The sequence below is a fragment of the Gopherus evgoodei genome, chromosome 2, assembly GCF_007399415.2.
Source record: "Gopherus evgoodei ecotype Sinaloan lineage chromosome 2, rGopEvg1_v1.p, whole genome shotgun sequence".
NCBI classification, from domain to species: domain Eukaryota; kingdom Metazoa; phylum Chordata; order Testudines; family Testudinidae; genus Gopherus; species Gopherus evgoodei.
In genome coordinates this window covers 121,259,262-121,403,440 of record NC_044323.1, presented here as the reverse complement: position 1 = coordinate 121,403,440, position 144,179 = coordinate 121,259,262, and the positions used below count along the sequence as shown (strand labels likewise).

Below are 144,179 nucleotides of genomic sequence, written 5' to 3'. Positions count from 1 at the left end.
ATCAATTCCAAAGCCAGAAGTGACCATTGCGCCGATCTAGCCTGATATCCTGTATAACACAGGCCATAGATTTTCCCCAAAATAAGTCCTAGAGCATAGATTTTAGAAAAACATCCAGTTTTGATTTTAAAATGGTCAGTGATGGAGACTCCACCACAACCCTTGGTTAATTGTTCCAATTGTTAATTATCCTCACAGTAAAAATGTATGCCTTATTTCAATTCTGAACTTGTCTAGCTACAACATACCAGTCAATGGATCAGGTTATATCTTTCTCTGATGGATTGAAGAACCTATTATTAAATATTAGTTTCCCACGTAGATACTTACAGACTGTGATCAAGTCACCGTTAACCTTCTCTTTGTTAAAATAGATTGAGCTCCTGGAGTCTACCAATATAAGGAATGTTTTCTAATCCTTTAAGCATTCTTGTGGCTCTTCTTTGAACCCTCTCCAATTTATCAACATCCTTCTTGAACTGGGGATACCAGAATGGGACACAGTATTCCTGCAGTGGTCACGCCAGTGACAAATACAGAGGGAAAATAACCTCTCTACTCCTTCTCAAGATTACCCTCTTTATGCATCCCAGTATTGCATTAGCTCTTCTGACCACAGTGTCATGCTGGGTGCTCATGTTCAGCTGATTATCAACCATGATCCCAAACCTTTTTTTGAAATCACTGCTTGCCAAGATAGAGCCCCACCCCTCCACCCATCCTCTAAGTATGGCCTGCATTCTTGCTAGATGTATATATTTACCCATATTAAAACCCATATTGTTTCCTTGTGCCCAATTTACAAAATGCTCCAGACCACTCTGAATCAGTGACCTGTCCTCTTCATTATTTACAAGTCCCCCAGAGTTTGTGTCATCTGCCAACTTTATCAATGATGATTTTATGTTTTCTTCCAGGTCACTGATAAAATTGTTAAATACTGTAGGGCCAGCAACCTATCCGCACAAGATCTCACTGGAAACACACCCACTCGATAACAATTTTCCATTTGCAATTACATTTTGGGACCTATCACTTAGCCAGCTTTTAATTCATTTAATGTGTGCCGTGTTAATTTTATATATTTTTAATCATGTGGTACCAAGTCAAATCCCTTACAGAAGTTTAAGTCTTATGTCAGCATCATTACCTGGTCTGAACTTTAGTCTGCTTGCACATTAGAAATGTGATCAATTCATGATTACTTGTACCTAACCAATATTTTTAATTCTGTGATCATTTCCTCTTTATTCGTCAAGATGAGGTCTAATATAGAATTCTCTCATATTGGATGCAACCCTTTTTGATTAGAAAATTGTTATGGATAACGTTTAGAAATTCCAAGGATGTTTTAGTACTGACAGCATGAGACCTCCAGCAGATGTCACTCACATTGAAGTCTCCCACAATCACACAGCTTTTTTTGTCTGAACATTACAGATGGGTGCATAAGGAGCTGGTTATCCTGTTCCCTAGTGTGATTTGGTGGTCTGTAGCAGGCACTAACTAATGCCCCAGCTTGTACTTTATCTGGAAGGACATTGAGTCATAAGCATTCAAGACGATTTTCTTCTGAGTTATCAGTGACTTGGAAACAGGTAATGCCAACTTTGACATAGAGTATCATGCCTCCTCTCCTTTTGATCACCTGATACTGCCTCAGATAGGTCATAACTAAGACTGTCAATTAATCACAGCTAACTCATGCAATTAACTCAAAAAATTAATCATGATTAATCGCAATTTTAAATGCACTGTTAAACAATAGAATACCAATTGAAAATTACTTAATATTTGGATGTTTTTCTATATTTTCAAATATATTGATTTCAATTACAACACAGAATACAAAGTATACAGTTGTCACTTTATAATATTTTTATTACAAATATTTGCACTGTAAAAATGATAAACAAAATAAACATTATTTTTCAATTCACCGCATACAAGTACGGTTGTGCAATTTCTTTATCTTGAAAGTGCAACTTACAAATCTAGATTTTTTTTGTTACATAACTGCACTCAAAAATAAAACAATGCAAAACTTTAGAGCCTACAATCCACTCAGTCCTACTTCTCATTCAGCCAATCGCTCAGACAAACGAGTTTGTTTACATTTACAGGAGACAATGCTGCCAGCTTTTTATTTACAATGTCACCTCAAAGTGAGAACAGGCATTCTCCTGGGACTTTTGTAGCCAGCATTGAAAGGTATTTACATGTCAGATATGCTAAACATTTGCATGCCCTGTCATGCTTAAGCCACCATTCCAGAGAACATGCTTCCATGCTGATGACACTCATTGAAAAAATAATGCATTAATAAAATTTGTGACTGAACTCCTTGTGGGAGAATTCTATGTCTCCAGCTCTATTTTACCTGCATTCTGCCATATATTTCATGTTATAGCAGTCTGGATGATAACTCAGCACATGCTGTTTATTTTAAGAACACTTTCACTGCAGATTTGACAAAACTCAAAGAAGGTATCAATGAGAGATTTCTAAAGATAGCTACAGCACTCAACTCCAGGTTTAAGAATCTGAAGTGCCTTCCAAAATCTGAGAGATGAGGTATGAAGCATGATTTCAGAAGTCTTAAAAGAGCAACGCTCCAATGCAGCACCTACAGTACCTGAACCACCAAAAAAGAAAAAATCAACCTTCTGCTGGTGGCATCTGACTCAGATGATGAAAATGAACATGCGTCAGTCTGCACTGCTTTGGACTGTTATCGAGCAGAACCCATCATCAGCATGGACACGTCAGCTGAAATTGTGGTTGAAGCATGAAGAGACATATGAATCTTTAGCACATCTGGCATATAAATATCTTGCGATGCCAGCTACAACAGTATCATGCAAACACTTGTTCTCACATTCAGGTGACGTGAACAAGAGGCAGGCAGTACTATCTCCTGCAATTGTAAACAAACTTGTTTGTCTGAGTGATTGGCTGAACAAGAAATAGGACTGAATGGATTTGTAGAATCTAACATTTTACATTGTTTTATTTTTGAATGCAGTTATTTTTGTACATAATTTTACATTTGTAAGTTCAACTTTCATGATAAAGAGATTGCAGTACAGTACTTGTATGAGGTCAATTGAAAAATACTATTTCTTTTGTTTTTTTACAGTGCAAATATATGTAATCAAAAATAAATATAAAGTAAGCACTGTACACTTTGTATTCTGTGTTATAATTGAAATCAATATATTTGAAAATGTGGAAAACATCCAAAATATTTAAATAAATGGTATTCTATTATTGTTTAACACTGCAATTCATTTTTTTAATTGCTCAATTAATCATGATTTTTTTAATTGCTTGACAGCCTTAGTTATAACCATTTAGTTTAATGTTTCAGTTATGTGAATCATCCCACTATGTTTCAGTAATACCAACGAGATTGAATTTTTGGTCAGAACTGAGCAATTCCAGGTCCTCTTATTTGTTACTCAATCTCCTAGCATTGGTGTATAGGCAATTCAAAAATTTCTTCTCTTCATGTCCTTCAGTTCCTTGATTAATTTTGTTCTCAATATCTCAAATTTGTGCTGAATGCTCATATCTTCTCACTTTTATTCTCCCCTTTTGCTGTTAGTTGAATCCCCTACAGATTACTCTAGCCAACTTGTCCCTGAGGAGATCGGTCCTCCTTCTACAAAGGTGGCGGTGAACCAAACTATACAGCCCTCTCTCCTCATATAAGGTGGACCAATGTTCCACAAAACCAAACCCCTACACCCTAAACCACTAGCCTAGCCAGTGGATCATTTTCAGAATCTTTTGCCTTCAGTCTTCTTTCACTCATGGAACAGGAATGATCTCAGAGAAGTTTGCTTGGACATTCTTCTTCTTCAGCACACTTCCAAGTTCCCCAAAGCCATCTACTGTCTGACTTATTCTGTATCAGGCTGCCAAGATGGTATAATCCTCTTTAATTTTAATTATTAATAATTACAATAATTATAGCATTTCCCAAAAATGTGCCAAGGGATATATAAACATAGAGCAAGAAAGGGTGTATGCCCCAAATGGAAAAACGTTTAGAAAATTTGGCCTGTACCTGTGCCAATGAAGAGAATGGAAAAGGGCATTGGATCAGGCCTGTATTTGCAACTACAAGTAGTGATTAGCATGTCTTTAACACTGTACTCCTGTTTAAATGTGATCAGAAACAATTATCTAAATGCTAAGGACAGTAATGTGTTTTTTTTACTATTACTAGTATGTTAAAATAGTTCTCTTTAACAAAGTTGTTGGCTAGTTGTTTAAATTAATGACTTATGTTGATCATTAAATAAGAGGTTAGAAGCTGAAGTAGCTGTGGCTAATTAAGTAACTATTACTGGCCCAGTCATGGGACATGTGAAGCATTTTATCTGAGGGCTAATTAAGTAACTATTACTGGCCCAGTCACGGGACATGTGAAGCATTTTATCTGAGGTCTTTGAATATTGTTAATATTAATGGATGGCTTAGTGAGAAACCAGTTAGAGTTAATCAACTGAGTGAAACTATAGGGAGATTGTGTAAGCATCATTTTTATGCTAATCATAACTTTAAGAACTACAGCTGCCATAGACTATAATAATAATAGCAACAATTAATAATTACTAGAGTGCATAAGCAGCTATTTTCTGAGAAAATAGGACTGAGGGTGAAAGTTACTCCTGGCAACAATTCTATGTGCTTCATTAGTTAAATGGCCTGAAAAGTTTTAAGTGTCTAATGAAAAAAAACATGTTCTGTGGCAAAGGAAATGGGTATTTGTGAACCCATGCACCTGTACTGAAAACAATTAAGGGGGCCACATTCAAGGGGAGATAAATTGGCAGCTACAGAACAATATTTATTTGTTTAGTACTGTATTTGTTTAAATACAATTAAATGTTAAGGGACTATCTTTTAATTATTTGTAGTACATACAACACCTCTTAAGAGTAACATAAGAGAAAAACTTGAAAACAATTCAAAATGTTTATTGTGATTCACAGGATCTGGGCAGTGTGAGTGCCACTGAAAATCAGCTTGCATGCTGCCTTCGTCACATGTGCTAGAGGTTGCCTACCCCGGGTCTAGATAATATTTAGTCCTGCCTTGAATTCAGGGGACCAAACTAGATGACCTTACAAGGTCCCTTCCAGTTCTAAAATTCTGCGTACCCATCAAAATGCTGTGTTTCAATGACTTCTGCTTATTATAAGGGTCTCTAAACAGTCATTAGAAAACATAAGACTGATCCTCTTCCCATTGAGCTCAATGGCAAAACTCCTGTCTTCTTTACTGGGCAAAGACTGATGCCTCAGCAGTATGGGTTAAAGATCAAGGTTTTTGCATTGAAATGCTTCATTTTCTTGCTTTTGTGAGTTGGTAACATTAAATTTGTGATAATTTACACTTAAAATTTGCCAATTACCTCAGGTAATGAATCATCTTAACTCAGTATTTGTAATATTCTAGGTGTTTCCTATAAGAAATTTAGGGAATATTAAGTAACACTACAAAATATAAAGGTAATTGGACTGATTTATCTAAGGAAAAATTGGCAAGTGTTTAAGAAAGATGGTTATGTGGTAGTAACTTTTGTATTCAGAACAAATACCTTTCTGAACACAAAATTTATTCCGAATCATTTTCAAAAGCTGACTCAGAATTTTTAGTGGATTAGTATCTTGAGTGAAAATGGTGTATCTGAAAAAAATGTTGCTCAGTGAGCCTGATTATAGCACAATTCCTGTATTTTTTGTGTAAACTTCAAGGATACCTCCTGTCTGTATTTATTCACATTATATATCTAGACTGTTTTGTAAGTACATAGAGTGCAATACCTTATTTAAATGCACAACACTTCAGGTTAGACAACTTTTTTCATCAATCTAAGCACTAAGTGTCAGCTCTATAGTACCATCCTTTCATCCTTGTTCAAATAACTCTACACCAGTAGGAGCCATGTTCACTTTTACATAATTAGAGCCAATGAAAAGTCATTAACAACAAGACATTTGGGGCCAAATTCTTCCCTTGCATCTATTCAGTTTTATATGGCATGTTACTTTAAAATCGCCATACTGTTATCTGAAAACGCATGCATACAAAGCACAGTGGATTACACTTTGCCAGCATAGGTTTCCAAATTAAAATATTGTGTCCTCAAAGGGGGTAAATCATTGCACAAACTCATCGAAATAATTATGACTGAACAGGTAATTGAAGGTAGAATTTTGTCTTTTTATACTATTTAACTTAATTTAAACTGGCTTAGATTTTAGGGACAAGGCACAGCCAAGCAAAATCACTATTTTAGATTGCTGATTTACCTTTTCCTTCCTCACTACCTGTTGTGCTACTGAGGCAGTTGTCATTACTCCCCAGCCCACCCTGAGTCACGTGAACAAATCTGAGATAACCAGCTAATACTTTCTCAGAGTGAAATTGACAAGGATAATTGATCCAGAACCAAACATACCCTCAACAATGGGCTTCTTATGTTTTGTTTATACTGGACGAGAGTAAGTGTTGGGTGAGGAAGGTAATAAAAAGATCTTTACATTTGGGATGACACTGCTAAATATCTTTGTTCCTCAGCTTCTGCAGATAACACAACTGCAATCATTGTTGTACTACCATACATTTCAAAACATTTTGTCAGCTCATAAGAAGTGAGGAAGTAAAGAATGTAGAGGAATGGCTTGATATGTTCTTGCATATATATCTGCAACAGCAATAACAGCAGCATCTAGTTTTACACACAGAATATGAAAGATATATTTATATACTGACATTTAAGAAAAAGACATTTCAAAGACATCTGCAAGTGTATGCACTGGATCACTCAATACGACAGAATGAGGATTGCAACATTTAACATTGCAGCTCCTGAGTCTTCTCCTGATCAGAAGATATTTAAAATAAATTGTGGAGTGAGGGAAAGAGAGGAAAGAGGTTAAGCCAAATGTTCTGCAGATCTGCTTTGACAGTGTCCTTTGAACTACCAGTCAGGACAAACAGGAACCAATGCATCCTCAGAATGCCAAAGAGGTGCTGATGTCTTTGAAATATCTGCTTCAGAAACACCTGTCCCAGGCAAACCAGTCAGGAGGATTTGTTGTTTTAACAACCTCTCAGCCAGTCTGACATTGATTTAAAACTTGCCATTTCTAACAAAATGCCAGCCCTTATACAGGACCTTCTCTGGAGTCCCTGTGAGCATACAGAGTTCCATGTGCATTACGTGAATGTTGTTAGTGTCACGTAACCCACATTTTTATGCAACCCAATGTACTTCTCGATTATTGTGAATGTGAAAAAGTATTCTTCATCTTTCCCACCTAGAAGCTGTATTTAATTAGGGATATTATTTATGTTAATCACTAATGTGACCCAATATTGAATGAATCTTGTCACTGAAAAACAAAAGAACTCTGACACAAGTTCTGTAGTATTTGCCTTTTCAACTAGGGATTAAACAAATGGTTCTTTAAAAGATAACAACCGTTAATCAAATCTCTCCATTGAAGGTGTGCTTTTTTTTTTAGAATAGGTATCCTTGCTCCCTTCCAACAAGCTCCCCTTTTATTCTTCCCAGTCCTCATGGCCTCACAACAGTATTGATCCATCTTTTCTTATTCCAGAAATCGTGTGTGTGTGTGTGTGTGTGTGTGTGTGTGTGTGTGTGTGTGTGTGTGTGTGTGTGTGTGTGTGTGTGTGTGTGAGTGAAAGAGAGAGAGAGAGAGAGAGAGAGAGAGAGAGAGAGAGAGAGAGATAGTTGGGGAGGGCAGATTATCTCAGCAGCATCCCCTGGCCTATCCCAAAGAATCAGTAATGATTCCCCAGATCTCCTACTTATTTGGGAAGAAGGAAATAGGTTTCAACAGCTTCCTGCATATAATTCCTCAGAGAGTAGTAAAGAAGGGTAAGTTTGTGCTTTCTGTTCCCATCAGGGCTGCCTGGGGGTGGAAGTGGGGCAATTTGCCCCAGGCCCCGGGCCTCGCAGGGGCCCCCACAAGAATATAGTATTCTATAGTGTTGCAACTTTTATTTATGGAAGGGGCCCCCAAAATTGCTTTGTCCCAGACCCCCTGAATCCTCTGGGCGGCCCTGGTTCCCATTCTTATATTGTGGTGAAGGAGAAGGCTGGCTAGTGAGCATCAAATAGCCAACATTGTCTGTGGCTATCTGGAGGAGGTAAGGAAAAGCAGTGTTCCTGCTAGCATCTGTCAAGGCTGCAGAGGCAGAAGGGGAAGAGTCCTTGGCAGCATCCTCTGAGGTAAAGAAGAAAAGAGAGCTTAATAAGCTGGGCCAATCTAGTGAATAACATAATTTTCAATTAAAAAGTGGTGTGATTATTACAGATTTCTCCAGTACTGGCTCAAAACTTTTGATATAAACTCAAATTTTGTGCTTTCCCTGCATGCACTGTGGTGGCATATGATCAATTAAGTTGTCATGTTTGCATGGACATGGATACCTGAGCAATGAAGAGCTGGGCTGTAGCCATATAGTGTCAGTTACACATGAAAAAGAAAGGTTTCTCTTTTTCTTTTCTTTTCTTTTCCTTTTCCTTTAAGAATGACCTCTTAGCAGCAGCTGAACAGCCAAAGGACATTTGTAACAATTCTTCCCAGATACCACAAGTTATGGGTCACTGCAAATATAGTGGATGTTTAATGTGTAAATTTTAAAAATTACTGGACTTGTGTTTATGTCACTTTTTCATTTATTCCACAGGTAGAAGAGTGAAAAAAGAATCTAGTGTTTTGACCCCTTTGGGGCCTTTTCAAGCTCATATAAAACTATAGCTGTTCTGAACACTGAAATATTTCCTGGCATCAGTGCTTTCTTACAGCTCAGTGCCGCAGGATTCCCTCCACCATCCAGACAAGATATGGCAGCACAATTCTTCACTCATGTAACCTTCAGAAACCCAGTTTGGATGCAGCATACAAACCCTATAACCCCACACCCCCAAAAAATATTTGCTCATAGGCAGTTATTCAATAAATATTGAACCAAAGTTAACTCACTTTCTGTCTGCAGGCTGTGTCCCACTGGCGGCTGGATGATCAGCAGATAATCAGGAAGTAAAGAACCTCAGGAGACCTATGAAAGATAATGAATACATTAAACAATTTTAGCCCAGATTGCCACTTCTTATGAGAAAATTCACGTGAAGTGACACAAAAGCAGGAAAAAGTCATTTCCATCTATGGAGCATCCTCTGAATTTTCCTATTGAGAGATAGGTTTGCCTTCCTCTCCATCTCTATAGAAACAATCGCTGTGATCCTTCATCATCCATGTGAATCTCAGAGAACCTGACAGAGTCTGAGGTGAAATGCACGGAGGCCCACTATCTTCATGCTACGTCCTGGCTCCTTGTGGCTATTCTTTGAGTTTTTGTCTACATGTGCTAGAGCTATGCTGACAGGTATTCCCCTGTGGGCACCAGCCCCAAAAGCCCCTCATCTAGGGATATTCCATTGTGCGAAGGGCACTCCACCATGGGATTCCTACAGCCTCAGGACATACCTTCTCTGTAGATCCCCTGTAGTCCTACTTCCAGCATGAGTCCTGAATCACACCAGAGGGGAATCTGTGGGATTCAGAGAAGAGGGGAATGATGCTATGGGACACTTCTATTCAGATTAGGCTGATCCTCATGCAGAGAATCCCCTCTGTACATACATCGGGGCAACAACTGGGCTCTAAGAACTTCATGAAATCCCTGCTATTCGTTAGTGATAATAGTAGGGTCATTCCATTAGAAAAGTTTTTGGGTTCATTTTGTTCATTCTTTATCATCGCCACAAATCTATGCTGACTGAATAGCATTCTGAATCACTGTAGCTTTACTTAAAGTAATCCAGCAGCCCTGGTGCCTTAATCAAGCTGACTTCAATTCCCCTCTCCAGTTCCATATTCTCCCACCATCTGTCAAGCTTTTCTCAAGCATGACATCAGTCTCCAATTTTTCTATCTGCATTCTCCTTCCTAGGTGTCCTACTTACCTCTTGATCTGCTTCAAAATTTTTCTTCTTTCAAAAACTCTCTCTGAACTTCTACACTCTTTTGCTGACTTATCCACCTACTTCCACAAACACTCGCTCTATGCCTTTAAAGTTTTCTTCTCTTGATCATCCCCTCAATTTCCAGAGTTTGAGCTGATCATCTTTGTGCTGCACCATCCAATTCCTACCCCTCTCAACACATTTCATTCTTTCCTTTTGTCCTTAAACCTTCCTTTTCTCTTTAAGGACTAAATTCTGACTCTTCTTCTCATGTTGAATAGTAACTTGGGCCTTGTCTACACTGCACAATTAAGTCGACCTATGTTAGGTTGATTTATACCCACCTCGGTAATTACTGCAGTGTTTCATGTCCACGCTACCCTCCTTCTACCAGTAGTGCACATCCTCACCAAGAGCCATTCCACTGACAGGGGTAGTATGAGGGGCTAAGAGGCTGGGCTGTCAGCTCTGCACAGAGCTCCCAGCTTGGATCCTGGCTACCCAGCACTGAGAGCTCAGGCTGTCAGCTCTATGCGGCATGATAGCCCAGCTCCAGGCAGCCAGGCTCCCAGCTGTGAGCGCTGCATGGAGCTGACAGCTCAGGCTCCCAGTGTCAGGCAGCGCAGTGTTGACGGACGATGTAAATAACGACGTGTCTGCACAGATACTGCGCCACCCTAACTACACCAACTTCAGCACTATGCCTATGGTGGAGGTTGAGTTATTAGGTCAGTGTAGTGAGGGACTTACATCAGCAGGAGCAAAGCTGTAGATATTTACAGAGTTAGGTTGATGTAAGCTGCCTTACATCAATTTAACTCTGTAGTGTAGACCTGGCCAGACTCCACACATGGCCCCATTAAAGTAAGTGGGCCTACTTGTGGAATAAGATGCTACTCAGTGTGAGAAAAGATGGCATAGTCTGGCCCAAATTATTATTTCCTCTGCAAAGCATTTGGGGATATTAAGGATATACCACAGAAATCTATATTGTATTCCTTTCCCTTTTTCAGCAAGTATCTTTCAATGCTTTTGTGTCATTTATAAATATTGCGGACAAGTAAATTCCTCTCTATATAAATGCAATTTTTAATTTAATCTTCTGAGATGCTGATGCAGTTGCATTGTGAAATGACTGATCTCAGTTTGAGAACACAAAACTGAATGACAGTCAAATCCTGAGAACTGTAAGACTACAGTAAAATATTGTACTATCTGTACTATACTTATGCAAACAGATTGCAAAATTATGGCAAATGAATATGAACTTATTTATTGCTGACAGTAAGGTTCATTGTTTTAAAATGAGAAAATTCTTCAGTCAGCTAAATGATATTAAATTAGTCATTGGAAAACGCATTTTCAACTTTGGAAATTAAAATAATTTATAGAATGTTACAAATAGAAGTAGTTAAAAGTCATCATTTCTGTTGAATAAAAATTGCATTATAAATCCAATATAAATGCACCAAATATTTCATGAAAATGTGCCTAACATATTGCAAATGTTACACCATCTCAGGAGTCACATTCTCGGCTTCTACCTGGGGATCAGCTACTCTATAGTAGACATTTTGCCTGACCTTCTAGTCTGAAGTTCCTGCTTACTATTCTGCAGTTTGCTTTACTGCAAGCCTACTTGTCAAACACATGGGTCATGTTCTCCAAATGCCAGTGATAATCTGAAGAATGATTATCCAGAATGCTTTACTTTTCCAAAAGCAAGAGGTGGGAGTCATTCTACTGAAAGCATAGAAAAAAAACAGAAACAAGGCACAAATGTGACAAAACTCAGAATGTTCTGAGATTTCTTTAGGCATCTAAATGCTTCAATTATCAGAATCTGTTGATTCCCACTCAAACCCAGTTCCCTTCCCTCTCAACAGAAAATCTTGCCACTGAGTTGAATTGCCTTTGAGGAGGGAGGTGAGCTGCAATAGATTTCTCTGGCTGACGTTGAGCGTGGAAAGGACAGAGAATTCATCCTTGGCCCTTCTGTCTTGTTCAAGTGCCATTTGGAGCAAAGTACTTAGCCTCATCCCCAGTGAGCATTGGATATCTTCACACACACACACACACACACACACACACACACACACACACACACACACACTAGTATATAATATTAATAATTCTAATAATATAAACAGTAAGGATGGAGCCCAACACCAGTAGCACACTCTCTCTTAGGCCCACTGCTACATGATTTCAATCAAGCACATTCCACGTTTTTGCACGTTTTGGGTTGGATTTAAATGGCAATCACATTTGCCAGAGGTGCTAGTGCTGCACTCCAAAGGTAAGGGAATACCTTTGGAGGTATAAGAAAACTCAGTGGCAGCCTGATTGGTGGAAGCAAATCTATTGTGAGGCACCGTTGCCCACTTTTTTAACTTTTAAAAAGGCCCAGACATTGTTCAAACAGATGGGCAAAAGCCTAGGCTTGTTCTTACCTTTAAAGCAGCCTCTCATCCTCAGTAATGAACCAAAGAAAGGTTCTTAATCATGCAAGTGCAGGGGCTGTGGTTCTCTGACAGAGCTGCTCTCTTCAGAGAAAATCTAGTAACATGGTGGAGCAGTCTCTCATTTGTGTTTGCATTCTGTCTCTCCAACTGCAAATCACTCTGGCCTTTTTCCAGAAGTTTTTGATTCAACTGGCATAAAACTGTGGAAATTGCTATCAGACTATCACATTGTATAAAGGTTCTGGGTGCATCATGATGTTCCATAACAGCTCATGTAATTTGATTCATCACATCATGTTGACTCATGCTTAAGGATGATATAACCTGCCAAATGACACTGTGTTGCAATGTTGTGACAATGGGTCAAAAATTAAACCTCCCCCCCCTCCCGCATTCTATAGTTTGCTAATAAATCAGACATTTGGTTGAAGAGATTTGAGTTACTCATCGGCTTCAAGCTCTCCCTTGTTGTTTGCTAGAGTCCAGAGCAGTTTTGGTCTGTTTGGCGTATCTATTTAAAAAGCCTCTTGCCTTATAAACCATGTCTCAAGAATAAGAATTTGTTGAAAAAGACTCAAAATTGTGAGAACCCAGGTCTATTTTCACCTGATTCTGCATGTTACTGGTTGAGATACATACCTGCAGCAAAAAAAGAATTGACCCCTCCCTATGGCAGAAAAAAGGACAAATCTGGACATTTCCCTTTAGATCTGAAAATGTGATAGAACTGAAAAACATATTCTGAATAATTTCAAATTCACATCTTGTCCCCTACTAAACTCCGTATGAAGAAGCTTTCTAGCTTTTCCTATTGAAATATTTTCTGGTAATTGATGGATTCTAATGATTAATCACCACCTTTGCTTTAGACTTCATTTGCTTAAAAACTTACTGAAACATTTAAGCTATTTCTTTTTAAAATTAAAATAAAAGACAATAAGAGTATTTTTGTTTCATGGATGTTGCAAGCAGGTGAGAATTTCACAATTGGTTCATTTTTGTACAAGTAGTGCCAATTTTATGCTGTTTAAGCTGATTATCTAATTGCATGCTTGTGCTGGCTTCAGAAATGGCATGACATTGTCAGACTTGTGCTGCATTCCCAAGCCGTGGAATATTCAATTATTTGTTCTGACTCAAGTAATTCCCTGTATTCCAAGCTTGTTAATGTCATTACAGGGCTGAAATAAAGTGATTACTCTAAATGAGTATTTATCCAATAGGCAATGCAATTCCTGCACCCTCCAGCTTACAATAGATGATTCTTCCCTTCTTCCCGTCCCCTCACCCCCATTGCCTCCCCTGTCAAGAAGGCCCCATAACATTGTGGTGCTCTGTGAAATACTGTCAGATGGTGTAAAATATATATATAATAAAATAAAAAGAAGTGCAACCTCCCCCCGCAGAGTTAAAGCTAATGACCACAGCTTCCACTCCCAGTCAGTGATGACAGGTTGAACTAACTGATAATGGCATGCCTGCTGTTGAGCTGGCCACTTATGTTATTTCTCTTGACATGGTTCTGGGGAAGGCCTAATTTTTTTGACATTTGACCATGCAAATTTGAGTCCTGATACATTATTCTACATTTACATCCTCCCAGTGTTGCTGTTTAAAATGTGCTACAAGCTCCTTGAGCTCAGCTAATAAAGGCCACAGAATGAAAGAAAGTTAAATATGAATGTAAGAGGAGACCTAAGTGAAGGGCTAGCTTGTACAGCTCAAAGATGTGACCTTCTGGAAATGAGCGAGTAGAAAATCCTTTTCAAAGCAAATGGTAAAAAGTGTAACATCATTTTTTTCTATAAAAATTCAAAAAGATTCTAAAATATTCACAAAAAGGAAAACATCACATATTACATGGACATCTCTCCACTCAGCAAAGCTGGATGTATTTTAAGGCCTGGTTCCATTAATCACTTTTAATAGTATACCTTTCCCCAAAGAGCTGGAAATTCAAAGAGCTTCATTAAATACAGAAGACATTTTGGCAGTCTCCCTCTCTCTCTCCTCTCATGTGCTGGCTCTTAGAATTTTTTTTTCCACATTACTGAAGCACAAAGCTATTAACTGCAAGCAAACTCACTTTTTTCATTCTTTTAAAAAAACCTGTCTGAATTTAGTACTTATGAAAGATGACAGATTGAAAGCCCTGGGGAGTTCACTTCTTTATTTAGGCACAGAACAGGTGTGGCCAGGGCAGTGGAATTGTAAGTCTCCTGCCTCAGATCCAAACTAAATGGTTTACATCCAGAGCATAAGGACAGTTCAGACACTCTCAGCCATCCAATTTGTGAAGTCACTTAACTGCAGTTGTTTGAGGAGAGAACTAGATTTCATTGGGATTTTTTTTTAAAGATTTGGATCTTAGGAGGAATTTAGTATCCTTTCTGGAGAGTTGTATGGATGGAACTGTGAGAAAATCAGTCTGAGCTGACCCCACCTTGTTAGATTGCTCCAGTTTTTACTGTTCCTGCACTTGCAATGGCTCTTCTATGCAACTTAGCTCAGTAAAAAGGTACAGGAATAGGAGTCAGGAAAGTCAGCTGTGTTCTGTTCCCTGATTTATAGCTGGCTTGTTTCATTATCTTGAGAAATTCATGTAGGGCCTGAACAAGCTTCCATTGAAGACAGTGGGAATCTTTCCATTGATTTCAATGGGCTTTGGATCAGGTGATTATCAGTACTTCACTTTCACAGAGAAACCTCCAAAAACAAGACTGCCCAGACAGGATTCCACTGTATGCCTCTGGTGAAATACACAAAGTAGGATGATCATTTGTCTCTGAAACATTGCAGTACCAGGAAGCTTTTGGACCTTGCCAGCCACTCACCAGCTAACCTTTATAGGCTTTTATTTTACCAAAGCGATTATTTTCTTGGATACCAGAAGGTACCTTCCTTAGAAGCCTAAAACTTAATTTCACTTGATACTTTATTAGTAAACCACTCTATTTTGGCTTTTTTCTGCTTAAAAAGGCATACTAAAAATAGCTTAGAAGAGAAGAAAGGTTTTTTTTTCACCTTATAAAGCACAGCATGTCATTTGTAAATTGCACTACAGAAAAGAGCAATCTCCCCTGAACAAGAAATGTTTGATTACTGAGTAATTTTGGACTCCAATCAAGGCTTTACTATAAATCTACTGTACCCTAGCTGTTAATTATATTCATTTGCATTATTCCTACTTTCATTTTAACAAGTTGTGATTCTATTTAAGTGCACTAACAACTGCAATACAGAATACAGGGCATATTCCCTGGGATATTGGTACTGTTTATTAATTACCCAACTTAAAGATGCAGTGATGATACATAATATCTAATTATTAAAATTTTAGTATACTGTTTCAAAGGTAATATATCAACTCATGTCAAAGGCAAGTTAAGGAATCTAAAATGCTCTGTTTTATTCTTTAAACTTTCTAAAATTCTTTGGCACCAAGAATCAGTTTTCAACTATATTAGCTATAAATTTAAATCCAGGTCAGACTGAACATTACTGTGACCAAAAAATCATTGCTATCATTGGCCTACATAAACTAGAATGGTGGCTTCAGTTACATTCTTTTGAATAAGTAACCATCTCACAAAATCATGCCATTTAACATAGTATCTATCAGACCTGGCACCAGTTAGTAACCTTGTTGGCTGTATGATAATAGTGAGGACACAGAGACTGAACTATCTTCTTGCTCTTAGTAGGGTCCCTCCAGAAGACAACTGTGGTATATTGAGGCCATAATCAGTTGTTGATTCTCAGCTTCTCCTTTTCCCCTCTTTTGGGCTGCCATGGGTGACTATGTGAGAGATGAGAGCCATCCTCTGCTATCTGCTCCCCTAGGCTCAGGTATAGACAGTCAAGTTCCTGTCCTGCTCTCCAATTTTACCAAAACTGTCTGTATTTTTCTTAAGATGTTCCACTGTTCTGGGACATGTTTTCAGGACCCCTGAAATTTCCCAGTTTTCCTTTTCATCAATTTATTTTATAACCAACTACAAAATATGTGCTCAACTTGCACCACTATACAAAGCAAAAAATTTTCTTGTGTGTTTAACTGGAACAAATGGTCCATTGTAATGAGCATTCAGTGTAATGAACACTGTTTGGAATACAAAGCTGAATAATGCAGTAGCAATCAGTACTGTTCTTTCACTTAAAGTTAATGACACTTGTGCAGTGTTTCATCATAACTCACCCAGAACTTCATAAAAGTTACTACAAGGAATCCTCTGCTCTTAGAAATATCCATGTATTTCTGTTTAGTCAGAAGCTGGCTGTAATGACTAAGCACATTTTTTTTAAAAAAATCTGTACATTTGTGTTTTGTACTAGTATTTTACAACAAAAATATATTACCCACAAAAACATTTATTGTTTAAAAAATATGCCACTTTAACATCTGGCTCATATCTGAGCAGCTCCTGGCCCTGAAGGGACAGCAGTTAGGCATGCAGAGCCCCTACCTCCTGCCCATTTTAAAAATCAGAGGGCACAGCTCTGGGAATACCTTCCTAATAGAATGATTTTCTTTTTAATGCAGTAACTCTTGAGCATCACAATTTAGATCCTCAGGGGCTACAGGATGAACACCAATGTGGACATTTAAAGCAACAGCCAACCCCCCCCCCCAAATCTGATGTCTCATTCTCTTTGAATATGAATGTTTACCAGAATTCTGAAATCCGCTTTTTGATTAAAAAAAAATCCACCTGTAACAGAGTGGGCACCCGCCTCTCACAAGTGCCCTCCTGTTCTAGTGTGTGTGCCTGTAGTCTCTCAGTTTGCAGTGCTGTAACAGGGTAGTGCCCATCTCTCACAAGCAACCACCCACCTCCCTTGGTCAATGTACTCTTCAGCGGGTCTTCAGTGACCCAGCCCTCCAGCCAAGTCACATGCACTGTCTGTAGGTGGAACAGAATCCCTTCCAGCATATACAGTTTTTACTTTTTCCCAGCCCTGGTATGGGGCTGTACCCCCAGAGCTTCCTCCCCAGGGACACTCTCTTTTTGTAGCCCTCCCTAGGTTCAGTCCTTACTCAGTCTGAGCAGGCAGCCAGAAGCTCCTTCTTAGCTCCCCCAGTCCTTGCCCACACTAAGCTGTCTGGGGTCCTGCTGCTCTTTCAGCCAGCCAGGAACACAGTCCTCTCTAATCCAGCTCCAGGCAGCAACAGACTGACTTACTCCCTGCTGCTCCTATTCATATGGCCCTCCTGCAGCCACTCTGATTGGCTACGTCCCATGCAGCTACTCTAGGCTGCTTGGAAGATTTCTCTTCTGCTCCTCTCTGGGACGGGGTGTGGCAGAACCCTGACGCCTCCAACAGGGGGTTTCTAGGCCCTAGTCCACCCCGTCACACCACTCTGGTAATGTATTTGCTAGAAAAAAACATTATAAACAGTACAGTATTCATAAGCAAACCTGTAATAATAATCCAGTGTGAGCAAGCAGAGATTTGGGGCCAAATGGTCATTCTAGGACATGTGAGATGGGCAACAGGTCTCAAGACAGGTAAGACAGGATTTTGGTTCCACCCTCCCTTCTGCATAGGCTGCTTCCCTCAGACACAATGATTCCTACAGCTACTGCTGGTGCAGTGCCCCCTTCTCATCCCCATCCTTTCCCTGTGGGCTGTGGCTTACCAGCTATAATATGGCCCTGAATTTTAGTTTAGAAAAACAATAGTTGTGATCGTGCCTTTTGTTTTCCTCAGAAGAAACTCACACTTAAGGGTAAAGTGAAAGAAGTACTTAGTAGTTGTAATATCTGCAATGAGGCATCTATATGCCAATGTCTTCTTTCTGAACACTGGGGAGTATTGTCTGCAGAAGAGAAATCTGAAAGCATAGTAACTTGAGGGATAGTGGGGAAAGAGACAGAGCCCATTAACCAAAGATAGAAACTCCTTGAAGATGTCCTTTCTTCCACTTATTACATTTGAAGCAATTCCAAGGGGTCTAAATGCTACTCAATAGCTATCTAGTTAGATAGGTAATGGATAAGCCAATTAATGTAAGCTTAAGAGGTTTCTATACTTACTCAAGTTGTCTCTATTATAGAAAAGGGACTTTTTCAAGTCTCAGATTATTCAAAAATATTTCCCATTTGAGCATTTGAAGGTGGAACTGAAGGGTGAAAATATATGTTAACAAGTGAGCAATGGAAAGGATGGAGGCCATGCAGTTAGAGTTAAGGTATATCAGTTGTGTTACAGGGTGTGGGATGCAAGACAGATCAGTAAGCAGTTGTATCATGACTGAAACCATGGGTGCCTCGCAATGCTTTGCTGCTATAGCTCCTGCCTGGGATGCTCACAAAAAGTCTACCAGCATGCATGAGTGTCTGTGTGCCCTGGTTCAGCAGCCCTGACCCTCACAGCCTGTCTACAGCCCAACAGTCCCATTCTGGCTTCCACTAGCCTTGGTTACTACTTGCAGGGTGACCCCAACACACTCCTGGTCTTAAACTTCCTTGTGCTCTACAATGTCCATTCCATTCCTGTACAGTTCAGAGAAATAATAAAGTTTGTTTGTTCTTTTAAAGACACAGAAGCTCAACCCAGTTTGTTAACTTAACAGGGGTAAATACACCTTCCATTTAAACACAACACTGGGTTTTTTATAGTGAAAATAAAACAAATTTATTATGGTACATAGGTTAAGCAATGCCAAGTTAAAAATAAAAGTCAGAAATGATTACAAGCAAATCAAATTGAAAACACATCTAAAAATCTAAAACTTAATCTAGCTATGGATTCTGATCTATATTTAGTTTCCAGAGACTTCAACCTCCCCCTGGTTGAAAGATCCATCTTTTTCAGCTTGCAAGAGCTCTGTTCCTTTGTGTCTGTGTCATGATGGATGCCAAAGATGGCTTCCGTCTTCACTTATATCTTCCAAAGTTCAATGACTTCATTTCAAGAGACAGGATGACCTCATGCTGTTTTTTTCCTTCCTGTGGGCTTCTTACCCTGTCCCTATGTATAAATGGGGTTTCCCTTGTTTTGATTCCAGCATGCTTAATTTACATAGGAAACAGGTAAATACCTGCCTTCTCTCCTGTTTGGGGACCTGGGGAGGAGGGACGGGGACAGAAACTGTTTCTCCCTATTTGGCCATAGACTTGAAAGCATAATATCATGAAGTACCGGTATCTCTATTTCCTCATATAATGTTAATACATACAATTCACAATTCTATTAATCACCAGTGTGCCATTAACTTTCAGGAAAGACTCACTCTATGCACTCTTATATACAGTAATATTGTATACAATTAGCTGCATATAACTTGTGGTACAGGCTCCATACCCCCATTCTTTATGGACCAGTAAATCTTTGAAATGGATTCTTCTGGCGGTTACCCCTCAAAGAAAAGTTTTTTCAAGATGTGAGAAAGATGACATGGAGTATGGGGGTGAAGGAAGCTCCATGTTTTTTATTTCCACACTTATTACCTTAATAGCTTTGTTTACCTAATATGTAAAAATAAAACTTCACTGTCTTTGCCTGAAGACCTGGCTGATCAGAGCCTTAAATACATATTCCTTTGTCTAAGTCAGATGTGTTTACCAACTCCCATGCCTGGTTTAATCAGACTGTAGTCCTATTTCCAACATATATCCATAACACTTAATACACACCATGCACATACATCACACAAGAATATTAATGAGCAGCAAGTTATTAGTTTTCAAGTGATACCACACAAGGCATATTTTGTACAAAGATTATTACAATAGTATCATTACAGGGGTGCTTAAGGCCAGAAGTCACCACACATATTGTAAAATGCAGGGTGCTTTTCAGATGTCAGTTTATCACAGTTCTCCTCTTCCTGAAAAAGGAGAAATCCCTTCTGTCTGCTTTATAGTTTAGTTTTAAGCTGATTTTATACCATGTAACAGTGTTGCTTAAATTGTGAGACTGGCTTTCCTTAGGGAAACTCAAACTAGCCCATGAATATATTTCAAAAAATAATGAATACAGTAACTTTGCTTTTTTTCTCTTTAGAACTCCACAAAACCAGATGCTGTAACAATATTGATTACCAGATACTGAATAACAAATATTCATTGCATGACTCCTCATCTACTTTCTTCATGTGAAAATTAATTCACAGTGAACAGTATTAATAGGATGCTCTGTTCATATTCAGTTAGCACAAAATTGAGATCTTAAGAACAAAATTAATCAAGGAACCAAAACGCACATGAAGAGAAGAAATATTTTAATTGACTCTATGCCAGTGCCAGGAGCCTGGGTAACAAACAGGAGGAATTGGAATTGCTCATTTCTGAGCATAAATACGATCTAGCTGGTTTTACTGAAAGTGGATGGGATGATTCCCATGATTGGGATGATTCCCATGATTGTGAGGTTATAATCAAAGGTTATAACCTATTTAGGGAGGATTGAGTGGGCAAAACGGGAGGAAGAATGGCACTCTATGCCAAAAGTGACACTACTAGAGTTTGAGTCACTGATAACTCAGAAGAAAATTATCTTGAATGCTTATGGATCAATGTCCAAACAAATAAAGCACAATATGGGGTATTAGCAGTGGTGGCTCCAGGCACCAGTGCTCAAAGCAGGGCTGGCTCCAGGCACCAGCCCAGCAAGCAGGTGCTTGGGGCAGCCAAGGGAGAGGGGTGGCTTGTCTGGCTTTTTGGTGGCAATTCAGCGGTGAATCCTTCACTCCCTCTCAGAGCGAAGTACCAGCTGCCGAATTGCGGCTGAAGACTGAGGTGGCAGCAGTAGAGCTGATCGCGATCGCGGCTTTTTTTTTTCTGCTTGGGGTGACAAAAACCCTGGAGCCAGCCCTGGCTCCAAGAGCGTGCCTGGGGCAGCAAGCCGCAGGGCGGGGGGGCCCCTGCCGGTCCCTGCGAGGATGGCAGTCAGTCAGCCTTCGGCAGCTTGCCTGTGGGAGGTCTGCCGGTCCCACGGATTTGGTGGCAATTCAGCGGTGTGTACACTGAATCCGCAGGACTCGTGGACCTCCCACAGGCAAGCCGCTGAAGGCAGCCTGCCTGCCGTGCTTGGGGTGGCAAAAAAGCTAGAGCCGCCCCTGGGTACTATTTGGTGTATGTTACAGACCATCAAACCACACTAGGGAACAAGGTGACGAGCTCCTACACACCTATCTGTAACGTGTAGGGGGGGAAAGTTGCATGATCATGGGGGACTTCAGTTTGAGTGACACATCCTGGGGCTCCCATGTTGCCAATACTAAAACAACCTTGGAATTTCTAAATATTATAGACAATAATTTCCTAACTCAAAAAGTATTGCATCCAACATGAGGGAATTTGATATTAGACCTCATCTTGCCAGATAAAGAGGAACTGATCACAGAACTAAAAAATAATGGTAGGTTAGGTACACGTGATCATGACTTCATCTCATTTATAATGTGCAAAAAGAATAAAGTCCAGATGAGTAACATATATACTTGGTGCTTCAAAAGGGCCAGTTTTACAAATCTAAAAACATTTAAAAATCAAATCATCTGGGAGGAAGAATTTAATCAGAAAACTGTTAATGATAACTGGGAATTGTTTAAGAACACTTTACTAGATGCTCAAAAAGCCAATGAGTTTTTAAGCATATTAGGAACAAAAAAATAACCCCTGAAGTTGTATTGGTCTCCATTACTAGATGAAAAAGGTAGAATCATAAATTATAATGCAGAAAAACATTCAATAATTAATTATTTTCTCTTTTTGGAAAGAAAGGGCTGTGTAGACATACTATATGATAAGACTCATTCCATTCTACCAGTATATCAGGAGGAAGTTAAAGAGCAGCTACTTAAGTTAGATATTTTTTAAATCAGCAGGTCCAGATAACTTTCATTCAGGGGTTTTAAAAGACATGACTGAGGAGCTCACTGAACTGTTATTATTGATTTTCAATAAAGTCTTGGAACATCAAGGAAGTTCCGGATGATGGTGGGAAAGCTGGTGTTGAGCCAATATTTTAAAAGGGTAAATGGGATGACTCAGATAATTATAAGCCTGATAGTCTGATATAAATCCCAGGCAAAATAATGGAGCATCTGATATAATACTGGATTAATAATGCATTAAAGGAGGGCAATATAATTAATGCAAATCAGCATGGTTTTATGGAACATAGATCCTGTCAAATTAACTTTATTTTTTTAATGAGACTACATGTTCGATTGATAAAAGTAATAGTGTTGATGTAATATACTTAAACATCTCTAAGGCATCTGATTTGGTACCACATGACATTTTGATTAAAAAACTAGAAATATATAAAACTAATATGGCACATATTAAATGGATTAAGCTGTAAATGGGGAATCATCATTGAATGGGTATGTTTCTAGTGGATTCCTATAGGTATCAGTTCTTGGACCTGTGCTACTTAACATTTTTATCAATGACATGAAAGAAAACATAAATTCATCACTGATAAAGTTTGCAGATGAAACAAAAATAGGGGGATTAGAAAATAATAAGGAGGACACGTCACTGATACAGAGCAATCTGGATCACCTGATAAGCTGGGCACAAGCAAACAATATGTGCTTTATTATGGCTAAATGTAATGTAAACAACTAGAAAGAAAGAATGTAGCCATTCTTACACCTACTCCACCCTGAGAAGCAGTGACACTGAAAAAGATTTGGGATTCATAGTGGATAATAACCTGAATATGAGCTCCCAAATTTTAGATAGTGAGAGTCATTAATCACTGGAACAACTTACCAAGGATCATGGTGAATTCTCTATCATAGAGAATTTTAAAATCCAGATTGGATCTTTTTCTAAGAGATATGCTATAAGAATTATTTTGAGGAAGCTCTATAGACTGTGTTAGACAGGAGGTCACACAAAATTATCACAATGGTCCCTTCCGCCCTGGGAATCATGAATCTAGAGGTATTGGCTGTTGTGTGGGTATACCACTGCCTGCTGCTGAATTGTAGATGTATGTAATATTCTGATTAATATTTCAATATGGCTTTTAAATCAATACAATATCTATGGCCCCTGATCCTACAAAGATCTTGGGGAAGTGCATAACTCTAAGCACATCCTTTGCTGTATCAGGGCCAGTTTAAAATAGCAGATTATGGGCAAGGTTCACAAAAGGATTTAGACACCTCAATGCCACTTTAGGTGCCTAAATCCCAGCATCCAGCCTCTTTGGGATTCACTAAAGCCCCACACAGCTGCTCCTGGCCACTGTAGGTGCCTAAACTCATTCAGGGCCTACATGTTTGCAGTAAAGGGCATTATATTTCTGGCTGTGTACACGCACATTGCTGCTCCCCTCTAAGTGTATAGACGCCTAAGCCCCAGCGTGATGCACAAACCAGGGGAAGAAGGCATTCCTTTAGCTAATCATCTGTGGTGCAGTATCTAGCAAGCATGCAAAGAGCTCACCTACCATATCGTCTTCTGACAGGTAAGCTCACACAAAAAGTCTGGGTGGGAAAAGGCTACCTCCTAACTTTTAGCTCTGTGATTGAGATACTTACCTGGGATGTGGGAAGCCCAAAGTTCAAATCCTCCCTTTGCCTGAGGGAGAAAAAAGGGGAGTAATTAAATGGGGCTCTGCCATTGCCTACGTGAGTGCCAGGGCCACAGAGCTATGGGATAGTCTGATGTCAGGTGTCTTCAGTCTTTCCTGTTGAAGCTGTTCCACTTTGAATAACTAATGAAAGAATCAATGGGTGAGAGAGTGAGCATATGAGAATGACTCTGTAGATTCAAGCATTCATCTGGGAAGTGGGGGACCCATGATCCAGTCCTGTACCAATGACTGTTCAAAATTACTTAGCCACAGTGGAACTGCTTCAACAGGAGTGATTGAGAGAGTCTCTGTCCCACTTCCTCCCCTCCATTCCCAGCCCCATCTCTACCCGGACTATTCTATGGCCCAAAGGCTAAGGTGCTCCCCTAAGAAATGGCAGAACTCTGTTCAAATCCTTCTTCCTAGCTATTCCTATCCTTTTTCCTAGCTGTGAAGGTCTCTCACTAATGCCCTTTTGCAAAACCAGTTTAGACACCTAACCCTAAGAAAAGGGACAGTTTGCAGCTGAGAATCCCAAGAAGAGAGAGGCAGTGAACTGCCTGAGAGGGGTTGTGGCTTAGGATGGTGTAGGTTCACTTTATTTTCCATTCCATTATTGTTGCCTCCAAATTTTAAAGTTATCCTCATGTTAACCTCAGTATTGTTTTGTACAGTTTTAGGGATCAACCTATGAAACATTTTCTACGTTTCTACAGTGTGTGTTTTGTTTACATGTTAACCTTAGTTTCCTCAAATATTCTTTGATGCTAGAAAAAATAACAAGTGATGTACTATGCGATAAAAATGTAAAATGAAGGTAACATTTTAAATATTGAATCCAATTTCAAAACTCTGTTTTTGTACTTTTGGAAATATTTTGAAGGCTGCAAAAACTGAAGGAAATAAAAGTAAAAAAATTGTCCATGTGATGGTAGTTTCTGCAAAGATTGGGGAGGATTAACATGACTCAAACTCAAGCTCTTTTCTCCAGGAGGAACAGAAAACTCTGCTCTGTAGTCTCATTTTCACTAATCTCAAGTTGCTATGCTATCTTTGATCATGCCAAGTCTTACAGATGGAAAAGTTCTACTTTAAAATTCCCAATGTGTTTGTGAATGTCAATAATGTTCTTTTAAAGTGTCAAAAGCAATTGCTCTGTTTGCAGTTTTGCTGTTACAACGGCAGTGTCTCCAATCAGAAAAGGGTAGAAAGAAACAAGCAGGTGAGTCCCCCTTGCTCCATTGCACATTATATACTGGGACACACACAACCACCATGATGCGGCTTTATAAGAAATGTATTAAATATATGCACTTTGGAAATATGAAAGAAACATGTAAACAGAGCACTCTATTCTTTCAAGAAATGCTTTCAAAATGCATACACTCTGCTCTCCCTAAATTATGATAGAAGACGGGTCATAATAACTGGTGTAATAGGCAAGGAGGGAGAATGAAGCACAATTCTCTAAACTTGATAAAATAAGCAATTACTCTTGTTATCTGAATGGCTCTGTCAGTGGAGAAGTTGTCTGTGTCATAACAGAATCTAACAAAGCCTGTTGCCTTTAAGCATCAAAGGCTTTGGCCTTATTAGCTTTCTAAGATGTGCATGTATAATAAGCTTCCCCAACAAATGGAGAGGAAGTGTCTCTGGCAAAATATAAAATGGTGATAAACTATGTCCAAATGATTAATTCACAGAAATTCTCCATCACACTGCGGCGACATGTGCCCATCTCTTCTGTTATGCCCTCGGAGATTTTCATACTAAACGTATGTGCATATTTTTCATGGCTGCTGATATTTGAATTGCAGCCTGCTCCCATGCAGAACATAAAACACTTCAAACTGCATAATGCTGACTAAATTATAAGTTCTCCAGTGGCCCGAGGTAGCAAGGGCCATAATAATGAATGTGCTTAAGTGGTTTGTGTAGATTTTTTTCCCCTTTAATTTTAATGCCTTGACTTGCTGCCTTTTTTTTTCTTTAAGCTAAGAATTGTCTCATATAATCATAACAACAGCATAGTGCTAGGGAAATCGAAACTGCATATTGCTTTGAAAGAACATGGATGCAAAGTAGAAGCTGCAGCAATCTAGCACAGTTATGACCACTTCAACCTTGTCAGTCAAAGAGAATAGAAAACTCTTTGATGTCTTTGTGCATATTTGTAATAATTCCATCTGGACTGTTTCATATATATAGATAACTGAGACCATTTTTAATAGGACATATCTAATAGCTGCATCCTTTCAAACAAATTCTTATTGTATATGGAAATAAAAATATACAGTCACATTGCATTTCATTAAAATTACAATGAAACCAGGTAAATGAGACCTGCCGAAACTAGCTCCAGGATCTTACTGTAGCATATATCTATAGTAACTGTCATGAACACTGGCTGATTTTGCTATATTTTAAACACTTTAGTGCTGATTATTTTTCTTATTTTCAGTCAAAAGGCAAATGCATGAAACTACTTCCACTGCAGAAATATTCAGTTCCATGGTAACTGGAAAAATGTACAAAAATTATGCTAATATTTATTGATGTTTATATTTGTAAAGATCTTGGGGTTCATTAAATAACAAATCAGTGAATGAGAAAGAAATAAAACTTTAATAAAATAAACTGGACAGCATCTCTGGTGAACTGCTGCATACAGCCAGGTGGTGTTCCCAATCCCCACCTCCAGAGCACATCTCCAAATTCCTATGTTCATAATACTGTCCCTCATGAGGGAGCGTCTCTAAATTATAATCTTCTACAAACATATCACTACATCTTCCCTCTTAAAGAAAAACAAATTAACTTGTATATACATATATATAAACAGCTAATAACTATCTAATAACAGGTGCATTAAATTCTCAACCCATGCAGTACATTTCCATAAACCCAATGTGTCAGCTACCTAGAGCATTGGTGGGCAACCTGCTGCCCGCGGGATGCACTACTTCCCGCAGCTCCCATTGGCCAGGAATGGCGAACTGTGGCCACTGGGAGCTGTGGGCGACCGTGAAAATGTAAACAAACTGTTTCATGGCCCACCAGTGGATTATCCTGATGAGCAGCGTGCTGCTCGTGGGACACAGGTTGCCCACCGCTGACCTAGACCCCTTCTCCAGGCATGTTAGCAACTCTCTATGAGCCTTTCATGATATTTAATCTTCCACTCTGAACTTCTCAGTATCAGCCTTTCATTAACATCTGAGTTGTTCTCTTGGTCCTTGACAAGTTTCTCCTTTGTGCGTTGATGATAAGATTCAGTCAGAATCCACATCTACTGTTAATGTGTTAGAACTTTCTGGGATTATTCGTAAATCCTTTCAATTATGTCAAAATGTGTCCCCCTTGTCTATCTGGACTACATAAGATCTGGGATGCAGCTGTTCTTTAATGGTACCTCTTTGGCCCTCAGGCATACTCTATCACCTGGCTTAAAAGATGGGAGATCATGGGACCTTTTCTCAAAATAATATTTCTGCTTCCACTTCTGATTTTCTTTCATCTTCCATATGGTTTCATTGTTTTGAGATTATAGCAAGCTATCAGTAATTAGTAAATTAAATCGGATTCTTCTTCCCATTAACTGCTGAGCTGGAGAAAAGCCCCATTCTGCTAGTCACGGAGTACTCACACAAACACATCCCAATATCAAGTGGTACCAGAACATGCTGATATTAAGGATGGTACAAAAACATTTCCCAAGGATAATAGGAACACACTGACCCCTCCTAAAAGATAAGGTCAGAATGACAGTACATAATAAAAATGTTTTAATCAAACCAACATGTACAAGGTAATGGGTAATAACTAGCCATGTCATGGGGCAGTAACTAACTATGCAAAGGGGCAATACTATCTTGTTTGTATCGGGGTATAAAAATGTATCTCAAAGAAAGTATCTTTGGCTGGTCTTGGGAGGAACGGAAAGTCCTGCTGTTCACCGAGTTGTCCACTGTAATGGGCATACATTTATTAGTGGTCTGGCAGAGTCTGCAGGACACTAGTACCATTCTTCATCAACAATAAACCTGGCTGGGTGCCTTCATCCCTTAATGGATCCTGTGGTCATTGGGTGGTTTGCTCAAGGTCTGCCTAGCCAGCTGTCTGCGCAGGGCTGGGGCAGCACACAAAGAGAACATACACACAGAGCCAAACATCTATCAACATCTAACCTCAAATCCTTTCTGGCGAATTCAGCTCTTTGGCTTGTGCTTTCACAGTTTCTGCTGCCTTGCATATTTAGAGAGCTTTTTCTAAAGTGAAGTCTCCTTCATGGAACAGTTTTTCTCTTAACACATTGTCTTTAATGTCACAAATGATTCTATCTTTGGCCAGAGACCCTGTCAACTCACCGAAAGGTTTTACTGAGTTTTCTTAATTCTGTGACATATTACTCTATTGAGTCATCATTTTTTTGCATGCATGTATTAATTAATTAATGTCTCTCAAAGATTTCATCCCTTTTTGGCATGCAATATTCCTCAAATTTAGTCAGTATTTTACTTATCTTCATGCTTTCATCTTCTTCAAACTTAAAGTTGTTATAGATATCCAATGCTTCCTCCCCAGCAACATGCAAAAAGATTGATAATTTCACTTAATCATTTTTCTCCCCTCCCCCTAAATACAATTCAAATCTATGTCTGAATTTTTTCCAGCTCTCTGCAATACTGCCTGACAATTGTAGACTGGAAGAAGATTACAACATACCCATTTCTGGCTTCCCCTCACCTTTCTTAAGCTGGTCAAGCTACTATTGTGCTCATGAAATACATGCAAAAGTCTCTGTGCCTGGTGCTCCATGTGCTTTTCTGGTGCCTTCCTTTTTCTCTGCTTTCAGTGGCAAACAGAAGTTAACTTCAAAAGACTGCAGTTTCCTTCTCATTCAGCACTTCTGATCCCATGGAACAATCCTGGGGTTCATTAAATAACAAACCAGTGAATGAGAAAAGAATAAAACAAACTGGAGAGCATCTCTGTTGAACTGCTGCACACAGTCATGTGGGGTACCCAACCCCTGCTTCCAGGGCACATCTCCAAACTCCTCTGTTCATAATAGTGTCCTTATGAGGGAGCACCTCTAAATTATAGTCTTCTAAAAACAAATCTCTACTATATTCAGATAAAAAGACTCTGGGCATCAGCGGTGGCTCCAGGCACCAGTGCTCCAAATGCATGCCTGGGGCAGCAAGCCATGGGGGGTGGCCTGCCAGTCCCTGCGAGGGCAGCAGTCAGGCCGCCTTTGGCAGCTTGCGTGTGGGAGGTCTGCCGGTCCCGTGGATTTGGTAGCACTTCAGCAGTGGGTGCGCCGAAGCCACGGGACCGGTGGACCTCCCGCAGGCAAGCCGCCAAAGGCTGCCTGACTGCCATGCTTGGGGCAGCAAAAAAGCTAGAGCCGCCCCTTCTGGGCACCTAATATTAGTTGTTTCCACCAATTTCCTCAAACTGGGCCAGTCTGGTTGTACAGGACATAGGTGACTACTGCAGCCAGGGGTAGTCTTTGGAGTTGCAAATCTAGTAGAGTTGTGCTAGCAGAGAGCTGCTGAGGGTCAAAAGCCAGTGCAGCAGTCTAGGAGCTCCTTGCAGAGTCTTCTCTGTGCGACATTTCTCTACCCCCCTTGTGTTCATAAGGCCTCCCGGTGAATTTCATTAACGTGCTGTTTATTCCCTGCTCCAAATCATTAAATGCAGATGTTAAATAAACTTGTCTTGATCCCTATTTCTATGTGATCCACTTGGACACCTTAACCCCCTGCCTCCTGTCACTATATTGCCATTTTTCATGACCCATTTGCCTTATAGTCTTGGGCTTGTCTACACTGGAACTTCACACTGATGGAGCACTGGTGTTCCTACATTAATACTGCTGCAATAATATGCATCTCTCCAGTACATCCAGGCCCTTAGAAACCGTTTTCAGGCCTAGAAGGAACACTTCTCCTTCAAGGCTGCAGTCCTGTCTGTACAGAAGCAGTAATAAGGGAATGGGAGGGGAACATATGCTTCTCCAGAACCAGGTGCATTTAGCTCTACTCTGTCTGCAGTCTGCTCCCAACGTGTGAACTCAGACTTGGGCCACTGAAGCAGTGAGAGCAGAAGGGGTAGCAGGGTGAGAGAGCTAAGGGTTTGTGCAGGGGCAGAGATGATGAAGCTGGACTTGTGGCAGTTATGGGGATATGATAGCAAGGAAGTGCTGTTGCAACATCAGTGCCCTTCCCCAAGAACAATGAAAAGACTTTAATGATCGCAGGGTGGCAAACTGATTTACAGTACAAAATGTGAATAGATAATATGCACAGCTATCTGCAATCATGGACTGCATCCATTTGGGCATGATTTTTACTCACAGGTGCTCAGTAAAAATGTACTGATGATGAGATTTTTTTTTAATCATTCTGAAAACATGGTTTTCTCTGGACTCCCTGAAAAAATAGAGGGAATAGGAACTTTAACTCCTAGAGATGAAGACTAAGGACAGGTCTACACTACAGCTGTAAGTTGACCTAAGTTACACTACTTCAGTTACATATGTTACATGACTGAAGTCAATGTAACTTAGGTCGACTTACAGCGGTGTCTACACCACTCTCCCGCCAACTTACCTTACCGAAGTTGATGTGAGAGCGCGCTGCCATCGACTTAGCGGGTCTTCACCAGACCCGCTAAATTGACACTGCTGCATCGATCACAGCCGTGCCAATCTAGCTGTAAGTATAGAAATGGCCTAAGATATATTTAGCAGGAAGTGTGTGGAAGTTTTCAATATGGCTGCTGATGTTGCACTTGCTCTGTGAAGAACTAGTACTTCAGTCTTTGAACAGTCAGTCCAGTATCTTTCACAAGCTTTAAAATCTTGCTCTCTCTCACGTAGACACACACACACACACACACACACACACACACACACACACACACACACACACAAACAAATCCTTCCTTTCTCCCCCAGTCTCTATGGCTGAAGATGGTTTTGATCAGATGGAATTAGCAACATCGCACAGTGAAAGGAAGTCAGCAAATCGCTGGGACCTTGCTCACAGGGTTGGCAGACAGGATCCATGGGGACATCTAGTCTGTTTAATCTAAAATATAATCTTCTTCATATCTCTGACCTCTCAGATCTCATTTTGTAATTGAGGGTGGCACATGAATCTCTTGGTTTTGGCCCTGATCTTCTACTGTGTAGCACCTTATTTAATCATTTACACACATTGCAAGTGAAATGACATGGGGGTTTGTGTACTCCTGGAGATGTCTGGCTAGGAGTTACTTTTTATGGTACCTAATATTTTTCTGAATTTAATTTTATAACCTGTGATTTAGCTATTCAGTTCTACACACCAAGTAGCAATGTCTATCTAATCTTTCTTTATATGTGAGGCATTTCCATAGCACTCATCATCTTATTCTTATGTGTATTTCAGGCCCAGAGTCACAAAACCGACTAGTGGCAGATCCAAGCTTAGAGCCCAATACACCACTCTGCCTCCTCTTAGCACCAAAATAGCTTAGTACCAACACACTAGCAATTAATGGATAGTTACTGCTTGGCCCTTCAAAGGACTTTTTTCCCCTTTCTACTTAGAAAGGAAATAGAAAGTAATAATTCTGAAATATTTCCAGCATGTATGTATGGTTTAGTTTTGGCTTTGAACAAAAGATTAAGCAGCATTACTGTTTTGTTATTGACCTGGACAAAGATTTTGCATACAGTATCCTAAATTGTGGTGCAGTTTATTTGCAGATAGTTCCAGTAACATAGGATTTGTGTGTGTGAATGATTGTTCCTGAAGTATGCACCACTGAAGTGGAATGGTTTAGTGCAGTGTCTGATGGAGTAGTGCCTACTTAGGGATATTGTCTTTGCCTGACAAAGTCATGTTTTATAGCAGTTCTCTTACAGAAGTGTCCAATACGGTATGTGGATTTTCCTTATTATCACAACATTTTCTTCCTCTTCTCTCACTCATCAGTCTCCCAAAAACCTGTGAGAATACCTAGCCCTAATTCCAATCTCTCTGGGTTTTTTCTTCCCTCCCAGCCTCACCAAAGTCCAGGATATTCATTTCCTATGGATCATTATACTATGTCAACTCCTCATTGATACTTCACTTCACACATGTATCCATATTATTTTCAATTGTAAAGTGTGAGCAGGAGTAAAAGTAATATTACATTCTTATGGAAGGGGCGGGGCCTTGGGCAGAAGGGGCAGGGCTGGGGGACAGCATCCCCACGACCAGCCCATCCGCACTGCCTGGCCCCCACCGCCTGGAGCTCTGGCAGCAATTTAAAAGGAGGCTGCCACGTGGCCCTTTAAAATTGCCGGCTATGGGGCAGCTGCCCCTTTTGCCTCCCCTCTTGGTGGCCTGTGGGGGCAAAAGGGGCAATGACGTTAAAGTGTTGCAGTGCAGTGCTTTAATGTGGGCTGCACAGGGGCCAGTACCAGCTTCTTACCAGTACACTGTACCGGCCCATACTGGCCCACTTTCACCCGAGTGTGAAATACACATGACTAATCAGAATCACATCAGCGCCATATCACTGTGTGCACAAGGTATAGCTGCAAGTTCTTGTAATCTTGTTTTAAACAGCAAGTAAATATTATAGCTAAACATAGGCATTTATGGACAGATTTCTAAAGGTATTCAGCGGTCTAAAGATGCAGATAGGCACCTAGTGACATGAAGCTAGGTCCACAATGGAGAGTTAGCTGTTGCAGCACTCAGCGTTGCAACACCTAACTCCTAGGCACCCTGCTGCCCATTGGAATTTCAGCCTCAAGTTAGGCAACCAGCCTCCCCATGCATTGTATGAGGAGAGTTAGGTGCCTAGGAAAGGGATTCTCGGAAGCCAGCAAGCTGAGCAGGGTAAGGTAACTAGTAGGAAGTGCTGAAAGGGGTGGGGGCTAAGATCTGCTCCTCAAAGGTAGTTAGGCATCTCACCCCCTATTTGGGCATCTGAGCCATGTCCCGTCTCCTGGAGTTGGGCACCTAAGTCAGGTCAGTCCTCTCTCTCAAAAAATCAGAGTGAGCACTGGCAGCCCCTATCTCATTTTAGCCAATAGCCCAGTGGTAGGGCTCAGATGTGGGAGAGTCAGGTTCAAGCCCCTGCTGCAGTGAATACACTCCAAATTAGGCAGGCTGGGGAGTTCAAGCCTTTTTCTCCCACATCACAGTGCTCTAAACTCTGGTAGAATAAAGGACATACACACATGCCAGCCCTAAAAATTCCTGGCCTGCTTGCTCCCAGTTGTCTTGTGTGGGCACACTCTGAGCACACCTACCGGATTGCACCCCACAGGCAAAGAGCTGCAGGGGAATGCCTAGTTTGAGAATCCAGCTGGTGTTTATGTGTGAATGAGGGCATAAAGCAGCTCTGCAGCAACAAGATTTAGGCAGTTTCATGTATGTCAAGCTGCAGATTCATGGGCACCTACAGGATTAGGCAGAAGGTAAAGTGGCAGTCAGGCACCTAAGTCCCTTTGAGGCTGTATCCCATGGGACTTTTGAAAATCCAGCCAGGCATCTACCTGCATCTCTAGGCTCCTAAATACCTGAATAACAATCTGGCTTTTGTAATTGCAGCACTCCAGGTCCACTTAGGGAGCTGTTGCAGATTTATGCCGTGCACAGTTGTGAAGCTACAGACCAGCTAGTTTTGTGGAGTAAAGAACCACACTGACAGTGAAGGAGAGGAGGAAGGCCACGTGAAGGAGCTACAGAGTGGGCTCATGTTATATCGATGTGAAAAGAAAAGGTTACTAGCTGGTTAGACAACTATCATCCTTTGATCTCCAAGCTGTTCCCAAACCCTATTTTAGTGGAGCCCTAGGGGCTATAGACCCGAGACATAGCAGAGAGGAAGAGGAAGACAAGTTCTTATGGGCACTTATTAGGTTAGATCAGACATGAATACACATATATTTATGCTTTTTTGTTGTGCTATGGAGATGATGGCATGGATAAGATTGAGGCAAAACCTTACTGAGTTACCCATTGAAATCAGTGAGTGCTTTTGAAAATTCCACATCTGCATATTTAGGCACCAAAATACCTTTAAAAAACTGTCCCTGAGTGACTGAAAATCCAGTAACTGACTGGACTGTAGCAGTGATAGGTAAAAGATTTACCTTTATTTTGTTTTGCAACTATTTTGATTTGTGTAGTAAATTACAAATGAATAAAAAGCCTGGGCATCCATATACTTATTGCTGATATTAAATGGAGTCTTTATTTCCATATATCTAGAGGTCAAGCAGATGTAGTATGAATTACATAACTTTGAACTGGGACTTTTAAAATGTGAGACCCCTAGAATAACTCCATTCAGGTAAGAGAAGACCTCTGCTTGCCAAAAAACAACCATTTTGCTCTCCAAGCTCTTTCTTTAGCTTTTCCTCTAGCGTAATTTGTCCCAGATTTTAAAGGCTCTGAACAGCTACTGTTTAACACGGTAGAATACTCTTCCTCTGAAATGCTTGAGGGTATTCAAACCTTGGAGGTCCTGTAGCACTAGAAAATTCTTATATTTGAAGGTGCTTCATTCATTCCAAGTGGACAGCTAATCTTCAAAGTGTCCTTTTGAGGAAAGTGCCAATTTTGATTTGTATTTGTATTCACAAAGCACTGAGCTGAGACCTCATTTGTGGCTTCAGGAAGATTTTCACTTGAAGCTAAAGTTTAAAAAAAAGTCTAGTTCATTGATGGCAGCATGGAATCTTCCTATATACCACACTTCTGAAGAAGGCATTCTAGCTGTTAAACTTGTATGAAATCTTCTGTTTTGCAAACTTGTCTTCCTCTGGGGGGTTTTAGGGAAAACTTGAAAATAAAGGTCTGTTTTGTGAAGCCTAATTTACAAAACATTATGTAAAACAGTCAGTGATTATGTTTTAATGAGCAGGTTGGCTTTGTTTAGACATAGTCTTAGAAGTGAAATATTTTTATCACCTTACACAGTAGAACAATGCATCATTTATCTCTTGGGCATTCACACACGAGAATCTTGTCAAGATCTATTGCAGAGTTCTCAGTATCATTTTGAGGATGAAAGATTCTTACAGAAATATCTTGCAACCAAACTTTCATGAGTTGATTGATGTTTGAGATCTCCTGCTGTGAGTAATACACTGTAGTTTGTTCAAATTAGTTTACAAGGCTTCTCATTTCAGCTCATTAAAAGCATACATGCAGGATACTAATGACTTATGAAAGTAAGGTGAATTTTATATATCCCTCTGAATGCCCCTTATATCTCTTTGGATTAAATAGGTCGTGAAAGGTTCCGAATGCCCCTTATATCTCTTTGGATTAAATAGGTCGTGAAAGGTTCGATTTAAGAAAGAGAAGGATAAATTAACAATGGGATAAAAGCTTCAGTGCAGCAGTTTAAAGGGACAGTTAAAAAATACCTTAAGTACTATACCTATTGTTTACTTTTTAATAATTTTTGGTGTGAAAAATAGGCTATGTTCAACCCCATTTAATTTAATTGGATTTGGGGCACATAACTCCATTAGACTCCTTTGTAATGCCTGCCATAATGTCTATGAAAGAGTCAGACTGAGAGTGCTAGAAACAGAAGTCTTTTACTTTTCCAGCAAAACAGTACAATTTGGCCACACACACTTAAATCTCACTTGCATCCCTCCTCGTTTGTCTCAACCCTATAATGGCAGGACCTCCTTTAGCTGTGAGAAGCTGGTTCCGTTTCAGTGCCTGTTCAATCCTTAGCCTCTAATAAACTCTAACCAAGGTGATATCAAATGTGCAGATAAATAAGAGTTGATCTGAGTCTACCAACTGATTTCACAAAGGTGACAGAAAAGGCATCAGATTGTAATCACTCTCAGGGTCTACTGACATGGGCTGAATTGGATTCAACAACCTAAGGGGAAAAGCCTTGTTGTACTAATGTATATGCTTCTTGGATCATCCAGTCACTGTAATTTAAAAGAAATTGTGGGAATATATTTGCTAAGCCCTTTCTTTTCTCTCCCTAAAATTGTGTTAGTTCAAGATCATTGGTGGGGGGGGATGCTTTCAGGACTGGTTCTAATGTGTGTTCATATACTAATCAAGTAACAGGAAGGAAACATGCACTTAGTCAAAGAATTCGTGACATTGGAACCATGTGTTCACAGAGCTTTGAAGAAGGAACTGTTGGTTTGCACTACTGACTGTAAATATCTTGTGGTATTCAGGAGCATTCTATGGAGTGGTGCTTTTACTAAATAAAGCGAATTTCTGTAATTGTCACTGAGATAAATCTTACGGGTAGGACACAACAAGGACACTTACAAACATACATGTGCACTACATGGGATGGAGGGATAGCTCAGTGGTTTGAGCATTGACCTCCTAAGCCCAGGATTGTAAGCTCAATCCTTGAGGAAGCCATTTAGGGAACTGGGGTAAAAATCTGTCTGGGGATGGTCTTGCTTTGAGCAGGTGGTTGGACTAGATGACCTCCTGAGGTTCCCTTCCAGCCCTAATATTCTATGACTACAGGAAAATATCAGACTTGCTTCATTGTTTGTTATGGTCAGCTGGCAGGAAAAGACCACCCAAAATATGGGGACATTTAAACAGAGGGTTGGCACTGGCAGTCGTCTGCCTTATCCCTACCACATTCAAGTAACCAAGAAAAGCCATTTTTATATTGTTGAATAGAGAAAAAAAAATTCTGATTTTGCCATGTACATACTAGATGACTTACAAAATGGGTCACTAATATGTTTTGTTTTGAGCAGAGTTGGCCTTAGGGAAAATTGAACCTTGGGCAAATGTGTATTTTGGCACCCCTGGCCCTGTGGGTGCGGTGTCCCCTCCCACATTGCCCTTGGCTCCTGTGGGATCTCCAGCTCCCCCTTCATCCCAACCCCTGCACTACCCTCCTGCACCCCTAATCCCTGCAGTCACCCTTAACCACCACTCACCTCCTGTGTTCAAACCCCTACATGTGCTTCCTTTGCCACTAACCCCTGCACTCCCCCCTTCACCCTTCTCCTGCACCACAACCCTGATCCCCCCTGCATCCCAACCCCTGCAATGTACCCCATTCTCCCCTAACCCTTCATTCCCCCCCTCCTTCACCCATAAGCCCTGCACTACACTCCCGCACCCACATGGGGAAACTGACTTGGATACAAAGAGCAGCTGGCATTGCTGCTCCTCCCCGCACTCTTATGGGGCTGTGACGGAAGGAACAAGGAGCAAGGTCAGGGATCCATGCATCTAGGTCACTTTCCCCACCTGGGTTGTGCTGTGAACATGTGGCCAAGACCCACTAGCCAGACACCTAACAAAGAATTCTCTGTAGCAACTCAGAGCCCTCCCCTTCCAGTGCCCCACCTCAGGCCACTGGAGATATTTGCTGCTAGCAGTCACAGATCAGCTACATGCCATTGTAGGCCGTCTATTCATACCACCCCTTCACAAACTTACCAAGCTCAGTCTTGAAACCAGTTAGGTTTTCTGCCTCCACTGTTCTCCTTGGAATTATAGGACTTCTGTCATTATCATAACAGCATAAAGGTACATTCTCAACTCTGATTATCTTAGCTAGCAGTAAGTACTAGATGTGATGAAGGTATTGGATTTAATGCTAATATGATCCTTGGTTCAGGAATACTTTTTCTGCCAAACTGCTGTGTACTTGTATTTCTAATGCATAATTTTCTTAAGCTTGTGCATTGTGTTCCCTCACCCTAACAGCTTTGCTAAGCAATCCATGGAACAATATCTCCATGTGCTATACAGGGCTGGCTTAGGTTGCTTCCCACCTGGGGGACATGCTGCTGAAAGACAGGTATGATGAGAATAACCTACTCTCCCCAAAATATTATAGTTAGTGTTATAAAAAGTTTGTGGAATTTGGTATTTGTGGTATTGTTTTGTTTTTCTGTTTTTAATATATTTTTGAGCTGCCTCTCTAAAAGGGAGGGGGGCTAGTCCAAAATTTCAAATGAGGAAATGAAGAGTCTTCGGTTCAGTTAATTATAAAGTATGTATATCGCTTTATTTCTGTGGGGACTATCACCTGTGCTATTTGTCCTCCTTTTATGGATACTTCTAGTCTCCCCACATTGTCCTGAAATCTGACCCATTCTTTTCTAATTAGAGGCTTCTAATAGAAAAGTCACACTTTCCCATGATGCCTGCTGCAGTGAATCTTTCTAAATCTTGATGTGTGCAGGCAGATCACATCTCATTATATTAGGTGACCCCATAAAACAATTTGTCAGGAGATCGATAAGGCCACATGATGAATCAATTTCAAAAACAAATTTGGGTGGATCTTAGCAGACTTGCACCATCACAAAGGTGTGTATATTTCATATAACTTAAGTCAATGCACACATTTTAAGGAGCCTTAAAGAGTCCATTTTTAAGGTTTTCTCATGCTGAATGCAATGCAGGCTAACATTAGTATACTTTGAAACCCATGTGGCTAGCAGCAGAAAAATATCTCTCCGGAAATAAGTGTATTATGACTTGCAAGAATTTTTACATGTCAGTTAGTATAGAACAATGTGAAGATAAATTTTGGCCCAGTGCACATCTGTGCTCTTACAAAAAAAGACCAGGAGATCATCAGTGTCTACACAGTATAAAGAAGGCTTCTGTTTTCAACGCTTCATTCAAAAAGCTTACCCACAGTGGTTGTAAGGGACTTACTTTATCTACCCCAGAAAAGAGAAGAGATAAATTGACCCTGCAGGGATTTGGACCTTTGATTCAAAGACATCCAGATGGATCAAGTACAAGTATCCTACAAATTCACCTCCTTTGTCCTTATCTGCTACAGTAACTATCCATCAAAAAGAGCAGAGTAAGGAATGCACCATAGCAATATCAGGTTTCAAAGTTTAAAATGTAGTTAACATTAAGTTTATCAGTCACTTCCCCAATCTTGCATGGGTATTATTCTCCTGGACCCATATAGAGGGAAGTTTAGATTCAGACATTAAAAAATGTTAGATAAGCTCATCTAGTTTCTCAGACAGCTGTCAGCGAGTCAATTCCTATACAATAACTGAGAGAACTACTGGCAAAATATCCAAGCAAGAGTGTGGCTTAAGTAGTTATGTAGTTATCAGCCACACTCAGAAAATTATTAACAGGCTAGATGACTTTTTGATTATGTTCAGATTTCAATGATCTTTCTTTTTAAATTAAAATGATTTTTCAACTGTATTTACACCAAAAATAGAAAACCAAAACATTCATTCTCTCATTCTAATTCCCTCATTGACTACAGTGACAGAATGTTGCTGGCTAGTAGGGATGACAACATTCAGAGAATGTGTGCACATTATACAGTACACACATGTAATAAGCAGCAACGTAACTAAAGTCTGCATTACCCCTCATTCTGGGGTAACTAGTTAACAGAGCAGTGAGCCTCTAGAAACCTGTGCTACTTACTCTGAGCACAGTCTAGCAAAATCAACTTGCTTAACTTTAAGCACCTGAGTGGTCTTATTCAAATCAGTGGTACTATTCACATGCCTAAAGTTAAGTACATAGGTAAGTGCTTTGCTGGATTGGGACCTATGTGATTGTAAATTCCTTCCAGAAATGCACTGTGCAAGCAAGTGAATGAGTAAGACAACTTGTCAATGGGTCAAACTGTGAAAAAGAAACCCTTTAAAATATTCTTACAATAAACAAAGAAGACTGCTGCTGCTGCTAGTTAATGTCATACTTATGCTGGAGATTGACATCCTTTCCTTCTAAGAAAACCAACAAACTGGATACAATTTTTATTTATTATTTAGGCTGCTTTCTGGTTGAGTTGAAAATGTCATTGAAAGAACTATTAACATACTAGAGACTTCCGTAGTTCCAAAATTTAGTTCAGAGTGCCCCCTGGTGGTTAATCTTATTCTTAAAAACATTTCTCACAAGAAGAATTGGTAAAACGTGTGTGTAAGCTCCTATAAGTACCTAAAGTATCACCAGTAATCTCTCTTCATCTTTGATCATTATTATCATGGAATGCAGAGAGTGTCTTCTTGCTTTTGCTGAGAGAAATGTTAATTCCTCTGATTGTCAATAAGCATGAATAATTCAAGATGTTGTCACAAAGTATGAGGGACCCATGATAAGGGTATCAAAAGATCAAACAAGACTCAAACTTTTGGAAACTCAATCTAAACTGTTAAACTATTTCTTTAATGTACAATTTAAAATTATGATAATGGTTTCTACATATCACCTTTCATCCAGACAAATCCTAAAGCACTTTACAAACTAATACTGGCTTGTAATTTACTTTGCCTTTACTGAAATGTAGCTATCTCTTGGCTGAAACATGCTAACTATTTAAGAGCGCAGAGGAGTACCATGTAATTCCTTGCTTCACTCTGCCTAAGAGAAGTCTTATCTTCCCACTTCTGGATTAGCACAGCAGAAGTGCTAGTGGAATAGTTGATCATTACTCTACCTACCTTGAATCACTAGGGTAGACATGTGAAGAGAGTGGGGACTCCCTTCCAGGAGATCAAATGGATTTGTGGCAGCTGTGGATTTTGGTGGCCACTGGCCTATAATGATAAAGAAACATCATAATAGCTTAATTTCTACTAAATAACACAGGTACTTCATAATTCACTTATCTCATCAGGTATGGGTGTAAGAATATGTTTGTGGACACAGTCACTGCATGAGCATCCAGGAGTAAGCTGGGGATGAACGTGAGATGGGGAAGTAGTAGGTCCGTTCCATTCCTGACTCTCCTGCTGACCTGTTCTGTAGCTGTGGCCAGTCACTTTAATCTCTCTGCATCAGTTTTCCTGCATATCTGAAGATGACCGAGTGTTTGTTCAAGTCCTTGTTTCCACCAAAAGTCAGACTGATGGTTTTTGGAATTGATATAAAAGGGTTGAACCATTTTTGATGGCAGTTTTTTTAGTGTAGTATTGAGGTGGAAGCAATGATAATTAAACTGCATCCATCACAGAATCTGTTGGGTGTCTGAGGAAAGAAGGCTGATCCTTGTGGTATTCTTACCTGGTCACCAGCATGTTTATGAATGTCACATGGGATGTGATTTTTGGTGTCATGATATTGGTTCCTCTCCCTCCAGATCTGCAGATAAAAAGATTAAGAAGAGAAGAGGGCATGTCAGCACTTTACGGTAACTTAGAAACAAGGCCAATATTTACCGTCTCTGGAGCCTTTTGTTGAGCATTATTAGCCTTGTACAACCAGCCATGGGGTGGAGGCTGGGTTAAATGTTATTAATCTTTTTGTAAGGCCACTCAGTGCTACAAAAATAAGTCTACTCACAGGACTGCAGGCCAGGAACTTGTTGCTTTATTTAACTGCATCAGAATGAGGGCGGGGGGACGGGAAGGGGTCAGTGGCAGATCCAGGAATGGAACTCAGAACCTATTACTTCCCCATGTCATATTCATACCCAGCTTACTCCTGGATGTTCCTGCAGTAGCTGCGGCCACGAACACATTCTTCCACCCACACCTGGTGAGCTAAGTGAATTATGAAGTACCCATGTTATTTAGTAGAAATTAAGCTGTTATGTTTATCATTATAAAATGTTATACAGTTGGTACTTAACAATTAAGTTCATTTCTGTTGGCTGTTTGGACTTTATTGTGGGGAGGTTGACTGTGAAATCCCTGTTGAAAATCCTAAGCAACTGAATTCTGGGTCTCCAAGTACTTTTCTATAGGAGTTGCATTGATGCATTTGGAGAGGGGCAGTAAAGTAAACTATAGTCCACCTAAAGGTTACAGCTGCACATACTACTTTCATCGCATTTTACTTATGGTGTTTGCTATGAACCTTGGAGGTGGGGGGAGAGGAGGGAAGTTTCTCCAAATTCATCTCAAATTCACATATGGCATGCAGATATATAATATATAGCAAAGCTTATTTATTGTGCACTGATTTCATATAATAAATGGTTAAACTACTTGACCACTTTTATGTAGTCTGATATACCCTCTCACCCTGGTAGTTCTTGAGGGCATTCCATAAATCTAGCTTTAGCTTTCTCTCTTTAGCCTCACCAAAGGCTCTTAAGCAAATTAAGCTGTCATGGGATAAGAGGGAAAGTCCTCTCATGTGTCAGTAACTGGTTAAAAAATAGGAAACTAAGTGTAGGAATAAATGGTCAGTTTTCACAGTGGAGAGAAGGAAATAGCAGGGGCCCCCAAGTTTCTGTACTGAGTCCAGTGCTGTTCAACATATTCATAAATGATCTTGAAGGGTAACCTGTGAGGTGGCAAAGTTTGCAGATGATACTAAATTACTCAAAAAGAACAGGAGTACTTGTGGCACCTTAGAGACCAATAAATTTATTTCAGCATGAGCTTTCGTGAGCTACAGCTCACTTCTTCGGATGCATGCTGAAAGAAATTTGTTAGTCTCTAAGGTGCCACAAGTACTCCTGTTCTTTTTGCGGATACAGACTAACACGGCTGCTATTCTGAAACCTAAATTACTCAAGATAGTTAAAACCAAATCAGACTGCAAAGAGTTACAAAGAGATCTCATAAAACTGGGTGACTGGGCAACAAAATGGGAAATAAAATTCAGTGTTGATAAATGCAAAATAATGCACATTGGAAGACATAATCTCAACTATACATACAACATGATAGGGTCTAAATTAGCTGTTATCACTCAAGAAACAGCTCTTGGGAGTCATTGCAGATTGCTCTCTGAAAACATCCGCTCAATGTGCACTGGCAGTCAAAAAAGCTAACGATGTTAGAAACCATTAGGAAAGGGATAGATAGTAAGACAGAAAATATCATAATGCAGGTAGTGGGATGGCTGCCCTCCTCCTGCAGAACAGGGGTTAAAACAGCCAAGCTAGGCTGATTGGGAATGCAGCCACAGCTAGGGCCACGCCCAATTAGGAGATAGCTGGCTCTACAAAAGGGCTGTGAGCCAGGAGTTGGGGAGTGTCTCTCCAGGCTTGGCTGCCTGGGAGCTCTGGGTACAGGCAACGGAGCAGGTCTGGGCTGAAGAAAGGCAAGAGGAGCTGGGGAGCTCCACCCTGGCAAATCCCCAGGCTATAGGCCTTGCTAAAGGCCAAAGCTGGTACAGGAGTTGCAGAGGTTGATTTAACAGGTCTTCACTAGACCCACTAAATCAACCTCCACCCCACCCCCCGTGGATTGATTGCCGCACATCAATCCCCTGGTAAGTGGAGACAAGCCCTAAGGTCTGTAGCACAGCACAGACATAATTTCTGCCAGGGCCAGCTGCAGGCCACCAATCCAGCAGTGTGTGTAGCTGTGCTAATGTTTAACGCAGGGCTAAGAGTTCACAGCCACATCACAAGTGCTTTGGGGAAAATACAGTATTTCTAAAGCCATTTTTGATAGACTGTCTTTAATGGCTCTATTTTCCTATAATTAATTTTACCTATTCAACATCTTCAAAGGCCCATGTCATTGCAATCTTTCTGCCAAAGAAGGTTCTCTCTGGAGTCAGTCAACATTACTTGTCCAGGATATCTCTTAGAGTGTGATACTATCACCCAAAAGGGAGAAGCATGCTGCTTTTGTGGCTTGAGGAAGTCACACAAGGCTATCAGATATAGTATTTGTTGTATCCCATATATCAGGGATGTGGCACTCCTACTCCAAGTTACTACCATATTTTTAGAGTTGACTATGTTATCTGTCACGTTTGGATGCTATAAATAGCAAACAGTGAAAAGTACTTGAAAACTGTTGCTGTGGTCCTTTAAGAAAGAAATTGCTTTAACAGCTTTTTCCAATGGTAAAAACTTCCGAGAAACTATAGAAATTAACTATTTCAACTTAGCTTTAAACATTTCCAAAGGTTGATGGTTTAATGGACAAAGCCTGTTCCCTGTAAATGTACCTTGTACTGTCAAGAGGACTTTGAAATCAAACAAAAATCTGAAAGTGGTAAGTTTTGGGCTATTAGTTTGAGGTAAAATCAGCCAGACAGCTTCTAAACAGGGGTGTTCTCAATAAAAATATCTCAATTTGTAAAAGCCTTTATGTTCCCCCTTCACTCTGGAAACCAGAGTTGGTCCCCTGAGAAGCTACATTATGTCTGAGGTATTTGCTGAGGCATAAAGAACTACAGACAACTTTCTGAATCACTTCCAAATAATGAGACATCTCTATTTAAAATCTGATCCTAATAATGTTAGAAATAAAGAAAAGGAAAACAAAATTTCAAGTACCTTTATAAAAGCTTATGATAATACTACACCCTGCTACTTGATGTTACAGTACTGCCAAGAGTTGGAGGCTAAAGCTTAGCTGAATCCATCATTCTAGAGTAAGAGAAAAATAAATATTTCTTTCGTTTATGAAACTCTAAAGGAGTCATTTTTTAACTGGGGGGAAATACAAGTCACATTTACAAAATCTTCCACCTAAACAGGATAGAAAGGAGGACCAGAGTCACAGAGGAGAATGATACACAGAGCCTTCACCTTTGGATGATTGGTCAAGTCCAGGACAGATCAATGATGAGTCTTTATTAAATTATTATGGCTGTTCGGTGACCTATTTGAAATGAAGTCACGCTCTCTTTTTCCTTCGATAGCTTGGTAGAGCAAAGGACAGTAGGCTTAATTTTTTGAGGAATCCTTAGGTCACTGGTTTAACTCCGGCTCCAAGGAATTCGCTTTCGTTGCCTTTGTTACGTGCTTTAGCACTGGAATGGGTTACCGAGGGTGGTGGTGGAATCTCTATCCTTAGAGTTTTTTAAGGTCAGGCTTGACAAAGTCCTGGCTGGGATGATTTAGTTGTTGTTGGTCCCTGCTTCGATCAGGGGGTTGGACTAGACGACCTCCTGAGGTCCAAACCTGATTTTCTATGAAATTCCCAGAGGATAACTGTCTATAGCATACAAACAATGATTGTATCCAAGAGCTGAATGGTCATGGAGTATAAAATGTACAGATGAAAAGCCATCTAGTTCATCTCTCTCTCTATGCTGGAGGTCCTTCTCCTAGCACTTTTCCTAGTACTCTGTACAAACAAATTTAAAAATATGTCAATCGATGGTCAAGCACTACTTGCCCCTTCTCACTCGTTAATAGAGCTGGGTGAATTTTTTTGGATAGATTCGACCACAACTATTTGCAACTTCCTGGCATGGTCACAGAATAGTTTTGTCCAAAACAACAAGGGCAAAATGTTCCAGTAACATTGAAATGAAACATTTTATTTTGGCATTGCCCATACATTTTAAATTTTGCAGGCATTTTGACAAAAGGAAAAGAGAGGATTCATAAAAGAGCTGGAAGGGGCAGGTGGTTGCTACCACCTCCCTCAAGTTTTAGCTCAATGTGTGGGGCACTAAACTGAGTTGTCGGAGACCCAGGTTCAACTCCCCCATGCACCTGATGTAGAAAAGGGATTTAAACTCAAGTTTCCCACATTGCATGAGTGTGCCCTAGCCACTGGGCTATGGGATGTTTTAGCATGGTCATTCTGAAACTGTCCCAATTTTTATAAAATAATTAGTCACTGGAAACTTGAGTCTCTAGGTGAATGCTCTAATCACCAGGTTATATTCATCTTCACTCTCTTTTTCCTTATCCAGTGTCAATCATAGTGGCAATTCAAGTCCCGACAGAGGGACTATAGCTTTCTCTTTATATCAATCAGTGTTCCTCCAACAGATCCATATCAGTGGTTACTACTTAATAATTTTATGTTAATGTTTCTCCCACCACCCATTTGTTTTCCCTTCTTAGGTTGGTTATCTTATTTAAAGGATATTTTTACAAAGATTTAATTCTTTAAAATTCTCTTGCTTTGACATCTTCTGTATTTCAGTGCTTGACTTAAAAAAAATCCTTCTCCACTTGGCTGCCATGCTGAGTCCACCTACATGGAACAGTTCAGTTTGCTGGCTACTTCTGCCCTTACTTAGAACATTAGGTTACGTAGCCAGATGCGGAGGGCAATTACCGAAGAGGCTGTCAAACCTGCCAGAGTCTGGTGGAACTGAAACTGATGGGCAGCAGAGAAGGTAGGGCCAGCCGCTGGTGCTATGCCTCCATCTTCCCTGCTCATTACAGGGCCCTTTTTGTACCCCCCTTCCTGCAACTATGCTCACCATTAACAATTTCAGTGCCCTTGACACACTATAACCAGCCCCCACCTAGCCCCAGTTTAAAAGGGTCCCCACTGGGACTCCAGAAGCAGAAGTCAGTAACCAAGGTATCTAGGAGTACTACTATGTGGCGCTTATACTGTATGTGCAGTTGTATTAAAAATACCAGTTCTCAGCAAGGCCATGAGGATTCTATGGCCTCTTTATGTAACCAATGAACTAGTTATAGCTCTGGCCTCTGAATCAATGGTTTGAGCAAGTGCTGCTCCACCTTAGCTCTATGTGCCACCCTCAGACTCCTATCAAATCTAGCCAATAGTACAATTTTGAACATTTGTCACTTGCAGATTTAAGAAAGGAGAAAATTAACTTTAGAAGTTTATCATGCTTGTATTTTAATTGCGCAACAAAAACTCTTATGCACAACACTAACAAATAGCTCCATCCATAATTCTTGTGTGAATCCTTTTGGCATTCATTGTTTAAAAAACAATTATAATATGCATATGAAAATTGTTTTGTAACCTGTTGCAATGTCTGTTAATCAAAAGTAGATACTACAAAAGGCAGATGGTTTTAATGTCAAACAAAACATCACCAATTAAAAATCTAATTTTTACATAATTTCTGTCTAAATATTGGTGACAGATTATGAATTTTATTAGTGATATTTTTATATTTACACAAATAGATATTTTATGAGCATAACTATATTGAGTGTTCTTAGCACTGATTAAATGTTTTAGTTAGTTATTATGCATCAATATTCTTCCTTTCTACTCCTTCTCACAAAACTATTCAATCTTGTAACTTAGCCTCAACAATGTTTTTGCCTCCTTCGTTTCTGTGCTGCTTGGCTGTGCGCTCTTCAAACTGGTACTTCTGAAAGGTGACCCACACATCTCCCTATGTCACTATTCGCTCTAGCCTTATTCTTATTAATCCAGAACCAGCTAAGCATTTAAGCACGTGCTTATCTCTAACTATGTGAGTAGTCCCCTTAAAGTCAGTAAAACCATTCATTCACAAAGTTAAAGGGTTGCTTTGCTGAACTGGAGTCATAACAATGTTACTGCAACAACCTCCTGCACACAGTGTACTGAAACACCGTGGTTAGCACCCAGTTTTGCAAATTTTCTTGTGTCCACTTGAGCTCTATCATCCATGCCCCAGGCTTAAAAATACTAGAAAATCTTTATCCAGCAGCTACCTCCTGGTAGGCACAGATTCTTGTGGTTTTATCCAGTATCCAGGTGCTACAAAAAAAAGAGAGAAAGAGAGAGATCATTTATTATTTGTTTTTGGCAGTGCCTGCAACATGCTCAACTAACAATCATAGCAACATTTTAAAGAAAATGGACTACATTCGTCATGAGGCACTAAGCTCTTGACTTCAATGTTCAATGCTGTTGCACTCGATTTCATCAGTGGTCAATTTGATCCCATGACTCAACAACAAACTGAAGGAGAAGACCCTGATTACGGAGTCCAGCCCATGTAGTCTTCTCCTCTAACCAGAGTGCTGATTCAACAAAGTTCTTAATTACGTGAGTAGCCCATTGATTTCTATGGGATTATTCAGGTGCTTAATGTTAAGCACACAGACTCATAGACTTAAATGCCAGAGGAGACCATCATGATTATCTACTCTGACTTCCTGCACATTGCAGGCCACAGAACCTCACCCATCCACTCTTATAATAGACCCCTAACCTCTGAGTTACTAAAGTCCTCAAATAATGATTTAAAAACTTCAAGTTACAGAGAATCCACCATCTACATTAGTTCAAACCAGCAAGTGACCTGTGACCCATGCTGCAGAGGAAGGCAAATAAACACCCCTCAAAAACAGGGTCTCTGCCAATCTGACCTGGGGAAAAATTCCTTCCTGATCCCAAATATGGTGATCACTTTTTAGGGTAGGTCTACATTACAAAATTAGGTCAATTTTTAGAAATTGATTTTATACAGTCAATTGCGTATGTCCATACTAAGTGCATTAAGTCGGTGGAGTGCATCCTCACTACTGCAGCTAGCACTTACAGGGCAGTGCATTGTGGGTAGCTATCCCACAGTCCCTGCAGTCTCCGCGCCCATTTTGGGTATGTGTTGTCAGTCGCCCCTCCATGAAAGCAACGGCAGACAATTGTTTTGCGCCAGACACCAGGGCGATTAGAAGAGCACAGCAAGGCGCGCTGCGCATCAGTGAGGTTTTGAAAACCAGTTTCATGACTAACCAGGCTTCGGTGTGACAGCTGTGTGTTTCTCCTTGATGCAAACCTGCCCCCTTTGTTGATTTTAATTCCCTGTAAGCCAACCACCCTCCCTCCTTCGAAATAAAGTAACTATTGTTTTGAAACCAGGCATTCATTCTTTATTAATTTAAAAAAAAATGAGATAATGGACAAGGTAGCCCAGGTGGGGTGGGGGAAGAGGGAAGGACAAGGCCCCATTGCTTATTGTAGCCACACTAAAAATCAAACTGTTTGAATGACAGCCTTCTGTTGCTTGGGCCATCCTCTGCAGTGGAGTGGCTGGGTGCCCGGAGCCTCCCCCGGCCACGTTCTTGGGTGTCTGGGTGAAGAGGCTATGGAACATGGGGCGGAGGGTAGGCGGTTATACAGTGGATGCAGCAGGGGTCTGTGCTCTTGTTGGCTTTCCTGCAGATCCAACAGATGCTTCATCATGTCCATTTGCTCCCCCGTTAGCCTCAGCATCGCCTCCTGCCTCTTCTCATCGTGATTACTTAATGTTTTCCTGGCCTCTGCCACTGAATGCCTCCATGCATTCAGCTGTGCCTATCAGTGCAGAAGGACTGCATGAGCTTGGAAAACATGTCATTGCAAGTGCGTTTTTTTTCACCTTCTAAACTGCGATAACCTCAGGGACGGAGATGATAAGGTACGCTCCACAATTCCGGGGGGACTGCATGGTCACCTGTGCTGCTGAGTTCACCATGCTGACCAAACAGGAAATGAAATTAAAAAGTTCCTGGGGCTTTTCCAGTGTACCTGGCTAGTGCATCAGAGTTCAAAATGCTGTCCAGAGCGGTCATAATGGAGCACTCTGGGATAGCTCCTGGAGGCCAATACCATTGATTTGCATCTGCACTATCCCAACTTCGACCCAGCAAAGTCAATTTTAGCGCTACTCCCCTAGCCAGGGAGGAATACAGAAGTCAATTTTAAGAGCCCTTTAGGTCGATGGAACGGGATTGGCTGTGTGGACACATTCGTTTTTAAACTGACCTAACGTGGCTAAATTCAACCTAATCCCGTAATGTAGACCAGGCCTTAGATCCAGAGAAAGGCATCTGGCAAGACCCAGGAGCCAGACACCTGGGAAACAATTCTCTGCAGTAACACTGAGCCCTCCCCATCTAGTATCCCATCATCAGCCTGTGGAGATATCTGCTACTAGGTACATGCTTAAGTGCCTTGTTGAATTGGAGCACCAACATTCTAAACTTGACTATGAAGAGGCCATTTACTGACACAAACCCTTCTATGATACACATCTCATTATTAAATGTATTGTTCTCACAACTGTCAACCTGTACTTGACTATGGCACGATTTCTGCTTGTAAGCTTTCACACAGTTGTTTCCCTTTTTTATCAAGCCCCTCACTTCCTCCCCAATTCTCTCCTCTGGATAAATTTCATGTATATTTCTAATTTTGAATCTGAAGATGAAAAGTCCCCAAATGAATTATATACGTGGTTGAACACCAAGCCCCCATACTCTCTTCATGAATACTTGTGCTGCTTGTCCTTTGCAGTCCAAGTGAGGTAAATTCTCCGCCAACGAGACCACATTATTCACCCCCAGGAGAACAACCTATCAGCTGATATTTTGAATTACATAATGAATTACACAAACTTCCCATCGGTCCCTATGCTCACTATCTATTTTCTCTAATCTTTACCATCCCTCAGGGGGGTCTCTCTTGCCTCCCCATACAAATTCCATTTCAGTGTATGTTCCCTTAATGACTAATTTACTGGGCTGGGAGGGGGGGGAGGAGGAAACAGTTACTGCTAATTGATTACCACAATTAAACTGAACTGCACAATCTTTTCTTTTCACCATAATCATAGCTAATGTTCAACTGTTCATTTAAATCCTTTCTAGTTAATCTTCGATTATGTTTCAGGTATCTAAGTCCTTTGGCTCTACATCAATTAGAGAAGGTCCTCCTTCTTTTCTCACTCTCCTTTTCTTCAGTTTCACTGTCTGCCATTACTTTTTTGACCAGCTCTTCAACAGCTGTTACCACGGACTTCTGCATGCTAGAGCGTTGGCTCTCTATCCAGAGTGTAGTTTTCCCTTCCCTAGAGACTCTCGCTGTACAAATCTGATGCTAGAAGCTGAAGAAATTTTCTGCTACAGCGAATCTCTGCCCTTCTAATTGCGGCTTTAATTCTACTCAACTCTTTACTCTTTTTAAAAATTAGAGCAGATGATCTAGGAGAAACTGAAGATTGTGGCCTTGGAGTATAGACTCTGGGTACTATCTAGCCTTTTTTCATAATCAAGACTTTTTTTGGTAATGGTGAAAGCTCATAATGAAATCCCTGGATCTGCTACTAGCCTAAGGCTGGGTACTCTATTTTAATCTCTTCAACAGACACGATATTTAACAACTAATTCATAAAGGTTTGTAAAAAGAGAATAGGATTTTCTTCATTTTTTTCCAGACACTTTTAAAATTCTCATGTCCCTTCTTCTCTCTTTTGGCTCCAGCAAATTTACACAATGAAAAAGGAGCTCTCTCTCTTCTCTGATATTCCTCTCAATGCAGCATCCAGCCTAGAAATCCTATACTCACTTCCTCTTTGATTGCATAAATCTTGGAAAATAAATCAGTCCTCAGTGCTGTGAATTCAGACCATAAATCTCTGATATCTGCTTTAGCAGTCAAATGACTTTAGCCTTGTATCCTTTGCCTGCTTTGGGAGCCATGCCTTCTGGTGCCCTGCTTTTTGAGGTGTTACAATGAGGTTAGGATATGGATGGAGACAGATTATTCAATAGAATAATCCCCTCAGAGCTCAGACAACCTCTGATATCTGCTTTAGTAGTCAAATGACTTTAGCCTTGTATCCTTTGCCTGTTATGGGAGCCATGCCTTCTGGTGCCCTGCTTTTGAGGTGTTACAGTGAGGTTAGGATACGCATGGAGACAATTTAATCAATAGAATAATCCCCTCAGAGCTCAGACAACCGTCTTGCTTGGGCCCCCATACGTTAGTCCTCTGTTCTGAATTTTAAGGGTGAAGGAGTAAATTAATGTATGTTTCTCTGTGTTGTACTGAGCTAGGTTACAGGATGCAATGTTTTCAGGGAAAGATGGCATAACTGAAGTACAAATAAACCTTTCTTTCAACAATAAACTTTATTATGAAACAGGTTGGCTGCCAAAAATATAATATAAACATCAACTTTTCCAAAGGTTCTTGTAGTGAATATTTGCCAGAAGCAGTGACCTTGGCAGGAGGTGCTGGGTACCAGTGGCTGAGGGCACAGTCAGTCAGCAATTGAGTTTATAGTTCAAAAAACCCATTAAAAAGCAACAGGTGGAACGATCTGTCTTCCCTCCACAAGTCCGTCTCATGTTGCATTTAGTTAGACATGTAATCACCCATTTATTTCTTACTATTCTACTAGTACTTTTTCTGCCTGTCTTTATTTTCCTTTCAGAGTAGCAGCCGTGTTAGTCTGTATCCGCAAGAAGAACAGGAGTACTTGCAGCACCTTAGAGACATTACATTACAATGAGCCATTACAAACACTGAATCTATCTCCCCTTGTAAGTATTCTCACACTTCTTATGAAACTGTCTGTACTGGGCTATCTTGATTATCACTTCAAAAGTTTTTTTTTCCTTACTTAATTGGCCTCTTAGAGTTGGTAAGACAATTCCGCCTTTTCATGCTCTCTGTATGTGTATATATATCTCCTCAATATATGTTCCATTTCATGCATCCGAAGGAAGTGGGCTGTAGCCCATGAAAGCTTATGCTCAAATAAATTTGTTAGTCTCTAAGATGCCACAAGTATTCCTGTTCTTTTTATTTTCCTTGTACAACATCTCCTTAAATCTGTATACTCTCTCTAATTCCACACACAGATCCTCCTTGCTTGTTGTTGTGCTTGTTGTTATGGGAGTGTGGACCTGGGCGGGCAGTCTGCACACCTTCCCTGAAGAACTGGATCATCCACTCCAGTGGCTGAATTAAAAATAAGGAAGTTGGTAGGTACAGCACTCCAGCACACAAGCTGGGAATGCAAACTATTTTCAGAAAGATAACAATGCCAATACATTTTGAATACCAAGCTTTAGTGTAAGCATAGCCTGGTCCCTAGAGTGCAATGGTAAGGTCAGCCCCCTTCTTACAGGCTCATGCTCAGGACTTGTCCCTAGCAAGATCAAGGAGTGATAGGAGAAGCTACTAATGAGGCAGGAAGAGGTTTGGAGGCATGCTATGATCAGAGCAAATTTAGTAATTATTTAAAATTTAAGCAGTTGAATTGTTACAGGCAGCCATTCTCTGGGAAATATCATCTTCCTCAAGTTTCCCTCCAGAGGAAAACAGGAATTATTCCAAAGCGTTAGTGATAATCCTCACACAAATGCTGCAGCATTATTTTCCCATATGGTTACCCCACAGCTGCTCATGGATTGGAGAGACTTTGTTAGCCACTGTAGGATCCCAGGGATAAGCTAATTGTCATATAAACTTAATAGCAAGTTTTCCAATAGTTTTTCCCTATTTACAGAATAAGGAGAACACCACACATGAGAGATGATAAATGCATACTCTAAATGCACTTCTGGAAGGTGCTCAGACTTCCTGTTGATAGGCGTGATATAAGAATCTAAATAAAACAGATTAGTCTAGAAAGATTGGAGTATAGGCATTTCTCTGATATTGCTGTTTAAGACTGCTGCAGTCTAAGGGAAAATAAACAGAATTATGCTAGGCTGCTTGTGGTTGTTGCACTTCAATAGATTTCAAAAATTGTGTTTACAACTGTCTAAAATTCTGTGTTGCAATTGCTTGGATGTTGCTGTTTGAAATGCCAGCACGATGTTGCTCTTCATGTCTGCAAACCAAAGATATGATTGTCAGCTCTTGGCCTCGTCAGGTGGGTCTTCAGTAGCTCAGCCCTCCGGCCAAATCACAAACAGTCCACTGCACAAAAGAACTCCTTCTGCAGTACCAAAGTTTCAGGCCTTTTTAAACTCCCAGCCCCTTTCCTGGGCTTTTAATGCAGAATCTTATCCCCCCCTTGGGGCTTAGGCCATTTCGCCAGTGAGGGGGCTGGGGCCCACCCACTATTCCAGGTCCCAACCCAGGGATCCTACAGACAGCAGCCACATACTGCTTCCTCTAATAGTTGCTGCTGCAATTCCCTGGGCCGCTTCCCACATAGCCCCTTCCACTTCACCCTTAACTCAGGGCTGAAGTTCTCAACTCTTCTCCTTACTCACCCAATGCCACCAGAATCCATCTTCTGGTTCTCCCTTGAGCTCCAGCAAAGAGCATCCTTCTTTACTCCTTTGGTGCCAGCCAGAAACTGATCTGCTCAGGCCCTGCAGTGCCTCTTAACTGAGCCTGCTGGACTCAGATTGGCTGCTTCCCTGCAGGCTTTCTAGGCAGGCCTGGAGGACCTACCTTCACTGTTTCTTTTCTAGAGCAGGGTGTGGTAGGACTGTGAGGCCTCCAGCAGGGGACCTCAACAGACCCAGTATACCCCACCACAAGACCTAAATATGATGATATACCCTAGGGCAGGGGTAGGCAACCTATGGTACGTGTGCTGAAGGCAGCACACGAGCTGATTTTCAGTGGCACTCACACTGCCTGGGTCCTGGCCACCGGTCTGGGGAGATGTGCATTTTAATTTAATTTTAAATGAAGCATCTTAAACATTTTTAAAACCTTGTTTACTTTACACACAACAATATTTTAGTTATATATTATAGACTTATAGAAAGAGACCTTCTAAAAACGTTAAAATGTATTACCGGCATGCGAAACCCAAAATCAGAGTGAATAAATGAAGACTTGGCACCCCACATCTGAAAGGTTGCTGACCCTTGCCCTAGGGTTACCACCTTTGAAATGCAAAAAAAAACCCTTTCACCCACCCCCTACAAGGCAAGCCCACAGCAACCTCAGCCACCAACCATAAAGCAACTCAGCAACCCCTCATCCCTTGAACAGCCACTTATAGTATCTAGAGAGAAAACACATATAGATAAGGTTAAGGAGATGTGCAATGACTCAAACCCTCTCTCACACATGTGCGCAATGTGATTGCGTGTTTTAGGCAGACAGCTGCTGTATTTTCAACAGTTTTGATCTGTTATCGCTTAAACTATGGAAGTGGGAACACTGCAACATCTTCAGCCGGACACAGAAATTTTTAACATTAGATATCCCAGTGTATTGTAATAATGCTGCAAATCTTTAACCTATGTTAAAAAAACCAACAACCTGGTACATTAAATTATTTTTCTGGCAACTGGCAAATCCATAAATAATGGCCAGGCTGATCAAATACGGTTCATGTGGTAACGTTATATACCTGTGTTTTTCTTCTGCAGTCACACTGCTCTGCCTGAATCTCCAGCTCATTCATTCCATATCAGAATCCAAACATCAGCCTCTGTCCATCTGGCACTATGCTCATGTCATAAACAGATAGTTAAGGGTTAATGCCTCTTTTACCTGTAAAGGGTTAAAAAGTTCACCTAGCCTAGCTGACACCTGACCAGAGGAACCAATGGAGGAACAAGATGTTTCAAAAGGAAGGAGAGAAGTTTTCCTTTGTTGAGAGTTTCAGTTTCAGCTGGAGTGAAAAAGATCAAGGAATCAGCCTCTTATCAGAGTAGTAAGTTTTAGAAAGGGATAAATAGGTTTATGTTTGTTTTCTTTGTAACTTGTCTTGGTACCATTAAGGGAATTATCAAATTTGGGTATTCTTGTGTGTATTAAGATTTTTGCCCAGGGGAACATCTTCTGTGTTTGGAATCTGTTGTCTGTGGGAGTAGCTAGTATGCTAATCTCTCCCAGAGGGTTTTCTTTTACCTTTCTTTTCTTTAATTAAAAGCCTTTTTCTTAATACCTGATTGATTTTTTCCTTGTTTTTAGATCCAAGGGGGTTGGATGGGAGAAAGGAGGGGGGATTGGTTAATTTCTCCTTATTTCAAGATCCAAGGGGTTTGGATCTGTGTTCACCAGGAAATTGGTGAAGTCTCTCAAGGCTACCCAGAGAAGAAAAGTAGTGCTTGGGGGTGGTGGCAACGATACCAGATCTAAGCTGGTAATTAAGCTTAGAAGTGTCCATGCAGGTCCCCACATCTGTACCCTAAAGTTCAGAGTGGGGAAGGAACCTTGATGTGGTGAGCAGCAGCGAGAGATTTTTTAGGAACCAAAAGCCAGATTTTTTATCCTCCTTTGAAATGCTGGGGAAGCAGTGAAGGAGAGATACCCTGAAGGCAAACAGATAAGAGATTCTAACAGAGCGCTTTTTGTTAGAAGGGATGCTCCAGCTGTGAACACTGGAGGTCATTAACATTGCCAAGGCAAGTCACAAAAACCTGTTTTACTTGTTTTTTTCCCCAAGAGTCACATTACATTAACCAAAGATTCCAAGCTGTTTTCCTCCTCCTCAGATAGCTAAGGTAGACCAGGGGGAAAATGTCAGGCAAAGAAAAAAACCATCAAACAGCAACTAGAATTAGCTAAACTCCAGGCTGAGGAGAGCCAAAAGGAACATGACAGACAGATGGCCAGGGTTGAGGCTGCCCACAAAAGAGCTATGGAGGAGAAACAAAAAGAGATGGAGGCGAGACAAAAAGAGATGGAGGAGAGGGAAAGAGAGAGGAAAAAGGGCTAAGCAGGATGTACCAGCCAACCCTAACAACCCTTCTCCAGGTACTGCTTCCCATCCCAGAAAATTCCCCACCTATAAGGCAGGTGATGATACTGAGGCCTTCTTGGAAAATTTTGAAAGGGCCTTCCTTGGGTACAGCATCTCTACAGACCAGTACATGATAGAGCTGAGGCCACAGCTCAGTGGACCCTTAGCAGAGGTGGCGGCTGAAATGCCTAAGGAACGCATGAACGATTATAAACTTTTTCAAACCAAGACCAGCATCAGAATGGGGCTAACACCTGAGCATGCCCGTCGGCGGTTCAGAGCCCTAAGGTGGAAACCAGATGTGTCATTTACCCAACACGCCTACCACACTGGAAAGAATTGAGATGCCTGGATATCAGGAGCAAGTGCTGAATCTGTGGAAGCTCTGTCCTTCCTAATGCAAATGGAGCAGTTCTCAGAGGGTGTTCCTGAGGAAATAGAAAGGTACATCCTAGATGGGAAGCCCAAAACTGTAACTGAGGCGGGGGAGATTGGAGCTAACTGGGTGGAAATAGCAGAAAAGAAAAAAACTACTAGCAATTGGACCGAATATCAGAGGCGACAAACCGAAACCAAACCCTATCACTGAGGGCAACCCAAGGACCCACCTACAACCCAAGGAAAGCCCCAGATACCTTACTGACCCACCTCACCAGTCTCCAGCAATTCACCTCGGCCCAGTGACCAGTCAGCTGGGCGATGTTTTAAATGTAATGAACGGGGACATATAAAGGCCCACTGCCCCAAGAACCCCAATCAATTATAGTTCATTACACCACAAACACACCAAAGATCCCCATGCCCAGATGCCTCTAAATACCCTCGGAGCAAAGGGAAACCTTGAGAGTGGGCGGAAAGAAGGTTATCACGTGGAGAGACACTGAGGCACAAGTGTCAGCTATCCACCAATCCTTAGTGGATCCCCAATTCATCAACCCAGAGGCCCAAGTGATAATTCACCCATTCATGTCAAAATCTTTAAACTTGCCTACAGCTGAGTTATTTGTCCAGTACAATGGCTGGTCAGGAATGTGGACTTTTGCAGTCTATGACAATTATGCCATCCCCATGCTACTGGGGGAAGACTTGACCAACCATGTGAAGCTGGCCAAGAGGGTGGGAATGGTCACATGCAGCCAGGCCAAGCAAGTTTCCACACCCATCACTGTTCCTGAGCTGTCCACCAGGGCCCTGTCTATGTTACCAGAGACCCACATGGAGGTGGTGGAACCGGATCTTCTACCCATGAATGCTACAGCTGTAGTGAATCCAGTCGCAGAACCGGATCTGGCAAAGCAACCAGCACCAGACCGTTGCCAGCACTGATGCCAGCGCTTGCAAACCCATCTACAACTCCAAAGCCAGAGGGCACCAGCAGGCCTGAACTGGCAGATAACCCTACCCAAGAGGCTCAGCCAGAGCCTGAAATATCACAAAGTGCATCGGTGGAGAGCGGTTCACAATCAACGAAAACAACCCCATCACCTACATCGCTTCCAGAGGGACCAAGCCCAAGTCCACAGTCTACGGAGGAACTGATGTCTCCAGCATCAAGGGAACAGTTCCAGGCTGAGCAGGAAGCAGATGACAGCCTTCAGAAAGCTTGGGGGGCGGCACGGAGCACCCCACCGCCCCTCAGCTCTTCTAACCGATCCTGGTTTGTTGCAGAACAAGGACTTTTTATACAAGGAGACTCTTTCTGGTGAACACCAGGAAGACTGGTGTCCTCAAAGACAGTTGCTAGTTCCAACTAAGTACTGGGGAAAGCGCTTAAGCTTAGCCCATGATCATCCCAGTGGCCATTCTGGGGTGAACAGAACCAAAGATAGATTGGGGAAGTCCTTCCACTGGGAGGGAATGGGCAAGGACGTTGCTAATTATGTCCAGTCTTGTGAGGTGTGCCAATAAGTGGGAAAACCCCAAGACCAGTTCAAAGCTCCTCTCCAGACCCTCCCCATAATTGAAGTCCCATTTCAGTAAGTAGCAGTGGATATTCTGGGTCTTTCCAAAAAAAGACCCCCAGAGGAAAACAGTACATACTGACTTTCATGGATTTTGCTACTCGATGGCCGGAAGCAGTAGCTCTAAGCAACACCAGGGCTAAAACTGTGTGCCAGGCATTAGCAGATATTTTTGCCAGAGTAGGTTGGTCCTCCGACATCCTTACCGATTCGGGAACTAATTTCCTGGCAGGGACCTGGAAAAACCTGTGGGAAGCTCATGGGGTGAATCACTTGGTTGCCACCCCTTACCACCATCAAACCAATGGCCTGGTGGAAAGGTTTAATGGAACTTTGGGGGCCACAATACGTAAATTCATAAATGGAAGGGGTTTACGCCTTCTCCAGGAACTAACATTCTAGACTTTGTAAGCAACCTACAAAGCACCCTCCGACACTCTTTAGCCCTTGCTAAAGAAAACCTAAAGGACGCTCAGGAAGAACAAAAGGCCTGGTACGATAAACATACCAGAGAATGGTTCTTCAAAGTAGGAGACCAAGTCATGGTCTTGAAGGCACTCCAGGCCCATAAAATGGAAGCGTCATGGGAAGGACGATTCAAGGTTCAGGAGCACCTAGGAACTGTTACCTATCTCATAGCATTCCCCACCTCAACCCTAATGCCTGAAGTGTACCATGTTAATTCTCTAAAGCTCTTTTATTCCAGAGAATTAAAGGTCTGTCAGTTTACAGCCCAGGGAGGAGATGACGCTAAGTGGCCTGAAGGTGTCTACTACGAAGGAAAAAGTGATAGTGGTGTGAAAGAGGTGAACCTCTCCACAACCCTGGGACATCTGCAGCAGCAACAGATCAAGGAGCTGTGCACTAGCTTTGCACCAATGTTCTCAGCCACTCCAGGACGGACTGAACGGGCATACCACTCCATTGACACAGGTAATGCTCACCCAATTAGAACCCCACCCTACCAGGTGTCTCCTCATGCCCAAGCTGCTATAGAACGGGAGATCCAAAACATGCTACAGATGGGTATAATCCGCCCCTCTAACAGTGCATGGGCATTTTCAGTGGTTCTAGTTCCCAAACCAGATGGGCAAAAATGCTTTTGCGTGGACTACCGTAAGCTAAATGCTGTAACTCATCTCGACAACTATCCAATGCCACGCACCGATGAGTTATTGGAAAAATTGGGATGTGCCCAGTTCATCTCTACATTAGACTTAACCAAAGGGTTAAGTACCACTAGATGAACCTGCCAAGGAAAGATCAGCCTTCATCACCCATGCAGGGGTGTATGAATTTAATGTGCCTCCTTTCGGGCTGCAAAATGCACCCGCCACCTTCCAAAGACTTGTAGATGGTCTCCTAGCAGGATTGGGAGAATCTGTAGTTATCTACCTTGATGATGTGGCCATTTTTTCCGAATCATGGGCAGAACATCTGGAGCACCTGGAAAAAGTCTTCGAGCGCATCAGGCAGGCAGGACTAACTGTTAAGGCTAAAAAGTGTAAAATAGGCCAAAACAGAGTGACTTACCTGGGGCACCAGGTGGGTCAAGGAACAATAAATCCCCTACAGGCCAAGGTAGATGCTATCCAAAAGTGGCCTGTCTCAAAGTCAAAAAAACAGGTCCAATCCTTCTTAGGCTTGGCCGGATATTACAGGCGATTTGTACCATACTACAGCCAAATCGCTGCCCCACTGACAGACCTGACCAGAAAGACACAGCCAAATGCAGTTAAGTAGACTGATGAGTGTCAGAAGGCCTTTAACCAGCTTAAGGCGACACTCATGTCTGACCCTGTGCTAAGGGCCCCAGACGTTGACAAACCATTCCTAGTAACCACAGATGCATCTGAGCGTGGTGTAGGAGCAGTTTTAATGCAGGAAGGACCGGATCAAGAATTCCATCCTGTCATGTTTCTCAGCAAGAAACTGTCTGAGAGGAAAAGCCACTGGTCAATTAGTGAAAAAGAATGCTATGCCATTGTGTATGCCCTGGAAAAGCTATGCCCATATGTTTGGGGACGGCATTTCCAGCTACAAACCGACCATGCTGCGCTAAAGTGGCTTCATACTGCCAAGGGAAACAACAAAAAACTTCTTCGATGGAGTTTAGCTCTACAAGATTTTGATTTTGAAATTCAACACATTTCAAAAGCTTCTAACAAAGTTGCTGATGCACTCTCCCATGAAAGTTTCCCAGAGTTAACTGGTTAAAATTGTCCTTAAAATGTGAACAATCTTGTAGTTTTACATAATTAGTAGTATATGTAAAGGTGCATGTGTTTTATTAATCTGTTTATTCTAAAGTTCTAGGTAGCAATCACCACCAGTGTGGTTCAACACTGTTTGAGTTTTGGGGGGCGCGTCATAAACAGATAGTTAAGGGTTAATGCCTCTTTTACCTGTAAAGGGTTAAGAAGTTCACCTAGCCTAGCTGATACCTGACCAGAGGAACCAATGGGGGAACAAGATGTTTCAAAAGGAAGGAGAGAAGTTTTCCTTTGTTGAGAGTTTCAGTTTCAGCTGGAGTGAAAAAGATCAAGGAATCAGCCTCTTATCAGAGTAGTAAGTTTTAGAAAGGGATAAATAGGTTTATGTTTATTTTCTTTGTAACTTGTCTTGGTACCATTAAGGGAATTATCAAATTTGGGTATTCTTGTGTGTATTAAGATTTTTGCCAAAGGGAACATCCTCTGTGTTTGGAATCTGTTGTCTGTGAGAGTAGCTGTTATGCTAATCTCTCCCAGAGGGTTTTCTTTTACCTTTCTTTTCTTTAATTAAAAGCCTTCTTTTTAAATACCTGATTGATTTTTTCATTGTTTTTAGATCCAAGGGGATTGGATCTGGATCCACCAGGAGTTGGTGGGAGAAAGGAGGGGGGATGGTTAATTTCTCCTTGTTTCAAGATCCAAGGGGTTTGGATCTGTGTTCACCAGGAAATTGGTGAAGTCTCTCAAGGCTACCCAGGGAAGAAAAGTAGTGCTTGGGGGTGGTGGCAGCGATACCAGATCGCTGGTAATTAAGCTTAGAAGTGTCCATGCAGGTCCTCACATCTGTACCCTAAAGTTCAGAGTGGGGAAGGAATCTTGACAGCTCATAAGATGCTTTTTGTGCCTGAGATACTGATAATCAAAGTTATCCAGAAGTTGCCACAGGTATATCACCAGAAATTCTCTATTCTGAAAATGGAAACATAGCTCCTAGGTGTTTTCACTGGTATTTGTACTGAAAAAGAAGCTTTTGCGCAAGTTGACTCTTGTGTAGTGGAGTGTAGAAAATGGACCAGACAGTACCTCAGCAACCACTAGCTGTGACATTACTGACATGAACTGTGACCAATATAGATCATTGCTGCAACCAAGGTCCTATAGGTGCACCAAATCTTGTACAAAGGAGGTCCAGTAAGGTGTCTATAGAAAGGTTACAATTTGCTAGTTATGATTATGCTGTCTGTATGTGTGTATCATTTTTGTAGTTGAAGTTATGAATATTGGCTATGTATTTGTATCTCAATGCGTTTGATCCTAAGTAGCAATAGTGAAGCATTTGGTCAGCTTCCTGAGAAAGGAATTTGCAGATTAAGTGCCCAAACAAAAAACAACTTAACTGACAATGGACGTTGGGAGACTCCAATCCACATAAAAATTCTTCCTGGGAATGTTCAGGGTAGCATGTGAGCAATGGCAGCTCTCCCTGTAAAGAACGGAGTCATGCATGGACATGTGACTTGTCCATGTGACTCCAAACTCCATCTTGCTGATATGATTTTCCACAGTAAGTCAATGTTTGTAAGGGCAATTTTGCAACAGAAAGCTTCAAAAACAGACTCCAACGAGAAACTGCTGAGCTGGAATTGATATGCAAACTAGATACAATCAACTTAAGTTTGAATAGGGACTGGAAATGTCTGAGCCATTACAACCATTGAATCTATCTCCCCTTGTAAGTATTCTCACACTTCTTATCAAACTGTCTGTACTGGGCTATCTTGATTATCACTTCAAAAGTTTTTTTTCCTTACTTAATTGGCCTCTCAGAGTTGGTAACACAACTCCCACCTTTTCATGCTCTCTGTATGTGTGTATATATATTCTCAATATATGTTCCATTTCATGCATCCGAAGAAGTGGGCTGCAGCCCATGAAAGCTTATGCTCAATTAAATTTGTTAGTCTCTAAGGTGTCACAAGTATTCCTGTTCTTTTTGCGGATACAGACTAATATGGCTGCTACTCTGAAATTTGCCATTACTGTGTCAGCAGTAGGCAACCTATGGCACACCCGCCAAAGGCAGTACACGAGCTGATTTTCAGTGGCACTCACACTGCCTGGGTCCTGGCCACCGGTCTGGGGAGATGTGCATTTTAATTTAATTTTAAATGAAGCTTCTTAAACATTTTAAAAACCTTATTTACTTTACATACAACAATAGTTTAGTTATATATTATAGACTTATAGAAAGAGACCTTCTAAAAACATTAAAATGTATTACTGGCACGCAAAACCTTAAAGTAGAGTGAATAAATGAAGACTCGGCACACCACTTCTGAAAGGTTGTCGACCCCTGCTGTATGTAATTGATTCCATTTAACCAATTTTAGCTCTCATCTATATTTCTTTTTATGAATAAACCTTTAGATTTTAGATTCTAAAGGACTGGCAACAGCGTGATTTGTGGGTAAGTCCTGACTTGTATATTGATCTGGGTCTGGGACTTGGTCCTTTGGGTTTGGGAGAACCTTTTTTCTTTTACAGGGGTATTGGTTTTTATAACCATTCATCCCCATAACGAGCAGTGCTGGTGGTGATACTGGGAAACTGGAATGTCTAAGGGAATTGCTTGTATGACTTCTGGTTAGCCAGGGGCGTAAAAATGAAGTCCTCTCTGGTTGGCTGGTTTGGTCTGCAAAGGACCCCAGCCGTGGGCTCTAACTGCCCTGCTCTAAGCACTTCATCATGAATTGATACTCTCAGTTGTGTCCCGCCAGAGGCTGCTTCGTTACACTAGTGCACAACAAAATGGCAGTGGGCGGACTACTTGTACCTGTGTTGAGATACATAATGAGGTTCCATCCACATTGTCATTTAATTGATCAAGGCAGGAATGATTGAGACTCAGTCATTATTTAGATCAGCAAAATCAAAATCTACTTCAAACATTACTTAGTATGACCAATAAATGACTGAAGCAGTTTTGTGAGTAGATACAAGGTGTATTTCAATTAGCTGAAGGGGAACACATGGTATATAGCATGGTAATTTCTGTAGGTCAATGAATAACATTCATTTCCCTCTTAAAGTACGAATTCAGGCTCAGAAACACTGCCTGGAGCAGGCCTTGCGCCTGTCTCCCAAACCTGTACAGGCAGAGTAGCCAGAAATGCCTCTCTGCATCTGGCTGGGATCTCGTTAGCAGGAGAAATGCACACTTTTCCACTGCATGTATTGTGTTCACCAGTCTCATGTCTGGAGATGATGGTAACAAGGGGCAGCATACACATAGTTAGGTAATAGTAACGTCTTTCTCATTGTTTTGATTTCATTGGTGTATTTGGGAGGCTGTTTTTCCAGGATTTGTGGGGAAATTGTTACCACTGTCATAACTAAAACAGTAACCTTGCAGGTACACCAACGAAAAACAATCCCCCAGAAAACTATAACATCTATGACAGAGAGCCAGTTGAGTCAGGTTGCTAAACTGGGAGCCTGAACTGCCCTCAGGTAGAGGAACTAGAGGTTATTGTCCTATACAGAGGGTCCAATTGTCATTCAAGCGACAGAAGTTGCTCATGGCCAGTACAAGGGGTTTTGGGGCATGGAAAAATAATGGAATTGGTTATTTCCTACATTCGATGAAATAACTGATTCTACTGCTTGGGACAGACCGACACCCCAAATCTGCCATGGGATCCCGGGTCTTTGCAGACTCGGCAGCCACAGAAGGATCAGAGAGCTGTTATACCATCATAAAGACCCCCATCAGGAGAAACTGCATAAGGCCAGTTAGCCTTGGCTGGAGGTGAAGTATTGTCAGTCTTTCAAAAGTTTCTGTAATTGTGAATTTACAGAAAGAGAGTTTCTCCAGGTGGGTCTTGAGACACTCACTGGCAACGTTCAAATGATCCCCTCTTCTTTCTATCCAGAATGTAACAGGCAGGGCTCAGCATTGATGTTCATGTACTGCAAAAATGCAGCGCAACATGTACAGTACTCACTACTCCACTAAGTAACCTATTTGATGACCATAAGAGGTGAGAAATTGGTCTGCTTCCAGGGATGGACAAGGAGCAATCCTAGCTATCTCATTATGAGATTGAGACCTACCTCATATGAAAAACACGCCCCCTAGTGGCTTTCCGTGTAAAATGCAATATACTGTTAATTTCAAAACTTTTTGAATTAACCAAATACACACTAATCTGTTTGAAACCCATAAATACTATCCCTATATAAAAATCTTATAATTCTTTGCCTTTTTACTTTGAAATCTTCACTATAGTCTGAAAGAGTGAGAAATGCAAGAATCTTTAAACCACCACATAGCACGTTTACATATACTGTACTTTACCTAGTTTAAAAAAATTGCTTGAAGTTGATCTGACAACATATGAATAATACTTACATTGAGAATTGCCAGGAGGTCTAGTATTACTAACACTGCTCTCAAAGGAAGAGTGAAAATTGTGTATGGTTTCCTGTAAAATCTGCCTCTCTCGTCCCTGTAAAAGAAATAGATTTAAACAAAAAAGGCATTCTTAAATTTCTCATTCAATAATGCATTTATTAGGGTTAAACACAAATATGAAAATTTGTGTCTATCCTGGAAAGCAATTATCACATTGAAAGTGTAATGAATTGAACATAATAAAAAATTATGCCCTGCAAACACAGAGCAATATATATATTTAAATTTTATTTTATTTTATTTTCTTAATTTTGGAAATTATAAAATTCAGATTTACTTGGATTTAAAAAAAAAAATCAATTCTGTTTCCCTACTTTACCTTCACAGAGCCATACTGTAGACAATGCTTCATGGCCATGGAACCTATTGGGAATAGCTGGTAGATAGAGATGCAAACATGTTCATCTAGCCCTACATTCCATGGGCACTAAGTATAAACAGTACATTTCCTGTCAAGGTCCTTCATTTCCATGCTCTACCAGCTGTAACCAATCCTTCTCCTTTCCATCAGGATAGTAGGGCAATTTGTAAGATTTAATTTTTTCATAATTTTAAGATTTTTTTAAAGTTTCCACCATTTTTCATCAAGTTTCTCCCTATTTTATGCTGTCTCAACTTTAATCAACAATGGCAAATCTATCCAAAACCTTGGATTTTAAGAAAAATTGGCTTTTATTCCTCTAAACTCTGTTTCCAACAGATACAACATATGTCTGTTATGTGTAGTGAAGTACATTCAGACAAACCTGTGAGGTCTATAAGTGCTTTTCAAAAAATGCTAAAATAGACAAACAGATTTGTCTCCAGAATTTGCTCTTACGAGAGGTTCTAGAAATATATGAACTGGAGAGATCTTTCTGACACTTAATAGATTTACTTGTCAATTCTCAAAAAATCCATTCTGTGCTCAAAAAGTAAGTGTTGTAACTTTAGGGAGAACATGCTATATTCTTAATATTAGGTTATATCCCTACTTTAAGAGCAAAACACAATTCAGCCTTAACTATGAAACCCAGTAAGAGCTGATGTGAAGACCTGCACATAGAAAATCATTTACACTGCCGTGGATGTTCCCCTCTGGTGTTATCTGCAACTGAATGACACTAGACAGTATCTCTGGTCCCAGACACAACCCTAGGGACCTTTGTCTTGCAGTGTCCAGTTATGCCTCCTGGACACTGCAAGCTGGAGTTGTGTCTGGGACTGGAGATGCTGGCTAGAGTCATTCGGTTGAAACTACGTGGGAGCAGCTGACACGCCAGAGGCTGTGCGTGAACAGCCCAGGAGTAGGGATTCTCACAGCAGAGCAGGGAAAGGCTGGCTCCTCAGAGTCAAAGATTGGAGGGGCCCAGCAGATCACCAGTCCGAATAACACCAGTGGGGAATGTCACAGTGGTGCAGTGAGCAGGGTATATGTGCAGCTTGTTACTCCAAGTGAAGTTCACACTTTAAACACTGATATTTGTGATTTTAAGTGAGTCTTAAGTGCAGTGGCTAAGAAGGGTCAGGAGGAGGTCAAGTTTTGTTATTTTCTGTTTGCTTATTTCGGGAAAGGGAAGTAGGAACAAAAAAGCAGGAAAATTAGTGAAAGTAGTAAAGCGATTATGAAGTTGGAACTTTTTAGACTGCGGATTGCAGAAAAGGAGAGAGAGCACCAGGGCCGGCGCTTCCATTAGGTGACCCTAGGCAATCGCCTAGGGCGCCAGGATTTGGGGGGCGGCATTTTGTGCACTCCCCATGGGGCACACGGGAGCTTCCGGTTCTGCTCCTGTCGCGCCGCCGAAGAAGGACCTTCTGCCGATGTGCTACGGAAAACAGCGGCAGGCAATTGAGCAGCTCGATGACTGCCGCTGTCGCCTGCGGCATTTCGGTGGAGGGTCCTTCTTCGGCGGCGCAACAGGAATGGAACCGGAAGCTCCCGCACGCCCTGTGGGGAGCGCACAAAATACCACCCCCCGAATTCTGCCTAGGGTGCCAGAAACCCTGGCACCACTCCTGGGGAGCACCAGAGATTATTGCAACTGAAAGAACTGGAGATAAGGGAAAAAGAGGCAGCCAGGGAGGCAGCCAGAAAGGAGACTGCACACAGAAGAGCCATGGAAGAAAAAGAGAGAGAGAGAGAGAGAGAGAGAGAAAGAGAGCAAAAACACCAACTGGATCTGCTAGAGAAGCAGAACCAGAACCCCCTCGACCACAATGATTCCCATCACTCCAAAAATCCACAAATGGGAACACTTATGTCCTGCATACAGTGAAGAGGATGATATTGCTGAGTATCTGACTACCTTCAAAAGGCTGTGTGTAATACATGAAATCCCGATAATAAGAGAGTTCTGAACCTGATTGCAAAATTAACTGGTATCGAAATGTATTCAAAGAAATGTCTATTGAAGATACTTTAGACTACTGTAAATTTAAAGACACTATTTTGCGAAGTTTTCAGATTACCCCGGAAGCATACAGAGTTAAATTTAGGAAACTTAAGAGGGATATTGGTATGAGTAATGAGGAATATATAAACAAAATGAAAGATTTGTTGGGAAAATGGGTGAGGGGCAAACATGTGGCAAGTTTTGAGAGAATGTTGGATCTTCTTGCTCAAGAGCACTTTCCAAGCATATGGAAGGCTGATGTAAAGCAGTGTCTATGGGACAAAGATGTAAAGTCTGTGGATAAGATGGCTTTTTTAGCTGATGCCTTCGAACAGAATCAGGTGTCTATTGAGGGCAGGCCATAGAAAGAGGGGTTTAAACCTGGTGGGAAGGGAGGATCCCATTTTGCCCTTGGAAGAGAAGGAAGTTGGAAGCCTAAACATTATCTTACCCAAAACATTCCTCTACTGGTAACTCTCATCCCCAAATGCCTGTAAAAGCAGAAGAGCCCAAAAGTGCTCTCAGTGTAAGTCCACTGATCACCTGAGGAATAAATGCCCTGGCTTAGGAGGAAGCAGGCAAACAATAGCTCATGTTAGTTCTGCTGTCCTCAACACAAAACCCCCCTAAGCAATTGAAACCTAGCATATTGCTTCTGTGAGATTAGCCTCTGCAGAACCAGATATGGAGCATGTTAAGGCTGTCCAAATTAATGGCAAGGAATACTTGGGGCAGAGGGATACAGGGGCCCAGAGCTCTCTGATTAAGCAGAGCGTGGCCCCAAAGGCTAGTATGTTGCCTGGCCAAATGGAAAAAATTGTGGGAGTGGGCGAAAGCAGATTCCTCGTATCACTAGCTAAAATCCATGTGGTATGGGAAGGTTTGGAAAGTGTTTTGACTGTGGAGATAATGGAACACCTCCTAGTAGACCTGCTCCTTAGTAATAATTTTTTTCCGTGTAGCTCCGGTTAAAGTATTTGCCTGCAGCAAGACGGAGTGTTATGCTGGGACCCCTGAGGGAAAGGGTAAGGTCTCAGGAACAGGAACTGCTGAGAGAATGGGAAAGAGTCCCCTTGATTCTTCTGCAGCTGGGGGAAGCCACATGCTCCCAGATGGGAGGGTGGTTCAGACCAACTCCTGCACTGCAGCTGGAGGCAATACCGCATCAGGAAGGGATGGGGGTGTAATGTCTGCCAGGGAGAGAACTGTCAGGTTGTTAGCTGCCAGCAGGTCACAGCTGAACCAGAGACAAACCCAGCTCTAGGGAGCAGAGAGAAATGTGTCCCAGAGAAGGAGCAGGGGATCCAAGAAACCACTGAGGTGGGTGAGGATTCCTGTGACCTTGTAATACAGGGAAGCAGTGTGCTTCCAAGAATGGGAGGGGCTGAGACTAGCTCCTTTCCAGCAGAAGGCAACATGCCCTCAGGTGCAGGGGCAGAAGAGGTGTTGTCAGTGATTAAGGAAACTGTCCCAGTTGTTAGCTGGCAGAGTTCAATGCGGGTTTGACATGATCAAAAGTCTTAGACCTTGGCTACACTGCGCTTTACAGCGCTGCATCTTTCTCGCTCAGGGGTGTGAAAAAAACACCCCCTTGAGCGCTGCAAGATATAGCGCTATAAAGTGCCAGTGTAAACAGTGCCGCAGCACTGGGAGTGCGGCTCCCAGCACTGCAAGCTAAACCCCATGAGGATGTGGAGTACGTGCAGTGCTGGGACCACACTCACACTTCAAAGCGCTGCCGCGGCAGCGCTCCCGCAGCAGCGCTTTGAAGTTTCGAGTGTAGCCATACCCTTAGTATCCTGTATGCCTGGACTGGTATAAAAGATCAAAGACAGAATGGAACTTGGAATTGAAAGACTTGAGAAGAACCATAAGATTTAGCTGCAGAGATGCACCAGCTCACAGTCTGTGACTAAAGAAATCCATTGTAGGGAATTCTCCTTTTTTCCGCCTTTCTTCTTATTTCCAATTGTAAATACCAAACAAGACGACAACAACACTGTGCCGCCCAAGAAAAATGCTATGTGAGCCCAGTTGAAAGGAGATCAAAAGGCTGATAAGCACAATTTTATTCTAGAGAAGGATAAATTATAGAATTGTTTTGACACCATGGTGGTTGAAGAACAAATAGCTATAATATGACCAATATTTAAGTCACCACTAGCTTCTTTTTATTATTATGAATGAATGAGTAAAAAAAGTGAAAAACTGTCCAGTTACTGAACAACGAAGGAATTAATGGAGGAGGCCTGGAAATATCAAAGAAATATAATATTGTTTATCACTAATAATTTACATTAAATATCTTGTTTATAAAACTAGTTGTTTTTTTTCAACATCCATTGTTTGGATCTGAAATACAAGCAAATCTGAAAAAGTAGTTTATCAGTTTTCTTATTTCAAACCATACCTACCTTTCCTGCATTCAGTTCAGAAATAGCTGCCAGAATTTGCTGCCTAGATCCATCAGTTTTAATTCCCAGCTCTTTCAAATCACCATCAGTAAGTGTGAGGAAGGCTTCCATATCCACCTTTGGAAAAAAGATACACAGGCATACATTTACTGTGTAGATTGGTTTTCTCTCATATATATTTAACTTTATGAACTTATATTATTTATTTATATGTATATACTAGAAGCAGAAACCCCATGCTGTCAAACAGGTATGGCAACGGGGCCAAGAAATCCATCATCTGTGCAGTCTTCCCATATAACCAATGGAACTAACTGTTGCATTCAAATTAGCTGTAGAGTAAAGGCAGTGATTGGGTGAGCTACTTCTGATATCACATGCTCTACACCTTTTGGCATGGATATATGCCTTTCTGTCACACATGTGTAATTCATAACTTTAGAATGGCTGAGAACTTAAAAGCTGGCTGGTAACAGACTGCAAATCCCAGTGATGATTGAAGCTGGTATATTTTGAACAAAATGAGCTCTCTTGATTCAACAGACAATCTAGGCTGCCAAGTGATACACAGGTTCACAGATTTTAAGGCCAGAAGGGACCATTGTGATCATCTAATCTGACCTCCTGTAGAACATAAGTTATGGAACTTCACAAACATAATTCCCAGAGCACATCTTTTATAAAAACACTCAATCTTCAATTAAAAATGGTCACTGATGTAAAATCCACCACAAACCTTGGTAAATTATTCCAATAATAAATCACTCTCACCATTAAAAATGTACACATTATTTCCAGCTTGAATTTGTCTAGCTCAGCTTGAATTTGTCTATTTGACATCATGCTGGGTTTGTTCTTTGGGCACGGGCACCTATATTGATATAGTGCAGTAACTCCCCACTTAACGTTGTAGTTATGTTCCTGAAAAATGTGACTTTAAGCGAAACGATGTTAAGCGAATCCAATTTCCCCATAAGAATTAATGTAAAAGGGATGTTAGGTTCCAGGGAAATTTTTTTCACCAGACAAAAAACTATATATATAGTTTCCCAGGGAATACCTTGCTGCTAAATCAGTGGTTCTCAAACGTTTGTACTGGTAACCTCTTTCACATAACAAGCCTCTGAGTGCGAGCCCCTCCCCGCCCGCCCATATAAATTAAAAATACTTTTTTATATATTTAACACCATTATAAATGCTGGCGGCAGAGCAGGGTTTGTGGTGGAGACTGACAGCTTGCAACCCCCCACCCCATGTAATAACCTCATGACCCTCTGTGGGGTACCAACCCTCAGTTTGAGAACCCCTGTGCTAAATGATGAACTAGCACTCGGCTGAATTCTCAAAGGTTAACACGTTGTTGATGTAGCCCCACATTCTACAAGGCAGGAGGAATGGAAGGGAGGGGAGACAGCATAGCAGAGACAAACACACACCTTGTGTGTGGGAGAGAGCGAGAAATGCACACTCTCCCTTGAAGTAAGCTGACCCACTCTTAAAAGCATTGCCTTTTTAAGTAGATCAGGAAGTTGAGAGAGCAGCTGCTGCCCCAGGCTCTCTGTCTCCCTCTGGTCTGTGTCCCCACCCTGCTTTATATGGAGAAGATGGGGTAAGTGGGGTGTAGGAGCAGGGGGGATGGTGACACTCTGACATTAAGCTCCCCCCCACAGCAAGCTGGAGGCTCAGGGAGCAGCTCCAAGGCAGAGAGCAGGAGCAGCAGATGGCAGTGGGGGGAGGGATAGCTGCAATTGCCAGCCTGCTGGCAGCTGCTGCACAGGGCACTTAGGGGAGCGGGGAGCTGATGGGGGGCTGCCAGTCCACCCTGCTTCCAAGCCCCCACCAGCTAGCTGCAACAGGCTACTCTTCCTGCAAGCAGGCGGCTGCCAAACGACTTTAGAAGGGAGCATTGCACAACTTTAAATTCCCTAACTGATCAGCAACGTAACAACAAAATAACATTAACCAGGACGACTTTAAGTGAGGAGTTACCGTATACTTGTATTTCCATAAGGCAGTCGAATTAGAATCAAGAATCACATTCTGATTAATAAACTAGCTCTATACAAAAATCAGTATGGCACCCATTAAATGGATTAACAGCTAAGAGAAAAATCTCAAAACCTAATTGTTAATGGGAAAATCACCAACAAGTAGGGGTGTTTCTAGTGGGTCCCACACTAATCAGACGGTGGACTGATATTATTGATTTTTATTAATTTTTATTCCTTTATTCATTTTATTAATGATGGAAGAAAATACAAAAAGAAAGTTTGGTGAGATGGTAAATAAAATCAAGAACATGTCATTAATACAGAGTGAATCGGATTGCTTGGTTAAGTTTGACATGACCACATAATGTTTTAATACAAGCAAATATCAGGCCATAAATCTAGGAACAAAGAATGTACACCGTATTTACATAATGGGGAGCATATTCTGTAGTGTCTATGGAAAGGACTTGTGGGCCACTGTAGATGAAAATAAGATGTCAATCTTTAACAGTGAGTGCAATTAACAACTGGAACAGCTTTCCAAGGAGTGTGGCAAATTCTCCATTACTTTAAATGTCTTCAAATCAAGATTGGATGTCTTTCTAAAATATATTGTTTAGTTCACTTACAAGCTGTTGAACTAGATGTGGGAATCACTGATTGAAATCTATAGACTGTGTTAAATAGAAGGCTAGATTTGGTTGTCATAATGATCCCTTCTGGCCTTAAAAATCTATGAATCTATGAAGCACTGCAGCTCAAGTATTTATGTGGGACAGGTACATGGGTGCTGGCACATCTGAAATAGGGTGCTGTGGTGTTGTACATGTTGGTATAATACTGATGTTCTTCAGAGGGTCAGCATGACGTTTGCATTTACAAAACATTTCAATAACAGAAGCCCATCATCGTTCAGGGTCTGCTATGTTAATGGGACTCAGCTAGAAGGACCTTGGTACTACACATTTCAGGTTTTCATAGTATTGTCCTCTGCAGTCTGCTGTATTGAGGCTGGGAGCACACATGCTTTTCTATACATGCTATTGATCACCAAGACTTCTCTGGGCTGCTAGCACCCCTTACACTTTAAGTTAAGTTGCTAGAACAAAAAAGTAAAGCTGCTAAAGGATGTGTCAAGACAAAATTTCTCCCAGTTAACTCTGTTTAACAGTTTTCTTTTCCTCAGTTCTATTGCCCCATAACAACATTAATCTCTAGGTGGGTCTGTGTTAATGAACCAGATGATCTAGGGGGCCTGAATACAGGTCTGGTATGCAGGATCTCCCTGTTCTTAATCCTGGCTCTGTCCTGTTACAGTGGGTGTCCTTGAGTAGGTTGCACTCAACCTCAGTTTTTACAGCTGGGTGTGCAGAACACATGACCTACCCGTCTCATGGGGATGTTACAGGCATTGTTAAAGCTTGCACCACACTTTGAAGCCACAGAGCACTATATAAAACTCTAGTTATAACTGCCTACAAATTTCTAAAGATATGACTGAAAGTCCTTCTATTTATTAAACCTTCACTGGGCATCTATTTCCCACAATTACAGTTACTCCAGTTCATGAGTTCTCTATTAAGATAAATTCTGTTTATTTTTAAATTTAAAAAAATCTAATTTTCTTCTTAAATAAAAGCAATTATAATATATATACACCGTATATCACAGGTTATTATACTGTATCATTATAAATATGTAGTTCTTACAACTCTCCAATTATTCATGTGGGGAAAAACAGTGGAGTTTTTAATTTAACATTTACAAATGTCCATTTTTTCTTAACAGGTCTTTTGCAAGTATCTTAAAACACCTCTCTTCTTATATTTTAGTTGTCCTCTTGCTTCTACCTATCTCTTCCTCATAATTTCTTGGGGTGGCACCATTAAGTAGTCATTGATTTATCAATTCTGGGCCATAAACCGAAGCCTGGTGGTTTTGCTCCCTTGGTATGGCAAGCCTTCCAATTCAGTGTCAGGTAGCAGAAGGTATTAGGTTGGACCCCAGATTAGGTGAATGGTTTAGGACATAACATCACATCAGATACTACACTGTGTCCTGTATGGGGTCATATCTGGTGACATCATCATCTTATCTCTCTCAATCACTCTCTGATCTATCTCATTGTAATGGAACAATAAGATGCTACTAACATTTATATACTATATACTCGATCATAAACTGGTTCGTTTATAAGCCGACCCCACCCCCAAGATGGTTAAGTGAAAACGGAAAATTTTTATAACCCATTCATAAGCCGACCCTATAATTCAGGGGTTAGCAAACTTTGGCTCTCGGGCCACCAGGATAAGCCACTGGCGGGCTGAGATGGTTTGTTTACCTCGAGAGTCTGCAGGCACAGAGATAAACCTAAGTAAATAAAGTGTCCCGGCGCGCCAGCTGCTTACCCTGACGGGCTGGGACAGCAACTGATGGGGAAATTTTTTGGGGGGGGAGAAGCTGGGAGTCAGGGGAGTAACCCCTGTACCACTCCCCACATGACCCCACCTCTAGCCTGGAACCCTCACACTCTCCTCATCCTGTCCCTTCCCACCTTCTCTGGGGAGGGTCAGGGGAGGATGTCTCTGGCCTGGCTGGAGCTGCTCCGGCAGGCTGGGCAGTGCGGCCGCAGCCTGCTCCAGCGGGCCAGAGCGGGCAATGCGGCTGAGCGTGGCATGTTAAAGTGGGCTTCCGGCACCTGGGTGGCATGGCCACAGCCTGCTCTGGGGGGCGGGGCCGAGTGACATGGCTGCAGCCTGCCAGCCCCGGAACTGCAGCTGCTTCAGAGGCTGTGGGGAGAGCTGCGTGGCCAGAAGCAGAGAGACTCTGGCCCTGCCTCTTCCCTTCTGTCTCTGCTGGCTGTGTTGCCTCTCCTTGCTCCCGCTATTGGAGGGAGGGACTGTGTCCCACCTCTCGTTCTCTATACCCATTCATAAGCCAAACCCCATCTCTGGTGCTTCGTCTTTTTACTAAAAAAAAATTGGCTTATGAACGAGTATATACAGTACGTATTGCAGAAAAACATATTTTAGGAATATTTTATAGAGTTTTAATTGGAACTACGTCTTGTAGCCTTCTACCCATAAAGACAGTTGTCTTGGTAATCATGTATCAAACTGTGCAAGACTCATAAGGAGGGAAACATTAAAGGTAATAAATGCTAAATACTTCCTAAAATGAACTAAAATAGAAAAACAAAACATAAAACCACCAGGGCTTTAAAATCCATTATATCAGGCCCTCTCAGGGCTAAAAGCAAGTGCTACGTGTCTCACTGGCAAGCTGAAAAGTACTCCTACTCAGTGGTACACAAATCTCATTTTTAGTCCTGCTTGTTGATGAAATGTTGGATTTCAAAGCTATGACATTTTTATGTATCTAGAAAAGCTGCTACTGGCCCAAGACTAAATCTTGCCAATCCTAGTTTTTGGAGTAGGTAATTTTGGGGACAATTACACATTTTGAGGCATGGGGACAAAGGAAATATTTCTCTTGGAAGAGGCTTAAAAAAAAAAAAAAGGCAGCTCTTTAAAACAGCTGAGGAGTATGGAATGTCAGAAAAAGCTCCAGGGAAATGGAATACAGTTAAGTGATGCATTCATAAGCATGTGATAAAATGAGTGTTTTCCATTTTTCAAACTGATATGACCTCCACATACATAGCATATGCATATTTTATAATTAATATTCTTTCTATGATTTTTTGAAACACTGGTGCTGTTTTTCCTATTTATCACTTTATTCTCAGATTGGCAGAGCACAGCTTTCTTTTTCAGTAAATAATTGGATAAAACAAACAAAATAATTTCCCTAGGAGAAAAAAAACAAATTTAAATTATAAAAGAATATGTTCCACAAAACTCAAAAAGCCCCATGCTATTTCTCTTCCTTCTTTAACTTTAGACTCTCACAGCTAAGTATAATGCTCAAAAAAATTCACTTACATTTTTGGGCACTGACCCTGAAAATACATGATTGCCTTTACGCACATCAATAGTCCCATTCAGTGGGTCTGCTCATGTGTGCAAACTTAAATGCATGTGTTTAAGTGTGTATAGAGCTGCGGCTGTGGAGAGAAGTGTCAAGGGGCCTTTCTGCCCATAATATACAGTCTGGTTTTGCACTTATCAAAATATCTTTTTTTTTAGCATGCGCACAGCTCAACACTCATGTCTGCTACAATAAACCTTTGTTTGCAGTGGTGTTGTGGCTGTGTTGGTTCCAGGATATTAGAGATGTTGGGTCTAAACTTTTGGTGAACTTTGGGGAGCCAAAACACACCCAGACTGGCCGTCTCTGCATAATCCTTTCTGAATCCTTTATCGAACAAAGCACTGACCTGCAAACTACTCATGACACCCCCTTTCTCAAGTAGCCATTAGCCTTTATCTCTATGCATTTACTTGTTAAACTTGCTTTTCCTGTAAAATCTTGATTGATTATGCATGACCATTATCTTTTGTTAATCACTTTGTTTACTTCTGTGTATAAATATTGATGCTCACCCCTAATAAAGGGGCCACACTTAATCTAAAGCTTTGAGAGCTAAGGATAGTGTGAGCCCGTTGATCAACGCATTGGTGTCTGGTCTCTGACAGAATTGTGTGCCCCATACCAACTCCGCACGAACTCGGGTGCTGGAGAGGTGAGTGAGGACTTGCTTTATTACCTAACAATTTGGGGGCTCGTCCGGGATTCCTTCTGGTGCGGTACCTCTGTCCAGTGGTCAGACCACTCATATATGAATTGGCAAGGCGCCACAGGAGATTTCTCCCAGCCAATTCAATACTGAGGGGTCGTGTATTGGACAGCAGGGTAAACGCCAGTTGGAGGGCTCCTGTCAGACACCATGGGTCAAGGGACTAGCGTGCCTCTTGAGAGTCCGTTGGGGATTGTAAATAAGTTATGGAACGAAGGGAAACTCCCAGTACAGACAGGAATGTCTAGGAAGAAGTTGTACACACTATGTGTAAGGAATTGGACTGGGTATACCGCGGTATTGGCCGACCCGGAGATGAGGTGGCCTTCGTATGGCTCTTTCGAACAGGCTGCCTTAAGAGGAGTAAAGAGCCAGATCGAAAAAGACCATCCGGGACAGTTATGTTACTGGTTTTGTTGGGACACAGCAGCAGAGCTGTGGAAATCTTTAAAAATTATGGCAGTCAGGTACTCTCCCGAGAGTGAACCCCCTCCAGGTTATTTCGATGAAGGGTGTAGACCACGGCGTGTTTTGACTCGTCAGCTGGTCCCCTCTGCACCTGCCCCTATTCCTCCGCAGGGGGACTCTCTCCTTGTAGCAGAGGGGAATCTGCAGGATACCAGATTGGAATTTCTGCAGAAGGATGAGGAGGAAATGGAGGGGCAAACCTCGGGAGGAGTAGTTACTAGGCTAATGTCCAAGCAGGTACGGCAGGGTGCATGCCCCCCCCTTGAGGATAGCCCAGAGGATGTCCCCGTCAAATCTCTTGCGAGTAATAAAAGTATAGTTAGAGAGATGCCTTTACAGGTGCACGATCAACCTTATATGGGCAATGATGGACGGTTACAACATGCTAATATTGTGGAATATAAAGGATGGCTAGAATGGGACTTGAAAGAGTGGGGACAGTTGTCAGGGTCTTTTGGGGAAAATCCCCGAAAGATCATAGAACTTCTAGAAAGATTGTTTTTAAGTTATAATCCTACTTATACGGATGTGGATCAGTTGTTAAGTAGAGTTTTGACCTGAGAGGAACGTAGTAGATTGTGGATGGCAGAAAGGACATGGGGAGATAGCAATGCAGTTAATCGTACTTGGATGGATAGGCGGGATCTGGCCGCTGGCTGGAATCCCCTAGACTGGACTCAGCCAAGGCTGACCCAGCTGCGAACAGATCGAGAGCGATTGTTAGAGAGACTCAAGGAAATGGCTCGCCGCTCGCCTAATCAGGCTAAGTTCATGCAGATTCGGCAGGAATCTGATGAGCCGCCCAGAAAGTTCTGGTCGAGGCTATTGGAGGGGGCCCGAATGTTCACTCAGATGGATCCTGAGAGAGAAGCAGACCACCCTACTCTTATTTCATTTTTTGTGAATCAGTCGGTGCCCCCTGTAAGGGATTACTTCTTAAAGTTTCGCCCTGGTTGGGGAGGTGAGTCAGTCACTTCAGTGTTGGACATAGCTGATTTTGCCTGGGAGAAAGAAAGGGAAAGTAGTAAAAAGAAAGAGAAAAAGGAAGAATATAAGCTGATGGCTTTAGCTTTTCACGGCGGTGTTCGAGGCAAAGGCCGTGGCCGTGGCAGGGGATTCCAGGGTGCTCGGGGAAAAGGGTCCTGGCGACCCCAGCCATCAGGAAATTGTTTTCAGTGCGGACAGCCGGGTCACTTTAAACGTGAATGCCCCTGGGGACGCCCAGAGGGTCTGGTTGCATCCGCAGATGCTTACACAAGTGAGGAATACACCCCTGCACCACCAGCTCAGCCCATTCCCCAGGCCTGGATCAACTACGGGAAACAGCAGCAGCCGCAGCAAACTCAGCCTCCTCAATGACGATACCCCGGGGGCGAAGGCAAACAATGTGATGGTCTTATTTCCTTAATGTCTTTAGCCGGCTCCTTTCTCACTTTCTCCCCTCCCAGCAAAGAGCCTCGTTTAACCCTTTCAGTCCAGGGACTGCCTGTCTCTTTCCTCATTGATACTGGGGCTACTTTCTCTCTTTTAAATCATGCCCCCCCTCCCTGGCTATCCTCTGAGGTTAAAACTGCGACTGGGGTGGAGGGCAACCCACAGTCTCTGGAACTCACTTTGCCTTTGAATGTTGTTTATGCTGATAAATGTTTTCCTCACCGTTTTCTTTTTTCCCCAGCTTGTCCGATCCCTTTAATGGGCCGGGATTTACTCTGTAAGCTTGAGGCTACTTTAACCTGAACTCCTGAAGGGGTAGGATTATTGATGACAGAGTTAGGAGATTCGGCTCCTACTCAGGGTAATTGGGAAACCCCCCCTCTCTCTCCCCTGACCTCACTGACTTGCCTTCAACCCTCTGGGGAATTTCTGACACTGATGTTGGCCTGCTCCTTTCGGCAGAGCCCGTAAGGATTCAGGTGAAGCCTTCCTTAACCCCCCCGTCAGTCCCTCAATACCCCCTGTTGCTGGAAGCCCAGGAGGGCATCCGCCCCATTATCGAGGGATTCATTGCACAAAAGCTAGTCCGCCCTCAGCGCACTCCCTGTAACACCCCTATACTGCCTGTCAAAAAGCCTCCTAAAAAGGACGGAGACCCTGTTCATTGGCGCTTTGTACAGGATCTACGAGTTGTTAATCAGTATGTGGTCCCTCTTTATGCAGTAGTTCCTGACCCAGCTACTATCATCAGCCAAATCCCCTGGGATGCTGAGTGGTTCACTGTTATTGACTTAAAATCAGCTTTTTTCAGCATTCCTGTGCACCCAGACTCTCAGTATCTCTTTGGTTTCACCTGGGAGGGACAAAGTTATGTCTGGCAACGACTTCCTCAAGGCTACAGAGACAGCCCCACGATTTTCAGCCAGTGCCTCCGCCACGACTTGGAAGGTTTCACCAGTCCGCAGGGATCCACATTGGTCCTATACGGGAAGACCTCCGCCTGCTGCTCCATTTCAATATCTTCAAATTGACTTTGCAGATATGCCAAAGGCTTTTGGAAAAAAGCACCTCCTTGTTTTGGTTTGCCCTCTGACTTCCTGGGTCGAAGCTTTTCCTACTGCTAATTGTACTGCTGCCACAGTGGCGAAGATTCTCCTTAAAGACATTGTACCCTGTTTTGGCATCCCTCTTGTGCTCGACTCAGATCGCGGACCTCACTTTACTGGTCATGTCCTTGGCCGTTTAGAACAAGGACTGGGCATTTCACACTCCTTTCATACACCCTACCACCCCCAGTCTAGCGGGAAAGTTGAGCGTATGAATAGGGAACTTAAGTTTACATTGGCTAAATACTGTCAGGAAACAGGATTAAAGTGGCCTCAGGTACTTCCCTTGGTCCTGTTTCACCTTCGTACTCGCCCAACCCGCGCATTGGGATTATCCCCCTTTGAACTGCTCTATGGACACCCCCCTTTCAAAGGCGGGGCGCTACCACGTGCTGATGTTTCACTATTGGGAGGGGATCATATAACCGCGTGCCAGTTTCTCTCCCTACAGGCTCGCCTCCGTACCCTTTGAAAAGCCTCGCAGTTTTCCCAGACCGTGCCGCTGGAGGAACAAATCCACCCGTTCCAACCAGGGGACTTCGTCTGGGCCAAAAAGTTCGTTCGTGACGACGACACCCTCCAGCCAAGGTTTACTGGACCCCACCAGGTTCTTTTGACAACCCAGACTGCAGTGTTCCTGGAAGGACGCAAATCTTGGATCCACCACTCCCACGTCAAGCCAGCCGTAGTGGACCACAGTGACGGACCAGCAGCTCTTGTCACCACTGAGGACACTGCCTTCGACCAGTGGACCAGCTTACCTCTCTCAGACATTAGACTTAAATTGACTCGAAAAAAATGAGAGGACCCTTTATTCTGACAACTGTATGTTTTTTTTTATGCTTTTTTAGTTTATTTTCGGCTTATGAAGATAATGCTTTTATTAGATATTCCCACGAGGTTAAAACTCGTATTTTAGGAAATAGAAGTGATTGCTGGGTATGTACTCAATTTCCAGTAAATGCAGCACAGGGACTCCCCTTCACACCCATTCCCCTAACCACTGCTAATATGACTTGGATGCCACCGACTAGAATAAAAAATCCAGTCCAACCCAATCTTACATGGGACAAAACAGGAGTGCCAATTAACAAATATCTCAAGGTAACCAATCAAACAGGATCACTGTGTTTTGTTAAAGAAAAAGGGTCAACTTTTGTGGGAACAAGTAAATGCAACATATATTTTAATGGCACCGCCTTTAGTAAAAATCTTGGCTTCAAGCCTTGCACATCCCACTTATCCCATATGTGGATCCCTCACCCAGATCCAACCTTTTCAACTTTTTCATGGAGGGGCAGGTTTTCAGAGTCAGTTTTTAAAAAGCCCTGCTCAGATCTCGAGGGTGTCCAACTAATTGTTAAAGGATACACAATTGCCTTCTACAACTGCTCAAGCAGTACTACACTGCCCTTTGAGGACAACACTACCAAATTGTGCCTCTGCAGTTCACACAATGACCCCTCTGCGTTACCAGGGGAACAGTGGTACAACGGGCGGTGGGTTACCTCCTACTTTGAGAAATGGAATACCCAAAACGCATTATATGGAACATACTGGGTGTGCGGGCCCAAGGCTTATTATTTTCTCTCCCCTGATTGGGCAGGGTCATGTTATTTGGCATGGCTAGCACCGCCTTCTCGCATCTCCCTCACTCCCCCTCATTTTCCCCACGTTCATAACATCCGTGAAACTGACAGAGATATTAATCTCCGTGATGGTTTGTCCTGGCAGCAGTGGGCTGGTCACACTAGCTTGAAGGGTGCTATCATCCGTCTACAGGGACTATTAGAATCTTTGACCAATGAAACTGCAACCCTATTTGAAAATCAGGCCGGGGAAATGTCCCAGCTGTGCCAGTTAGCTTTGCAAAACAGAATGGCTTTAGACATAATGTTAGCAGCCCAGGGAGGAACTTGCGCCCTCATAAATGAAGAATGCTGTGTTTTTGTAAATGACACCTACTCTGACACTTTTCAACGTACCAAACACCTAAGGGAAATGGCTAAAAACTACTCCTCTGGCCAGCCACCTTATGATTGGTGGGGAGCCTTATGGAATTGGCTGCCCGGATTTGGGTGGGTTAAAAAAACTCTTGGTGGGTGTTGTTGGGGCCATAGTAGTCCTTATAGTACTGTGTTGCTGTATTCAGTGTGTCCCCTCCCTCATAAACTCATGTAAGTCAGTTTATTCTTTTCCCACTTCAGCTAAAAGCCTTACTCTCTTCGAATTGGCCCAGGCTGAAATTGCCAAGCGGCCCTTAAGATCTTGAAATAGCGTGTAGCTTTTTGATTAATAGTTATCCCAAAGCTACAAATGGAGGAATGTTGGGTCTAAACTTTTGGTGAACTTTGGGGAGCCAAAACACACCCAGACTGGCCGTCTCTGCATAATCCTTTCTGAACCCTTTATCGAACAAAGCACTGACCTGCAAACTACTCATGACACCCCCTTTCTCAAGTAGCCATTAGCCTTTATCTCTATGCATTTACTTGTTAAACTTGCTTTTCCTGTAAAATCTTGATTGATTATGCATGACCATTATCTTTTGTTAATCACTTTGTTTACTTCTGTGTATAAATATTGATGCTCACCCCTAATAAAGGGGCCACACTTAATCTAAAGCTTTGAGAGCTAAGGATAGTGTGAGCCCGTTGATCAACGCATTGGTGTCTGGTCTCTGACAGAATTGTGTGTCCCATACCAACTCCGCACGAACTCGGGTGCTGGAGAGGTGAGTGAGGACTTGCTTTATTACCTAACAGAGAGACAAGGTGGGTGAGATAACATCTTTATTGGACAACGTCTGTTGGAGAAAGAGGCAAGCTTTTAAGCTTACACAGAGCTCTTCTTCAGGTCTGGATTAAATAAACATAAGCTTATCAAACTGTCATGGACAGAATGGTTTTTGGGACCTAATTTTCAGAAGCTGGGTGGCTCAGCATTTTCTGAAAATTAGGCCCATGTAAGGTGCCTCAGTTTAATTTGGTATCCAGAAATTGTGGTACCTAAAATTCAGATCATACATTTTAAGACCAGAAGGGACCATCATCTAGTCTGATGCGTTATATAACACACAACATGGAATTTCACCCCGTGATTCTTACAGTGGAGGCAATTATCTTCCCTATTATGTAGGTGAATATTATTCAAGCCCAACATTTTATGGCTGAGGTGAATAACCTTTATGCGTGGCCCTGAACACTCTGTGAGATTTTTAGATGGAGATTTTAGATAACAGTTCTGCAGCAAAGAGTAAATTGTGCTGCAAACTGCACAGCTTTAGGGAACACAGAGCCATGATTTTACTTGGATAATAAAATACAGGTTTCAAACAGATAAGTAGATTATTCACGCGAAATTGCTGAAATAAAATAGTTAAACACTTAAAACTCAAAAAACAAAAACAAAAAACCACCTTACCTCTTGTTCTTCAAAAATGGGCTGATATTTCTCAAGTGACAATTTTTTAAGGATACTAGTCAGCTCATCTTTAATAAAAGAAAAGAAAAAGAAACAATTTTTAAAACAATTCAATTTTGGTAACCTGTGGGGAAAATATATTGAACTTTAACTGATGAAGATATACAGATAATTAAAGTAAACATTCCAGGAACCCACTCATACAAAATTGCAAAACAAGACTGTCTTTATTCTATGCATATACAGTAGGTGAAAATGCATCTCACTCCCATGACCTACTATACTAAACTGTACGTGTTAGACATCTAGTCTTATCTTTAAATACATTTTACATACAATTATGTTATGATGGAAGTTGGAAGTAAGCCCCAAAGCCTGGATGACTACGATTTCTCTGTCTCTTCAAACTAAGGTTCCAATAACCTGAATGGAGTTCAGTCACTTTAGCTATTTTTCCGATCCCTCATCTCCCTCCCAGGCTGGTCACAAAACAAGGAGGGATGGGTCATTCAAACCACAAAATACAGAAAGCTCATACGGGCTGGAGGTGGTGGGGCAAAAGGGGTACAAAAGAGGTCTTTATGATTACGATACCCCACATCCATCCTTCTTCTTCCTCCCACCGCATCCTGCCCCATGATATTTAATGCTATATTTATTTCTAAGTTCAACATATTAAAAACTATCCTTTAGAATGGTCTCTTTTTTCCTTAAGGTAGTCTATCTAAGAAATCTAATCATCATGAATTAATAATAGTTCACAAAGCTGGTTTCTACACACAGAGAGACTGGGGCATGATCTTAGACTGGAGTATGATCTGTGGTGTTAACTTTTAACTGTAAGGGAGAATGTGATAAAAAAAAAATTATTGACCTGTGTGTATATTTTGTAGGGCAAGAGAAATAACTGTAATCTTTATATTTCATTTTTACACTTCTCCAGCCATATCTGAGTGTAGTTTAAATGGTTCTTATTCCTTCATCCTTGAGAATTCTGCAATGCACCCTTGTGACACTGACAGACTGGTCAACTTGGGTATGACCCATAACAACGTAACAAGAGGCTCTGAAATGTTATCAAGACAATGTACTTGTATATGAATTTCAAAGAGATGCTCTAGACCAGTAATCACTAACCTAATTATTTGTAGCAATAGAAATCAAGGGCAGATGCTCAGTGTTTTTGTCTGTTTTTACCTGTATCTTGTTAGAAGTTTAACAATGTAACCAGATTAGTTTATAGATGCTAATTCCCTTTCATGTCTTAACTGCTTTATAATATGCATGCCAATGGGTCAGTTAATCTTAAAATCAAACATGTAAGATACTGCATAAAACTAATCATATTATCTATATTCTCTTCAACTTAATTGTCTATGCTATAATGAACTGCCGGCTAATTGCCTTATGTGAATGAATACAACTAGTTTACCTGTATATGCATAGGAAATAGAAGATTAACTGCAAAGCAACAATCTGCACTGCTTATTCTTCCATGCGAGAGGTGGAGAGTGCCCTGCTGTGACAAGAGGCTTGTCAGCCTGTTAGGGAACTATAGAGGAAAGCCCCACACCTGATCCTGACATTTATAGTCTGCTTAAACTTTGAACAGGGAAAGTCCGAGTCATAAGACAGGGATTTTCCAAATCATGTTTTGGAATAACATGGAAATGAACAGAAAGACTTGAAGAGACTCTACCCCTGGACTGTCTATTGGACTATAACTTTTTAGATTGATTCCAGAAAGACTTGTATAAATCAGGAGTCTCATCATCTCTGCTATGAAACTGACATAAGGATTTTACACATATTTGTATGTAAACTGATCTTTCAACCTTTTGCAACTCTTTTCTTTCTTTTTCCTTTTATTATTAAACCTTTAGTCTTTTAAATTACTAAAGGACAGGCATCTGTGTGATTATTGGGTAAGATCTGAGACTCATACTGACCTGGGAATAAATGTCGAGTCCTTTGGGATTGGTGAACCTCACATATGGTGAACCTAGTTTTCAGTAGCCACTCATTATATTAGATTTGGCTGTCTAGATGGGGACTAAGGGCTGGAATGCTTAAAGGGGATTGCATTTGGCTTCCTGTTAATCAGTGCGATGTTACAGAAGCTGTTCTGTTACTGGCTTGCTGAATCTCATTATAGAATAAACTATCAGATTCGGAGATTGTCTTCCTTATTCCATGCAGTCTGCCCCGAGTGTACCATTCTCAGTGTGGCCCATCCAGGCATGTGGTCACAGCCCCATCAAGCTTTGATTCTATAGTGCAACTGAAGCTCCTGCCTACCACAAATTCCCCTTCTCTAAACATGTCTAGAATCTTAAAGCAGATGTTGAATGCTGACAGCCCTTGATTTAGAAGCACATATGGGCCCCACTGGAATAATTTTTCTTCTACTAAAATTCCTTTTAGAAAATAGACAGTTGCCTCTGTGCTAAGTGGAAGCAGACTTTGTGGCCTGGCAGGTTGGCTTCCCTTTGGAGGCGAAATCAAGGATGCCAAGTCAGGATATTTTCAAGTTATTTATTTACACTCTATACACTTGCTCTTGAACGGCAGTGGGTCACAAACAACATATGTGCAATTCCCTCTCTCAGGAATCTCAGCCCTAACTCTACTGCCTGGTTCCCAGGAAGCCACTCTGTCCAAGCTATTATCTCTAGTTAGAAAGATTAGAGCAGAAAGCAAACCACACTTGCTGTTTTCAACAACTATCCCCAAAGAATCTCCATCACAAATGTAACAAAAATACAGCATTTATTCAAAGACTGTACACTATTCACATGCTAAGAAAAAGAATTTGTAAGATTATGTGCTAACAGCACCACTCAGTAATTCCTGACATAATAGTAACTACCTCCCATGTCTTGCAGTTTTCTTTCATGAGGAGAAAAGACAATTACCTTTTCCGTAACTAGTGTTCTTCGAGATTCGTTGCTCATGTCTATTCCACAATAGGTGTGCGTGCTCGCCACGTGCACCAGTGCCGGAAGTTTTTCCCCTAGCACGAGCACCTCTAGCGATCCCTGGAATGGTGCCTCTATGGCGTGGTATAAGGGGCGCTACACACACCCTCCTCCCTCAGTTCCTTCTTGCCAGACAACTCCGAGAGAGGGGAAGGAGAGTGGGATGTGGAATGGAAATGAGAAACACATCTCGAAGAACACGAGTTACGGAAAAGTAACTGTTTTTTCTTCTTCGAGTGATTGCTCACATGTATTCCACAATAGGTGATTCCAGGTTATATCTGTCGGAGGTGGGAAGGAGTTCACAGACTTTCGGGACAGAGTACAGCCCTGCCAAACCCAGTGTTCTCTCTGGTTTGGGAGACGATCGCATAATGCGAGATGAACGTGTGAACCGAAGATCATGTGGCAGCCCTAAAAATGTCCTGAATGGGGACATGGGCTAAAAAGGCAGCTGACGAGGCTTGCGAGACTGTGCCTTTGCAATTGGCAGCAGACCTAACCATTGAGCAGCCACGCCGTGAGGTGGAGTGCTGCTAGATTGGGGTGGAGGTGGTCCTGGTCCTAGGAGAGCAGGTCCAGGCGGGACGGCAACAGCCATGGCGGGGCGACTACCAGGCTTGTGAGAGTCCTGTACCAATGTTGCCTGAGCCATTCTGGGGCAATCAGGAGGACCTAGGCCCTGTCCATTTTTATCTTCTCCAAGACCTTGCCAATCAATAGGATTGGGGGAAAGGCATAGAGAAGCTGGCCTGACCAGGATAGGAGGAAGGCATCAGAGATGGTGTCCGCGCCCACCCACCCACCAGAGCAGAAGCGAGGACACTGGCAGTTCTGCCGTGCCACGAACAGGTCCAGCTGAGGAGTGCCCCACTTTTGGGAAATCCTGTGCACTACTTCTGGGTGTAGCGACCACTCATGCTGAGAGGAGAAGTCTCAGCTCAGGTGATCTGCCTGCGAGTTCCAAGTGCCCGGTAAGTGGCGGGGCTTCCATGCAAATATTGTGGGCTATACAGAGGTCCCACAGCCTAAGGGCTTCCTGGCAGAGGAGCAGGCCCCACTTTGTCTGTTGATGTAAAACGTTGAGACTGTGTTGTCAGTGAGAACCTTGAACTACTCTGTCCTCCAGGTGCGAATGGGAGGCCGCGCATGCCAGATGGGCTGCCCTGAGCTCCTTGTCGTTTACATGCAGGGCAAGGTCCTGCGCGGACCACAGACCTTGGGTCTGAATGTTCCTCACATGGGCTCCCTGCTCCAGATCTGACGTGTGAGACATCTGCTCCATTGATGGGGGCCTGCTCCTAAACGGGACTCCATGGAGCATGTTCCCCTTGGGAGGACCACCATTGCAGAGAGGCAATCACTGGTTCGGGCACAGTGAGGACCTTATCCATCCTGTCTCTGGACTGGGAGAACACCAAGGCCAACCAGACCTGGAGGGGCCTCATCCTGAGTCTGGCTTGGTGAACCACATAAGTGCATGCCGACATGTGACCCAGGAACCGGAGGCATGCTCGGTCTGTGGTCACGGGGAACCTTGTGACTGTGCCAATGAGCTTCCTTAGGGTCTCAAATCTGTCCAGTGGGAGGGAGGCCCTGGCCAATGTCGCGTCCAGGACTGCCCCAATAAACTCTATGCGCTGCACTGGGCCTAACGTGGACTTGGTGTTGTTTACCAACAGGCCCAGAGTGGTGCACATGGACAGGAGGAGTGACATGTGATCCCGCACCTGCGACCTGAAGCTGCCCTTGACCAGCAAGTGATCGAGACAGGGGAAGATCTGGGAGCAGTGGACAGGCCAAATGGGAGGACCGTACATTGGTAATGTTCCTGCCCAACCGTGAAACAGACGAAACGTCTGTGCCCCTTGAAAATATGAATGTGGAAGTACGCGTCCTGCAGATTGAGGGCAGCATATCAGTCCCCAGGATCCAGGGAGGGGATGATGGAGACCAGAGAGACCATGTGAAACTTGAGCTTTACCATGTACTTGTTCAGGCCTCACATGTCCAGGATGGATCAGAGCCTCCCTGTGGCCTTCGAGATAAGAAAGTAGCAGGAGTAGAAGTCCTTGTGTCTGAACTCAGCTGGCACCACTTTCACTGCTCCTAGGCCAAAGAGTTGTCCCACCTCCTGTTTGAGCAGTGTCTCATGAGAGGGGTCCCCCAGGAGGGATGGGGATGGAGGGTGGGTGGGCGGTGTAGAGGTAAACTGGAGGGTGTAGCACCGGGAGACGGCGTGGAGGACCCATCGGTCCAAAGTCAGCCGCAACCACTCCGGGAGAAAAGCACACAACTGGTTGGAGAAGGGAAGCTTTATTGTGGGTGGATCTCTGGTACAAACCGGTAAGTCGCCCCTGGGCGTCCTGTCAAAACTGTTGCATCTGAGGAAGTGGGTATTCACCCACGAAAGCTCATGCTCCAAAACGTCTGTTAGTCTATAAGGTGCCACAGGATTCTTTGCTGCTTTTACAGATCCAGACTAACACGGCTACCCTCTGATACCTGTCAAAACTGACGCTTTCCAACCTGTTTGCTCTTGGAGGGCCAGATTGGGGCACAGACCGGGATTGCCTCTACGGGCGTTTCTTATAGTCCCTTGACCTTTTATAAGGGTGCTCATATTTAGCGTGGGTGGCCTGAGTGGGAGCCTGCTGCGGCTTAAACTTGGTCCTGGCCAGAGCTGGGACATAGAGGCCCAGGGTCTTAAGCTTTTTACGGGAACCTTTCCATGCAATTTCACATCCGTCTGTTCAGCAAACAAGGCCTTGCCATCGAATGGAAGGTCCTGTAAGAAGTTCTGCGCCTCGCTGGTATGCCCAGACAGTAGGAAGCATGACGCCCTCCTGATGGACACTGCGGAGGCCATAGACCTTGCAGCCGTATCCACAGCATCCGACACTGCTTGAAGGTCACCCTGGCAGCCGCTGTACCCTCCTCCACCAGAGCCTTGAAATCCTTCTTATCACACTCTTGGAGGCAGTCCTCGAATTTGGGCAGAGAGCCCCACAAGTTGAACTCGTATCTCCTCAGGAAGGCTTGGTGGTGCACCACCCTTAATTGGAAAATTGAGGATGAATAAACCTTTCTCCCAAATAGATCCAGTCTCTTTGAGTCTTTATTCTTAGGAGTAGGGGCTGGTTGGCTCTGCCTCTCCCTGTGGTTGACTGACTCAACCACCAGGGAGTTGGGGGCAGGGTGAGTGTACAGGTATTCATGCCCCTTGGCAGGCATGAAGTACTTCCGTTCCGCCCTCTTATAGATGCGGGGCAAGGAAGCCAGGGCTTACCATAAGGCATCTGAATCTTTGCCACCCCTTCATGGAGTGGGAGGGCACTGAGGCCAAGAGGACATTGAAGTGGGAGCCTGAGGGCTCCTTCACCTCCTTGGCTTGAAGGTTAAGGCTTGATGCCACCCTTTTCAACAGTTCCTGGTGGGCTTTAGAGTCCTCATGCGGGACAGGCGGAGGAGGGGCCATAATCGCCTCATCAGGAAGGATGAGGGGATGCGGGTACAGTACTCTGTGTACCCACAGGTGCCGCAGGCACCACATCTTGGTTTCCTTCCAGGCGCGGAACCGGTGATGAATACCCCACCGACTCCTTCCTGGGAGGATGAGATATGGAGGCCGACGGTCTCTCTGAGGCTCCGGCCACCAAGCAAACCTCCACCGGGGGCTGCATCGGGGGCCATGGAGCCCACTGGTACCACTGTGCTGGCCAAGGACCCCAGTGCCACTTAACCTGCTGTGGCACTGGTGGAGCAGGCTCTTCAGCCTGACTAGCGTGTCCCAATGACTGATGAGTGCGAAGGGAGGCCGAACTGGCATACGACCTGCCACTATCCTGGGACCAGGAGGAGCAGTGGTGTCGGGAACGGTGATGACCACAAGACCATGATCCCAGCATGGAGGAGCGGGAGTACCGCCGGTAGAGCTGCTCCACGATCGGCTCCAACGGACAGATCCGCAATGGCGAGGTGCCAGCGATCGACGCCCAGGACTCCAGGAGCGGTGCCGCAGCAATGACCTTGAGCCAGACTAAGAACAGGAACGGCGTAGATGCCTGTACCATGAAGGGCTATGGTAACCTCTCGGAGACAAGGATCTCCGGTGCCGTCTGTCCCGGTCTCGACGGGACCCGCTCTCCTCGTGAGGTCTACGGTCCCTCAAGGCGGAGCGTTGCCTGGAACCCCTGCCCGTCGGTACTCAGCCAGACAACCTGGTGAGGGTTAACGGGGACCAGGGGGTGACTGCAGGGATCCAAGCAGTGGCTTGCCTCTGGACCAGGGAGCCAACGGTGGCAGTGCCCCTGCTACTGGCAGAGGCATAATGTCCTGGGCTGCTTGCAGGGCCTCTGGCGTGGAGGGCACCCAGATGTCCGGGGAGGTCGTCACAGAGTGGGCCAGTTCTCAGTTCCTGCTCAATGTGAGTCGGAGGCCAGAAGCCCAGCGGGAACCGAGAACTGCCCAACTTGGATCTAGTCTCTCCCTCGGTATTACTCTGGTGTCTTGGCAGAGAAGACTTCTTCTTAGCTGTCTTGGAGTGTACCACGGACAGGGAGCAGTGCCCGCTGGTGGAAGGCACCGACACGTTGCCATGCACCAACACTGCAGTGCTTGGTGCTGACTCGGAGTGGCGCACTGGAGTCGGGGTCAAGGCCGACTCCACCAAAATGGCTCAGAGCCGAATGTCCCATTCCTTCTTGGTCCAAGGCTTGAAGGATCTGCAAATGTTGCAGCGATTGCTGAGATAGGTTTCCCCCAGACAGCGTAAATAGTCCGCATGCGGATCACTCACAGGCATCGGCTACTTGCAAGTGTCACATGACTTAAAGCCCGAGGCATGTCCCAACCCAGGTGCACTAAACTAACTCTAAATTAAACTACTTTAACTACAGGTACTACTAACTGTGAACTAACAGAGTCCAAGAGGGAATCTGCAGCCAAGCTGGAGCAGAGCAGTTCCGATGCACTTTCACTGGCGGCAAGAAGGAACTGAGGGTGGGAGTAGCGCGCAGCACCCCTTATACTGCGCCATAGAGGCAATACTCTAGGGTCGCTAAGGGCGCTCCCCTACGGGTACTGCTAGGGGACAAACTTCCAGCACTGTTGCACATGGCGAGCACATACACCTATTGTGGAATGCACATGAGAAAAATAGAAACAGTTTTATAGGTACTGATACCAACTACGTATACCAAAATGAAGCAGCCTCTATAAGAATCAACTTATCCAATTTAAAGTGCATTGTTTGCATAAGGGTAATATGAAGTTGCTTTTTCTTAATTTCAGTTACTGCCTTTCATTATTTTACTACATTATTAAGACTGTTACCATTAATTTTAGTACCCAAACAAATAATGCATTCAAGTGAATAGTATGTTACTTCTGATTATATATTGCTAATAATTTAATCATGTCATAAACAGATCAGAAAAGTTAATAGAACAGAAGTGCTTCATATCTCTTTGCCTGGAAAGGGTTAACAAGAACAGTGAGCCTGGCTGTCACCTGACTAGAGGACCAATCAGAGGACAGGATACTTTCAAATCTTGAGGGAGGGAAGTTTTTGTGCTGTGCTGTTAGTTTTGGTTGTTGTTCACTCTCGGGGCTCAGAGGGACCAGATGTGTAACCAGGTTTCTCTCCAATCTCCCTGATACAGTTTCTTATAGATCCAGAATAGTGAGTATGAGGTAGATAAAGCGAGTTAGGCTTATGTTTGTTTTCTTTATTTGCAAATGTGTATTTGGTTGAAAGGAGTTCAAATGTGTATTTGGCTGAAAGGCATTCAAATTGGTATTTTGCTGAAAAGATTTTAATTTGTACTTGTATCCTTAGGCTGGGAGGGTGTTCCTAGTGTCTACAGATGAAAGACCCTGTACCTATTCCATTTTAATTTACAAAGATAATTTTTACTGTTTTTTCTTTCTTTAATTAAAAGCTTTTCTTGTTTAAGAACCTGATTGTTTTTTTATTCTGGTGAGACCCCAGGGGACTGGGTCTGGATTCACCAGGGAATTGGTGGGGAGAAAGGAGGGAAGGGGGAGAGAAAGGCTAATTTCTCTCTGTGTCAGGATTACGTTCTCTCTCAGGAGGAGTCTGGGAGGGGGAAAGAGAAGGAGGGAGGAAGGTGAATTGTCCTCTCTGTTTTGTGATTCAAGGAGTCTGAATCACAGTGATCTTCCAGGGTAACCCAGGGAGGGGAAGTCTGGGAGAGGCAACGGTGGGGGAAAGGGTTTACTTTCCTTGTGTTAAGATCCAGAGGGTCTGGGTCTTGGGGTTCCCGGGCAAGGTTTTTGGGAGACCAGAGTGTACCAGGCACTGAAATTCCTGGTTGGTGGCAGCGCTACAGGTTCTAAGCTGGTAATTGAGCTTAGAGGAATTCATGCTGGTACCCCATCTTTTGGACACTAAGGTTCAGAGTGGGGGTTTATACTATGACAAATCAATCAACCATTGAGCCTAACAATGACTTCATAACTATTCAAATGTTATGACAGAAAGAGCATTTTCCATGTAACAATCATCTCAAAGACAATGACTGCTAGTAAAAAAAACACAAAACGATGTAATACTCATATATCAGAGACACAGTTGTTGTTTTTTATTAGTGTTGAGGGCTACCAAATATGAGAAATCTTATCATGTCCACCTAGGGCTGAGAGAATAATAGATTTGTTGGTTTGGCCAGAAAACCAAAAACTCAGAGTAGTGGGGTAATCCCAACTACATGTGCATAATGAAGGGTTCTAAATTAGCTGTTACCACTCAAGAAAGAGATCTTGGAGTCACAGTGGACAGATCTCTGAAAACTTCAGCTTAGTGCACAGCAGTAGTAAAAAAGGCTAACACAATACTAGAAACTATTAGAAAAGGGATAGAAAGTAAGGCAAGAAAATATCATAATGTCACTATATAAATCCATGGTGAACCCACACCACTTTGTCCAGTTCTAGTTGCCCCATCTGAAAAAGGAAATAGTGGGACTGGAAAAGGTTCAGAGAAGAGCAACAAAGATGATAAACTGTATGGAACAACTTCCATATGAGGAGAGACTAAAAAGACTAGGGTTGTTCAGCTTAGAAAAGAGACAACTAAAATGGGATATGATCAAAGTCTAACATCATGAATGGTATGGAAAAAGTTAATAGTGAAGTGTTATTTACTCTTTTCCACAATACAAAAAATCAGGGGTCATCCAATGAAATTAATAGACAGTGGTTTAATATAAACAAGAGGAAATACTTTTTCACACAACACACAATTAACCTGTGGAACGCATTGCCAGGGATGTTGTGATGGCCAAAAAGTATAACTGGGTTCAAAAAAGAACTAGGTAAGTTCATGGAGGATAGGTCCATCAATGGCTATTATCAAGATGGCCCGGGATGCCTCCCCATGATCAGGCAACCCTAAACCTCTGACTACCCAAAGCTGGAAGACAAACATAGGTTGGATTATTCTCACTGTCCTGTTCTGTACACTCCCCTGAAAATCTGGTAGAATAGTGGGCAAGATGGACCATTGGTCTGGCCCAGAATTGCGGTACTTCTCTTCTTGAATATTCAATATTGTTCAAAAAATGTTATTCGTATTTGTCAGCAAATTGGAAAAGGTCTGGTCATCTTCAGAAAACTGTATATGTGTGTGTCTGTCTATCCACAATAATCTTTAGCCTCATGGTTAAAGTACTTGCCTGGGATGTGGGAAACATGTTAGAATTCCCACTTTGCAGAAGGACTTCTAAACTCAGATCTCCCTCCTCCCAGATGAGAAGCCTAACCACCAGGTTATAGGCTATTCTGGGGAGGATTGCTCTCAATCTCTCCTTCTGAAGCTGTTCCACTTTGTATAAAGATACAATTATTCACTGGGACAGAGTCACAGATGCAGTGATTCTACAGCATGATGATTAAGTCACTCTCTTGGGAGGTGCAGGAAATGTGATTCAAATCTTCTCTCTGCCTGACTCAGATGAGCAATTTGACTCCACATCTCCTAGCTCCCAGGTGAGTGACTTACTCACCAGGGTATAGAGAATCCTCAAGCACTCCTTAGCATCAAAGAACTTTCTTACTAAAGTCTTTTAGATTTTTGTTTCCTTATTTTATGTTTCAGTTCTAAAAGACGGCACAAGAATAGCCTAACGTATTTTAGCCAAAAATATGGGGAAAAAACAGAACACATATTCTAATAGCCTCAGAAAAATAAATGAATTATACCTCAGCTGGACAGGAGAAAAACAAAATAAATCTCTCTCATGGTGCTGCAAGTGAGATATGTTGCATAACTCCAACAGCATCAATTTTCCACACATCAAGAATAAATTTCTAAACTCCAATAACTTGAGTGCTTAAGGGCTTGTTCTTCTTAGAAAAACAGTAAATATTTATTTTTGGAAAAATCAGTCATTAATAATTCCAAACGACTGACCCTCCATTGAAGTTGTTTTAGGACACTTTGATAATATCAAGTTTCAAAGTCAAGATAAACATATTTCTTATTCTCATAACATGCAGCTTTGTTATATAAAATGCTGCCTTCTGTACATTAATCTTATTCAGATCTGCTTTTAAATATTTGGGGCCAGATTCCCTGCTCAAGTTCTGATCTCTTTGCAATGCTTGATCTGCTTTGTGCAATTTATGTCAATCATAGTTTGCATATGGTCCATTAGTGAAGGGCTGGGACAGATTAAGAATACAGAAGCCATAACTGGCTTCCTAACAGCCCTTCTCTTTCTCCTGCACGACAAAGACCTTGGTACATGACACAATCTGATTACTGAATTTCAACCGTGGGCTTGGGTTTCCTTGCAAGATCTGGAGAAATTAAAACTTGGAGGCCTTGATAGCTAAAAATCTTTTTTCAAAACACACTTTGAAATTTTATCACAATCAGATAAATATTTAAACTATATCAACAGAGTTCTACAAACAGTCATCTCTGTTAATATTAGACTGGACATATTGTCCTAGCCGTTTCTGTAGTTTCATCTCCTCACCTGATTTATACTCTCTTTCTGCCATTCTACCAAAAAAGACAATTTAATTTGAGAAGCTAAAGTAAAATAAGCAACCAAACTGAAAATTACAAAAATGTAAATTATGGAATTACAAAATAATAATAATAATAATATTGTAAAAACATATATCTTGGAGATCCTACAGACTTACTTTAAATAATGACATTTGCAAGCCTCTCACAAACATTCTCCTCTTTATATTTTCTTCTTCCACTTTTAACTATCTTTTTCTTTCCCCCATTAATACAATCACACCAAATAGGACTTAAAAGGGGAATTTGATAGTAATGAATATAAATCAGGAATTTGGAACTGTAGAAAGCTGATAAGGGAAGCAAAGAGACACAAGGAGAAATATATGGCCAGCAGAATTAAGGACAAGAAGGAGATTTTAAAATATATTAGAAGCAAACAAACAAACAAAAAAATCCTGACAATGGTATTGGTTAATTACTAGCTGGAAATGGTAGAATGATCAATAATAATGCAGAAAAGTCAGACATCTTCAGTAAAGATTTCTGTTCCATATTTGGGGAAAAAATAGATGATGGTAATGATAATATTCTTTCCATTCCTCTAATATCTCTGGAGGATGCTAAACAAAAGCTACTAAAGTCAGACATTTTTAAATTAGCTGGTCCAGATAACTTGCGTCTAAGAGTTTTAAAAGATCTGACTCAGGAGTTTGTTGGACCATTAACACTGATTTTCAAAAAGTCTTAGAGCACTGGGGAAGTTCCAGAAGACTGGATGAAAGCTAATGTGCAAATTTTTAATATGAGTAAACGGGACTTCCTGGATAATCATAGACCTGTAAACCTGATATCAATCTTGGACAAGATAAAGGAGCAACTGATATGGGACTCGATTAATAAAGAATTAAAAGAGGATAATGTCATTAATACAAATCAAAATGGCTTTATGGAAAATAGTTCCTGTCAAATTAATGATATCTTTTTGTGATGAAATTAGAAGTTTGGTTGATAAAGGTAACAGAGTTGACATGATAGACTTAGACTTCTGTATGTTGTTTGACTTGGTACCCAAACAAGATTCTGATGAAAAAAACTGAATGATATTAAATTAACAGGGCCCACATTAAATGGTTTAAAACTGGCTAACTGATAACTCTCAAAATTCAACTGTAAACAGAGAAAAATCATCAAGTGGGTGTGTTTCCAGTGGGGTCCTACAGAGATGAGTTCTTGGCCCTACACTATTTAACATTTTTGTCAGTTACCTGGAAGAAAATATAAAATCATCACTGATAAAGTTTTCAGATGACACAAAAATTGGGGGAATGGTAAATAATTAAGATGATAGGTCACTGATAAACCACCATCTGGATCACTTGGCAAACTGGCACAAGGAAACAATATGCATGTTAATATGGCCAAATGTAAATGTATTCATCTAGGAACAAAGAATGTAGGCCATGCTTAGAGGATGGGGAACTCTATACTGGGAAGCAGTGAGTCTGAAAAAGATTTGAGAGTCATTGTATATAATCAACTGAGCATGAGCTTCTAATACAACATTGTGGCAAAAGAGATCCTGAGCGGCATAAACGGGAATCTCAAATAAGACTAAAGAGGTTATTTTACTTCTGTATTTAGCTACGGTGCGACCACTGTTGGAATATAGTGTCCAGTTCTGGTGCTCACAATTCAAGAAGAATGTTGATAAATTGGAGAGGGTTCAGAGAAGAGCCATGGGAATGATTAAAGGATTAGAAAAAATGCCTTATAGCTATATCTCAAAGAGCTCAATCTATTTAACTTAACAAAGGCAAGGATAAAGGGGTCATTTGATTACAATCTCTTAAGTATCTACATGGGGAACAAATATTTAATAATGGATTCTTCAATCTAGCAGACAGAGGTATAACATGATCCAATGGCTGAAAGTTGAAGCTAGAGAAATTCAGACTGGAAATAAGGTGTAAATTTTTGACAGTGAGGGTTACACTGGAACATTTTACTAAGGGTCACAGTGGATTCACCATCACTGACAATTTTTAAATCTAGGATGGATGTTTTTCTATGCTCTAGGAATTATTTTGGGAAAGTTCTATGGCCCTTTGTTATACAAGAGGTTAAACTAAATAATCATAATGGTCCCTTCTGGTCTTAGCAATTATGAAATCCCTCTCAGTTTTACAAAAACTCAAAATAAAATAAAAGGTATCTTGAAGGACTGATTCTTCCTTTAAGTCCCTCTTGGGAGCATCCTTGTTTACAAATGAGAGGTGCTTCAAGGTTGTGGACAATCCAGGTAGCAGTCATTTTAATGCTTGTTTTCATTAGACACTTCTACCTCAAGTTAATTGACTGCCAATTAATTCAACACACTTGACATATTTCTAAAAGCTGTGAGGACACTTCCCACACATTTGATCCATGTTACAAATGTTTGTTCTATACCGTAGGCTGTTCCCCAAGGCAAAGTCTAGTGTAGACATCCTTAGATCTTTAAAAGGGGAAGGGTCAGATTGGTCAGCAGTAAAATCTAAAGGTTTTATTCTTACAGAAGATAAGGTTAACTAGGAACCCCCATTTTTCCTTATATCCCTTTTTTCCTCAGTTCCTTAACTAGTTCTCTCATTTCTCTGAACAATCTCAGTGTAATAGGTGATAAATCCTGAAATATCTGGATTTTGGGGCTTCACAGATGATATTGTGCTCTCTAGCCCTTTTTCATCAGAACTTTTTTGTTGATAATAATGTATAATTTTATCAATTATGTCACTGGAAGGAAAAAGGGCTCTGAAGGATCTATCAACTAATACTTCTACTGTGCTCAGATTTAAAGCCCCCTTTCAATGTCATTCTGCACGAGAGAGATTACCTTTCTCCAAGTTTTCACAAACTCCTTTTACTCTCACATGGGTTCTTCTTTCATGATTCTCTATGTCAGAGGTTCTCAAACTATGGACAAGTTTTTGGTGGTCCCCCAACTGGTTGCCTAAAAAGAAACCACACAAACTGTTTAAGCACTATGCTCCCCGTAACTATATTATAAGAATATGTGCAAATCAACTGCTTAATTTTCTTTTGTGTGAAATAAAGAAAATCTTAAATACGGTAATAAGTCCTTTGCATATATTAATTTTGCTTATCATAAGACTTCTGAGTGTGTGTGCACTACCACTGACTAAGCACAGCACTGTGGCTCTGGCACTGCCATAGGGTCTCTGAACCCTTATGTCACTGGAGGTGAGGAAGCTTACAGTGCCACAGCACTACTGGTGTAGCCAGAGAGCCTTAATCCTCAAGCTCAGAGCAGAGCTTCTGTGAACAATGTTACTGTAGCACAGAAGCATCAGGTCTGGGATTGTGACACAGTTCCAGGTTTTTGCAAGGGGAGCAGTTTGGATGCCAGATTTGAAGAGTTTCAGCTGGTTCTAAGGCCTTCATGGATGTGGTTAACCTGTCAGTCAGTGTTCAGAATGTGGCTGAGGTCCATTACAGGACACGCTTGCCAACTTTCTGACTGCAGAAAACAGAACACTCTTTGCCCACCCCTTACCCTGAGACCCAGTCCCAGCCCTGCCCCTACTCTGAGGCCCAGCTACCACTCACTCCATCCTCCCCCTTCCTCCGTTGCTCGCTTTCCCCCACTCTTGTTCACTCGCTCATTTTCACCGGGTTGGGGCAGGAATATGGGAAGGGGTGAAGGCTCCGGCCAAGGGTGCAGGAGATGGCTCCAGGCAGGGCTGAGGGGTTCGGAGTGTGGAAGGGGGCTCTGGGCTTGGGCAGTGGGCTTGGGATGCAGGAGAGGGCTCTGGGCTGAGTCCAAGAGGGGGCTCAGGGCAGGGGTGGGGGCCCTGCCCTCGCCTGCAGGCACTGCCCCCACAGCTCCCATTGGCCGCAGTTCCTGGGCAATGGGAACTGTGGAGCCATGACTCAGGGCAGGGGCTGTGCATGGAGCCTTCCTGGCCACCCCTGTGCCTAGGAGCGAGAGGACATGTCACCGCTTCCGGGAGCCACACAGAGCCTGCCTTAGCCCCACTGCACTGACAACCACACTTTTAACGGTCCAGTCAGTAGTACTGACCAGAGCCACCAGGGTCCCTTTTCAACTGGGCATTAGTAGGTCCTCTCTATAACAGCCAGTCTGCAGTATAAGAACAGTTAGCAAGGCAAATTCTGCTCCCCTTTACGCTAATATAAATTGGAAGTCACTCCACTAAAGTAAATGGAATTAAACCCACCAACATAAAATTAGAATATGTGAAAGTAGAATCAGTACTGACTTTCTCAAAATGAATAAAGTGCATCATCAGAAATGATACAAGACAGTTAGGGATGTTTTATCTAAAATTCTAAGAGGACTCATATATTAACAATCCAATTTCCAGAAATATCAAAATCAACTATTTTCTATTTTCAATAGCGTAAGGGTAATTTTTAATCAGGACAGCAGCTTAGACCCAAAATTTCAATTTAAAAAACGTAATCTAACTAGGAAAGTCCTAAACATTTTAAACAGTTCTTTAAAACCCCTCACTCTCTCAAAGAATAATAACTGAATAAAATAAATATAATGCACTGCTACAATTAACGAGGATTAGTACCTGCTGACATCATCAATCCAAACTGTTATAACATAATGTAGTTTTTAAATGAATTTGTTAAATAAAAAGAACCATGTCAATTTCAGTTTCATATGGAACATAATCAAAAGGGCACTTGCTACTCTCAAATTACACTGTGCAAAGTGTAGAAAAGAGGATTTACAGTAGAGGATGTGGGGCAGAGCAGCTCTGCTACATGACTGACCCTGCCCATCGCACACCGAAGAAACCCTTCCATGTGGATGGGACTCAAAGGCTTTGAGGGCTGGAGCAGTTGAAGAGTTAAGGAGCTGCCAATCTCAAATGCCTAGAAACAGAATATTTTTAAATTTCTAAAAAGGAAACAAGACCCATTTTTTCCCCTCATACACAAAACCAGTACCATTATGGCTTCTAAAACTTTGTTTTCTTGACTATAGTGATCTACTCACTTTCATCAGTAATAGTTCCACTGCTGGAGCCACCATTGCTCTTGGCTTGTCTGTGAGAGGAAGAGAGAGAGGACTCCGCATTGTGAACCTTAGGGGATGGAGATGGGGATGGCGATGGTGTGAGAGTTGGTGATGTGCTTTTAGATGTAGATGAGGTCCCAGATGGAGGTCTTTTGTTCATCTCCAGTTTCTGCTACAGTTAACAATAGAAATGTTTTTGTCAACTAAAACTACCATACAATTAATCATTATAATTAAGGACCCAATTCAGCAAAGCACTTAAACAGATCTTTAAGATTGTGCTTATGTCCCATTGAAGTCATTGGAGCTGCACGGATTCACACCAACTGAAAGTTTCACCCCAAAAGGAAAGGATATTTGTTAATCTCTCAGGACTGGAATAAAGCAATAATTCCCCACTCCAAACAAAAAGAGGTGTAAATGTTCATCTAAATAACTGTTTATAAAGGATAACATCTTAACTTTGGATACAACTTTTTCATTCACAGATTTAACTGAAACACTACTGATTTAAAAACATAATTTAGGCCCTGATTCAACAACATACTTAAGTTCATCTGATTCACCATCTGTGACATTATCTAATTAAAATCTGACCATGCAAATCATTGTTGCTGTCACTGTTATACAATTGCAGCAAATTTGATACAAAGTGTGATGTATGACCAGAAAGGTTTAAGCGGCTCACAGACTAAGGCCATGTCTACATCTAAAATTTTGCAGCGCTGGTTGTTACAGCTGTATTAGTACAGCTGTATAGGGCCAGCGCTGCAGAGTGGCCACACTTACAGCAACCAGCGCTGCAAGTGGTGTTAGATGTGGCCACACTGCAGCGCTGTTGGGCGGCTTCAAGGGGGGTTCCGGGAACGCGAGAGCAAACCGGGGAAGGAGACCAGCTTCGCCGCGGTTTGCTCTCTCGTTCCCGGAACCCCGAGCAAGCAGGTCTCCTTCCCTGCGGTTTGCAGGGTGGCTCCGGGAACGCGAGAGCAAACCGCGGCGAAGCTGGTCTCCTTCCCCGGTTTGCTCTCTAGTTCCCGGAACCCCGAGCAAGCAGGTAAGGAGAACCGCTTGCTCGGCGGTTCGGGGAACGAGAGAGCAAACCGGGAAAGGAGACCAGCTTTGCCGCGGTTTGCTCTCTCGTTCCCGGAGCCACCCTGCAAACCGCAGGGAAGGAGAACCGCTTGCTCGGCGGTTCGGGGAACGAGAGAGCAAACCGGGAAAGGAGACCAGCTTCGCCGCGGTTTGCTCTCGCGTTCCCGGAGCCACCCTGAAAACCGCAGGGAAGGAGACCTGCTTGCTCGGGGTTCCGGGAACGAGAGAGCAAACCGCGGCGAAGCTGCTCTCCTTTCCCGGTTTGCTCTCTCGTTCCCCGAACCGCCGAGCAAGCGGTTCTCCTTCCCTGCGGTTTGCAGGGTGGCTCCGGGAACGCGAGAGCAAACCGCGGCAAAGCTGGTCTCCTTTCCCGGTTTGCTCTCTCGTTCCCCGAACCGCCGAGCAAGCGGTTCTCCTTACCTGCTTGCTCGGGGTTCCGGGAACGAGAGAGCAAACCGGGAAAGGAGATCAGCTTGATTACCAGAGGCTTCCTCCTTCCACGGAGGTCAAGAAAAGCGCTGGTAAGTGTTTACATTGGATTACCAGCGCTGGATCACCAGCGCTGGATCCTCTACACCCGAGACAAAACGGGAGTACGGCCAGCGCTGCAAACAGGGAGTTGCAGCGCTGGTGATGCCCTGCAGATGTGTACACCTTCAAAGTTGCAGCGCTGTAACTCCCTCACCAGCGCTGCAACTTTCTGATGTAGACAAGCCCTAAATGACCCAGAGTTAACCATTAGTGAGATGCTAGAACAATATGTAAACGGTAATTAGGGACACTCCATGGTAGACAGACTAGCACTTTGAAATGCAAACCTGTCTTGTTAGAACTTAGAGGTGATACTAATTGTATGTATGTGCGCATAACTTTTTTAATGCAAGCGATGTAAACAGACATTTTCTGTCTGTCACTATAGCTGCTGATTCAAAGATCAAAAGGGAATATTAACATTTAGATTAAATTTGGATGAAATGATGTCACTGTTTATAAGTCTCTTTAAAGTTTGTGACACACTGCCTAATGGATAAATTGCCTTATGTTAATCTATGTGGATAATTACCTGCGATGCTTAGGAAATAGATCTACTCAAAAGTCCCCATAATTGCCTATTATTTGCCAAAGGACTTTGAGCTGTCACAAGAAGGCCTGAAACTGTATAAAGATGCCTTGGGTCCTAATCCTTTTTATCTCAGATCTGCTTGATGCTTCATGCAGGGGAAGCTTAAGTCATAAGATTGAGATCTCCAGTCTCATCTGGATCACCCTGAATATGGACATTGGACTGTAACATATGGACTATTTCTGAAAGAACTCTTTGCAACTACAAAGCTCACCATCACTCCTATGAATCTAATCTCAAGAACTGTACTCATGTCTGTATTATATTGATCTTTTAATCAATACTCTCTCTTTTTTCTTTTTTAATAAATTTTAGTTTAGTTAATAAGAATTGTCTGTAAGCATGTATTTGGGTAAGATCTGAAATATTAATTAACCTGGGAAGAAATGTGTCTGATCCTTTGGGATTGGTAGAACTTTCTTATATGATGAATAAGATTTTCAGTAATCCTCATCATATTTGACTTGGTTTTCTGGGTTGAGGCCTAAGGCTGGGTTGCTTTAAGTGAACTGTGTTGTTGGCTTCTGGGTAACCAGTGAGATATTATAGAAGCTGTTTTGTGCTGGCTTGGTAAATCTAAGTCTTGGAATATCCATCAGTTTTGGTGATTGTCTGCCCCATTCTTTGCAGTTCACCCTAACTGAGTGACCCTAGTTCGCTCCCCTGGAACCATGGTCACACCATCAACAGGACTTCAGCAAAAGCTTAGAAGTTAGAGATGTGCTTAGGTGCTTTGCTGAACTGGAGCCATGATATGTGAAGGTTTTCACTACCTCCTTAGTATTTATCTGATAATATAACACATGGGCAAATGACAAAATGTTCTGTATATATTCATTTCATATATATTTATTAAATATATGACAGCATGGAAATGGAAAAATGGCATGGATGATAAATGTGAGCATACGTTTCTGAACAGACTCTGCCAAACAGAGCCATTAACCTCATCTTATAAATTACTCCGAAGCTATGCACCACCTACTTTAAAGTTTGTATTATATATATGTCCAAGGGGTCCTGATGACTTTCCCCTGGGGTCCTAGATTCGCAGCTATCTTAAGGCCCTTTTATGCTAGTTAGATTGATGCAAAGGGGCTATAAGGCACAAATAAGACACTTAAGAACACTCCTGGTACAGGGGGCCTATATACCAAGTGGAAAACTGGTTTTTGCCACTTCTGGGTCACCTCCACAGAAGACACACAAATTCTGGGAGGGAGGAGGCATAGGGGCCATGGCTGGGTGTGTTTTGTTTTTATCCTAGCAATTCTGTATCTTTGCAGAAGTTCATATGGGTCATTGCTATAGGGCTGCAAGTTACTGAAGCTCTTAGGCCACCCTAGCCTGAGCCAGCCAGCAGATCTTGGAATTTATGCAGGGACAAATTTGCTCCCTGGTGCTTTGGAAGTTGTATTATTATTTATTAATATTACTAATATTATTACCTCCTTAGTCCTGCATGTCAAACATCCATGACTTACACAGTCTAATAAGATATTTGCTTTTTTTTGCAGCAGCTGCAAGTCCATGTCTAATTTTTTGTCTCATATTGAATCTCCAAATCCCTCTCTGTATTACCTCTTTCTATCCTATTATCTGTCATTTTGTTCTTCAGAGGGTTTTTTCTTCAAGTGCATTGTCTGCATTTATCTAAATTAATTACACTCTCAGTGATTTATGCCCAGTTCTCTAATCCTTAGAGAAGGTTATTCTTCAATTGCTTTCCTTTCTGCATGGCTTTTCTAATCTCTTCTAGTTTGACACTGCCTGCAAATTTGATCAACGTAAAATCACTACACTTCCTAGACTAGTCATTCTCAGGTTTGGGGCTGTGATCCTCAAGTTGAGCCATGAGTGGTTCTGTGACAGATACAGACAAATTTCATTTTTATAATACGTAAAACTGTCAGAGACTTTTTTTTCCAATCTAGAATGGTTACTTATCCTATGTAGCTGAGGTTCTTCAAGACACTGACTCTGACAGTAGGGGCAAATGCACTTAATGTGTGCAACAGGGGAATCTTTTGAGTAGCAGTGTCAGTTGGGGCTACGCATGTGCCTGTGTGTCCTTGTTCTCCCATGTAAGGGAACATATGGTGTCGCGGTCGCAACCTTCCCTGAGTTTCCTCCTTGCAATTCAAAGCCCATGTTTGCTGAGGGCTTCAAAAGAGGGGAGCTGTGGATTCCACAATTCCAACAACTCTCAAAGAACTACAGTTACTATAGGGTAAAGTACTGTTCTTTATTATTCCAGTGTATCAGTGAGGATCATCCTGTAAATGGTTGGCAAGCAGTATCCTTGTCAGATGGTGGGACTGAGGAGTTTCAAGTTCATTAGTCAAATAGTAACGTCAGTACTGCTCCCCCAAACTTAGCAAATGACCTAGCATCCAAGTCCAATGCGTAATGTTCAACAAGGTCAGTGGATTACTCTGCAACACTGCCTTGCAGATTTCAGATAGCAATACATTTCAGAAGCAGGTGGAGGATGTTGCTTGAGCTCTGGTGGAGTGACCCTTAGAATTCAATCGGTCTAGACCAACTATCTGGTAACAAAGCAAGATGCTCGGTATTATCAACATAGATATTCTTTGTGACGAGATGGTCTGACTTATGGAATGGCCGGCTATCCCCAATGTGACAAAGTCAGGCCAGACAGCTAGGAGAGAGTGGTGGAAGGCAGGTGTATCAGCAACAGAATGGTAAAGGCCCTTTTCCCTATGAGCTGAAAAGAGAATAGCTCAGGTCAGCTAGGCACACCTGAGTCCAATGAATGGCTGCCTGTGACATTTAAAATCCCCTCTTTCTTGTGAGACAGAGAGAGAGGAGAGACAAGCTGCAGCAAGGGTAGCAGCAGCAGGGAGAAAAGGCTTCTCCTGGGTGGAAGGCTGCTCTCCTTCCTGTAGGGGCAGCAAACAAGCTAACTGCTGTGTGGGGAAGAACTGGCACCCAGAAGCCAGTATAACAGAGAACGGCCTAGAGATGGGGCAGGGAAAGGTATTTCCTTTTTGTGTTATGAATTTGGGTTTTTTGTTTGGCTGAAGAAGAATACTGCTTGGGCCTGCTCTGAGGCCCAACTTGTAAGCATCAGAAAAGAACCACCCCAGTGAGGAATAAAAACTCTCTGGAGTGGGACTGATTTACACCAGGTCCCCCCATGGGCAGAGGGGAAATGGTGAGCACGATGAGTGAAGGAGATGCCTCGCTACACCAGAAATAACCAGGGAAGCATCTGAACAGCATGGTCCCACTGATGTAATAGAGTAAGGCTCTGAAAACATCCAGAGTGTGTAACTTCTTCTCTCCCAGTGTACAGTGAGGTTTCAAGAAGAAAACAGGTAAATCAATGTACAGAATTCCATCTCAATCAAAGACCACCGTGGAGACAAACCCAGAATGTGGTTTCACCTTGTCCCTGTGAAAAGTCAAATAACTCTGGTGGCAATGACTCTGGGGTGCATCCTGTGGGCCGGATGGACATCTACGTGGACGTATATGTCCTGTAAGTCAAAAGTCACAAACCAGTCCTTAGCCTTAAGGGATGGAATGATGGATGCTGTCACTCTTGAGAGTAAGTCAGCGTTCACTGCCTCTGTTGGGGCTGGTATTTATGGGGCTTGTGGTAGGGGCTGGGGTACAGATCCCAAGGGATCTTAGCGTGGCCCTTGAGTCCTTAAGTGAATGGCGCACTTCATCAGTGAGGTTGCTGAAGAGCTCCAGAGCCCTATCCCCTCTATATTCTATGGTGGATTGGACCTCTTGGGGATACTAGACACTTCAAGCCCATATAATGGTTATGGCTATGACCACTGATCTGGCAGCTGCACTGGATGCATTCATAGCCACTTGCAATGCTGTTCTAATGAACTTCTGGCCCTCTTTTATAATCTCCTTCAGTTTCTCCCTATACTCCTGTGGGAACTTGGATAGGAAGGAAGTTACTTCCACCCGTGTGAGAAAGTTATACTTTTCAAACAGGGCCTGACAGTTCACCATGTGAAGTTGTAATGAGGTCAAGGAGTATGCCTTGTGTCCAAAGAAGTCCAGTTTCTTAGTGTCCTTGTCCTTCAGAATGCCCTTTCTAGATCTGGACTTCTCTTGCACTGCCAACACCACCAGGGACCCTGGGTATGGATGGGCACAGAAGTATTCTAAGCCCTATTGAGATATTTGATATTCTTTTCCACCTGTTTGGATGTGGCAGAAAGTCTGCCAAAGTTCCTTCACCAGCTTGACTATACCCTTGCTGAGGGAAAGGGTGATATTGGCCAGTGTCATAGAGTTTAAGATGTCAATGAGCTTGTGGGACTTTTCCTGTATAACTGTGGTTTCAATGCCCAGGGTCTCCATGGTCAGGGGATCATGGAATACCCAGAAATCATCAGTCACTGAAACGGACACCAGTGTCACTGCCTTGTCTGACTCCTTGGGTAAGGTTCGGGGTTTCTGTTATCCCTCTGTTGCTGGTTATGGTTGATCCCAGTCTCACTCTAGTGTGGGAGACCTCATTAACAATACCACTAGTGAGTGAGAACTCCTTCATTTTTTTGAAGCGTGGAAAGAGAATCTTCTCCAGGACATGTCTGACAATGGTTCCCAGTAAGACCAAAATGGCATATTATATGGATACTGGTCCGGCTGCAGTTGGCTAGTCTACTGCCATTCACATCTGGCTTGATGCGAAGCCTTAACCTCTAGTCTCCTTCTGGGGTCACTTCCTGATTCCATATTTGATGCTGGCAAAAATGAATATTTTGACAAAGGGAATGAGGAATATAACTCCTCAAACGGTAGTGTTGTGGGAAGTACAGCCCCAGTACCGATGATGTTTGTGCCACTAGGGTCTCAATGTGCAGCAGGCCTCGGGAGGTGATGTTGATTCCTCCAGTGTCATGAATCTTGAGGCTGTGATTGTCTTGGTCACCGGTACCGATGTCATCTTCAGTGTCATCACTCCTGCACAGCACTCATGGTCTAGCCTGCATCCTCGGCCCTGAGGGTGGTAAAATACTTTGAGCAGTTTTGTTTCAGACGCTTCCTTCAGGAAGAACCAGCCTGATGTTTGGAGCAATCTTTATATTACATACTGGCTAGTCTCTGGGATGATAAGGGCTGAAGTGTGGGGAGCTTAGGTGCTGGATCCACTGGTGCCAGTGTTGAGACTGCTGCTATGAAGGTTGGTGGAATTGAGGCCATTGGCAGAGGTAGCCAGTGCCAGTGTTCTCAGCACCTTCTTGGATGTCTTCTTCTCACTACTGGATCCCAGAGCACGGTGCCTGCTTGAGGGGGCACCAGGTGACTTCTTCAGTTCTGGCTTTGCAGTTACTGCCTCTGGATCCAAAGGGACCCTCTTTGTCTCAAGCTATAACTTTTGGAGTAGTTCAATGACTCTTGACTTACGGGTCCTTGAGGGGACAGACAAGCAAATCAAGCATCTGTGCCAAGCTTAAGAGGCATCAAGAGTGTCCATCAGTCTGGGGGATGAGGCCATAGTAGAATGGACAAGGTTTGAATCCAAACAGTTTAGAGACCAGAAGGTAGTTGGCACAAAATGCCTCACCCCACTGGACAAGGGGATAGTTGGATTAATTTAGATTTATTTTTTAATGCCAATAGCAGTCAAGTATAGATAGGGCCCTACCAAATTCACTATTTTGGTAAATTTCATGGTCATAGGATTTTAAAAATAGTAAATTTCATGATTTCATATATTTAAATCTAAAATTTCACTGTTGTAACTGTAGGGGTCCTAACCCAAAATAGGGTTGTGGGACAGTCACAAGGTTATTGTAGAGGGGTCATAGTACTGCCACCCTTACAGCTGGTGGTGGCGCTGCCTTCAGAGCTGGGATACCAGACAGCAGTGGGCTGCTGGCCAGAAGCCCAGCTCTGAAGGCAGCACCATTGCCAGCAGCAGCGCAGAAGTATAGCATGGTATAGTTTTGCCATCCTTACTTCTGTGCTGCTGCCTTCAGAGCTGGGCCACTGGCCAGCAGCAGTCACTCTCCAGCCACCCAGCTGTGAAGGCAGTGGCACAAAAGTGTGACATGGTATGGTATTGCCACCCTTACTTCTTCACTGCTTCTGGTGGGGCACTGCCTTCAGAGCTGGGTGCCTGGCCAGCAGCTGCCATTCTCTCGCCACCCAGATCTGAAGGCAGTGCAGAAGTAATGGTGGCAATATAGCGACTCCCATACAGTAAACATGCAATCCCCTCCTCCCCCCACAACCCCCAGTTTGAGAAATGCTTGTCTCCCCCATGAAAGCAGTATAGGGTAAAAGTACCCAAAAGACCAGATTTCAAGGGGGAGACTAGATTTCACAGTCTGTGACACGTTTTTCACAGCTATGAATTTGGTAGGCCTCTAAGTACAGATTAAGGGGGAGGACAGTGTTCTTCTCATGGTAGATTTGAGAATAAAACAAAGGTGATAAAGCTCTGAACAGGGTAGTGGGTCAGACACTCACAGGATTCCTTGCTTGCTACCAAGAGGGAACTGAGGGAAGGTTGTGGCAGCTCCATCCTTTATGCCCTTGCACAAAAGCACAAGGAGGCACAGGGCGCATGCATGGCCTTAATGGACACTAATATTCAACAGATTTGTGCATGAGCCACATGTGCACCTACACTGGGATCCTCACTCACACACTCTCAGAGAACTATGAGACATATGATTGCCAGACAATGTTACAGATATTATTCCAGTTACACAGATCACAAATGCAGTCCTATTCCTATTACAGCTTTTTTGGCCTTTTTAGCTGAAATTGCATACAATCGTTTATACAATCACAGAAGAAAAATATTAGTGGTTTGGGAGTAGCAGAGGAGAAGTTGAGAAACCTCGCTCTAGATCAATTATAATAATATTAATACAATACTGAATGCTAAAGTAATCCCTGCAAAATGACGAGCATAGTCTCTCTCTCTCTCTCTGCACTAATGGTCTATCAGTCAATTTGTACCCATTCCCCAGTATTTATTGCAAAAAAATATTTTAACTTTTCAATTAGATTCTCAAGCAGGACCACATCAAAAACTTTACCAAAATCTAAGAATATTGGGTCAAATCCTGATCACAGACTTGTGTAAATTAAGAAAAACTGTCTTGAAGTCACTAGGGTAAAATCAATGTGAAACAATTATAACAAGATCACCTGACGTAATAGCGTTTAATTTGAATTCCCTCTTTTCACCAAGGCCCCTGTTCAGTAAGGTAAATCAGCAGAACTACTGATGTGTTTAAATTTTGGTATGTGCTTAAGTAGCTTGCTGAACTGGGGCTCTGACTCGTGATAGTATTGCAAAAGGTCATCAGAATTGTGTGCCACAATTAGCTGTTTATGAACCTTGAGCTTCAGCTGGTCATTTTCCAAGTGCTTACAAATAAATTTCTTCATGAAGCTAAAGCTTAAAGTTATATCACTTTGCTTCCCTAGAAAAATATTTGAGTTATCACCAGCTTTTTTCTCTGGCTCCAGTTCAGGAGAGCACTCACACATGTTCGTAAGTCTCACTGGCTTCAAAATTAAAGTTAAGCATATTCTTAAGTATTTTGCCAAATTGGAGTCTTAATTCTTGGAAAGGGCATATACTTCACTACAGCTGCATATCCCATCTTGTGTTATTGCCTTTGTTACAGAAAAAGGATGTCAACGTTGCTATTTATTTCTTTTTAAATTTCCAGGAAAACAATGCCTCCTAACCCCCTTTCGTGCATATTCAAGTCTGATTGTGAAAACTTTAAAACTTCGTTCCAAAGAATTAGTTGCTCAGCAGAGTCAGATTCAGGTGGCTTTGCATGCTGAGCAGGCCCATGTCAGGCTGACAGGGTTATTTTCAGGAAATCTATTAAAGTCTGGGCTGCGATTATTTATTTAAAATGAACCAAGCAGAAAATAAATAAAAACTTCCCTTTATTTTTGCCTGCCTTTGCACAGATTTGTTACTAAGGGAAAGTTTGGTGGAACTGATATGTTTCTACCAGCGTGCCAGACATTTTAGCCCATTCTATGTTGTGTAATTGTGTTTCCTACCACACATGACTAAGACATGTTTAATTCACTGCTTTGTTAAGTGCTAGCTATTTTAGTAACAGGAAATCTTAAAACTCATATATATACCTTTGCAATATGTCCATTGCCAGCTATCTGAGTATACTGCTGCAATTCGGGAAGAGTGGATGAAACAGCTGTGTGGATTGAGCTATATTGCTGGCTGGGTTTCTGTTCAGGTAAGCCTGCTGCTTTTTTCCTTTGAGCTGCAATTTGAGACAAAACACTATCTGCACTGCCACCTGAGGAGGAACCATAAATTAAAAAAAATAAAAATAAATAAAAGTTAGGTCCAAACAAGAAACATATTAAATAAACTGTTATAATTAAAAAAACAGATTAGTCCCTAAGCCCATCTCCTCTGCCACGCTACACCATCCAAAAAACCTCAGTGCATGGACAAAAATCTCTCCACAGCAGTGCTGGTAGTCCTTGTAGGGGTTACTGTTTCTTCAGGGGGAAGAGTTAGGCTCCCAGGAAGACCTCATGTCTTTCTTGGATTGGCCTGTGGGGGGCAGGAAAGTAGAAGCAAACTAGCAAGAATGGGAAAATCCACTAAATTCCTGGTCTTAGTGCAAGAATTTCCCACTGCTGCTGGGAAGTGGGAGAGAAAGCTGCAGATACTTTGAAGGCAGCATAGACTTGATAAATGAGTACAGATGTTCCTAAATTCTAATCTTGGCTCTGCTACTGATTCACTAAGTGGCCTTGGGCAATTAACTTCAACTTTCTGTCTCAGTTTCCCCATCTGTAAAATGAGGACAATAATATTTACCCACCGTCTCATTTATCTATTAATCTCTGTACAGTGCTTTGAATACAAGAAGCACAATATAAATGGTAAGCATTATTATCTGAAACTGTTCACCTGTCCACCTATTAATCTACTGGTCCCCAAATCCTACAGTAGCCTTTAGCGTATCAGGTGTAGCAGAAGCAAAATACATGGGGAGGCAGTCACCACCTCTGGGAAGTATCAAGACAATGGCAGTAGCCTGTTTTGCCACCAGTGCAAGTGAACAGACACCAGGAGAGGAAAAATACTCGAAAGGCTGACAAATGAGGGAAAAGATAAAGCCAGCAAAGAATATCTAAAGCGCTGGAGACAGAAGGCTGAGAGCTGCTCTCCAGGCTTCCAGGAAAGCAGCAAAGAAAAGACTAAAAGGCTGGATGTGGGGGGTCAGCCTATGTGTATCCTTCCATTACTCTTTGTCTCCAGGTTTCGCTAGCTGTTTTGTAATTCCAGCACAACAGGAGAAGAGGGGGATGCCTGACAAATGAAATTTAACATTTTTCAATTATATTTATCCAAACTCAAACTTTTTTCTTATTATACATTTCACTGAACTCTAAAGAACAACAGGATCCAGGTACTAATTCCAGGTTTATGTACTGCTAACAGAGATGGGTTTGCCCTCTGGACAAAGGGTGTCAAGCATTATAACCATCTTAGAAAATGCTGCCTGTGTTGAGGAGAGCAAGGCTGAAGTGTTTAGTGACGCATTAGTAGTCATGCTGGTCTTACTATTACTTGTAGTACCAAAAGGTCCCACTCAGAACTGGGGCATGCTGGGGTTGTGTTTCCCTCTCCAGTGTCAGGTGTGCCTGCTGCCTCATTTCCCCCACTGGAGACTGTCTTCCTGGACTAATAAGATGATCTTGTTCTCTGGCCCAACAGCCAAAGTAAAAATTCTCTCCTTCCAAACACACAAAAATAGGTGTTTCAGGCTTCGGCAGTCCTTTCCCCCTCGCCGGCTATGTAGTCCTTCACCCCTGACACAGTGGACCTCCTTCTCCCCTTCTATTAAGAGCTGACAATAATCTCCATTGCAGGGATCAGTCAGACTTTGCAATAACTCAGGCTTAACAGTCATTTTTCTCCTCAGTGCAGGAGCTTCCACATGACCTTTCTAGGAGGTATCTTGTGCCCTCCATTTACTACAGTCCTCTACACCATGAGCAGCAATCTGCTCCAAACCCAAGACTGCCCCATTATCATCCTGGGAACATCCCCTACAATGCCTGTCTCTGGCCAGTTCTTGCTCGGGTCTCTTCAGCCAAGCCTCTCACAGGTTTTGTCTCTGTCTCCTTCACAGGGAATCATGTCAACCTTGATATATACACCAGATCCTGGAGAGTTTCCCTAATCGGCTGCTACTCTTCTTGAATCTCTCTCCCTACTGACAGCATGCAGCTCTTAATAGGATGCTTCCTTTCCAGTGGGCTTGCTCACTCTCAGTTAATGCTCCCTGGACTTGAAGTCCCATGATTCAGCAGGAAATTAGGCACTGCTGAGAGATGGGCCTAAATTCTCCTTAAAGGACCAGCTTTCCCTGTAACAGGGTCTTACTGTGTGAGGGGCCCCATGTAGACATAGGGTGAAATTCTGGATCTACGAAAGTGAAAAAATTTTCACTGGTTTTAACAGAACCAGAATTGAACCTGAAGAATTTCTTAATATGAAAAGATGCAAATGAAGTAAGGAGAAAAGAGATGCACATAAGCAAAGTGATTGAGATGATGACAGAAACACGTTGTTAGCTGCAAGTATTTCCTCAAATCCTACTGAGGGGCACTGCCTGCAGGCAGGAAAATCACTCAGATGTTTCTGATGAACCCACCAGGTCTCTGGGCTTCTGAAACACATCCATGTTGTTTCTAACACTCTGCTGCTCCTGGTCTTCTCTTCCCCAAGGTGGGAAACCTTTTATAGGCCAGCCCCTTGGGGATCCTGTTGGTGACCTCCAGGTAGGTATGTTGGGGCCACTTTTGTGTTTGTGAGGAGGTGCATCCTATTAAATCAACTAAGCAAAGATCTACTGGAGTAGGGCTGCTAGACTCCCATCCATACATTAGTTTTCTGACTCAGCAGATTCGGTGGGGAGAGGTAGAGAATAGGGAGAAGCCCATCTAATTCTCAGGTGATAATAAAATACGGGCAGTAGATGCTGCTGTCAGAAGAATTTGGGCAGTGGCAGTAACACTGTAGAGTTACAGAGGATATCCAGTAGGGTTCTTTCTTCCCACGGTTGGGGGTTTACACTGTAAACTCTTTGGAGCAGTGACCATCTTTTAAATTGTGTGCACTACCTAGCTTAATGTGGTCCCAATCCTGATTGGGGCCTCCAGGCAGTACCCTAGTACAAATAATAAAATATATTTGGTAGATGACGGGAAAATTCTAAACAGTCCCAAAACGTCCAGTGATCATCTGCTATTGAATGCAAAAATCATAGCATCCCCCTAGTAAGGCTAGGCTTTACCTGAACCAGCAACAGTTTATGAGGAACTGGGGTGGCCAGTGCTTGACGCAATGGAGAGGGATGATTCAGCCCTTTTCCACCATGAGCTGAAGTGGTTTCTGATCTATGTGTAGAATGAAAGGGGTGTTTCTATCCACCCTGGATCTGAAATCCCTAGCAATTCTGATTAAAGTACATTTATTCCTCTCTTGGTGAAAAACACCTTTTACATTCAAGATGAAAATACATGGAAAAAACTCCCAGTCTACAGCTGCAATAATATAACCCCATTGAACTGGAGAGGAAAATGGCAGACAAAAGGAGTATTAATTTTATGGATTTCAAGAGGAGAAAGTAGCATGGCGATCATCCAGTCTGAACTCCTGCATAACTGTGGCCAAAGAATTTCACCTAGTAATATTTGCTAGTTAATTATCAGAGGGGTAGCCATGTTAGTCTGGATCTGTAAAAGCAGCAAAGAGTCTTGCGGCACCTAATAGACTAGTTAGTCTATAAGATGCTACAGGACTCTTTGCTGCTTTTGCTAGTTAATTAGCTCTTTTTGAATAATCAGTAAAGAATCCTCAGGTGGCTACAGACAGGTTCATGCCCTTGGGAGGACTGACAGGTGCCAGGAACCTCTGTTCTGTGTCAAAAATATTACAAATATATTTCTTTATATTTAGAAAATGGTATAATCTTTAGATTCTTTCCAGTGATGTGTATCAAATACATCTCTCAGTGATATGATCTTTTGTTCTGTGTTTTTGGAACCTGTCACATGTTAAACTACTACAACAGGTTTTGAAGTCAAAATCTTTTCTGGCATGTTAAAATTACCACAATTGCTTTATGAAATATGTATGTACCTCCACAGACTTAACCCATACTTACAAAATAAATATTTTTCAATTTCAGTATCTTACTGTAGGGGACCCCGGAACATATTGTTACGGTCTAGCTAGGGCCTGCGCTTTCTCAAGGAGAGGTTATTAGCGGACAGAAGTTGCTAGCAGCTGCTGCTTCTAACCAGTTAGAACTGCCTTGTGTGGGAAGCCCCGGTGTTTTGGGGAACTGCAGAAAGTCCCTGGCCCGAGGCCAGGAGAGGCGGCCATTGCTGTTGGAAAGTCCTCCATTGCATATGTAGAGGCTGCTTTGCATGATATTAGCATGATGCTATAATTGCTATGGGCTGGAGCTTGCGCGTTGGACTTCGCACCTGACCGAGCTTTTCGGATGTTGGACTCCCCAAGCCAGTGGCAGCAACGCGTGGAGTCCTCATTGCGGGTGTGTCACTTAACCTTCATTAAAGTCAATTAACTCACCTGTGTGTGTGGGCCTCATCCTTGCAGAGCATCCAGGCACGTAACACTTACATTATCCAATGTTATGCGATCATGCTATGAAAGTCTATACCATAATATATGCAAAAATGGGACAAAGCAGACATGCTTAATGAGTTTTATGCCTGGACTGTCTTCTTTTGAATAGGCATGGCATGAATGCTGGTGGTTTAATTTTTATTTATTTTAATTAAAACATCAGAGCTTTTCAACAAGAAAGAAGTGATACATGAAAAAAAAGACTAAAATTCATGAAAGAAATATTAAGGTAGAAACACGTCCTTTAGAAGAGCATACCCAATCCTGCAATCTAAGCTGTACGGATATACCCCAATTAAAGTCACTGAGATTCCTCAGATGCAAGGTTAGCTTCTCTGGTTCCAAATGCATACTGGGCTCTTAGTCCCCTACTGTGACTGTCTGTGGTTCCTGTTCCAACAAAGTTAATGGCAGCTTTGCAAGCACTTGTGTAATTTCTACCTTACCTGTGAATTTAGATTACCTAGCTGAATCTGTCTTAATGATTTTTATATATGAAATTTTAAAAAATATACGCACCTGATCTATTATGGAGTTCTCCACCATGTCTGTTAATTCCAGCGATGTTATTGGATTCACCAGAAGAGTGTGGGGAGTGGTTGAAGTTGCTTGAATTTGAGGGAGAAGCAGGTCTTCTTGCAAATGTTGGCAATTTGATCGGTCTAGTACCTTTGGTAACAGATGTCTAAAAAAGCAAGAAATATATACACCTTTTTTCATTTCTTTCTTCAGGCAGATAAAGCTTTAAACACAATTTTACTTACCATAGACTTTCTCTGAGGATCAGAACAGATCTCAGAAATGAATATGATTATTTTCTTGAACATTACAAAATCCTAATTCAACAAGGAATAAAGGAATAATATAAAAATAGTCCTCTTCCTCTGATTTTTGTCTAAAAATGTCATCAGTATAACATGAGCAATACAAAGTCTCAAGATCGGTACATAAAATCACATGTAAAATTTATCTAATACAATGTTCTGCTCTAGTTTCCCCCATCTTACAAAAACACCCTTCTCACTACCTGCTTCTCTACCATCCCTTTGCCCCTCCACACTAACTAAACTACAACTACTGCTGTGACTTCCTCTCTTCCGACTCCATTCCCAACCCTCTTTAATCCCACATCAGCCTTTTTTCATTCCACAGCAAGTGTTCTCACTAAAGGCTCTAATGATTTTCTGGCCAAATCCTAAAGCCTCAACTCATCCACATCCTCCTTGAACTCTTACATCAACATCCACTCCTTACTCCTTGAAATCTCATCTTCCAGTGGCATTTGCAGTTATGTCCTCTTATGGTGGTTCTCCTACCTGTCTGACTACTCCTTTAGTCTCTGGTTTGGTGGGTCCTTCTCCACTCCTCTAGCCCTTCAGTGAATGCCTCCCGACTCCATACTTGGCCGTCTTCTCCTTTGCTCCATCCACATATTATCCACTCATGCTGCTGTCATCTTTAGGATGACTGACTTATAGGTAACTGATTTGTTTTCTTTCAGTTGTTTTTTCCCCCCCTTTCCTTCTTGAACTCACTTCCAACTCAGAGTACCCCTGCTCTGATACACCCAGCGGGCTTACTTCGAGGACTAAACCACCTCACTTGGAATCTATGATCACCTCAGCAATTTGTGACAAACCCATCTTAGTGCTGGAGCTTATTGTATTCAAGGAAAAGTGTGGCATGCAAGCACTTACTCTACTTACGCTTCTCTTCTTAGGGAAGTATATTCTTCCTGAGTAGCTGAGTTTACAGGGACAAACCATTCTAAAGATATGGTAATTTTAAGAAACTCGCAATGGAAAATACATGATTCTACAAGATGTTCTCACAGCTACATGTTGCAAGAATCCAGAGGACTATCAGTCTGAGGGACAGCTATCAAACCAATGTGTCTTATCAACCAAAATTTCCTGGAGGTAACAATATACAATATTTTGTTTTACAATGCATTCACTTACTATGTCAGAGTTTGCACTGCTGTTAAAATCATGTTTGATCCCGCGCTGTGGCAAGGCAGTCCTCATCTGTTCAGTCTTGCCATCGTTGTTCATTCGTGTTCGGTCAGAATTCCACAGTTCAAAACTTGAAGGAGGTAAGAAAGGAGGAATAACTGCTTTCAGTTTATCACTAGGTAGCCTAGTAAATGGAGCACCACTTCTTAACTGAGAAGAAAAAGAAATTACCTCTTTTTAGAAAGATTTATTTGACTCTATATGCATTTAAAATAGGAAATGAAGCTATGTAGAGAATGGAAGACTTTTAATATACATCGTCAGAATAAAAGGATGGTAGGGGACTAAGGGTATTTTAAACAGACAAAAGAACAATTTAATCAAGACATAAACATCTCTGAAGATATACAATATAGAATAACAAACAGAAGCAATGCAAATGACCATTAAAGCTGTGATCATAAACCCTGTGTATTTAATATACTGAACTTGGCTCCCTTAAATGGTGCACATTGCCTTGTTAAGTATAAATCTATTTAATTCCTTCCTTTGGGCCTAATTCTGGCTCCCAGTGAAGTCAACAGGAGTGTTAATCAGTTACTTCCAAATGATAAACAGGAGCAGTAACAAGATAAAAACTCTGTGGGTTCCCAGACGAGAACCTGGGAAAGAATGAACAATTGCTTACTCTGTCCCTTTGGGTTCTCCTGGAAAAGAATAATAAGAAAAACTGAAGTTCTTTTCTAACCCAGTTCCCTCAGTCAACAACACATTGTCCCTCATATGAAATAAATGATTCTCTAAGATCTAATGAAATCAACATGGGTATTTTGACCTTCTACAATTGCCAAGAAGAGGTTATCAACTGAAGATAATGCAGTCTCTAGGCTATAACAGAATCTGAAGCTGGAGTATAACCAGGGCCACCCAGAGGATTCAGGGGGCCTGGGGCAAAGCGGGGAAGCTGCGGCGCTTTTACTCACCCGGCGGCAGTCCAGGTCTTCAGCAGCATTTCGGCGGCAGGGGGCCCTTCAGTCGCTCCACGTCTTCAGCAGCACTGAAGGGCCCCTCACTGCCGAAGACCTGGAGTGAATGAAGAACCCCTCACCGCTGAAATGCTACCGAAGAGCTGAACTGCTGCCGGGCCAGGGCTCGTGGGCCCCTGCTGGGCCCGGGGCAAATTGCCCCACTTGCCCCACCCCGGGCAGCCCTGAATATAACAAAGGAGAGGAGGAATCTATATTATACCTTCTTTGTAACTTTCTCCAAACAGTGAAGGTTTTGAGATAGGTTAAAAATAGCTGAAAATGCATGATGCCTTGTTCATCGTGAATTTTACTACAGCTTACCTTTTTATCTAACTGAACTTATCCATTCATGTAAATGGTTTTGAAATAAGTTTGAGTTACATCCCCTACATTTCTTTGCCAAGACATCTCTCTTACTACATTCAAATTCTTCCTTAAAACACAATACTTCATGTGGCTTTTCAGCAATAAACCAATTAATCAAGTGATCTCTTTTTAAGTCATTATTGACCATAAGAAGTTCATCCATCAACCAATGGATGGTACTTGCTATAAAAGTCAATATTTACCAAGAGTTACCAATCCATACCATCTGCAATATTGCAGTTATTTCCTGTTCTCACTAAAGAGAAAAAATACAGCAGTTTGGATACAACTGTCCAGTGATCATCAGCAAATGCTATTTCTTTTACTAATGGGGACACTGTATCATTTGTATGAAAATATGAATGAACTGTGCCGCCTGTCTAATTTGGATGGTAAATATGATTGAGTGGGACTTGCATGATGTTCTATTCAGTGTATGCACATTGACAGCACTGTAACATACCATGGTTGTCAATAATTCATCATCCTTTCCTGCTCTTGTGCATATACCTGAAAAACACATAAAGGATATTTAAAAACTACAAATGCTTATTCCCAAGGATAACTTTGATAAATGTATTGTATGCCACAATAGTTTCACTCAGTAAATATAATGGCATAAATTTATCCCTCATGCAACTTCACTGACTTCCCTGGCAACATACCCAAGATGAATTTGGGCCACTGTTGTTTTTTATATTTTACAACATAAACTGCAGGGTTCAAACCCACTAACTGCTTTTTGTTCTATGACTAACAGGGGTTTTAATAGGCCACTTCAGCTTAAATATTCCCTTAGAATATGTGCTAACTACTTATGCTAAACCCAATGGCTCTCAACATTTACAGATGACTGTACCCCTTTCAGGAGTTTGATTTGCCTTGCGTACCACCCCCAAATTTCACCTCACTTAAAAACCAGTTCCTTACAAAATCAGACATAAAAATACAAAAATGTTACAGCACACTATTACTGAAAAATTGCTGACTTTCTCATTTTTACCATATAATTATAAAATAAATCAATTGTAATATAAATATTGTGCTGACATTTCAGTGCATAGTATATAGAGTATATTGTCTGTATGAAATTTTAGTCTGTACTGCCTTCGCTAGTGCTTTTTATGTAGCCTGTTGCAAAACTAGGCAAATATCTAGATGAGTTGATGTACCCCTAAGAAGACCTCTGTGTGCCCCCAGAGATACATGTACCCCTGGCTCAGAACCACTCTGCTAAGTTATCTGTTTGTTCTTGTAGTTAGTTGTGATACTCTTAGTACCTTTCCCAGACCTGAAGAAGAGCTCTGTGTAGCTCAAAAGCTTGTCTCTCTCACCAATGGAAGTTGGTCCAATAAAAAATATTACCTCACCCATCTTCTTTCTCTAATATGAATCTACTGCCCATTTCAAGGGTATTTTCTAGCACACAATAATGGCATACATGATATTAAGCAGCTTCCTTCCGGGGTGATGCTAAATTTATTGTTCAGCAGCAATCACTAACCAAAAAAAGTACAAGTCTGATAAAATAACTCTCTGTGCAGTCTCTTTCCATATACTGCATACTTATTACATGTTTTCCTCTGTAGCAAATGCATTACATTAAATATGGTATCACATAAGCTACCAGATGATAAAACACTTCCCATAGATCACACAAGCGGTTCTGACTTTACCACTAGCTTTGATATTTGTGGTCCAAGCTGTTGCAGCATCACAATTTCCAGAGTTGTTCACATCAGGCTGTGAAGTGGCTTTTATTGTGGAATTCAGAGATGATTCGGGCTCATCAGTAAAAGGCACAGACTGACTGGTGGAAAATCCATGACGTAATGTTTGGGTCAACTTCAGCTTGCGGAATCTATTGGACATCCTGTTCCACCATGACTAGGGGGATGAGAAGACAGGACAACTTTGTTCTAACATATAAATAAAAGAAAAGTTACATTAATTCAGTTTCGCACAAAGCTATAATTCTGGCAAGGAGTTTTAGTGATATACTACAAGAGTTGACAGAGCAGTTTACCAAGGTCACCCGACACCCTAGACCAGGGGTTCCCAAATTGTAGTATGCATACCCTTGGGGATATGCAAGACATCGCTGGAGGGTATACAGGAGAAATTGTGTAATGCAGGATTTTATCTGTTATTTTATTTATTGCCCTGCCCTCATTCACGTACTTTGGGTGGGAAGTTTTAAAACTACAGTGCTAAGTATTTAATCTTCCAATCAACTCTCAACTTCATACTCTAACGTCATGCTCTCCAGTATCAGGATCCAGCACATCTTACTGTCATAATATCAGTACGTGTGTAAAGTTATTCTATTTTAACAATACACAGACTGCTGTGAAGGTTTTGCATTATAGCACAAGGCTGATGAAACTAGGCTGCGTATTGCCCATTTAAAAAAAAAAAAGGACTGCTTGAGCAAAGGAACTTATTATGGTAGACAGGGTCATCTCTAAGGGAGTGCAGGACTGGAGGTGGAAGTCACGGATTCGCTTCTTCGGGGACTGACCTCGCCGGCCTATTGCACCGGCTCACAGGACCTCCCAAAGCTTAAGGGCTTGGAGCAGTCGCCCCAATTCGCCCTACTCAAGGGACGGCTCTGATTATATTTTAATACTTTTCCTACCAACATCCATATACTTTTATTGGTGCTTGCAAAAGGATTGAAAGGATGGAGCTTCCAGGCAAACCCTACAGGGTTTTTTGTAGTAAGGTGGGGACCTAATGAACAGGATACGACAGTTCAGAGACACTGGGGAAGCGGCAATGCCTAGTTTTCTTACTACTGTGGATCCTGTAGATGTGGGCAGTTTTAGCCTGGTCACTGTTAACAAGGACAACAAGAGGAGGTACTGAGTCACAGTACATCACTTGATGGCAAGTGAATAATTTTATGTTCATAAGGTACATTACACAGCAACATAATGAGCAATATTGTGCAGGTATTAACATCTTCCAAAGGCCTTGCCTACATGGGATAACTGAACAATTTGGAATTAAATTGGTCGGATGACTCCTCTGTGAGTATCTACAGTGTACCATGTCCATATTAGCCAGGCTGTTTCAGGTACAGCTTTGACTCACATCAACACTATCACTATAGTACACCAGTGCAGTCCATCTGCCCTCTGTCTACCTTCTCTGCAGTTCCAGTATAGCTACCTGAAGTTCTCAAAACCCAGAAGAGAAGTGAAACGCCCATAATTCTCTGGGGATAAATCTCGTTAATCCCCTGATGCCAGCACCATTTCCTGTCCTTTTTCTCAAAAATGGAAGCCAGGATGAAAGCTCTGTTCTCATTCCTTGCTCAGCAAGGTCCCTGAAAGTGAGTGGCAAGATGGCAGTGGTGGTTGTTCTGAGAGTAACTTGGCAAGAAAGAGACAAGACCAGCAATTCAGAGCATTCATGTAACAGCAGGTACGCCGTGGTGGTTGGGGTATGAGGAGATGGCCTTATATGCTATTTGCAAATCTTCTGTAGATCACATGCCACTTCTGGGTTTGGCACACAGCCACAGGCTGGTGGGGCAGAATTGTACTTAAAACCTGGGCTAAACTGCAGCAGCTATATAACTTCAGGATAAAGTGTCTGCTCTGTAGTGCAGTACTACAGTACCAGGTCACTAGTATGAGAGCTCCCCTTATTCTGCAAAAAAAAACGGGAATTGCTCTGTGAAAGACAGCTATTCTGGATAATTACCAATCAACTGAGTCTCTTTTGGGGGATGAAATATGCAATGAGTGCCGTAGTGGTGAAGGTATGGCAGGACAATAGTACATTACAGCAGCATGTGATCCAGACGGCCACTGCACCAGATATTGATGTAGTTAAATAATTGTGCTTCCCAAATTTTGCAGGAGCCATTTGATGGAATCCATATTTCACCAGCCTACAAAACTTAGCCTTTGTCAATACATTTTACAATAGAAAGCTGCATATCTGATGCAGAAGACCCTTCACCCTGAGGTTCCTCCTTTTACCAACCCAGCTTAGCTGCCTCCTCTGCAACCATATTGGGATCCTGGGTCCCACTCAAAGAGCTCCTAGTTATACTCTTCATCTTCGAGTGTCTACTCTGATCCCTGCATGGAATTCAAACATGAGTGCACAGACTCCTTTATATAACAGAGCTGAGATCTCCGCTCTTGATGGAGCTGCAGCTACCACCTGCTTTCCTCTCCCTGCCCCCTCAGAGCCTAGCAGGGCGCCTGGAGGAAACAAAGAGAGGGAGCAGCTAGAAGCTGAGGGTCTGTAAGGAATGCAGTGTTCAGCCCTATCCTGCTGCTGGAGGAGTGGAGCTGGTAGCAATACTCCTCCTACAGCAGCTTCAGCTGTCTGGCACATGGACAACTTGTCTCTAAAACTAACTTTAGTGCTATAGTGCCAGCCCAGCTCCTCTAACAGCTCCCACCAGCTGGTGACTTACCTGCAGTTCCAGGCAGAGGGAATACAGCACTACCTGGGAGGATAGGAATCACAACTCTAACCCCTGGAACTGTTATGGGGGGAGGACAGTATGCGGCTATCTGAATGCTCCCATCACCTTACCCTTGATGCAGCAGGTGAGACCACAGAAAGAGGATGAAATGTAGATCTGACACCACTCTCAGAGAGGAACTCCACTAACGTTCCCCTTTTTTCAGGGCAGGGACTCCTTTTCTCACAAGCCCTGAGCTTTGGAGCCAAATAGCTGGCCCAGCACTGACACTTAGAGCAGTTCCCTCTATTGCAGAGCATGGAGCAGTGATCTGCTGCTCCCTACTGTTACACCTCTGCCCTGTCCCAGCCTCCTCCTCTGGCAGAGAAGGGATGGGCAGAGCTGGAGCTGCAAACTCTGCAACGAAGGGAACTGATTTTACTGTCAACATAAGAGCAGCCCACACCCCCCTCTTCCGCTCACAATACTAATTAAACTCCATATCCCATTCACTTTGAATGCTGTGGAAAAATTCTAACTTGGTTGTAGATGTAACCTAACCAATTTTAGGCCAATATAAAGTTTTCCAGAATGAGAACTAAAATCAGGATTAAAATGGAAACTCAGTTATAACCTTAACTATACAGTGACTTTTCCCACTCTGGAATAAGTTTCTTTGTAAGGGTGCTTATATCAACTGTCCTCTAAAATTAAAGAAACAGTTCCATCCTATCTCATTACCACCACTCCAGCAGCCAAAACGTCTACCACAGTCCACATCTTAGAAAATCAAAGAGGACTTATGCATACTTGGCTTGGAGAAAGTAAATATGTTAGTTATGTCCTAGGTCTAAAACACTTCAGTGTGGTGACTTTCCACACTTCAGACCTTAGAGTAAATTGTACGTTATTTATGCAGAAATCATTGAGAGAGTACATATGAAATTTGTTTACCTTTAATCCTCCCTTGTCATCTGGCAACATCGGGGTATTTAAAGATTGCCTACTTCTAGAACAGGGCAAAGATGATTTGTTGTTCTGCTTACCCTTGTCTTTGTCTACTTGCATGCAGGCTGATGCTAGCTGACGTACCAGTTCTGTGTCTGGAGAAAACAAAATTAGATATTGTTTTGTTTTGGTTTACTTGTAAATGTCCCTTCATCTCAAATATATGACCAGGATTGATATGCTGAAGCTTCTCCTATGGATTCTATGAGAGTGTAAGGCAACAGCACCAGACACATACGTCTAAAGTTCTGGTGCCAAGGGCTCCCTGTTTTGCCCTCCCTCTCTATTCTTCTCCAGGTGAAACTTCCATAATGTTCAGATACAAAGGTGGATTGACCACAAACACTGAATGGTGGCCCTGCGCTCAGTGAGCTGCTGACTTACACAGTGGTACTTATGCCACAAAACCAACAGAAGCACTATCAGTGCTTAATTCACTAGAACAAGACTAAAGAGTATTGAATAGCAAGAAGAGAGCTCCGCTCAGTCAGAATCAAGAGCACTTTAACAAATGAACCTGACAGTTGCCTGATGGGGGCTAATAAAAACACTGCAAAGCTACTTTTTCTCACCTGAGACAGAAGAAGAGAGCAGAGAGAAAGGATATTCTTTTCTCTTTTCTTGAGCATAGGCTGGAGATAGAAAGTTTGAAGACAAATTCCAGAGGGAAGAGCAATGCTCGGATTAAACAACAAACAGACTGAAAAGAAGTAGAAGAAAGAAAGGAAGGGAAAAAACAGAAAAAAGAAGGAGAGGAAAGAAAGAATGTATATAAGGGTGAAGATGGGAAGGCAAAATAAGGAAAAGAAAGAGAGACTCCTGAAGAGAAAAAATGCTGAAGAGTGAGACGGAATCAAAAAAAGTATCTGGGAGACAAAAAAAGTGACAATAATGAATCTAGAGAAAAAATAATTTGCACATTTTAAAAGCCATTAAACACTGTGTAAAAATTAATCTATGGGAAACAAGATAGTGAAAATGATGGAGAATACACCAAGACACGAAACTGAAAAATACAAAGTGGAGGGAATGAAAGGGGAAAGACAGAGGAGAACAAACCACAAGCGAGACATACATTAGCAAAGTAATGTTTTATACTGGCAATAAGTGTTCTAAAAACAAAGCGTGGGTTCTTGACAGCACTGAAGACAACAGGAGTTTTAGTATTAACTTCACTAGGGTCAGGATTCCCCCCAAAGTTTTTAATGAAATTCATAAGGGTTAGAGATGGGATCTGCAAAAGTGTCTAAGGGTTTGTCTATGTTACTGTGTGGCCAGCTGTTTCAAAGAGCCATATGTCAAAGCGCACTGTGGACCTTTTGTGCACTGTAGCAGTGTCCATATGGGATGTTACTGCACAGCAAACTAGTGCACTGTAGACTCACACTTTGGCTTGCCGAGCACTAACGTGTCACAAAGACAAGATCCAAGGGCATTAGGAACACCTAAGGGAGCTAGGACTTCCAATGGGACTGGGTTTGCTAACTTATGTGCTTTTGGAGATCTCATCCCAGATGATTTTACATGCTGCAGTGGAAGGGGACAGGATGATCTAAGGGGAGATGGACTAGTGGAAGACTTGACAGTGGCTGGGAGGGATACTTGTGTGTCCAGAGTTAGTAAGCACAAGGAGTGGAATAACATGACTTGTCAGGGGAAAAAGGATATTTTGTATTTGGAACTAAACATGTGTGTCTTTGCAGTGCTGATGCTGGAAAAAAGTTTGGTAAAACTTTATTTCCAGCAGAACCGGAAGAGACTTTCAGAAGGAAAGAACTGGCCTACACGGCAGCCTGACTGGGTAGAAAACCGGAAACCTTCCTCAGCTCTGCAAGTTGATATTAACCACAAGAAAAAACACTTCAGTAGATTTTTCTTCCCCTAAAATTTCCCACTATTGCTGCCCTGGGTGCAGCTCCACTAGTGAGAGCTCCAATCCAGATAAGGTGCAGGTACTTGTCAGTGATTAAAGAACTGACAGCCTTCAGTCCCTTGTGTTCACAGAGCTCCCACAAGTGATGCTGCAATAGTGGGAAACTTTACAGAACACAGCTGAAAAAGGAGTCTCTGTTGTGAAGCCCTGAATTGAAAAGATCATGGAGTGGGAAGTGCTCTACTTAGCTGACTGGGATCTGTGAGCTTGAGGGTTTAGCTGCCTGCAGATCACCCAGCCTTCTGCTGCAGTCCTCCTCTCAGCTCCCTGTCCACACTGTATCAGCACGAGTGCCAAGGACCTGTCAAAGCAGTAGGGTTTCTAAATTAGTTTTCTTTCTCTACATTTTTGCCTGTGACACTGCAACATGTCACAGGCAGACATGTACTGTCAATAACCCACAGTATAGCTTGGAACACTGTCCAATCAAGATGTAAGTACACCTCTACAGGACCACCCAAAGGTGGGGCAAGTGGGGCAATTTGCCCTAGGCCCCACAGGGGCCCCGCAAGCCACTCCGGGTTTTCAGCGGCACTTTGGCGGCAGGCCATTTACTCACTCCGGGTCTTCGGCGGTGGGTCCTTCAGTGCAGCGGAAGACTCGGAGCAAATGAAGTTCCCACCACTGAAGCGCCGCCCGGTGAGTACAAGCACCGCTAACGGCAGGAAAAAAAACAAACTGCGATTGGCAGCACTTGGGCTGCTCTACCGCCGCCGCTTCATTCTTTGGCTGCATTCGGCGGCTGGTCCTTCCCTCCAAGAGGGACCCACTGCTGAATTGCCACCGAAGACCCGGCCCTGCCTCAGGCCCCCTAAATCCTTTGGACGGCCCTGCACTTCTAATGATTACCAGTCAACACTAGATAGTCAACTGGTGATACCAGAACTAAGAACTATTTAGTGTTCAGTTTTTTTCACTTTCCTTGTTTTTTTTTTGTTTTTTTTACCTCTGCCTGTTCGTTCGTTCTCTCTCCTAGATGGAGTGAAGGAAATACAGAGATAGCAAAGGGTAATTCCACCAGAAACAGCATTCTTTGGCTTCAGAAAAGCCAGTTCAGCTACAGATAAGAACAACAGAAAAGTGCCAGATAATGTTAGCTAAAATCATTTATTTGATAGCTTAATAGAAACACATTAAAAACATTTTACCAAAGCCCCATTTAAGGTGTTTTTCCTTTCTTTATATGATGTTTTTCAATTAAAAAAAAGTTAGACTCCTGAATTGTGACTTTTACTCGATCTTACAGAGCTAAAAATGAGATTTGCCCAGGAGTTCACCACTTTCCAGATGATGGCACACTCTCTTTCCCTTCCCTTTACTGTTGGTTACTAAGACATCTGTGCAAATGGAAGCTTTCACTTTCATAATTATTCTATATTTTTACTCTATATTTTTAGTGTTGTCACAGGAGTATCTTTGGGCCATCATAATTCACCATCACTGAAAAGACACTGGTGACACAAACATTGCATTTTGACACCAGACTTGAAAAATCAGGCAGCAGGAATAAATAGATTCTAAAAGGACAAGCTATAACCCATAAATGTCTGTACACTTCTATCTGACCATTTAATCCAATAAGCATACTGTTTCCAGAAAATAATCTCTCTCTGTCACATGGAACTCATGGGAGATTACTTTCTACAACTCAAATGTATTTTCTAAATTAGAGGGGATGTTTTCCTTGTTGCATGTGCTGTCATTGCAAGCATTTCCTTTGGGCTCTGTGACATAACATACCTGGATCATTCAGTAGCATTATCAGGTCAAAGGCTGTGTATCCATTTTTTGCACGTAGATTGACATCAGCTCCTTGATTCAACAAATACTTAACAACTTCTTTATTTCTTTAAGGGGGAAAAAAATTGGTCACATATGTGAAAGAGTGCTAATGTTCCATCTCTTCCCTCTTATGCCATGCTCTTTTTCCTGAATTAGAATTTGTCCAGATATTGTCTACAGACAACCTAGGTGCCTCTCAATTCTGTGGGACTGGCACAAGCAAGGAACCCTTTAACATAGAAAGTGAGGCGTCACTTCTGATGGGAGGGGAAAACAGTGGAACCCTCATATCAAAATCTTTGCAACAAATTAGAATGCTCCTGGCTATCTGCAGAACCAGTTTGGCACTTAGGGTCTCCAGCACTGAAGTCCCCAGATCTGCCATTCATTTCTTGGATCCATAGTCACAATGTTTCTTCTTCTGCTGTTTCTTCGTAAGAGAGTTCTGTGCTCCCTAAGAACTTTCCTCCTCTTATTCTCCTTGGAGTGAGGAGTGGTTGATGGAACTAGAGACTGAGGCTTCTGAACCAGTGCTACTCTGCACTGACAGGGTTCCATTTGGTACCAGCTTGATACCCTAGGTCTCCAAGCCACTTACTGGAGATAAGACCTGCTAGAGAAACCTGAGGGTCCCAATACCAAAACGGAAGCTTCTTTTGAAGCTAGCACTGAGGAAAATCACATCAACAATACCACAAGTTTCAGCATCTAAGAGAGGCCTGGTGTTTCTCACCAGCATAAGACTTATTGTTCCTTGACATCAGCATATAGAATTTTTAGTTAGCTTGCCTTCTGCTATTCTGAGACAATAACTAATTGATTACTTTTGTGTCCATATCTAGGAAGTAGAATAAACTCTCTCCTACCACTAATCAAGGGGAAAAATCACTTACCCATGGTATGTGGCCTGCATTAGGGCTGTCCAGCCATGAACATTATCTTGTTTGTCAATGTCAGCATTTCTCTCAACGAGCAGCTGTACAAGATCCAACTGTCCAGTTACAGCTGCAATCATCAGCGGAGAAGCACCATCACCATTAATAATATTAACTTGATTTGGGTCTTCATCCACAATCTCTTTAACCAGCTGAAAATTTCCTATGAAGAAAGTCACAAAACATAATAATGCTGTATATTAGGAATAGACAATTTCTCAGCCTCTAAATTAATATATATTTTGATTTGCTAACACTGACAAAATATTCTTACTTAAAAAGAAAAATAAACAAAATATATATCACCTTTAAAATGTATTGTACTATGAAAACTAAATGAAATAGCAACATCAACAGAAATATTATTACTTCACATACACTATAGCTCCATCTACGTTAGAGAACTTTACTATTTCAAGTTTAAATGTTACAGCTAAGAATTTGCAGTGCTATTTATTCCTTCAACTGATCAGCGTATCTGTCCTGTTTTGCATAAACAGGTGGAGTGTATCCACACAAAGTGCTCCCTCCAGTCTTTTCCTATGCACCACAGCACTATCCCATAATTCCAAGGATAAATCCCTAGAGCAGGTGTATAAAATGCGTACATTAAATATTATGGAGACATTGGTACTGACTCTGTAGATAAGGTTTCACTTTGATTTGCACTTAAAACAGGCCTAAAATCCCGTTTCACTTTCATGACTGAACGTGGTGTCAAAAATTTACCACGAAGGAGCCTGTTAGCCACTGGGGCCTTGTTACTTTTACTGTATTCCAGCATCTTAACAGATTTAAGAGGACTCTAAACTCTGGTCTACACTATGAGGTTAGGTCGAATTTAGCCACTTTAGGTCGATTTTATAAGCAGTGCGTCTACACAACCAACCCCGTTCTGTCGACCTAAAGGGCTCTTAAAATCGACTGCTGTACTCCTCCTCGGCGAGGAGAGTAGCACTAAAATCGACTTTGCTGGGTCAAATTTGGGGTAATGCAGATGCAATTTGATGTCACTGGCCTCCAAGAGCTATCCCAGAGTGCTCCAATGTGACCGCTCCGGACAGCACTTTCAACTCTGATGCACTAAGCAGGTACACAGGAAAAACCCTAGGAAATTTTGAATTCATTTCCTGTTTCGTCAGCGTGGCAAGCTCAGCAGCACAGGTGACCATGCAGTCCCCCCAAAATCACAAACGACTCCAGCACGGACTGAATGGGAGACACTGGATCTGATTGCTATATGGGGAGAAGAATCTGTGCAGGCCGAACTCCGATCAAAAAGAAGAAATGCTAATATATATGCCAAAATCACCCAGGGCATGGTGGAGAGAGGCTACAACAGGGACACACAGCAGTGCTGCATGAAAGTTATGGAGCTCAGGCAAGCCTACCAAAAGACAAAGGAGGCAAATGGTAGCTCTGGTCAGAGCCCCATACATGCTGCTTCTATGATCAGCTGCATGGCATTCTAGGGGGGGACCGTACCACTACCCCACTACTGTCCGTGTACACTTGCAAGGCAGGAATCTCATGCAACAGGGAAGATTTTGTGGATGAGGAAGAGAATTCGCAGCAGGCAAGCGGAGAATCCATTCTCCCCGCAGCCAGGACGTTTTCATCACCATGGAGCCAATACCCTCTCAAGGCGGGTTTCCAGACCCTGAAACCAGAGAAGGCACCTCTGGTGAGTGCACATTTGTAACTACACTACAGGGGATAAAAGCAATTATGTTTAATGTTTGATTTGCCCTGAAGAATTGGGATGCATTCACAGCCAGTACAGCTACTGGAAAAGTCTATTAACGTGTCTGAGGATGGAGCAGGAATCCTCCAGGGACATCTCCATGAAGCTCTCCTGGAGGTACTCCAAAAGCCTTTGCAGAAGGTTTCTAGGGAGGCCTGCCTTGTTTCGTCCTCCATGACAGGACACTTTACCACACTAAGCCAGTAGCAAGTAGTCTGGAATCATTGCAGCACAAAGCATGGCAGTGAATGGTCCTGGGTTTTGGTCGCATTCAAGCAACATTCTGTCTATATCTTTCTGTGTTAGCCTCAGGAGAGTGATATCATTCATGGTCACCTGGTTGAAATAGGGGAATTTTTGTAAGGGAACAGTAAAAGTACCCTGTTCATGCTGGGCTGTTTGAGCTTGGCTAAAAGGGATCATCCCTGAGAATAGCTACGCGGTGGGGGCTGGGGTGAAGGGATCATCCCAGAGAATAGCCACAGAGTGGGGCTGGGGGGAGGGGTGTCCTGCACATTCACCTGAAAACCACAGCCCCTCCTTTTAAATGGCAAACCCAACCAGCATTGCTTGCTCTGGGAAAGGAAGGTGCTGCAGTTTAAAACCATTCCCACATGTTATGAAGGCGGAAGAAGCCAACCCCGCGTATCGTACCCTTTGGTTTACCATGGCTGCCTGGAAACTGAATTCTGTTGCCCAGCCGTGCGTGATGTGTCACAATACCGGCAGGCACTCAATATAAAAGGCAAAATGTGACCTTGTACCTAAAGCACATGTGCTGTCTGCTGTGAATTGCTTGATTCACTGTGAAAGAGACATTTCTGAGAAGGGAGAATCTTCTTAACTTCTACTCTCCCTTTTTATCCCCCAGCAGGTGCAAATGTTTCTATGCTCTCCCTACCATCTCCATCCCAGAGGTTATCACAGATTAGGAGGCAAAAAAAACACACTTGCAATGACATGTTTTCCGACCTCATGCAGTCCTCCCGCACTGATAGGCACAGCTGAATGCATGGAGGCATTCAGTGGCAGAGTCCAGGAAAGCATTAAGTAAGCACGATGAGAAGAGGCAGGAGGCGATGCTGAGGCTAATAAGAGAGCAAATGGACATGCTCAGGCATCTGATGGAGCTGCAGAAAAGGCAACAAGAGCACAGACCACCTCTGCATCCACTGTATAACCACCTGCCCTTCTCACCAGGTTCCATATCCTCCTCACCCAGATGCCCAAGAACACAGGGGGGGAGGCTTTGGGCACCCAGCCACTCCACTCAAGGATGCCCCAAGTAACAGAAGGCTGTCATTCAAACAGTTTTGATTTGTAGTGTGGCTACAATAAGCAATGTGGCCTTGTCCTTCTCTCCTTCCCACCTCTCCCACCCCACCCGGACTACCTTGTCAGTTATCTCACTTTTTTTTTTAATTAATAAAGAAAGAATGCATGGTTTCAAAACAATAGTGACTTTATTTCCTTTGCCAGCTGTGATCGAAGGGGTGACGGTGGTTGGCTTATAGGGAATTCAAATCAACAAAGGGGGCGGGTTTGTCACACACAATTGTCACACCGTAGCCTGGCCAGTCATGAAACTGGTTTTCAAAGCCTCTCTGATGCGCAGCGCACCCTCCTGTACTCTTTTAACCACCCTGGTGTCTGGCTGCTCAAAATCAGCCACAGGCGTTTTGCCTCAACCTCCCATCCCGCCATAAATTTCTCCCCCTTACTCTCACAGATATTATGGAGCACACAGCAAGCAGCAATAACAATGGGAATATTGGTTGTGTTGAGGTCTAACCTAGTCAGCAACAGCGCCAGCAAGCCTTCAAACGTCCAAAGGCACATTCTACCACCATTCTGCACTTGCTCAGCCTGTAGTTTAACTGCTTCTTACTACTGTCCAGGCTGCCTGTGTGCAGCTTCATGAGCCGTGGGAGCAAGGGGTAGGCTGAATCCCCAAGGATAACTATTGGAATTTCAACAGCCCCAACAGTAATTTTCTGGTCTGGGAAGTAAGTCCCTTCTTGTTTGAGCAGCTGCAAGATGTGAGCATCATGCACCTTTCCTGGCCATCCCACGTTGATGTTGGTGAAACGTCCCTTGTGACCCACCACTGCTTGCAGCACCATTGAGACATACCCCCTTGAAGTTTACGTACTTGGCAAGGTGGTCCGGTGCCAAGATAGGGATGTGCGTTCCATCTATCGCCCCACCACAGTTAAGGACCCCATTGCAGCATAGCCATCCACTATGACCTGCACATTTCCCAGAGTCATTTGTTAGCAGAAATTCAGTGATTGCATTGGCTTCTTGGATCACAGCAGTCCCTTCAGTAGATTTGCCCACTCCAAACTGATTCCCGACTGACAGGTAACAGTCAAGCATTGCAAGCTTCCACAGGGCTATCGCCACTTGCTTCTCAACTGTCAGGGCTGGTCCCATCTTGGTATTCCTGCACTTCAGGGTGGGGGAAAGCAACTCACAAAGTTCCAGGAAAGTGGCCCTACACATGCGAAAGTTTTGTCGCCATTGGGAATCATCCCATACCTGCAACATTATGCGGTCCCACCAGTCTGTGCTTGTTTGCCGGGTCCAGAATCAGTGTTCCTCTCTATTAACCTGCCCCACTGCCGCCCTGCTGTCCCAATTGCCACATCCCGTGCTTTCAAGAACGTCTGTGTCCATGTCCTCCTCACAATCATCCTCCTACTGGCGGCTCCTATCCAGGTTCTGCACATACTGCAGAATAATGCGCAAGGTGTTTACAATGCTCACGACAGCAGCGGTGAGCTGAGCAGGCTCCATGCTTGCTGTGCTATGGCATCTGCAAGGGTAACCCAGGAAAAAAGGCGCAAAATGATTGTCTGCCATTGCTTTCATGGAGGGAGGGAGCGAGGGAAAGAGGGAAGGGAGACTCATGACATGTACCCAAAACCACACATGACAACCCTTTTGCCCCATTAAACAGCTTAACCCAGAATTCCAATCGGCAGCGGAGACGGTGGGGATTGTGGGATAGCTACCCACAGTGCACCGCTCCATGAGTTGATGCTAGCCACAGTACTGAGGATGTACTCCGCTGACTTAATATGCTTAGCGGGGACATACACAACTGACTGTATAAAATCACTTTCTAAAAATCAACTTCTAGAAAATCGACCTAATTTCATAGTGTAGACATACCCTGAGGGAAAAAAGGGAAGATGGGTGGTTAGCATGAATGTAGGGACGCAACACCCTTGAAGAAGTGCAGTTATTGGCAAGTATCATCCCTTTCTTTGTCAGAGTAGTCTCTGCCCATTTTTAGTACTGCTAGTTTGACAAGCAGTACAAACTCCAGACATAAGTGGGCTGACTGTAATTGAACATCAATTGTAAAAGCACTCTCCCAAACATCAGATCTGGAGGTAAATCTAGGTATTATCATTGTGTAAACATAATCCTATGCGTCTCAGTTTTACCGTGATGAAGCCAACCACAGGAGGTACTTCCTGTTGAATTAGCCCAAAGTCTGTCTCATTTGGGAACACTAGCTAAAATGCAAACAAGTCTCTGTGCACAGTCTAATCCATCTGGACGGACGTCAAGGAGCAATGACATTTCCCTTACAATGTTTCTCATATGGAATAAAAATAAATCTAAGTAATTTTCTAAACACCCTAGATTTATCTACGTAATAACTCAAAGCTCTCTTAAAATCCACTGTGCAAAGCCTAACTTCTTCATGGTGTGCATGAAGCTTATGAGAAACACACACACACCAGAAAGTTAATTATTTCGTTAAGGTCTTGGGGTGGTACGTATAACAACCATGGTCTTGTGAAAAATGGAAAATGGAGAGTCAGGCACAAGACTCTATGGTTTACTTACTCTCCTTATTCGTGGCACCGTCATCAGGAAGCCTCTTTTTATAGATAGGTTAGTGAGCATCAGATCCCAGATGGTAACTGGGTCTTTGACTGGTAGAAAAACATTAGCTAGACCCTTCAAGAACTTTTTCCACTGTTGAGTGCCAAAACACTTTGCTATTGTTGCCCCTCTTTGCTTGATGACACAGTATATTAGAAACTTGTTGTCCTGAATGACCTAGACCACACCACCTCAAGATTTTCAGAAGAAAGGTAAAGAACCCACCTAAGAGATTTTGTACTGCTGCATCTGTGGCATCATCCATTTGAATGCTGGTGTTTCAAGACAACAGATCTTCAGCTCTTCAGATAGCATTTCAAGCTGCTCTTCTAAAAAGTCACTGGTCTCCAAAGGTCTATGGATTAGCAGGCTATCCAGTCTGGGTTTGTCCCTGGTCTTATAGGTCAAATAGATGAACTGCAAAGATTTTGTTTCAAGTATATATTTCCTGCACTTGAATCTGGAAGTGAGAATTATGGCTACATCATCTACTAATTTGCATTCTGTGGACTGGGTTGGTGGGCCCAAATGACCTAATATGGGGAAAATGGTGCCGGCAAGCCAGGTCGCTATGATGTAGACTAGGTAACTCATTTTGCACAAATGGTTGACTGCTGACATTTACTGATCAGCATAAGGCTGAAATACTTTAATTTACCTGTTTTGACTTTGTTTGGGTAGTCTACTAGCTGTGTACACTGGATTTTAATTTCTTGTCTCCTTATCTTTCCAGTCACTGGTGGGTGCTTCCTCTGTGTTATACTGTGTTCCTAAGTGTTATACTTCTTGATAACACTTATATCAGAGATGGTTGTATGTAGATGGTCAGTTTGATCAAGGCCATGCTCAAGAATGCATAGATCTCTTCTTGTACTGATGGAGTCTACAGGTTCAAAGCCTCACCCAAGTTGAAAGCCATGTCCTGGACTTGCTGAGGTTTCGTGAAGATATAGAAGATCTCTAGATAACAACACTGGAGCAAGTTGATTGACAATACCAGTTGGGATATCAGCACCCACTCCATCATCCCCTGACAGCCTGTCATCAGTCTCAGCCAGGGCAAAGATAGATTAATCTAGTTACACATCATCTAATCTACAGGCAGGAACTGAGGGACTATATACAAACTTTGAAAGACTGACAGAATCAGGATGGCACAGCTCTTGTTACAGTCCTGTCCTCCTGCAATACTGCAAGAAGAATTCTTGATGACTGTCACCCCATCCACCTTGGTATTTACTTGTAATTGAGTCCTGAAAATGTCGGAGTGGATTTCTCATTTTGATATCCTCCCAGTGTGTCAAAGGAATCACAGGCAGTGAATGTTTTTTTTAGCTTGTCAGAACCTCTGATTTTGAGTCTTTTGATACACTAAGCACTGATGTAGCTTTTGTTCATATCTTTATCTAAATAGTAAGGAAAGAGCAAAGTAGCCTATAACTCCAGTACATAGTTTCAATTTTTCATGTTAGCAAGTAAGTCTGTCCTACAGTCTCAAGAAACAGATTTGGTGGTGAATTTTTTTTTAAACTTACCCATTTTCAAAGCATGAAAGACATCAGGTTGCCTCTTGTCATTATCTGAGAAAATACAAATATCTGTATTAACATGTGAGTCACGTAGCTAAACATTTTTAGTACAATTAGTTTAGCAAAAAAAAGAAAAGTATATTTGTGATGTTATCTGATTGGAGTATGACCACACAAATCATTGTTGCTACCACTGTTATATAATTGCAACAAATCTTATACAAAGTGTGACGCATGGCCAGAAAGGGTTAAGAGGCTCACAGACTAAATGACCCAGAGTCAACCTTTAGAGGCATGTTAGAAAAGTATGTAAATGGTAATTAGGGCCATTCTATGTTACATAGGCTAGAACTGTGAATGCAAACCTGTATTGTTAGAGAATTAGAAGTGATACTAATTGTATATTGTCATAACCTTAGTCCCAGATTTGGACCTTAACGTCCAAAATATGGGGGTTAGCATGAAAACCTCCAAGCTTAGTTACCAGCTTGGACCTGGTACTTGCTGCCACCACCCAAAAAATTAGAGTGTTTTGGGGCACTCTGGTCCCCCTGAAAAACCTTCCCTGGGGACCCCAAGACCCAAATCCCTTGAGTCTCACACCAAAGGGAAATAATCCTTTTTCCCTTCCCCCCTCCAGGTGCTCCTGGAGAGATACACAGACACAAGCTCTGTGAATCCAAACAGAGTGACTCCCCCTCTCCGTTCCCAGTCCTGGAAACAAAAAGGACTTTCCTATTCCCCCAGAGGGAATGCAAAATCAGGCTAGCAAATCCAACGCACACAGATTTCCCCTGATTTCTTCCTCCCACCAATTCCCTGGTGAGTACAGACTCAATTTCCCTGAAGTAAAGAAAAACTCCAACAGGTCTTAAAAGAAAGCTTTATATAAAAAGAAAGAAAAATACATACAAATGGTCTCTCTGTATTAAGGTGATGAAATACAGGGTCAATTGCTTAAAAGAATATTGAATAAACAGCCTTATTCAAAAAGAATACAAATCAAAGCACTCCAGCACTTATATTCATGCAAATACCAAAGAAAAGAAACCATATAACTTACTATCTGATCTCTTTGTCCTTACACTTAGAAACAGAAGATTAGAAAACAGAACTACTTCTCCAAAGCTCAGAGAAAGCAGGCAGGCAGAAAACAAAGACTCAGACACAACTTTCCCTCCACCCAAAGTTGAAAAAATCCGGTTTCCTGATTGGTCCTCTGGTCAGGTGCTTCAGGTGAAAGAGACATTAACCCCCAGCTATCTGTTTATGACATATGTTTACTTATATCTTGTTAGATGTTACCATGTAAACAGACAGTTCCTCTCTGTTACTATAGATATTGATTCAGAGATCAAAAGGCAATATTAACATTTAGATGAATCTTGGGTGAAATAATGTCATTGTCTATATGTCTCTTTAAAGTTTGTGATAAATTGCCTAACAGATAAATTGCCTTATGTTAATCCATGTAGCCAATTACTGGTGATGCTTAGGAAATAGGTCTACTTCAAAGTCTCCATGATTGACAAATCTTCACCTACGGACTCCGAGCTGTCAAGAGAAGGCCTGGAACTGTATAAAAATCCCTTGCGTCCTATTCCTTTTTTATCTCAGATCTGCTTGATGCTTCATGCAGGGGAAGCTTAAGTCATAAGACTGCGATCTCCAGTCTCATCTGGATCACCCTGAATATGGACATTGGACTAATGGACATTGGACTAATTCTGAAAGAACTCTTTACAACTACAAAGCTCACCATCTCTCTTATGAATCTGATCTCAGAACTGTACTCAAGTCTGTATGTATATTGATCTTTTAACCAATACTCTCTCTTTTCTTTTTTAATAAATTTTAATTTACTTAATAATGATTGGCTGTAAGCATGTATTTGGGTAAGATCTGAAGTATTCATTAACTTGGAAGGCAATGTGTCTGATCCTTTGGGATTGTTACAACTTTCTTATATGATGAAAAAGATTTTCAGTAATCCTCATTATATTTGACTTGGGCGTCTGGGTGGAGGCCTGAGGCTGGGTTGTTTTAAGGCTGTGGTTTCCAAACTTTTTACACCCAAGATCACTTTTTGAATCTAAGGGCAACCCAAGATCTGCCCCCCCCCCGCTTCACCAAGGCCCTGCCCCTTCCCCAAAGCCTTGCCCCACTCTCTCCATCCCCCCCTCTCCGTTGCTCACTCTCCCGCACCCTCACTCACTTTCACCGGGCTGGGGTAGGAGATTGTGGTTCTGGAGGGGGTGCAGGCTCTGGGCTGGGGCTGAGGGGTTCTTAGCGTGGGACGAGTCTCTGGGCTGATCCTGGGGCATGGGGTTGAGGTGCATAAGGAGGTGAGGGGTACAAGCTCTAGGAGGGCATTTGGGTGCAGGAGAGGGCTCTAGGCTGGAGCAGAGTGTTGGGCTGCATGAAGGGGTACAGGGTGCTGGCTCTGGGACGGGGTCAGGGCTGGGGCAGGGGGTTGAGGTGAATTAGGGGCTATGGGGTGCTGGCTCCAGGAGGCAGGGCCGGGCGCTTCCATTTAGGCGACCCAGGCAATCGCCTAGGGCGCCAGGATTATTGGGGGGCGGCATTTTGCTGGGGGGGGGGGCAGGCGGCTCCGGTGGGCCTGATGCAGGCGTGCCTGTGGAGGGTCCACTGGTCCCACGGCTCCGGTGGACCTCCCGCAGGCACGCCTGTGGCAGCTCCACCAGAGCCACAGGACCAGCGGACCCTCCGCAGGCACACCTGTGGAAGCTCCACTGGAACCACAGGAGCAGCGCGTGGGGCGGCGAAATAGCCGTGCACCTAGGGCACCAAAAACACTGGTGCTGGTCCTGCCAGGAGGGGGTTCAGTCTGGGGATTGGGGTGTGGTCTCCCGCGAGCACCACTTACTTCTGGTGGCTCCGAGTCGGCAGCAGGCGCAGCGAGGCTAAGGCACGCTTCCTGCCTACCCCAGCCTCACACCGTTCCCGGCAGAGGCCAACATGCCCCGGGGGGGCAGGGAGGCGAGAAGAGGAGCATGTGGCTCTGCACACTACCCCTCTCTGCAAGCACTGCCCTCACAGCTCTCCCGACCAATGACAGTTGCAGGTATGGTGCTTCCAGGACAGTGTGGGGCCAGGGTAGGCAGAGAGTCTGCCTTAGTGGCAGCCGCGCTACACCACCAGAGATCACAATCAATTGGGAGATCCTCTAGGATCGACCAGTTGATCGTGATTGACCAGTTGGTGACCACTGCTTTAAGGGACCTGTGTTGTTGGCTTCTGGGTAATCAGTAATAGATTATAGAAGCTGTTTTATGCAGGCTTGGTAAATCTAAATATTGGAATATCCACCAGCTTTGCGGATTATCTGCCCCATTCTTTGCAGTTCACCCTCACTGAGTAACCTCAGTGTGGCTCTGTGGGATTCCCGTCACAATATTCTACATATAATTATCTTATTCCAAAATGTACATTCGGGCTTCTATTTGATAAGTAAAGATGAAAGCACAAAGAAACTAATATAGGCCCTGTCGGAGCAGAGGTCCACCTGCAGGGTTCTCAGTGCAGGAGCAGGACTACAGACTGTATAAAGCATCAGTAGAGTTGTTTGCCACCCAACATCTATTCTGCAGAAGGAAAAGAAATCTTGAAATTTATACATTAATGTGTCTGGAAGAGTAAAATATCTGTTAAAGGATGACATTCACTTCAGAAGGCCCACAATAAGGTTCAAAGCATTAGTGTGAATTTCTGGGATAAAATGTGTGAGCTTCTGTCCTGGGTAAATATTCCCCAAAGTGCATGTCTACTCTGAAACATAACTAAAAAATGGTTTTGTGGGATTCCATTTTCATTTCTACTCATGGATGTCCACATCAAATATGCTCAGTTCACATTAAAAAAAACCATTTTTCTAAACCAAGGCCATCATCTCCAACCTTTTATCAATGATAAAAGAACGTAAGAATGGCCATACTGGGTCAGATCAATGGTGCATCTAGCCCAGTATCCTGTCTTCCGACTGTGGCGAGTGCCAGATTCGTCAAAGAGAATGACCAGAACAGGGAAATTATCAAGTGATCTATCCCCCGCTCTCCAGTCCCAGCATCTGGCAGTCAGAGGATAACAATTCTGCATATGAAATTATTCTAATTTTAAGCTTTTTAGGACATGGTGTTTGTCTTCATAAATCTCTGTGAAGTCTCTAAGAACTGTTTGCACCATATAATTAAGGAAAAATTATTCTGTTATGTGTATACAAGTCAGATAATAAATCTTCCAAAGTATTATTGGCACTTCAGTGCTAACAGGAGTATAAAGTAATGATATATTTTAAATGAAATCAAGAAAAGGTAGACAGAACTACTAAGTTAGAAGTTGCCATTTTTACACAGACAGATTTCTGTCCATAACTGGACTTCACAGAGAGTAATTCCAAAATACTGCATACAGTCAAATGCTGAGGAGAGAAACCAAAGGAAGAATGAGAATTTCTTGGACTCCTTAAAACTGGGAGCAGTAGTTGAACGGAATACCTAGTTCTAGTCACAGAGAATATCAGGGTTGGAAGGGACCTCAGGAGGTCATCTAGTCCAATCCCCTACTCAAAACAGGACCAATCCCCAGACAGATTTTTGCCCCAGACCACTAAGTGGCCCCCTCAAAGATTGAACTCACAACCCTGGGTTTAGCAAGCCCATGCTCAAACCACTGAGCTATCCCTCAAAAACTGTATAAAATGCTTCCTAACTCTTAGGCAAAGGGCCAGAAAGGGGAGACCCTGACTCAGGAAAGGACCTGGAAAGGGGGACTCCTTGCACCTGTCAAGTGAAAGGCCAGATAGGAAGACACCTACAGGGAACTGCAGCTGGCTGGAAAAAAGTCTGAGCTGGAGACCCCCTGGACAAAAGCATCTAAGGACTGTGAAGACCTGGAGACAAGGGTTAAGACAACACCCCGTAGGGCAGCCAGAATATTTTGTTCTTGTTTTAATGTTGTGGATTTAAAAAAAAAAAAAAAAAAAAAAAAAAAAGAGAAGAAAATTTGAAGTTGTTTAGGGGTTGAATTCTCCTTTCCTCACCAGGCCCATCAGCCAGCCATCTTACAGCATATTAGCAGATATTTAAGAGTTGCAAAACTCATGTGAGTGTCCCTTTCTGCTGCCTTGCCCCTTTCGAGAGTATATAGCTAGACCCCAGTATGGCAAGGATTAAGGCCTTGTCTACACTAGCATTTATGTCAGCAAAACTTTAGTCACTCAGGAGTGTGAAAAAACACTCTGAGCGACATCAATTTTGCTGGCATAATTTCTTTTGCCCAATAATTCCTGCATCAGACCCAGAAATTTGTGGATGAACTACAGTATATATTTAAAAAACACATTCAATCTTGCTTTAAAGACTTCAACTGATAACGAATTTACCACACTCTTTGGTGGTCTGTTCCAAAAGTTAATTATTCTCTTTGTTAAAAAATTGTCTTATTTCCATTTAGACATTCCATTCCAACATTACTATGCCTTTGTCTGCTATACAAAAGAGCTCTCCAGTATAAGATTTGTTGTCCCTATGCAGATGTATTTAGATTTCGATCTAGTCACCTTTTAACGTTCTCTTTGTTAACTTAATAAGACCGAGCTCCTTTAGTCTCTCACTGTAAGGCAGGATTTATAGACTTGAATTATTCTCATAGCTCTTCTCTGAATTGTCTTCAGTTTTTCAACCTCTTTGCCCCTTTGGGTAAATATTTTTATTTTCCCCCTAAAAGAGCACAAATAGGATCCCACTGGGAACACCAATTTTTTTCTTCTAATTTTTCAAGTAGAATCCACAGTCTTATTACCATAAAACAATGGAAATACCAACATGCCTCCATACTATTTGGAGAAAACCTGCTTGCAGGCAAAGGTGAGTAAATCCACTCCAAGAACATCTAGATCAAGAGCGCTGTGCCTCAAAGTATAAAATGTACATTAATAACTACCTCTTTGGTTCTTATGTCTCAAAATGTCTAACCTAAATCCTGCAGAAAAGAAACCAAAAGAATAGTAGCCCATACCTGTCAGGGGTCTGATTGTTGTTAGTGATTCCAAATAATCTTTCATGTCTTTATGTTTGAAGCCAATGGAGATTTCAAAAGGTGTTTTATGCAGCACATTTAGGTGGTTAGGATTGGCTCCCTTGTCCATGAGTTGTTGTGCCAAGCTCACCTTTCCACTAACAGCTGCCAGCATTAGAGGACTCCAGCCCACAGTCTTCACAGTGTAATTACAATCAGCTCCCCAGTCCAGTAGCAAGTGCACCACTGCCTCATATCCATGCTGGGCAGCTGCTGTTAGCGGTGTTATATCAGGCAGTTCCTCTTTGCTGTTGTCAACCAAACTAGTATTAAAATGGTCATAATTATCAACAAAAGCTCCGGATTCCAGCAACAATTTCACGACACTGACATGGCCACCTCTAGAAGCCATTGTAAGTACACTGGCTCCCAGCTTATTCTGTGCATTGAGATCAGCACCATTCTCCAACAAGATGTGAGCCACAGTTAGATGTCCAAATCTTAAGAGGAGGAAAAAGAATTGAAAAAATTACCAATTCTACTGTAACAAATATCTCCTATAGAAAGCATGTGAGAAAATTTTGCTGCAGCAGTTATCCAGTATGCTAAACTCTCATACTGTACCTACATCAACTGAAAATATATATGCACACACAAGTTAACCAGAAATGTTTAACTTTGTTGATTTATGGTAAATTTAATTAAGTGAATTTGCACTTGTGAGTGATCAGTGTGTGTCATCAATTAGCATAAAATAATTTGTTCCTTTTCCACACAGGATTTGATGTTATGCTTATACTCTGAGAGTACAGATTTAAGGGAAGTATTTATTTTGGATCAGATATTGTGATAAAATATGCACTTCTGTTATAATAAGCCTGATTTCTTCATTTATATAAAACTCAATACCCCCAGGCACCAATTCAGCTCCACTGGCCCGCCCCAGGAGGAGCACTGGGATGTGGGGGACCATTGCCAGGTGTCCAGTTTTCAACTAAAATACCCGGCTGAAAAGGGACCCTCCCCAGTCCGTGAAAATGAGTGAGTGAAGATGGGGGACAGCGAGAGTATAGAGGGAGGGGGGTTAGAGTGAGTGGAGCAGGGCCTTGGAGACAGGGCAGGGCAGGGCAGGGCAGGGCAAGGGTGCTCCCTTTCGTGTGATAAGAAAGTTGGCAACCCTAACCCTGTTTATTATGGGCTCTGGCCAGGGTAAGCGCAGGAACAGACACACTCCAAGGTGATGCTGTTCAGGAAGGAACCTCTCTGCTCTGCGCTGACCACTCCCCCAGCTTTCCTCTGCTCCTGGGGTTGTTCTGTTTTCTAGCTGGCTTCCTTGAAATGAAGAAAGAACAGCGCCACTTTTTAACACCAAAGCCAGCTCAACGCGGGGCGGGGACTGCCCGCCCCCCCCAGCAGCAGCCGCCGTTCTGCTAGAGGCCCAGGCCACTGCGCCCCAACCTCTGTGCTGCAGGAAACCCCTGCGCGCCAGCCGCCCTCGCCCCCCGGGCGCCCCAGCGCTGGGCTCGGAGGATGCCCCAGGCTGCGCTCGGGAGGCTGGAGCATGCTCAGTGGCTGCGCGGGAGCGGATACGGGCAGCGCCCGGCCCTACCTGGCCGCCTGCATGAGCGGGCTCCAGCCGTAGTGGTTCCGGCTCTGCACCGAGGCCCCTTTGCGTAGCAGGAACCGCACCAGTTGCTCGTGGCCTCCGGCCGCGGCGAACTGCAGCCCCGTGTTGCCGGCCTCGTCCGTGCAGTCCACTGGCACCGAGGGGGGAGGCGCTACCGCCTCGCCTGCCCCGGACTCCGCTGCCTCCTCCGCCTCCTCCGCACCGCCCCCGGGCAGCCCCAGCAGGCGCCGGGCGCTCTCGTAGTCCCCCTGGTCGCAGGCGCGGAGAAACAGCTGGACCTGGGTGGGAACCCCGCATTCCCCCATCGGCAGCGAGCCCCGAGCCGCTGCCGGCTCCGCTCCCGACGTCCGCCCCCGGCCCGGGCCTCGCTGCCCTGGAAGGAGAGCTCGGCGCTCCGTCCGCGGGAGGGCGGCCGGTGTAGTGTTACACACGCCGTTTCGGCAGCACTTCCCGACAGCTCCTTGGCGCTTCGTGGTGCCGCTTTGCTACTCCCCGCCTTCCCCGTCCTCTGCCAGGGGCGGCGAATGGGGACTGATGTGGGAAGGCCTGTCACAACTTGCTAGCTCTCCCCTTACCCCAGCTCCTGGGGCAGGGCCTTGCCATGGTTGGGGGTGCACTGTCACAATTTGCTACTGCACCTCTACCTCTATATAATGCGACCTGCTATAACGCAAATTTGGCTATAACGCGGTAAAGCAGTGTTCCAGGGTGTGGGGCTGTGTGCGCCTGTGAATCAAAGCGAGTTAGATCTAACACAGTTTCACCTATCACTCAGTAAGATTTTTTAGCTCCTAAAGACTGGGTTATACGGAGGTAGAGGTGTACTGTGAAATCTGCATTTTCAGTTTGGACACAAAGACAGAAATTTTTGTAATTTGGAAAACCATTTGGCAGAGGTAAAGGGCAGGGCTATGTATGTGAAATGCTGAATGATGTTCTTTCTTTCTTAGTCTCTTTCCATTGTAGATTAGGCCATATAGTTTCTATAGTAAACAAACATTTTATGTACAGGAAACACTGAAACTAGTGCAAAGCATTGTAAATAGTATTTGAAATACATTTTAAACACAAGCTGTTAGGCAGAATTTCTTCCATTGTTCCTTATGCAGCCTTTCCCCCCATTGGCAGTTACACATACTGATCAAGTTTTCACCCTGCTCTGCTTACCCACTTTGGCAAAACATATGAGTATATTGCCCCAGCTCTTATTCCAAAGACATTTTTCTCAGGCCTTTTTCCTCGCTGTTCAAACTGAAATGCCTTGTCCTCACTGTTGTTTTTTTTTTTCCATAGAATGATAGCACTGGACCATGAGAGGTCATCTAGTCCAGTCCCCTGCACTCAAGGCAGGACTAAT

General features: G+C 42.5%; 1 protein-coding gene across 6 annotated transcripts; it reads right to left on the bottom strand.

The window, feature by feature from the left end:
* Positions 1–46,500: 46,500 nt before the first annotated feature.
* Positions 46,501–143,261, bottom strand: ANKS6 (ankyrin repeat and sterile alpha motif domain containing 6). 6 transcript variants are annotated; one of them, XR_003998947.1, is made up of 18 exons: positions 142,805–143,247; positions 141,196–141,695; positions 135,166–135,210; positions 127,942–128,146; positions 127,007–127,113; positions 123,280–123,428; positions 119,573–119,783; positions 118,360–118,406; positions 116,509–116,712; positions 115,067–115,232; positions 109,993–110,165; positions 99,630–99,822; positions 97,470–97,586; positions 82,619–82,686; positions 69,498–69,614; positions 64,649–64,745; positions 54,726–54,820; positions 53,152–53,237 (listed from the first exon to the last, which is right to left on the bottom strand). XR_003998947.1 is itself a non-coding variant. In XM_030551634.1 (17 exons), exons 1-17 carry the CDS (start codon positions 143,125–143,127, stop codon positions 47,337–47,339), a joined length of 2,772 nt encoding a protein of 923 aa, XP_030407494.1. In that variant the 5' UTR covers positions 143,128–143,242; the 3' UTR covers positions 46,501–47,336. The 6 variants fall into 6 exon arrangements, 5 of the variants coding, with proteins under 5 accessions (XP_030407494.1, XP_030407493.1, XP_030407492.1 ...); XM_030551634.1 differs by lacking the exons at positions 53,152–53,237; positions 54,726–54,820 and adding an exon at positions 46,501–47,386 and having other exon boundaries at positions 142,805–143,242; XM_030551633.1 differs by lacking the exons at positions 53,152–53,237; positions 54,726–54,820 and adding an exon at positions 52,141–52,360.
* Between the last annotated feature and the right edge of the window lie 918 nt (positions 143,262–144,179).

Excerpts from the sequence above, each read along its gene's own strand:
- ANKS6 (XM_030551631.1), bottom strand. The coding sequence starts at position 143,127 with ATGGGGGAATGCGGGGTTCCCACCCAGGTCCAGCTGTTTCTCCGCGCC. Across the intron at positions 115,233-116,508 it reads GCAGTGCAAACTCTGACATA|ACATCTGTTACCAAAGGTAC; the intron begins GTAAGTGAATGC and ends TTGCTTTTTTAG. Across the intron at positions 97,587-99,629 it reads TGGAACTATTACTGATGAAA|GCAACCAGTTGGGGGACCAC; the intron begins GTGAGTAGATCA and ends GTTTCTTTTTAG.